The sequence below is a fragment of the Danio aesculapii genome, chromosome 20, assembly GCF_903798145.1.
Source record: "Danio aesculapii chromosome 20, fDanAes4.1, whole genome shotgun sequence".
In the NCBI taxonomy this organism is placed as follows: Eukaryota; Metazoa; Chordata; class Actinopteri; order Cypriniformes; family Danionidae; genus Danio; species Danio aesculapii.
Genome location: NC_079454.1, coordinates 38,993,594 through 39,137,772, shown reverse-complemented (window position 1 = coordinate 39,137,772; position 144,179 = coordinate 38,993,594). Strand labels below are relative to the sequence as shown.

Sequence of the window (144,179 nt, the reverse complement as noted above, 5' to 3'; positions counted from 1 at the left end):
TTCAGCCAATTACAACAGGAAGAAGAGCAAGGAACGGTGGAGATATGTTTGAAGAGTTGGAGAGCAATTTTGGCATTGCTGGAGCTCTGTTACTGTGTGTTTTCACACCGTAACTGCCAAGAATGTCAACGTTTGCTACATTGATCTTGTTTTTTAAGTGTCCGTTTCAGCATATCAGCAAATCACTTACATTCTTCCAGTAAAACATGCTTTCTAGGAGGAAAATGTTGGGTTTAAATACTGTTGCACACCTTTTATCAAATTTATTTAGCTATGGAAGATCAAGTTGTTTGTTGCATTTGGTGTGGCTTTGCTCCACGTATCCAATATTTGTCCATATCTCTGAAATATTCTAAAGCAGCAAAACTGGTTTGTACTTTAGTAATAGTTAGCATGCAATTCCTATTATTATTATTTTAATATATAACATTAATGCACATCAATAACTCACCAGCAACATTTTTTTTTTTTGTCCCTGTAAGCTATCCAGGACATGTTGTAAATAATTGTAAGTCCGGCAACCGTAATTGTCACGTTCACCAGCGACTGTAACTCCCTAGATCGCTGGTTTGCACATAAGGACTACAAATCCGCCTTTCAAGGACTACATATTCATACATGCACTCCGTTCACACACACCCATGCTTCCTCATTTCCACTGATTAGACTCCCACAGCTGTTGCAGTTTCTATGACCATTGCCTCCCTGACTTTGATTAAACCTGCACTTGGATCCAAACCTCAGTTGTCTCTGTCACTCCCCATGTTACAGAAGACTAATATGTAGTCCTTGAAAGGCGGATTTGTAGTCCTTATGTGCAAACCAGCGATCTAGGAAGTTACAGTCGCTGGTGAACGTGACAGTAATAGTCAAACTCCTTTATTTGCACCAACCTGAATTCACCAAGTTGGACCTGTTCCTGGATTAACATCTATGTTGCTCCTGGAACAACATTACAATCAGCCAATCGAAATTAAAGGATACGTTTACTGTTTATGTTAAGTTTAGGCGAACGGTTAGGTTCATGCACTTCTACATTATTGTTATGCAACTATTATTCCCCTCTGATTTTGGGAATAATTAACACTTATTGTTGGGTTTAGGGGTAGGGAATGGACTACATTTTCCAACAAAAATGATGTTCCAGGATAAACATAGAATTTAATCCAGGATCGTACCATACAAAATCATCATGTGCCCTCCATTTGGCTTGGAAACAACTGTGGCTGGAATCAAAGTTCACAGGACTGTGTTCTCTGGAATCCTCTCAAGCAGTGGACTTCTACATTCTCATTGGTTCTCACCAAACAACATCATAGCTCATTACCTTAGAGTTGACTTTATTTCAACTCTCCTCAATGCCCACACTGGGGAAGACACTGCACTTCTCGCCGGCTCCTATTGCAAATGAATGACTTCCGGCTACTTTGATGCTCTTGAAAGCACAGTTAGTTTTGTCTTTGACTTTTTCAGACTGGAGTGCAGCAGGTGGAGAAACATGGGAATCCCACATGTCAGCAATGACCGGAAAACGAATGATTATATAGTTAGATAGATGTCTCATATGTGGAAGGAGTTTTTTTTGGCCAATGGAACCACATCAGGAAGAAGAGGGAGACTCACAAGAAGAACTGTGAAGATATGTTTGAAGAGCTGGAGAGCAGCTTTGGCATTGCTGGAGCTCACCAAGCATGTAGAGCTTTGTTAGTCTTGTCATTGTCTTTTACAGACTGGAGTGCAGCATGTGGAGAAGCAGGGGAATCACACACACCATCAATGACAGGAAACTGATGGTCTGGTGTTACCAATAGATGTTAGATGTCGTTCCAAAAGGCACAACCGGCAGAAGACTTTGGAATAGCCTTCAAAGAATGATGGATGGATGCATTTTCAAGAGGAAGGGGTGATGGTGGAAATAGATTAATAGTTAGATGTCTTCTTTGTGGCAGTTATTTTATTTGCAGGTAATAGACACACAACATGCAAAAGAAGGAAAATCACAAGAGATATGCTTGAAGAGCTTTAGCTTAGCAAATATGGAGAACTCTGTTAGTCTTGTCTTTGAGTTTTGCAGGTTGACGTGAGAATCACACACGCCAGTAATGACTGGAAAACTGATGGTTAGATAGTTAGATGCCTTGTCTGTGGAAGGTGTTTTTCCAGCCAATGAAACCACATCAGGAAGAAGAGGAAAACTCACAAGGAGAATGATGAAGATATGTATGAAGAGCTGGAGAGCAGCTTTGGTATTGCTGGAGTTCAACAAGCATGTAGAGCTTTGTTAAGTTTTGGAAACTGATGGTCAGGAATAGCCCTTCAAAGACAGACAGATGGATGCCCTTCCAAGAGAAGGGGGTGGTGGTGGGCATAGATAGATGTCTTCTCTGTTCAGTTATTTTACTTGTAGGTAAGGAAAGACATATCAGATTGAGCAGTTAGTCTTGTCTTTTTTTCAGACTGGAGTGCAGCAGGTGGAGAAAAATGGAAATCACTCATGTCAGCAATGACTGAAAAACTGATGGTCAGGTTAAATATTTCCTGGGTGGATGGATGAATGAATGGATGTATAAATAGATGTCCTTCCAAGAGGAAGGGGGTGGTGGTGGGCATAGATAGTTAGATGTCCTCTCTGTGTCAGTTATTTTATTTGCAGGTAATCGAAGACTCACTGGAGACTTTGAAGACTCACTTCTCACTGGAGATTCCATTGAAAATGAATGACTTCCGGCTACTTTGGAGTTCTTGCCAGCGATGGTGTGAATGCACAGTTAGTCTTGGCTTTTTCAGAGTGGAGTGCAGCGGGTGGAGAAAAAACGGGAATTACACACATCAGCAACGACTGGAAAACTGATGGTCAGGTTAAATATTTCCTGGATGGATGAATGAATGGATGTACAAATAGATGTCCTTCCAAGAGGAAGGGGGTGGTGGTGGGCATACAGTAGATAGTTAGATGTCTTGTCTGTGGAAGGTGTTTTCTTTCAGGCAATGGACCCACAAGAGAAAGAAGAGGGAAACTTGCAGGAAATCGGTGGATATATATTTCCAAAACAGAAAGCTATTAAGATTAATTAAAGACTTGGTATCTTTCTCTTTGGCAGATTCTCATGGAGCATGTTGAGAAACTGGGAAACACACTTCAGTAATGACAAGTACATCATAATAAATGAGGTATATCCTTAAATTTGTAGGTTAAATCAACTTTATAAAGCATTTCAAATTACATGTTTAACTTAAGGTAAAGTAATAAGTTAAAGTAACTTAAAACATTGTATTATTTTTACAGAGTAAGGGATGGTCATGTGTTTTCTTCTGATAGATATCTTTTACTTAGCAGGTATTTTCTCTGCAGGTAATGAACAAATAGGTAGAGCTCTATTGATGCTCACTTTGTCTTTTACAGATTGGAGTGGAAAAACAAGGGATTCACACACCTCAGCAATGATAGGAAACTGATGGTCTGGTATCACTGATGGATGATAGATGCCCTTTCAAGATGAAGGGGATGGTGGTGGGTGAATGGATGGATGTCTTGTTTGTGGAAGGGGTTTCTTTTTCAGGTAATAGACATACAACAGGGAGAAGAAGGAGAAACACAACAGGATCGGTGGAGATATGCTTGAAGAGCTGGAGCTCAGTAAGCAGGTACAACTGTTTGAACAGATTGAACAATGGAGTTCACTTTCAAAGAAAGTTATTAATATTAATTAAAAGCGTGATATCTTTCTCTTTGGCAGATTGGCATGCAGAAACAGGGAAACACACTTCAGCAATGACAAGTGCATCATTATAAATGAGGTACTGCCTTAAATTTGTAGGTTGAATAAAATTATTTAGAAGGATATCCTTCCAAGAGGATTGTGGTGGTGGAAATAGATTGCTAGATAGATCTCTTTTCTGTGGTAGTTATTTTATTTGCAGGTAATGGACAAACAACAGGCAGGAAACTGACAAGAGGGTCGGTGGAGATATGCTTGAAGAGCTGGAGCTCAGTAGGTAGAAATGTTTGAACAGATTGAACAATAGAGTTCATTTCCAAAGAAAGTTATTAAGATTAATTAAAGACATGATATCTTTCTCTTTGGCAGATTCTTATGGAGCATGTGGAGAAACTGGGAAACACACTTTAGTAATGACAAGTACATCATAATAAATGAGGTACATCCTTAAATTTGTAGGTTAAAATCAACTTTATAAAGCATTTCAAATGACATGTTTAACTTAAGGTAAAGTAATAAGTTAAAGTAACTTAAAACATTGTATTATTTTTACAGAGTAAAGGATGGTCATGTGTTTTCTTCAGATAGATATTTTGTACTTAGCAGGTATTTTCTCTGCAGGTAATGAACAAATAGATAGAGCTCTATTGATGCTCACTTTGTCTTTTACAGATTGGAGTGGAGAAACAAGGGATTCACACACCTGAGCAATGATAGGAAACTGATAGTCTGATATTACCGATGGATGATAGATGTTCTTCTAAGATGTAGGGCATGGTGGTGGGTGGATGGATGAATGGATGTCTTGTCTGTGGAAGGGTTTTCTTTTCCAGTTAATGGACATACAACAGGCAGAAGAAGTAGAATCACAAGACGATCGGTGGAGATATGCTTGAAGAGCTGGAGCTCATTAAGCAGGTACAACTGTTTGAACAGATTGAACAATGGAGTTCACTTCCGAAGAAAGTTATTAAGATTAATTAAAGACTTGATATCTTTCTCTTTGGCAGATTCTCATGAAGCATGTGGAGAAACTGGGAAACACACTTCAGTAATGACAAGTACATCATAATAAATGAGGTATATCCTTAAGTTTGTAGGTTAAAATCAACTTTATAAAGCATTTCAAATGACATGTTTAACTTAAGGTAAAGTAATAAGTTAAAGTAACTTAAAACATTGTATTATTTTTAAAGAGTAAGGGATGGTCATGTGTTTTCTTCTGATAGATATCTTGTACTTAGCAGGTATTTTCTCTGCAGGTAATGAACAAATAGGTAGAGCTCTATTGATGCTCACTTTGTCTTTTACAGATTGGAGTGGAAAAACAAGGGATTCACAAACCTCAGCAATAATAGGAAACTGATGGTCTGGTATTACCGATGGATGATAGATGTACTTCCAAGATGTAGGGGATGGTGGTGGGTGGATGGATGGATGGATGGATGGATGGATGAATGTATGTATGGATATCTTGTCTGTGGCAGGGTTTTCTTTTCCAGGTAATGGACACACAACAGGCAGAAGAAGGAGAAACACAACAGGATCGGTGGAGATATGCTTGAAGAGCTGGAGCTCAGTAAGCAGGTAGAACTGTTTGAACAGATTGAACAATAGAGTTCACTTCCGAAGAAATGTATTGATATTAATTAAACACGTGATATCTTTCTTTTTGGCAGATTGGCATGCAGAAACAGGGAAACACACCTTAGCAATGACAAGTGTTACCGTTAACACAAGTGTTATATGCTTGAAGAGCTGGAGATCAGTTAAGAGGTAGAACTGTTTGAACAGATTGAACAATGGAGTTCACTTCCAAAAAAGCTATTACGATTAATTAAAGACTTGATATCTTTCTCTTTGGCAGATTCTTATGGAGCATGTTGAGAAACTGGGAAACACACTTCAGTAATGACAAGTACATCATAATAAATGAGGTATATCCTTAAATTTGTAGGTTGAAATCAACTTTATAAAGCATTTCAAATTACATGTTTAACTTAAGGTAAAGTAATAAGTTAAAGTAACTTAAAACATTGTATTATTTTTACAGAGTAAGGGATGGTCATGTGTTTTCTTCAGATAGATATCTTGTACTTAGCAGGTATTTTCTCTGCAGGTAATGAACAAATAGATAGAGCTCTAGTGATGCTCACTTTGTCTTTTACAGATTGGAGTGGAAAAACAAGGGATTCACACACCTCAGCAATGATAGGAAATGGATGGTCTGGTATCACTGATGGATGATAGATGCCCTTTCAAGATGAAAGGGATGGTGGTGGGTGAATGGATGGATGGATGTCTTGTTTGTGGCAGGGGTTTCTTTTTCAGGTAATAGACATACAACAGGCAGAAGAAGGAGAAACACAACAGGATCGGTGGAGATATGCTTGAAGAGCTGGAGCTCAGTAAGCAGGTACGACTGTTTGAACAGATTGAACAATGGAGTTCACTTCCGAAGAAAAATATTAAGATTAATTAAAGACTTGATATATTTCTCTTTGGCAGATTCTGCATTTATAGGAAACTGATGATCTGGTATTACCGATGGATGACAGATGTCCTTCCAAGATGTAGGGGGTGGTGGTGGGTGGATGGATGGATGAATGAATGTTGTCTGTGGCAGGGGTTTCTTTTTCAGGTAATGGACACACAAGAGGCAGAAGAAGGAGAAACACAACAGAATAGGTGGAGAAATGCTTGAAGAGCTGGAGCTCATTAAGCTGGTACAATTGTTTTAACAGATTGAACAATGGAGTTCACTTCAGAAGAAATGTATTGATATTAATTAAACACGTTTCTCTTTGGCAGATTGGCATGCAGAAATAGGGAAACACACTTCAGCAATGACAAGTGCATCATTATAAATGAGGTACTGCCTTAAATTTGTAGGTTGAATGAAATTATTTAGAAGGATACCCTTCCAAGAAGAAGGTGGTGGTGGAAATAGATTGCTAGATAGATCTCTTTTCTGTGGTAGTTATTTTATTTGCAGGTAATGGACAAACAACAGTCATGAAACTGACAAGAGGGTCGGTGGAGATATGCCTGAAGAGCTGGAGCTCAGTAAGGAGGTAGAACAGTTTGAACAGATTTAACAATGGAGTTCACTTCCAAAAAAGTTATTAAGATTAATTAAAGACTTGATTTCTTTCTCTTTGGCAGGTTCTCATGGAGCATGTGGAGAAACTGGAAAACACACTTCAGCAATGTCAAGTACATCATAATAAATGAGGTACATCCTTAAATTTGTAGGTTAAAATCAACTTTATAAAGCATTTCAAATGACATGTTTAACTTAAGGTAAAGTAATAAGTTAAAGTAACTTAAAACATTGTATTCTTTTTACAGAGTAAGGGATGGTCATGTGTTTTCTTCAGATAGATATCTTGTACTTAGCAGGTATTTTCTCTGCAGGTAATGAACAAATAGATAGAGCTCTAGTGATGCTCACTTTGTCTTTTACAGATTGGAGTGGAGAAACAAGGGATTCACAAACCTCAGCAATGATAGGAAACTGATGGTCTGGTATTACTGATGGATAGTAGATGTCCTTTCAATATGATGGGGATGGTGGTGGTGGGTGAATCATTATGTGCATCATTATAAATGAGGTACTGCCTTAAATTTGTAAGTTGAATGAAATTATTTAGAAGGATACCCTTCCAAGAGGATGGTGGTGGTGGAAATAGATTGCTAGATAGATCTCTTTTCTGTGGAAGTTATTTTATTTGCAGTTAATGGACAAACAACAGGCAGGAAACTGACAAGAGGGTCGGTGGAGATATGCTTGAAGAGCTGGAGCTCATTAAGCCGGTACAACTGTTTGAACAGATTGAACAATGGAGTTCACTTCCGAAGAAAGTTATTCAGATTAATTAAAGACTTGATATCTTTCTCTTTGGCAGATTCTCATGGAGCATGTGGAGATACTGGGAAACACACTTCAGTGATGACAAGTACATCATAATAAATTAGGTATATCCTTAAATTTGTAAGTTAAAATTAACTTTATAAAGCATTTCAAATGACATGTTTAACTTTAGGTAAAGAAATAAGTTAAAGTAACTTAAAACATTGTATTATTTTTACAGAGTAAGGGATGGTCATGTCTTTTCTTCAGATAGATATCTTGTACTTAGCAGGTATTTTCTCTGCAGGTAATGAACAAATAGATAGAGCTCTATTGATGCTCACTTTGTCTTTTACAGATTGGAGTGGAAAAACAAGAGATTCACAAACCTCAGCAATGATAGGAAACTGCTGGTCTGGTATTACCGATGGATGATAAATGTCCTTCCAAGATGAAGGGAATGGTGGTGGGTGGATGGATGGACGAATGTCTTGTCTGTGGCAGGGGTTTCTTTTTCAGGTAATGGACACACAACAGGCAGAAGAAGGAGATTCACAAGAGGATGGGTGGAGATATGCTTGAAGAGCTGGAGCTCAGTAAGCAGGTAGAACTGTTTAAACAGATTGAACAACGGAGTTAACTTTCAAAGAAAGTTATTAAGATTAATTAAACACTTGACATCTTTCTCTTTGGCAGATTCTCATGAAGCATGTGGAGAAACTAGGAAACACACTTCAGCAATGACAAGTACAGTACATCATAATAAATGAGGTATATGCTTAAATTTGTAAGTTGAATCAAATCAACTTCATAAAGCATTTCAAATGACATGTTTAACTTGAGGTAGATGCCATTTGTTGTGTTGTTAGGTTGGTGGACGAATAGATAAATACAATAGTTTTAGCTCCAAATTGTATTTGTTATTTTTGCAACAGAAACAGCCTGGAGACAATGGTATATGAAACAAGCATGCATTTATTAAATAATATGGTTGACTTCCATAGACTGGTATTAGTAATAATGAATAACTTGATATCCTTCTCTTGTCCTTTGCAGACTGGAGTGGACCGTGTGGAGAAAAACGGGAATCACACAACTCAGCAGTGACTGGAAACTGCATGAATGGATGTCCTTCCGAGATGAAGTGGATGGTTGTGGATGGATGAAGAAATGGATGTCCTTCCAAGATGAAGGGATGGATGGATGGATGGATGTGCTTCCAAGATGAAGAGGTGGATGGATGGATGGATGGATGGATGAATGAATGGATGTCCTTCCAAGATAAAGGCATGGATGGATGGATGGATGGATGGATGCATGTCCTTCCAGGATGGATGGATGGATGCATGTCCTTCCAGGATGGATGGGTGGATGGATAGATGGGTGTCCTTCCAAGATGAAGGGATGAATGGATGGATAGATGGATGTCCTTCCAAGATGAAGAGGGTGGTTGTGGATAGATGGATGGATGGATTATATTTCTGTGGCAGGGGTTCCTTTTTCAGGTAATGGATATACAACAGGCAGAAGAGATATTCACAAGAGGGTCAAGGGAATTACACACCTCAGCAATGACTGGAAACAGAAAAAAATGGGGGTGGTGGTGGGGGGCATAGTTTGTTAGATAAATGTCTTGTCTGTGGAAGGTGTTTTTTCAGCCAATAGAACTACATAAGGAAGAAGAGGAAGACTCACAAGGAGAACAGTGGAGATATGCTTGAAGAGCTAGAGCTCAGTAAGCAGCTAGAACTGTTTAAACAGATTGAACAATGGAGTTACCTTCCAAAGAAAGTTATTAAGATTAATTAAACACTTGACATCTTTCTCTTTGGCAGATTCTCATGCAGAAAAGGGAAACAATTCTTGGATGAGAGGATGGATGGATGGATGGATGGATGAATGGATAAATAGATGTCCTTCCAAGAGGAAGGGGGTGGTGGTGGGCATAGATTGTTAGATGTCTTGTCTGTGGAAGATGTTTTTTCAGCCAATTACAACAGGAAGAAGAGCAAGGAACGGTGGAGATATGTTTGAAGAGTTGGAGAGCAATTTTGGCATTGCTGGAGCTCTGTTACTGTGTGTTTTCACACCGTAACTGCCAAGAATGTCAACGTTTGCTACATTGATCTTGTTTTTTAAGTGTCCGTTTCAGCATATCAGCAAATCACTTACATTCTTCCAGTAAAACATGCTTTCTAGGAGGAAAATGTTGGGTTTAAATACTGTTGCACACCTTTTATCAAATTTATTTAGCTATGGAAGATCAAGTTGTTTGTTGCATTTGGTGTGGCTTTGCTCCACGTATCCAATATGTGTCCATATCTCTGAAATATTCTAAAGCAGCAAAACTGGTTTGTACTTTAGTAATAGTTAGCATGCAATTCCTATTATTATTATTTTAATATATAATATTAATGCACATCAATAACTCACCAGCAACATTTTTTTTTGTCCCTGTAAGCTATCCAGGACATGTTGTAAATATTTGTAAGTCCGGCAACCGTAATAGTCAAACTCCTTTATTTGCACCAACCTGAATTCACCAAGTAGGACCTGTTCCTGGATTAACATCTATGTTGCTCCTGGAACAACATTACAATCAGCCAATCGAAATTAAAGGATACGTTTACTGTTTATGTTAAGTTTAGGCGAACGGTTAGGTTCATGCACTTCTACATAATTGTTATGCACCTATTATTCCCCTCTGATTTTGGGAATAATTAACACTTATTGTTGGGTTTAGGGGTAGGGAATGGACTACATTTCCAACAAAAATGATGTTCCAGGATAAACATAGATGTTAATCCAGGATCGTACCATACAAAATCATGATGTGCCCTCCATTTGGCTTGGAAACAACTGTGGCTGGAATCAAAGTTCACAGGACTGTGTTCTCTGGAATCCTCTCATCAGTGGACTTCTACATTCTCATTGGTTCTCACCAAACAACATCATAGCTCATTACCTTAGAGTTGACTTTATTTCAACTCTCCTCAATGCCCACACTGGGGAAGACACTGCACTTCTCGCCGGCTCCTATTGCAAATGAATGACTTCCGGCTACTTTGATGCTCTTGAAAGCACAGTTAGTTTTGTCTTTGACTTTTTCAGACTGGAGTGCAGCAGGTGGAGAAACATGGGAATCCCACATGTCAGCAATGACCGGAAAACGAATGGTTATATAGTTAGATAGATGTCTCGTATGTGGAAGGAGTTTTTTTTGGCCAATGGAACCACATCAGGAAGAAGAGGGAGACTCACAAGAAGAACTGTGAAGATATGTTTGAAGAGCTGGAGAGCAGCTTTGGCATTGCTGGAGCTCACCAAGCATGTAGAGCTTTGTTAGTCTTGTCATTGTCTTTTACAGACTGGAGTGCAGCATGTGGAGAAGCAGGGGAATCACACACACCATCAATGACAGGAAACTGATGGTCTGGTGTTACCAATAGATGTTAGATGTCGTTCCAAAAGGCACAACCGGCAGAAGACTTAGGAATAGCCTTCAAAGAATGATGGATGGATGCATTTTCAAGAGGAAGGGGTGGTGGTTGAAATAGATTAATAGTTAGATGTCTTCTTTGTGGCAGTTATTTTATTTGCAGGTAATAGACACACAACATGCAAAAGAAGGAAAATCACAAGAGATATGCTTGAAGAGCTTTAGCTTAGCAAATATGGAGAGCTCTGTTAGTCTTGTCTTTGAGTTTTGCAGGTTGACGTGAGAATCACACACGCCAGTAATGACTGGAAAACTGATGGTTAGATAGTTAGATGCCTTGTCTGTGGAAGGTGTTTTTCCAGCCAATGAAACCACATCAGGAAGAAGAGGAAAACTCACAAGGAGAATGATGAAGATATGTATGAAGAGCTGGAGAGCAGCTTTGGTATTGCTGGAGTTCAACAAGCATGTAGAGCTTTGTTAAGTTTTGGAAACTGATGGTCAGGAATAGCCCTTCAAAGACAGATAGATGGATGCCCTTCCAAGAGAAGGGGGTGGTGGTGGGCATAGATAGATGTCTTCTCTGTTCAGTTATTTTACTTGTAGGTAATCGAAGACATATCAGATTGAGCAGTTAGTCTTGTCTTTTTTTCAGACTGGAGTGCAGCAGGTGGAGAAAAATGGAAATCACACATGTCAGCAATGACTGAAAAACTGATGGTCAGGTTAAATATTTCCTGGGTGGATGGATGAATGAATGGATGTATAAATAGATGTCCTTCCAAGAGGAAGGGGGTGGTGGTGGCATAGATAGATGTCTTCTCTGTGTCAGTTATTTTATTTGCAGGTAATCGAAGACTCACTGGAGACTTTGAAGACTCACTTCTCACTGGAGATTCCATTGAAAATGAATGACTTCCGGCTACTTTGGAGTTCTTGCCAGCGATGGTGTGAATGCACAGTTAGTCTTGGCTTTTTCAGAGTGGAGTGCAGTGGGTGGAGAAAAACGGGAATTACACACATCAGCAACGACTGGAAAACTGATGGTCAGGTTAAATATTTCCTGGATGGATGGATGAATGGATGTATAAATAGATGTCCTTCCAAGAGGAAGGGGGTGGTGGTGGGCATAGATCATTAGATGTCTTGTCTGTGGATTGTGTTTTCTTTCAGGCAATGGACCCACAAGAGAAAGAAGAGGGAAACTTGCAGGAAATCGGTGGATATATATTTCCAAAACAGAAAGGTATTAAGATTAATTAAAGACTTGATATCTTTCTCTTTGGCAGATTGACATAGAGCATGTGGTGAAACTGGGAAACACAACTCAGCAATGACAAGTACATCATAATCATAGGCGAGGCTAATTCTTCCCCTGGCCACAGACCACGGACTAGCAAAGAAAAAATTCCCTGTGGTATATTCTCACTCAAACCACTGCCTGCTTCTTTGCTTATAGAGAGAAAAGCTGTTCATATCTGCTGGTTGGGGATCAGTATTTGACATACAGCTTGGCTCTCTAGATCAGCAGCTGTGGAAAAAGTATTTGCATAGAATGGGCACACACACATCGACACCCCTGGAATGGACACACCTGCATCCAGCACTCGGCTAAAATAACAGATTTATGGTTTAAATCCGATTTAAAAGCAGTAAGCTAACACATCATATGATAGATTAAAAAAATAAATGCAGCTCCATTCTCCATCCAATATGTGTGAAAATATGGGGGAGCCCACGTTTTGTTTTTTTTACCTGGGGGGGTGTGGGGGGTTCATAGGATCCCTCTCATTAAACAGCAATGTATAAACAAAATATCTATAAATATAATACAAATATTTATATAATTGTAACTGTTACAAAGGAGTCTTAATGAACAAAACACCACGATAGTTTCCGTTTACTTTCTCGCTAAAAGGCGCTTGTTTTCCCCTCAATAACTTTCTTTGACCCTTAAAAACATCTTTTGAGGGATTTATTTTTACATGCACAAACAACAGCAGCCTAAACAACAGAACAGCATTGTCTAATTTGACCTGCAGTGCTTCTGTAAGAGGAATACATTCTTATAAAATCAACAAACATTAATATATTTCACTTAACAGCAAAATAAATAACCTCATCATGTAGCCTATCATTTTTTTATTCGATCTATAAACTCAAGATAATGTCATTAAGGACAGCATATGCTTTTTTATTATTTTATATAGGTCTAAAATGTCATAGGATTTTACTTTTCACTCCGGTAAATCATTATCGCGATAATGAAAGGGGCTCTAATTTGTCAATTTTACTTGCTTTCAGCTTAATTGTCCAACATGTTTACAGCAATGTCACAGTGTTTAAAAAAAGAACATTGTCTTGGCCTACTGTATGACGCAAATAAAACAAAACACAACGTCACATCATTTGTTTCGGTAAAGTAATAAGCAGTGTTTCAATGTTGCTCCTGATCAGCGCCCCCACACCTTGAAGCTAATGACAAGTAGCTTGTAGTTATCTTTTTGGGGAATAAAGTGAGCTGTAAATCGCCGTCATGCATGAATGTTTATACATAAAAATCCATGATCACATTACACAATACCGAAACCACATGTCAAAGTAACACATCATTATTTTTTTAAAAAATGAAAAAATTATTGGCGCCAGCAGGGGCGTTGCTAGACATAAAGCTCTACTGGGGCACGCACCCCTTTCCCCCCACAAAGAAAAAAATAAAAATAAAATAATAATAATATATATATGTATGTAATGTTAAGACACAACTGGAGTGATGCTAAGATCATTTAAGAAATATTTTGCATAAATATTAATTTAATTTGAATGAAATTCTATAGACAATTCAATAAAATACAAAAAATATATGTTTTATAGAATAATCTGTTGCCTTTGACTTGACACATGGCAGAGAGTTTTATTTAGAGGTTTATTAAGTCTTACCTCCCTGACTCGTTATCCCTCCGGTTTGCTCCATACAAAAAAAAATAAGGCATGGTTAGTAATATCACTATCATATTGTTTAAACTTTTTAAAAGTTTTGTACAACGCATTAGCGGCGCGTGGGCAGCAAGTAGCCTGCTTTTTTGGCGCGCATGTTAACTACCAGGACAGAAGAGCAGTGCGTTCGAGAGGAATAATAATAATGTTTTCAGGGGACCCCATGCCTTATTTAGGGGAGCCGAGTGGCCCTAGCTTCATCGTAGTTTGCACCCAGGCTGCCATGCCAAATCACATACAGTATTTATTTTCAGCTCTTCAAAAGTCTCTTTAAAATTTTGCACTAAACTATTACATTTTACCTTGCATCATCATCCTTGAAATAAAGCTTCATGTCTTTCATGAATAAGTCATGATTTGTGTATATTATTCCATGTTTGAGCAACATCTGTTTCAGACTCCTGTGAATTTTGAGGTGTTTTAATTACAGTTTCCATATGAGAAAAGTTGAGCATATGTTGTTGAATTAATAATTATTTAACAAGTGTTTAACTGATTTGTACTTATTTCACCAAAATGCTATATGTTGAATAAAACGCATATAAACACTAATTAATGGAATCAGTGATTCTGAATTCATCCATATAACTGTACATTGTACAAAAGATCCAATAAAATGTTAAAAGATTTGTTAGATTATTAGAATTTTCTTTACACTAACCAAAATACAGCAAATGTAAGAAACACTTTTCAGAAAGGTTCTTTGGGGAACCCAATATGGCTCTTCTATGGTGCTGCATGTGGCAAAAACTCCATTCTTGAAGTGTTTATTAAAATTAAAGTTTAAAAATAATCAATCACTTTTTACTTTCAAAATCTGACTAGATTACCATGGAAGAATGAACTCGGTCGGAAGAGAAACTCATACAAAATGAGAGTATGTGTATTTGTGGCAGTGTGTCAAAATAAAATCTTAATATTATAAAGTAGTCAAAGTTTGCATAACCACTATTGATCTCGTCTACCTGTGACCCAACCATAGTTAAACATCATGTAGCCTACTTTTTGATGACCTTAACAGCAAAACTCATAAATATAATAAAGAACCGTGCATTATAGGGTTTTATGCGTCCCCATTATGCAATGTCAAGAGAGTGACTCCATAATGTACTCTGCACACACTTGATTTTGTAATTTGTGAAGTGGACGCGTGTCAGCGCAAGGATATCTTATGCTTTTAATGTCCATGCTTAATCAGTAATCGATAAGGTCTTTGCAGGGTTATCAACAATGTGTGTATTTTTATGGCTAGGAATAGCCTTCTGTTAAAGAATTTTGTGTTCATCCTTGCTACAGACAAAAAATAAACCCTCCTTACAAATTAATTGCACTTTTATTGAAACCAAATCTAAGAAGTATCGGAATCAGTACTCAGTATCGGCGAGTACACAAAATACTCATAGTCGTATATTATTTGAATAAAATGAGGTCAAACTACTAATTTGATAGCATTAATTTGATATTTGATAGCACCATAACAAAGCCACACTGTAAAAAAAAAATCTTACAGATTTTAAATAACAGAAATTTACCATAAAATCACAGATGATAAAATACAGATATTTACTGTAAAATAACAGATGTTAAATTACAGAAATTTACCATAAAATAACAGATGTTAAATTACAGACATTTACCATAAATTACAGATGTTAAATTACAGAAATGTACTGTAAAATAACAGATGTTAAATTACAGAAATTTACCATAAATAACAGATGTTAAATTACAGATATTTACCATAAAATACAGATATTTACTGTAAAATAACAGATGTTAAATTACAGAAATATACCATAAAATTACAGATGTTAAATTACAGAAATTTACTGTAAAATACAGATATTTACTGTAAAATAACAGATGTTAAATAACAGAAATTTACCATAAAATAACAGATGTTAAATTACAGAAATTTACCATAAATAACAGATGTTAAATTACAGATATTTACCGTAAAATAACAGATGTTAAATTACAGATATTTACCGTAAAATAACAGATTTAAAATTACAGAAATATACCATAAAATAACAGATGTTAAATTACAGAAATTTACCGTAAAAAATAACAGCTGTTAAATTATAGAAATTTACTGTAAAATAACAGATGTTAAATTACTTAAATTTACCATAAAACAACAGATGTTAAATTACAGAAATTTACCATAAAAAATAACAGCTGTTAAATTATAGAAATTTACTGTAAAATAACAAATGTCAAATTACAGAGATTAACTGTAAAATAGCAGATGTTAAACTACATAAATTTACCATAAAAAAACAGATGTTAAATTACAGAAACATACCATAAAATAACAGATGTCAAATTACAGAAATTTACCGTAAAATAATGGAGGTTAAATTACAGAAATTTACCAGGAAATTAAATTTGAAGACATTTCTGTAAATTAATGTCCATTATTCAGCAGTAAATTTCTGTAATTTAACTGCCTTTATTTCACTTTTTTCAGCTCCCCAGCTGCCAGAAAAAAAAAATTAAAAAATTCTAGAATTCTAGATTGCACAGCGATCACAAATTTCAGGGAAATAAGCAAATAAATGTCATATAACTGTCTCTGTTAAGCTGAAATAAAAAATAAAGCATTTTAACAGAAAATTACACACCTCATGCTTAAAATGCCACGGCTGCAGTTCTGCTTGAGCAATTTGTAATTGAAACAGGGAGATCTTTACAATATAATGATTTCAATCCTAAAGCAGCTCTTCTGTGGTGACATACAATACAGTTTCATCCTTAACCAGCAGGATTCTGAGATGCACTAAAAATAGACTGTATTGTATTGACTAGTGCAGCTCTCCTACACATATCATTAGGTAACATGTCTGAGACAAATCTCTATCCTCTCACCCCTCTCATCATCTACATCTTCCCTCATAATGACTCATTCTTACTGATATAAAGCAGACGTGTGGTGACCCATGCGGAGCTTTATAGGCCACCTTATAAGTCTTGCACCCTTTTAATTCTTTTTAAAGTAATATTGGCCTTTGGTGTCTCCAGAATGTGTCTGTGAAGATTCAGCTTAAAATAACTCACAGATAATTTATTATAACATGTTGAATACATGATAAAAGGTCTGACTTTTAAATTCCCGCGACATCTTCAGAAAAAGACAGCCTATAACAATGAACCAGGATGTCTCAGAATTCTCATCTGCACCATTTATGCTTTAGTGGTTTCACAGCCCATTTGCATTGACAGATGAGCAACACACACAAATACAGTACACTGATAATGCTTGTGATGGACTTTAAATGAATCGACACAGATAAAGTATGCTTAAAACGTCAGCTGAGAACTATAGCAGCATAACGTTGATGTGTGATACTGTTACGCCATGTTCAAATATCAAAGAGAGTTGGTTAAGATCCATCTTTAAGTACTAATCTTTTAGCAAAGCCTTCCTTGTATTGCCTCTTGTTCACAAAACTGTCTGTAGTGAAATAATGTGCACAGACATAAATACATTTTGGCACATTTTGAGGTGCGTTACCTTCAAAAATAAAAGCAATCTAATCCATTCTCAATGGCTCAGATCATGGCAGAAAAATAAGACTTTTATGTTTAGGTTTTCATGTTCTCTTATCCAAACATTAGGAATTTGATCCATTTAGGTGCGCATACGCATTTGCTTGGGCAGCCTGAACTAAAAAAAATACAGTGTTCATGATTTCTGAGACAGTTGTTGTTAAATTTCATTGGATGATTCCAAATATGAAATTTAATAGCATGTTTGGCCAACAGTTTTGGAGAATGTTTTACCATTCAAAGAGTTCGGAGCTGCACTTTCATGCCCAATAAAAACTTGTCTTTTTAAAGTCAACCCCAAGACAATCAATTCTGAGTGTGCCTCAAACAGGTGAGTGGGCTTGACAAACCATCTGTAGAAAGCACACTCTTTCATCTCTCTGACACTTTAACGGACACCTGCACCAGTTTTGCATATTTGCACCAGACACATTTTTACAATCACTTACAGTACATATATATGTGCAATTTCACACGAGTTGCAGTGTGGTATGGCTGTATATCGGCACTGGTGGGAGGCGTGTGTTGCTGCCAAGTGCCTTAGTGCACCACCAGTGACAACATACAGCCATATCGCTACAAGTGTGATATTGTGTTTATACAACAGTTCAATCTCATAATCGCATGTATAAAAAAGAAAATCAAACACAGAGTCTCAAAAACCCTTTTATACTAGGACCTACTTTCTTCCGCCACTCATTCACATCTGCAGCTGACCATCAGAACAACAGAACCCTTTGCCAGTTCACAAACGTCGCTTTAGAGCTAGTATTTGAATGATTCTCTAGCGTAATGTCTAAAGTGATGACAAAACCGGTAGTTTTTGCTCACATTTCAAGATTATAAGGTGGAATGGCATAAAATGCCATCAGTCTACAGAGATTTCCCAGTATTTTTCTCTTGCAATCGGGATTTCCCAATAATTAACCCCAAAAAAGCCAAACACTACCAGTTTCGGAGGTATAAATACAGCAATAGAAAATACAAAAGAAAGAGATTGACTCAAAATGTCACTTACCTGATTTATAATGATTCGGTTACCTGTAGTTTGAAACCTACGCTGAGAAAATGCTGTTTCTCCTCTAAAGCCACCTTTCCACTGAACACGACAAGCGACAGACGGAAGTCATTCATTTCCAATGGAAAGTAGTCCAGGAGCTGCGTGGAGTTCCGATCATCTTCATATGCAGAAAGCCGATTTGAGCTGCGGCTACATTGAAATATAACTCCTGCGACTAGACCGTTTGCGACCAGCCGCCTGGATGTGATGTATTCCAGTGTTGTCCAAGCAGGTCTGTGTGTGCGAGATGAGAAACACTAGTTTTTTTCATTATTTTTTTATTCAAAAAAGTCTATATTAAAAAAAAAAAACACTTCTATTCATAAATGAGTGATAAAAATATTATTTTAAATGTTGTCTTCACATTCCCTTCAAAATTTTTAGCAGTCAATGAGTTTATAGTATTCATTCATTCAACCATGGTAAACGCACGGAGAATAAAGGCTCTTGCTTTTGCACTCCTTTATATTGGACACTGCGAGAACAGCTTCTCTCCCATGGTGCATGACAAAACTGAACATTCTGAGCGACAGCCAGAAGGGGGCGGATTCTGACAGTCATGTCCAAATGTCGTGTGCAGTAGAAAGGCGGCATAGGGACTTATTATGCGATCTCTGTCACCATCTTGTGGCAGAACATCAACAGTCACTTTCTGATCTGCACAGACAGGCTGATGGCAGCCGATGCACTGAATCCGATGCTCCGAAATTATAAATATTTTAAAATAGGCACTATCCTTACAAATAAACTGCATTCTGGCAATCTAAACAACTACATTCTCAACTAAAAAAGCCCCAAAAGTACATTATGTTGTCCAACAGCAGCTATATTTGTCCAACTTTAGAATGTCCTCTGCTTGTTGCTGTATGTGGGCGGAGAAATACACAAGAGTGAAGGGTGAAGAGGCTGTTCAAGTGCTGTTACTGGCAGAATATTGCACGGCCTCCAGCCAATCAGATTCAAGAACCAGACAGAACTGTTGTATAAATATAAACACATATCAATATAAAATATAACAATCACATATATATATATATATATATATATATATTTATATATATATATATATATATATATATATATATATATATATATATATATATATATATAAATATATACACATACATTTGTTCAATTATGAAGTGTGCGACAGACAAAACTAAGTGGGCTTGACAAACCACCTGTAGAAACATTCTTCTCCTAATTCTAGCACTTAATTCTCTGAGCACAAACACTTCTTTTATATAACTATATCAAATATAAAGGGAGTTTATTGGAGGAGCGAGTGTTAATCATCTGCGCACCACCAGTCTTGAGTCTCCAGGAGGATAAAAGAAGTAGCGACGACAGTGGAAGATGAGAGAGAACCATGCCTGCAACACTTCATGCTTCATCTTTTGTGTTTAGGCAGCAGTCGTCCATGACATTTTGTTTTCTGTTTATATTATAGTTCAAATAGTTTGAAATGTTTGCCCATTCCTGCCTCCTTCCTTTCATGAGAAAGTTTATACCGCTACAAACTCTCTGAGGTTGGAGACCACAGTAATTCTGTCAGAAAAAACTCCCCAAATTACTAAATGTTCATCTGGAGCTGTTTCATTCCAAATAAAAAGTTGAAACCAGAGTCGGATTTAGACATGGGCAATATGGGTGATCGCCGAGGGGGGCATCTTGCTGGGGGGTGGCACAGGGAGACGCTGCAAAAAAAAAAAAAAAAAAAAAAAACGAGCCTCAGTAAGCTTTGAGATACGATTTACATTATGCAAGTGTTATTTTAGAGTGGTAATCCCAGAATAAAGACGTTAGGGGCCATTCACATTTGTCGTTTTTTGCATGCACAAACCGAAACAACGCTGGTGAAAGCAAACTGAGGCATGCGCGCATAAAACCATTCCCACACGCCTCACGTACTAAAATACACGCCGCTTATTTTAAAAACCGGAGTAACTATTATGTTTGCACGCAGCAAGCTTTGTAAGTTGATAAAACTAAAGTTATAATATGAAGATGATCTAATTTTGACTAAGCATGGCTATGAAGCAGAGAGGAGAGGTGATGAGTCAGGGAAGTAAGACTTAATAACATTAATTCTCAGCCATGAGTCGGGTCTAAGACAACAGATAATTACATAAAACATATTTTTTGTATTCAATAGAATTGTCTTTAATATTCATGCTAAATATTTCTTAAGAGATCTTAGCCTCTCAATCCAGCTTTGTCTTTTTTTTGTTTTCCAGTTGGATTTAGGATTGATTTCTGTTATTATTTATAATAAAAATAATAATAATAATAATGAGATTTATATTTATTTGTACTAAATATTTAAAATATATGATTTTGGGTAGTGGGGCTCACCCCTGGGGGTTACTTTAATGGCCTATATGATTGATGACTGCAGCAAAAAAAAAAGGCAAGAAAGGTCCAGACGTAGTGAAATATTAGTAACATTTCGTTTTGTTTGTAAGCTGTCTGAATTGTTGGTTTGAGACAATTACATGTGTTCCAGTGGGAGTAATAAAAAGTCAACCACATAGTTTCTATATGGTTCTAGTTTTTTTTTTTCAGGGGGGTGTTAGTTGGATATGGGGTGGTTCGCCCAGGGTTCCATTTAAACTAGAACTGCCACTGGTTAAAACGATCAGTTATAGTTTTTTTTATAACAATAATAATAATAATAATAATTATTATTATTATTTACAAAGGATATAATAAATAGTATGCATTAGAAAAAGCTGCAAATAAATTAAACAGTTTATTCTATTAAAATTAATAGCTATTATAAACAAATTGAATCGTTATCAATTCTCATTAACCCTTACTTCACTGTATAATTTAAACAATTCTGATTAAAGAGCAGTAATCACTCATTTAGATGTTTCATTTGATTATATTAAATAACAGAGGAGTCACTTTAAAAATGCACAGATCTATAATAAAAACATTCAATAGCTTTCCTAACCGTTTATGATCATTTAAGACTACATTTGTTGTGTTTAAAAGAAAACCCACCAAGATTACCATGATCGCTGTTTGGGAAACAGCGTATATTTATCAATATGGAGCGCATCTGACAGTCACGCACCGCTTACATGAACTGTTTTGAGGATTGCATTGGAGACGCAAAGGTGCCGATAATGAAAAGGAAGAAAATCAAGCTGTTTTTATATTTATTTCAAAGTGTTTTCATGCCTAAATAAATAGAAAGCACAAAACAAATTCACGTTTAAGAGCAAGGGGTGTCCCCTGGTAGTTCGACTGTATAGGTTATGTATAGGGAGGATCGGCTCTTTATTGTTTATTGCCACCCTTTCATTGAAAAAATACGGGAGAAATATGGGAAAATAACTGTACGGGATTATAGTGGGATAGAATTGTAAAATACGACAAAATCCCGGGAAGAACAGGAGAATTGACAAGTATGCATTCCATTGCTAAGTGAAGCAAAAGCACATGCCTTTTTTAAAACTGGCTTTAGTTTAATGAAAATTAAAGATATAGTTCACCCAATCAGAAGTCACCATTTACTCAACCTCAAATGGTTCAAATACGTTTGAGTTTCTTTCTGCTTTTGAACATAAAGAAAGATATTTGAAGAATGTTGGTCCATAGTAGGAAAAGCAAATACTAGAGAAGTCAATGGCTACCAGGGCTCCAACATTCTTCAATATATATAGAAGAACGAAATTTAAACTGGTTTACAATAAGTGGAGGAAGAGTAAATATTAACAATTCTCATTTTTGTGTGAACTATCCCTTTAAATTTAAGGAACGTACGAAAGATTCTTTATCAATGTGTTCCCACACTGCCAACACACATCTACTGTATGTAAAAGTGGATTTATGCATAATAGGTGCCCTTTAAAGCTATTAGGTTCGAACTCAAAGCTGGAATCAGGAAAGCGGATGTAAGAAAACACCCAGAACTTAATTGGATGTAATTGGCGGGTGCAGCAGGCAGACTTGAACAAGTGATGAGGGCATTTGAGCTGCGCCGCGTCTGAGACTCAGAGTTTCTCCAGCTCCTGCAGAGCTCAGTTTTCTAATGAGAGGAGGAGGACAGACTGAGGAAGTGGTAATTGGATCCTCCCTGTCCTGTCGCCTGGGCATGTGTGGCAATGTGGCTGTGCTTTATTTAGATCCTCTAGGCAAACAGTCTCAGTTCTCCCATTGCCAGCAGCAACCGCAGAGCTTGTGAGAACAAACCACTCCTGCCCATCTTGAGCTCATTGGCTTGCAGAGCAGAAGTTTGCTGTCTGCAACTGCACTGTGCGGCAGTCATGCCATTATATTATGGACTAATGAGGCTGTGCTGACGTGCTAATTAAAGCTGGCTGCCTGTGCAGTACAGTACGCTTGGGATTTGGCTATTTTTGATTGTGTAATGCAACTACATTAACTACACTTTGATCACTATTTACTTGCAAAAAGTAAACTTTGAATTAGTATAGTTGAATGCACATCCTTTGAAAGTTTACATTTGATGGCATGCACTAAGTTAAGTAATCATTTGCAATAGAATGATTAAAGGTGCAGTATGTAAGACTCCCTGTGGTTAAACGACGTATTGCATTCCTGGATCAAAACAAATGCAAGCACAGGTTGCCAGATTGAGGACCAACAGGAGCAAGTCTGACGATCAATGTGTTCTATATAAAAGCAACGACAGGCGATAGAAAGAATATTTTCACATTTAAAGGAGTTTATGTTCTAACCAACACCTCGAATTGATAGAAATGGCTTCTATTTCTTGCAGCTGAACAACAGGATAAACTGACAATGATCACCTCAGGTACACCTGATGTGCTGTATTCAGTGTAAATGCCAACAATGTAAGTTTGAATGCCATTTTACATGACAATATTTGCCATATACTAAAAGCAGCAGCCGCAGAGTCAACTTTAGAACTGTTACTCAGTGCAAGCTAACACATATGAGTGATTCAGCATCTACATTTAATAATGTTAAAAGTTTAATATCTATTAATTAGATTATAAACCTTGTTGGTGCCAATAGCCTATAGTGGTTAGTGCATCGACTCATAGCAACGAGGTGCTCGCGGCAGCCAGAGTTGCTTCTAAATGGCTATATTTAAGTTTCTGCCATGTTTCAAGTGGTGCAAGAGCCAAACTGACAGACAGTTACACTGTGACCTGCTCACCTAATGTTTATGTTTGTAATATTTATATTATTTGCTAATTAATAACCGAATGTGGAACTCTGAATCTGCGTCTCATTTTGGGGTTGTTACTGTCCACCAGAGGTCGCATTTTAGTCACGGCGCATGCTTTAAGAACTTTTATAAATGAATGAATGAAATATGTGGTTTTCCAACAAGGCAACCCTGGGTGCTTAAATATAATTGGTTAACTGGCATTGAGCGGGTTTAAATAACCAAAAAAAAGACAGCATTCGGGCAAGTAACGAACATTTTTCAAAGCAGCATAACTGACTTCAGCATTGTTTTTCAGATAAGCAAGAATGCTTACTTAGCATGTTTCTTAAATATCTGCAAACATATTATAGTATTTGAAGATTATATGCTTTAGAAGAGTCAAAAACTTACACACAGCACCTTTAATCCTTGTCCAGTGTCTATGATATTTTTTGCAACAATATTGTGGCATGCTTAAAATGTCTTTGCACTCATTAGAGTTGTGTGAATCATTTCATCCACATACACATCCACTCATCAACAGGCATTTCCAGACTTCAGGATATTTTGTTGGCTGCAAATTCTTTGAAAATCTTTGGGAAAAGGTCTGTGGAAAAAGGCATAAAGATTGTAAAAAATAAATTCAAAATGATTAATGACTCTAAATAAAATATACAATTAAATATAACGATTAAAATATAGGTTAATAAATAAATTATAATGATAAAATATAATTAAATAAGAGTCAATAATAATAAATCAAACAAATAAACTAAACAACCAAATTTGATTAAAACTAATACAAATAAATCTGATTTATACAAAGCAAATGACTGCATAAAATGAATAATAAAAATGGATAAAAAAATACATACTATTATAACATGGGTGGCGACGCGGTGGCACAGTAGGTATTACTGTCGCCTCACAGCAATAAGGTCGCTGGTTCGAGCCTCCGTTGGTGTTTCTGTGAGGAGTTTGCATGTTCTCTCCGCATTCGCGTGGGTTTCCTCCGGGTGCTCCGGTTTCCCCCACAGTCCAAAGACATGCGGTATAGGTGAATTGGGTAAGCTAAATTGTCCGTAGTGTATGAGTGTGAATGAGTGTGTATGGATGTTTCCCAGAGATGGGTTGTAGCTAGAAGGACATCCACTGCGTAAAACGTATGCTGGATAAGTTGGCGGTTCATTCCGCTGTGGCGACCCCAGATTAATAAAAGGACTAAGCCAAAAAAAAATTTAAATTGATAAATAAATAACATGGGCTGCACGGTGGCTCAGTGGTTAGCACTGTCGCCTCACAGCAAGAAGGTCACTGGTTCAAGTCCCAACTGGGCCAGTTGACATTTCTGTGTGGACTTTGCATGTTCTCGCCGTGATCGTGTGGCTTTTCTCCAGGTCTTTCCCCTAAAGTCCAAAGACATGTGCTATAGGTGAATTGAATAAAACTAAATTGGCCTTAGTGTATGACTGTGTATGTGAATGAGTGTGTATGGGTGTTTCACAGTACTGGGTTGTAGCTGGAAGGGCATCTGCTGCATAAAACATATGCCAGAATAGTTGGTGGTTTATTCCGCTGTGGTGACCTCTGAAATAGAGACTAAGCCGAAGGAAAATAAATACATAATATAAAAACTATATAGATGCCTTTCACATTTCAAGATGGAGCTTCCTTGCATGAGCATGTTCATATTTTCGAGGATCCATGGCAAGCCTTGCTGTGGTGTAATGTAAAATCATAGTATAGACAAGGAGACGACCAAGAATAAACACGAGCAGCAGGCCATTAAGAAAAAATAGGGAATTTATTGTATGTGGATGTGCTAGCAGATGTATCTCACAAGTGCTTCGTCTCTGGGTAAAGTCAAGCGAAACAGAAATATAAAGGTTGTGCGCTGTTCTCCAGTGTGAGCGTGTGTGTGTCACACTCGGTGTGTGTCCCGCAAGTTTGTGTGCGTCCAGCTGCCAGACTCTGTTCTGCTGAGCATCAGTATGACTGACACTCTGGGGAACCTGGAGAAAAAGACAGAAGAGAAGATCAGCACAGACACATACTGTACACCGACACTGGGGAGGTAAGACTGGTTATTAAGCACAGACTGAATGTCAAACTTTAATATGAAGCTTATTAATTATTGATATACAGAAGAAGAAGCCCAAAACATTAAAAATAGAGTTGAATTTCAGTATGTACAGTTGAAGTTTATTTCTTTTCTTTTTCAAATATTTCCCAAATGATGTTTAACAGAAGGAATTTTTCACAGTATTTCCTATAATATTTTTTCTTCTGGAGAAAGTCTTATTTGTTTTATTTGGGCTAGAATAAAAGCAGTTTTTAATAATAAAAAAAAAACATTTTAATGTCACTGTTATTATCCCCCTTTAAGCAGGACTTGCCTAATTATCCCAACTTGCCTAGTTAACCTAATTAACCAAAACACTCGACTGCTTAGTTTATATTTTAGTAACTATCACTTTGACTTTCCTGGCCGTCTTTAGTTCGTTACACTGGTTTCAGAAGTGAACTACTGCATCGTATGTACCTTTTTCATCCTACAACCAACGCAATGTGGAAGCAGAACCAAAACCAAATAAAGTCGAGCCTAAAGACCAGAGTCAGATGTTTCGTGAGGCTCTGGGTGCACCAATGTCGCACCAATGTTTTGGTAAAGCTGGAAGATCGATGGGAATCACACAGAGCCCGTGTGATGGATGCCACGAAACGGATGGCAGCAGAAGCCGGGCTTTCGTTGCCAGAGCCGAGTGCCACCAAGAGTTACCGAACAGACACGAGGAAAACCATCAAACATGGCGGTGCCTATGTTACAACACGAGGCGCTGATGTAAACAAACATGGCGGCCCCCATGGATTAGCGCTATTGGCTGATGTAAACATATGAAGCGGCACCTTTGAAACCCCGCCGTCTCTGTCTGCAACGTGCAAAAGTTCATAAAAAAAGACGAGTTTAAACTGTTAAACGCTTCCTGGCCTTCTTCAGTTCGTTACAATAGTTTGTCAATATTACTTGTGTTCTTTTTGATGTAATCTATTCGTAAACACTGAAATCTGCAAAAACCGCGCCCCAGTGCATCCACGTCCTGATGCTGGCTATTAAGCCTTTAAATTGCACTTTAAGCTGAAGACTAGAGTCTTGCAAATTTACTAGTAAAATATAATGTAATGTCATCATGGCAAAGATAAAAGAAATCAGTTATTAGAAATGAGTTATTAAAACTAATATGTTTAGAAATTTGATGAAAAAAACTTTTTTCCGGTAATAATTCAGAAGGGCTAATAATTCTGACTACAACGGTATTATTTCGACTGTAGGAAGGCATCAAGTCAAATTTGAAATTAATGTTTGCATAATGTTGTTGTTATGATCACCAGCCATCTAGCGACTACAATATATGGACTACAAGTTCCAGTCATGCACCGCTCACACACACCTGTTCCTCATTCAATTGATTTCACACACTCACGGCTGGGAGCTGTTCATGAACTGATTACATGGACTATATACACAGCACACACGCACACCTTTTTGCTGAGTCTTGTTATACTGTATTGTGAACATTACGACGCGTTTTCCTTGCCTTGTTTGGCCGTGTTAGACCCTTGCCTTGTTTTATTGTTTACTCCTGTCTGCTGCCTGCCTTCTAACCACTCGCCAGATATTTGACTACGACTCTGGATTTCCTGTGTACATCTGTTTGCCCCTGTGTTGACTGATGCTTCCCTGACCATTCTCCTGTCAATAAACCTGCATTTAGATCCGCAACACAGCGTCCACGTCACATTTTAGTTGTCTACTGAAACACCTTAATTTAATTCATGCTTTGCAATAATCTTTAGCTTATTTTTCATTTATAATCCAAACTTAATAATACATCATTTATACATGATTGTTTCCTTACATAATGTTTTTGTTGAAAACAAACAAACAAGAATCACATTTGACATTTTTCACATGTTAAATAATCGATAATGTTTTGGCCATAATACCTGTTATAATTGGTAACTGTCTGCCTTTCCCATAACATATTCACATCGCCTTGCCCATTGTGTGCGACAAAGTCTACACTGCAAGCGTGGCAAAACAGACAGCAACAAAACTAGGCCATCCCCATTATAATCAACAAATCTGTCTACACGGCAAGGCTGTCAGAAGGACAAACACAGCAAAAAACACCACTTTGAATTTTAAAAACCTGCACGGCAAGCACAGCCTTGACGTTTTGAAAGAGCCAACTATTCTCAGCCAGCCATGCAGCAGTGCAATACTAGTTAGTGTTCAAAGTTTGGATGGAAGTTATACTTATTATTCATATTTTAGGTTAAATTTTAGTCATTTTAGTACTTCAACTTAAAGAAGCTACATGTTGATTTCAGAAACCCTTGTTTTTAGTGAAACGCACGACATTTAAGTAATTTATTTAACAAACAATAGATTGAACATGCTGTAATCCAATGGTCTGATACAGTATATTCTTATTTATAGATTTTTCTTCAGCTTTTAATACAATTTGTCCTCATATTTTAATTCAGAGACTTTTATTTTCAACTAAGTAACAATCTTGTTGGCTGGATTTTAGACTTTTCAACCAATAGAACACAAAGAGTGCAAATAAACGGTTCCCTGTCAGAAAGCCTGTGCTCCTCCACCGGATCACCTCAGGGGTGTGTGTTATCACTACTTTTATTTATTCTCTACTCAAACATGTGTCAGAGCACATTTGAAAATCATTTTATTTTGAAATATGCAGACGACACTGTGATTGTAAGCCTCCCCTAAGGAGATGGAAATAGTCATGGTCCCATAGTGGATCATTTTGTTTAGTGGTGTGAGGAGTCAAATCTAAAACTTAATGTAACAAAAACAAAGGACATCATTATTGATTTTAGAAGGAATCATACAGCAGCTGCGGTGAGTAATATCAGGGGTCAAAAAGTTGAATGTGTGGAGAACTACAAATATTTGGGTACCATTATTTACAATTTTTTAAACTTTGAGGCAAACTGTGATGCTGTGTGCAAGAAGGGACATCAGCACTTTTATTGTCTCAGGAAACTATCACGCTTTCACATTGGTGAATCACAGCTAAGTATTGAATCCCTGTATGGTAGGCAGCTTTTACAGATTGCCCAGATTATTAGTAGCTGTAGCTCTCATCCTCTGTCTGAGGAGTTTATCCTCCTCCCTTTGGGTCGAAGGTTTCAGATGCTTTTTAGTAGGACAAAACATTACAGCAATAGCTTTGTCCCATCATCTATTGTCGCTCTGAATAAATTGTAATATTTTCTAAGGTACTGTTGTATGTGTATATGTGGGTATGTAAATGTGTGTGAATTAATTGTTTGTATCAAATGCCAAACTTTGCTGCAAAAAGAATCTACCTACGGGTATCAATAAAGTCAACTTAACTCAACTGAACTCATTCATGGCAAAGTTCTTTTTTGCTCTTTGTTTAGAAATGTAATAAGTTGCAAATATCTTGACAGCAATATACTGATAACAAATATTCAAACACCAGTCGCACTGCATAGAGCGATGAATGGGTTCAGTTATGATGAAAAAATGTCTTTTTTAATCTCTTCTTATGTTCTATTGAGCTGATCCAGGTGTGTTTGATTAGGAAGAGGTTGAAAATGTGTACTGTTAGTGTGCTTTCAGGAACAGCTGTCTTTTTGTCTCAACATATTCTGTTTTTGGTTTATTTAGATGTCTTTGGTCTGTGTTGCAATCATATTTCAATCCAACTGCACCAGTTTGTTTGGGATCAAACTGAGATCCACATTTTCTTGTTTGGTGCACTCCACGGTTCGAGTGACAGCATTCACACTTGTTCATACTGTATGAACCACACTAACAGAGCATTTACACCAGAGTTCATTTAAACCATATTTGACCATTCTTAATAAGACTCACTTCACTTTAATGAAATTAGACCCAAACACACCCTTAAGGATTAGATCACATCAAAAAAAATGTAAACATTATTAAGTATTCACCCTCACAAGACCCTTGTTTATCTACAGAACACAAATTAAGATATTTTAGATTATTCTGTTATTAATTAGTCACCCTCATGTCATTCCAATCTCTTGAGAATATAAATTAAGATATTTTAGATGAAATCCAAAAGTTCTCTGACCCTCCATAGACAGCAATGATCCGGAGACATCCAAAGTTTCAAAAAGGAACATAATACATAGCCAAAAGATTCCATGTGTCTTTATATGGTTAAACTGTGCTCATATGAAGCTTCAAAACACTTAAAAAACTACCACCAAAGAAACTTTAAAAACTACCTTTTTGCCTTTGTCTTCTATTCCTTATCAAGTAAAGGTGTTAAATTATATTGGGTAATATAATACATATATTATAAGTAACAATTTAATAGTAATACACTTAAAAATGTTTGTCTAATATGGTAGGGTTTTATGCTTAACTAGCAGTATTTCACCGTATTGTATAGACAGGCATGGCCATTTGAGTTCTGAATCTCAACACACCTGTTTACTGTAGTAAAAACCACTTTCTATATTCAAGTACATTATTTGTTTCCATGTATTACATAAATATAACTGCAATTTGTCTAACTAGATGGCATAAATATAAATATAAATTTTTAAACATACAGAAAAGACAGTTCTTACAGTTTTATTATTTTTTGTGGCATTGTATGATTACAATTGAACCACTAAAGTCACATGGAATGTTTTGACAATGTTTTTGGTTCCTTTTCTGGACTTTTGAGTGTCTCAGGACCACAGCTGTCAGAGCTCTCGGATTTCCTCTAAAACATTGTGATTTTTGTTTTGAAGATGAACAAAGGTCTCAAAGATTGGAATGACATGAGGGTGAGTAATTATAGCTTTTCTCAGTCCCATTGGTGCATGTCTCACAACCCTATTTACATTTGTACAACAGATAATGCATTTCTCAAAACAATTAGTACAAACTGCAAAACCTAGTTGATAACCTGCAAAAGCATGTCACTTGCTCAAAATGGATAGTGTCAGTGTCGTCAAGATGAAAAGTCCTGACACCACTGTTTATGTATTACTCTGTACATTTTTTCCATTGCAAAAAAGTCAGATTTTGGTGACACTTCCTTAAAATGCTCAAGACAGCACTATATACTATTTGCACAGACATTTGAAAACTACAGTTAAGTTAGACATCACAGCGTTTAGTGGGGTATCTCTATTTGGCATTGTGCAAAAGAATAAATAGACCCTTATTTACAACAAACATACATTCCATTTGGGTAACTGGACTGTAAACAATATTGCAGTGCATATTGGAACTGAACCTACAACATAGATAGGTTTTATAAATAAGTTTTATAAAATTTGCTTGACAGATTTTTGACAACTAGTTCAACATTTTTGTATGTAATGACTCAAGTAATGAAATGAGGACTATTAGTTTAATATGGAATGACTATTCAGCATTCACAAGTTTAGTTAATTTTGACTGACATGACATAAGCAAATGATAATGTTATAAACAGCAGAGAGTGGTATGAAAGCAATTGATGCAGGTCTACATCATTTGCAATTTGTTGGAAGGAATGAGAAACTTTTACTATGATGTGCACAGATGAATAATTGTTTTGAGAAATGCATTAACTGTTGTGTAAATGTAAATAGTGTTGTGAGAAATGCACCAAAGCGACTGAGAAAAACTGTTATAACAAAATTTTCATTTTTGTGTGAACTAACCCTTTAATGTTAAGACAGCATTTGTTCTTTTTGTCAGTCAAACTTATAACACAGAGTGCTGGATTAATATAGCAACAAAATCAAGGTCATTTCAATTCGTCAGGTGCTTATGCAATTCCAGCATACCTGGGGTGTGCTGAAGAAACAAAGGGAGTGGACAGAGCAGAACAGCAGGACACAGATGTAGCACCTCCTGGAGGTACACACTCGCTCTCTCTGCCTCTCTATCCATCTTTGACTCCAGCTGAGCTCTGAGAGGTGACGAGAGGCCAAGGAGGGAAGGATCACGAGAAAGGCATTTCCCATCTCTGTGTGTGCGCCGACAGCTCGCACGGGCTGATCACCAGCATTTTACTGCTCTCGATGCCATCCAGAGCCATCTCGCTGTCCACACAGAAACGAGATGCCAGGTGCTCCAGGTGAGTGCCAGACTTCTGCCAGCGCTGCAGGAGGCAAGAACACATGCATAAGTACTAGGGCTGCACAATATATCCTTTCAGCATCTGCAATAGTCACATTGTAGGATCTGCAATGTCAGGTTGGGATTATAAGTAACCAGAACACGCAGTTCAGAGCATGCTAAATTGAATCAAATAATATGAAAGACTTTGTATGCGTTTTTTAAGGCCTGTGACTGTCAAGTTCATTTAAATAATTTAGGCACAAGAAGTTGTAAAGTTTGCCTCTTTGGCAAATATTAGTTGTGTTTAGTTATTTAATACAATAAAGATTACATGCAGTGTATTTTACATATTGAATGTCTATAATTCTATACTGTCAATACACTGAAAACCTTAAAGGGGTGGTCCACTACAGTATCATATTTTAAACTTTATTTGATGTGTAATGTAGATGTGTGAACATAAACAACAAGTGTAATACGCTCAAAGTTCAATGCAAAGTGAGACAATGGCTTTTACAGAGTTAGCTTAGCAAAGTCTACAGCGAACTAAGTTTTGGGACTACAAAAAATACATTCGGGTTAATGAAGTCATTAACCCCTCAGGTCACGAGCATACACCCTGCGCAGCAAAGGGGTGTGGCCAGAGGCGCTGGAATGTTATAGCAGAGAAAGCTAAAATGCTGTCCAAACGCTGCTATTTCCACAGAGCTTCTTCTGTTTCTGTATTTGGGCTTCCAAAGGACATGAGACAAAAAGAGAAGTGCTTACAATTTAATTGTAATTATGTTCCAGAGAGTTATACAAATATATATAGCTAGCATTTGACAAAGGAGAACTTTTAGAATCTCTCCCCGTTCAGTGATGGATTCAGCTAAAAACTCCTCCAAGAAGGAGCAGCTCCAACCATAATAGCAGAAGCTGTGGATTATGAGCCACAACACGCAAGTATTTTTATTTGTTAAAATTGATCTACTACATGCATAGTGTCTAGCGTTAATGGTAAGTTGTAGCGAGGACGTAAACAAAGATGTAAACAATGGCAAATGCTGTTTGGCACTGTTAACAATTTAGCTACAAATTCATATTTATCCGTCAAACATTTTCTGTCTGATTCAGGTTTAAACTGACATGGCTAACAGTTACTCTGAATGACAGTATTTACACAGCGCAAAAGCGTGTGCTTGAAGGGGCGTGACGCTTTTCCTGGTGACATTATGTTAGCTGACCAATCAGAGCTATTTGAGGGCGGGCTATTTTGAGGAACTCGGAAATATGACAGTCGCTTTCATGTTAGTGGAGTAGCTGTATAAAATCAAAGTAAGATATCTGAAAAAATAACGTGCTTTTCTTCAAATGAAGCATGAGCACACATTGCTTTGCATCTTATAAACACAACCAGGCCTTAAAAATGCACTCTGGATGACCCCTTTAAAGCATTGTTTATTTCATTTTAATTTTTGTTCTGTTGTTTTCATTTGTGCTTTCATTTATTCTATTTTGTATAATTTAGTATGTTTTATGTAGATGCACTCCCCTACAAATCCCTCCAATCGATATATAAAATTAGGAATTCTTTCCAATATTTTTATCTTGTGAAAAACAAAATATGCAATGTCAGTTTTTTCCAATATCGTGCAGCCCTAACAAGTACACATCAGCATAAAACATCATGTAATATAGAGTGTAGCATGAATTCATACATATCATTGCACACACACTCAAAAACAAAGAAGCAAAACCAAAACAAAGCAATGTTTTCTGATGCTACACTGTGCCTCATGTCCCTGACACTGACATGACGAATGTGATGTGTGGAAATGCTGACACCGGCCTGAGAGTAAAGCCTCTCCTGAGGGGCTGTCTAACGCTGGGACTGATACTCATAGAGCTGATGTCAGTGGCTTCCTCCGGGAGCTTTCTAAGTGCGGCCTGATTTATGGTCTGTCACGGATGTCTCCTGTGCTTTCGTCGGGATTGACTGCAGCGGAGGTACCTGCTTGCCGTCGCTGATGTTGCACGGCATGAGTAGGATCTGGGAGGCAGGGAAAGTGGTGGAGACGGACAGACAGTACTGCTGCTGGCGGATTTGCTGTCCGTGGGTGTAGATCCACTCCTGTGGAGGAAAGAAGGAAAGCTTTTCTCATGCTGAACTGACACAGAATAAAATCAAAAAGCAATGGCAATTCCTTTACAACTGTTTCAATGCATTGCAAGTCTTTGATGAATATACAAATATCTTCCAGTTGTTTTAAAGGTGAAGAAACAACTTTTGGCAATACAGACTCCCTCAACCCAATTTTTGTTGTTGTTGTTGACTGATGTATGAAGTACGGCATTCATAAGTTTACCAGCCCTAAATTTGTTAACACTGAGCCTCCTGTGCACAACTGAGAGCAGTCTACTAAAATCTGTCAATCACTTTTCAGCTTGACCAATAGCAAGAGATTGGGGAGTGGCTACTGTAGCAGAGAGGCTGAGCCAGGTTATCTGGTGTATGATCATGACTGCCTAATCAAATGGAAAAATAAATTGAGATTCACTTGGACACAAGTTGGACACAATCTGAAAAAATATCCCAAATATTCAGTAGCTATGTTTCCATCCATGTATTTTTGTGAGCATTTTGGATATGTGCATAAAAAGGTTGATGGAAACACCAAGATGCGCATCAATTTTGAAAATGCGAATAAAAAACATGCGCATAACTGATTAGGATAAACTTTTTATTCGATAAAAGATACGCATAAACTACGATGGAAACACTTTTACCGAACAAATTCCTGTATGAGCATCAAAAAAGTCATGTGATTTTGTTATAAGTGATCATGTGATGATAAAAATCGTCACCGTAGAATTATAAGGTTTTATCTGACATTTTTGTCAAAACTGAGTTATTCACATATTGTTATTAAATGACATCTTATTTACATTATGTGATGTAAATGATATGTGAAAACGATTTATCTACAAAGTTAAACTCTAGCTTGGCTCCATAAGGATCTTTCTGTGAGCCAATCAGCATTTTTAATGCACACACAAGGACCAATCAGGATCAGCTTTCTTTGTCATTTCGCCGGACTGCTCCATTGACAGCGGGAAAGACCAGATAGACAAAATCACACAAAATCAGAGTTGACTAAATAATGCCACACCACACAAAATTGAGATGTGTGTCAATGTGATGATTTAGCATTTCCTTTACATTGAGATTCATTCATTCATTCATTTTTTTTCAGCTTAGTCCCTTTATTAATCTGGGGTCACCACAGCCGAATGAACAACCAACTTATCCAGCATATGTTTCACACAGCGGATGCCCTTCCAACTGCAACCCATCACTGGAAAACACCCATACACACTTAATCACACACACTATGGCCAATTTTAGTTTACCCAATTCACCTGTAACGCATGTCTTTGGACTTGTGGGGGAAACCGGAGCACCCAGAGGAAATTCACGCGAACGCGGGGAGAACATGCAAACTCCACACAGAAACGCCAACTGACCCAGCTGAGGTTCGAACCAGCGACCTTCTTGCTGTGAGGCGACAGCACTACCTACTGCGTCACTGCGTCGCCCATGTCAGTATTAGTGTTATTATATTATTAATTACCTCCAGAACTGAGCGTTTGTGCTCAGTGTGTCACACCTTCAAACGCCACCACGCGATCATTGCATGTCATTGCAAGTCATTTATTAAATGAGGAAAAGATTCACACGGCTTCTCTACAGCAACAAATTCCATTTTTACTGTTGGTATTTGTTGCCAGTTAATCAGGAAGTGACGATTTTGTTCTCTTTGACTCATTGGATGGAAATGTTGCTTTATTCACATATCTTTTATGCAATATTCCAGTTTTGCGCATAAATATTTAGCTTTCATTTCATATTTAATAATTCATATTTCATCATTTCATTGCTTTTACATAAGTAAATGAATTTACATAGATGAAAACAGCTAGTCACAGACGATAGGGAAAAGTGCTTTTAAAAGAGGGAAGAATGCTTTTGCAAATTTATTTCTTTAATGTCAGGCACCCAATCAAAAATTATTTTAAACATACAGTAGGAATAACCTCAAGAGTGTATTATACTATATGGCTGTGATATCTGGTAAAACCTATCAACTGTATGACTGAATGGCTGTGGGCAGGGCCTAAGGTGCCATAATGCAGGCTAATGCCAGGTTCAAACTACACACGTGTTAAACTTCATGTGGTGCAGACTAATCAACATATGACTTGAAACCCACACAAACATGGCGAGAACATGCAAATTCTACACAGAAATTCCAACTGACCCAGCCGGGGCTCAAACCAGCAACCTTTTTGCTTTGAGGCAACAGTGCTAACCACTAAGCCACCATGTTGCCCAAAACAGACTCTCTCAACCCAATTTTTGTGGTTGTTGACTGACCACAAGTTTGGCATTCAAAGCCAGGTTATCTGGTGTATGATCATGACTGCCTATTCACATGGGAAAATAAACTGAAATTCATTTACAATTGGACACAATCTGAAAAAATATCCCAAATACTCAGAGACAGACAATGGGGTAAAACAAGGATAGACACTGGCAGTGCTTTTAAAAGAGGGAGGAATGCTTTTGCAACTGTATATCTTCACTGTCAAGCCCCAAATGAAATATTGAAATAGAGTGAGCATACAGTAGGAATAACTTTAAGAGTGTTTAGTATTATACGGCTGTGATGTCTGCTAAAACCTATCAATTGGATGACACAGTTGGCGGGGCCCAAGGTGCCATAATGCAGGCTAATGCCAGGTTCAAACTACATGCATGTTAAACTTGATGTGGTGCAGACTAATCAACATATTACTTGCAAGCTGGGTATGCATTTTGTCCATCACGAGAGATCACCGATGCCATAACACTGTGACATGTCATAAAATGGCTGATAAAAAATACTGGGCTAGCTCTGATGTAGCCGTTTCATGACTGGCCAGATTGGAAGACAAAGTTGCTTGTGTTTATTCTGAAATATTAATTTTAGCTCTCAAACACATTCTATTATAACAACAGAAATTCATGCAACGTTATATTGTGTCATGTTGAAAATAATGATTAAAATAGATTACAAAAAATGCTCTCCATTTTTTTTTTTTTTGATTTTTGGACAAATTCTTGTATACAGGCACTGTATTTAACAACATATAAATGAATGAACCCAGCAAGCATTTTTTGTTGTTAAAAGATGTCTAAGAATAGCCCAAAACTAGACTAGTCATCAAATAAACAGAAATGAATGACTACACATAAAGTCTGTCTAATTTGTCTATTTGACGACTGGTCTAGTTTTTTTTAGACTTTCACTGACAGCCCAAGTTTAGCCTTGTTTTAGCCAAGCTGTCTACATTTAGATGTCTTTTAAGACAAAATTGTTTGCTGGGAAAAGAGTTTCTGTTGCTTCATGATGTCTAAAACATCATGAGACAAATATGCCTTCTAATTTACCTAAAGAGCAACTTTACTTAAAATAAAGCAGTACACAGTAAAACTTTACTTAAAATACACTTCAGGAGGCAACATTTTTCTGGAATGTTCCTGAAGTCAGATGCTAGCTCCACCTTTTTGATGACATCATCCATGTTATTAAAATTGCCAACCTCTGATTGGCTGGAAATCAATGTGGCAATAAATATCTTAGATAAAAACAATATCATGCAGTCTAAACCTTGCATAAAAGATGTTGTCAGTTTGTTGCTCTAGAGCAGAGATACTTAAACTAGAGTCCGCGGGCCAAAGTTGGCACATGGTAATTTGGCCCGCCATGCCATCAGAGAAGAGAGGAAGAATGATAGGCATGGTTTAGAGATTGTCATTTCAAATCTAAACCTTTTGGTTGTTTGTTTTATTGTTAAAAGCTAACTGAAATTACATGTTACAATTAAATGGTGTAAATTAATCAGATTTAATTTAAATGTACATATTGTCACCCGACAGTTAGAGGACAAATCAAGACAAAGGCAGATTCTGCTTGACTAGTGTATTCAGCACTAGTGTATTCACTCCACTGTTATAAAGTGATTGTTTATGCTTTTATTGCAATAAGTTATCATTTTAAATGTAATATTGCATTAGATTATTTTAATTTAAAGTAATGTTTTCGAATAAATTAGGAACTTACCCATGCCAACTTTAATGTAATACAGTTTGGTATATTTATCCCACAGCTCTCAATGAGGTTTGGTTTTTAGCCCTTCATATGAAAAAGTTTGGGCACCCCTGCTCTAGTGGCAGTCATATGCAAATGCCTTTGCCTGTCTGACAGACCCAAAAACATCCAAGCAAGCCATATTTGGAGCTTGATTACATACATTTTTTCTATAATGAAGAGGCTATTTTAAATTATGAAACGTAGAAGGTTTCACTGATACAACGCCAATGTCACGGATTGGTCAGGCTCTCACGATCCCCACTCACGAAGATCACCATCACCTGACTTCTAATGAGCACACAGCTGCATCACATTCACGAGCACCAGATAAAAGCACAGCACTCCAGTCGCTCATTGTCCGGGCTCGTCTCGACGAAAGCGGACAACTGAGCGACCACTCAGCGTAGTCATCCTCAGCTAAAACAAACGCTTTACTTACCTGTTCTCTTTGTATTCCTCCTAGTCTTCCTGGTCCACCCGAATCGTCCTGTCTTCCAGTCCTTCCAAGTCTGTGTCATCCTCTGTCAGCTGTATCTGGTGTGTGCTGTCCATCCTCGTGTATTCCTGTTACCCAGCCACGGAGGAAAAGACCCCAACATCATTCCTGATCCTCCTGGCTATCCTTCATGTGCTCCTTGTTGTCATTTAATAAACACCCTAACGTTTCCTTACCTCTGTCTCCTGTCCGCTTCAGAACAGAAGCCCGGACCAATAACGACGACAACATGAGCACCCCCGATCACTTTCAAGAGCTGGTGGACCAGTTGAAGCGGATTCTACAGCCACCAGCTCCACTTTCCAACGCACCACCAGCACCGAGCACTTCCGCCTCCACAGTTTCTTCTTCGGCCCTTCCTTCCAGTCCCATGGCCCGACCAGCGCCCTACTCAGGCGGAGCGGGGGAGTGCAATGGTTTTCTGTTACAATGTTCCCTCATATTCGAAATGCAACCTTCTCTATATCCCACAGATAAGTCAAAGATCGCCTACATCGTATCACTACTCTCTGGGCCTGCACTTAAATGGGCTGAGACGATCTGGAACCAAGCCGGGCCGGTCATGAATTCCATCACTACCTTCACGGAGTATTTCAAGGAGGTGTTTGGACGTTCTGATGGGGAAGTAGCCGCTGGAGAGCAGCTGTATCATCTAAAGCAAGGTACTCTATCTACACAGGAATATGCTCTCCGGTTTCGCACTCTAGCAGCTGCAAGTGGATGGAATGAGAGATCGTTGTTGACCACGTACCGGCTCGGCTTGGAACCCACTCTCCGAATCCAGCTGGCCACATTAGATGATACTATGGGTCTGGAGAGATTCATCCAACATTCTCTCCGATGTTCCGATCGTCTCCGTTCCTATCAACAGGACACCATCACCCCCTCGTCTGCACTCCTCCAATCGCCTGAGTCAACAGCCTCTCCAGAACCAGAACCCATGATAATAGAGTCTGGAAGACTGACATCAGCGGAACGACAGAGGAGGCTGACCCGGGGTCTGTGTCTATACTGCGGTGTCAGTGGACACACCCGTATGGAGTGTCCCCTTCGTCCCATTCGGACTTCAGTGAGTGTATTCAGTACGAATATTGAACAATGTAAACCACTTACTACCACCGTACAAATAACTACTGCCTCTATTTCTCTCCTTGTCACAGCCCTCATCGACTCCGGGTCAGCAGGGAACTTCATCTCCCAATCCCTCTGTCGTCAACTCCACCTACGTACTGAGGCGTCCTCGCATATATACCAGATACAACCGATAACCCAGTGCACTCGATCTTCGACCCGTATCCATCGACAATGCGAAGACATCCTTCTTCAAGTGGGGTTGTTACATCAAGAGAGGATTCAATTTCTGGTTCTGGAGGGTGCAAATATGGACATCATTCTAGGGCGCCCGTGGCTGGTGAAGCACGATCCCATCATCTCTTGGGGCACAGGAGAGATAAAGAAATGGGGATCTGGATGTACACCTACCTGTTTTCCAAATCTCCCTCTTCAAGGTCGGAACCCCATTTCTTTGTTTACAACATCGGTCGAGAGTCCTCCTGAGAAGCAGTCTATCCACATTCCTAAGGAGTACAGCTCCTTTCATGATGTCTTCTGCCCCAAGAGAGCTTCCCAGCTACCGCCGCATCGGCCATGGGACTGCGCGATCGACCTAGTTCCAGATGCCCAGTTGCCAAGAGGTAGGATCTACCCGCTCTCGCTTCCAGAGAATCAGGCAATGGAAGATTACATAAGGGAGGCTCTGAGTCAGGGGTACATACGTCACTCAAAATCACCAGCCGCCTCAAGCTTCTTCTTTGTGGCCAAGAAGGACGGAGGGCTGCGTCCATGCATCGACTACAGGGTCCTAAATAACGGTACAGTAAAATACCGATATCCCCTTCCTCTGGTACCAGCCGCTTTGGAACAGCTCCGAGAAGCTAAAGTCTTCACTAAATTGGACCTCCGCAGCGCGTATAATCTGATAAGAATACGTGAGGGGGACCAATGGAAGACAGCATTCGTGACCCCTACTGGCCACTATGAATATGAGGTCATGCCTTACGGTCTGGTCAACGCCCCCTCCGTATTCCAAAACTTCATTCATGAAGTCCTCCGGGAGTTTCTTCACCACTTTGTAATAGTGTACATAGATGACATCCTCATTTACTCCCGGAGTGAGGCCGAACATCGCCAACACGTTGCGGAGGTCCTACACACATTGAGAGAACATCACCTCTACCTCAAAGCGGAGAAATGCTCATTCCACCAGAAGTCGATTCATTTCTTGGGATACATCATTGACCAAACCGGTATACGTATGGATGGGAAGAAAATTGAGGCTGTTCTATCCTGGTCAGAACCCACTTCCATTAAGGAGCTCCAGAGGTTTCTTGGGTTTGCTAACTTTTATAGACGGTTTATCAAGGACTACAGCAGGATTACATCACCTCTCACTAATCTCCTCAAGGGTAAACCCAAAGGACTGGAGTGGACCAAAGAAGCAGCCGCAGCCTTCCGCCTTCTTAAGAAGGAGTTCACAAGGGCCCCACTCCTGACTCATCCTGACCCAAATCTTCCTTTCGTGGTGGAAGTGGACGCATCCACCACCGGCGTCGGGGCAGTATTATCCCAACATCATGATACACCGCCCCGACTGCATCCCTGTGCCTATTTCTCTCGGAAGTTGAGCCCGGCGGAGCAGAATTACAGCATAGGAGACAGGGAGCTTCTAGCAATCAAGCTAGCCTTGGAGGAGTGGCGTCACTGGTTGGAGGGAGCCAAACATCCGTTCCAGGTGATCACAGATCACAAAAACCTCCAATATATCAAAGAGGCCAAGAGACTATGTCCACGTCAAGCCAGATGGTCACTTTTCTTCTCACGTTTTGATTTCTCCATTTCCTATCGTCCAGGACCCAAGAATCTAAGAGCAGACGCTCTCTCTCGTTTACACGAGCATCACGATCATGAAGAACTCCCAACGAAGATTCTTCCCGAACACATCTCCATTTGTCCGATCACCTGGAACGCTCCTCCAGTCGTTGCCACTCCGGAAGCCCCTGCTCCGCCGGGATGCCCTCCTCATCGGCAGTTCATACCACCTGAACACCGGGTAGATCTGATCCACTCCTTACATACCTCGCTAGGCACTGGACATCCAGGGATCAACAATACTCTCTCGCTAGTATCCCAACGATTCTGGTGGCCAAACATGGCAAGGGATGTGAGGCAATATGTTCAGGGCTGTAAGGACTGTGCCCAATCCAAGAGCCCACGTCATCTACCCGCTGGAAAGCTCCATCCCTTGCCGATTCCGAACCGTCCCTGGTCACACCTAGGAGTGGACTTTATCACTGACCTCCCCTCGTCAGAAGGTAATACCTGTATTCTAGTCATCGTAGATAGATTCTCAAAGTTTGTCAAACTAATCCCTCTGAAAGGTCTTCCCACAGCCTTTGAAACAGCCGACAATATCTTTAATCAAGTCTTCAGGTCATTTGGTATTCCAGAAGATATTGTGTCGGACAGAGGTCCACAGTTCATCTCACGTCTATGGAAAGCCTTCTTCAAGCTCCTAGGTGTGGCCGTCAGCCTCTCTTCTGGATATCATCCCCAAACCAACGGGCAGACAGAGAGGAAGATTCAGGAGGTGGGACGGTTCCTGAGGACCTTCTGCAGTGGTCACCAGAGCTCCTGGAGCCAGTATTTGGGCTGGGCAGAATATGCCCAAAATTCACTGCGGCAACCCTCCACCGGACTCACGCCATTCCAGTGCGTCCTGGGCTTCCAACCACCGCTCTTTCCCTGGGATGGCGAACCATCTGATGTCCCCGCAGTGGATCACTGGTTCCGGGAGAGCGAGAGAGTCTGGGACGAGGCTCATCAACATCTGCAGAGGGCAGTCCGTCGAAGCAAGGTAACCGCCGATAGAAGAAGGTCTGAAGAACCCAGATACACACCCGGACAAAAGGTGTGGCTATCCACCCGGGACATACGCATGCGACTGCCCTCTCGCAAGTTAAGTCCCCGATTTGTTGGTCCCTTCACCATCGTGGAACAGGTTAACCCCGTCACCTACAAACTACAATTACCCTCTCACTACCGTATTCACCCTACATTCCACGTATCACTCCTGAAACCCTATCACGATCCTGTTCTTCCCTCCACAGAGCCTGACCACGAAGAGGAACCCCCTCCTCCACTGCTCCTAGAAGAAGGAGCCGTCTACGCAGTGAAGGAGATCTTGCGTTCCCGACGTCGTGGTGGCCAGTTGGAGTACCTGGTGGACTGGGAAGGGTACGGCCCCGAAGAAAGGACATGGGTTCCCAGAGCTGATATTCTCGATCCTAGTCTCATGGTGGAGTTTCATGAGAGCCACCCTGAGTTCCCAGCGCCTAGAGGCAGAGGGAGACCACCACGGCGTCGGAGGTGTCGGCCCTCAGGAGCGGGCCCTGGGGAGGGGGGTACTGTCACGGATTGGTCAGGCTCTCACGATCCCCACTCACGAAGATCACCATCACCTGACTTCTAATGAGCACACAGCTGCATCACATTCACGAGCACCAGATAAAAGCACAGCACTCCAGTCGCTCATTGTCCGGGCTCGTCTCGACGAAAGCGGACAACTGAGCGACCACTCAGCGTAGTCATCCTCAGCTAAAACAAACGCTTTACTTACCTGTTCTCTTTGTATTCCTCCTAGTCTTCCTGGTCCACCCGAATCGTCCTGTCTTCCAGTCCTTCCAAGTCTGTGTCATCCTCTGTCAGCTGTATCTGGTGTGTGCTGTCCATCCTCGTGTATTCCTGTTACCCAGCCACGGAGGAAAAGACCCCAACATCATTCCTGATCCTCCTGGCTATCCTTCATGTGCTCCTTGTTGTCATTTAATAAACACCCTAACGTTTCCTTACCTCTGTCTCCTGTCCGCTTCAGAACAGCCAAGAGATCAGGGGGAAATTTGATGCCATTATTTTTATAATGTTTAAGACTGTTCAGGCCCAATCCAAATTCTATTTTGTACCCCTTCACCTTGGCCCTTGAAACAGATTGTGAAGAGGAAGTGCTTCAAATTTTACCCATAAGAAATGGGGCACCACTACAACACCTGCACACTTCATCATGTGTCATCTCTTACTACATATGAGATCGAGGATCGTGACTGCTGTAGTTATTCCAGTTGCGTTATTTTTTTTTGGTATTTATCTTCAGGAAATCACTGAAAACAATGATATCATGTTGTCATAACGATATAATGTGGCAATAAACTGTACTTTGCAGTTACACCGTGGCCATAATCATCTATGTAAACACGAAAAAACAATACAAACATTATAGCAGACACTATAAAAAGGTCATTCCCAGCCACTAGACTTTTCTGACAGGGTATTGGAGTGGCATGAAATGCCAGAATGTTGTGGGACTGCTGTACAGGAGTTATTATTAGAGATTATAGAGAGCGGTTTTTATTTTAGCTATTTTTTTTAAAAGCATGGCGGTAAAACATAGAGGCGATTATGAATGTATTAAAACATGTGATTGTTTGTTGTAAAAATTCATAACAATGACTAATTTGTGCATCTCTTTCTTCTGTGTGCAGCCATGCTGCTGTTGTAGCTGGTGTATTCTGGGAACTTTTCTTATTCCTTGGTTTCAAGTGGTCCTGAAAAATCTCAGTTTTGAGGGCTATCTAGCCCTTTCCCTTAGCCCTACGCCTTTTTAAAAAAAAATTTTTTTGGGGTTTCTACCTCTAATATATAGGACAGTTGAGTATTGACAAGAAAGTGTGGGGAGCAGAGAGAGGGGAAGGATTGGCACAGGACCTCGAGGCAGGAATCAAACTCGGGTCGCCGTGAGCACCGGAGTGCATGTGTCAACGCACTAATCACTACAGCATTGGCGCCGACAGCCCTATGCCTTTAACTAAAAAGACAAGGGGAAGGGCTAAGGGGTAGAATTGGGATTGGGCCTAAGTCCATTCTTAGCAGTAATGTCATGGGTTTACTTCACAATTCATCCTTCCTGCACTGACATTCATGCATTTTGCAGACACTTGTATCCGAACCAATTTGCTAGAGAACGAAATAAGCAATCTGTCACAGAGACTACAATATTCAAAGTATACAATGCCAGGTTTATTAAGCAACTAGATTAGGAAACAGGCTAGAGTATTACAGACTCGTTCATTTAAAGATGTCTGTTCTAATCTGTCAGCTGCACTTAACTGGTAAACAGAGAGCGAGGGAGAGATGTTGGAAGAAAACAGCATATTTTCCTTTGCTTTGAAAAGGTGGTCTCATTTGCTATTCTGAGACACGTAGTGAGAAGATGACACAGAAGGGCAGTGTGGAAATGTGCTTTTGTGAGCCATGCTGATGAACCGCTTCCCATCTGGTGAGTCTTACAGACGCTTAACAAGGTCACACGCAGCAGGCAGTGGGGAAACATGCTCTTGTGGTGTTATGAACACACTTAAGTGCTCTGAAATCACTTCTGTGGTGTTCTGGCCCCAAATCTACTGTCTATCATCATTTCTGCACTTCATAATTTAGAATAAACATCTGAAAATGTGAACTTTTTATGGTGCACAATAGAAAAAGAAAGAGAGAGACAGTCCAACACAATCTCACTCAATTTGTAACTTTTTGATTTAGTAACTAATTTGAATGAATTTTACAGTCTCAATCATATTTTTAGTTTGATTTGCTCATCCCTCAATGAGAGGTAGGGGTAAGGTTATGCCTTTAAAAATATATCTAAAAATTATCTGTGATTAATAAAATTAATTCACACAAATTAGACACTTTTCTGCCAATACTTAAAATAGTTGTTTCCTCGTGAGATCAGGTTGAATAGTCTAAGATAGGGCTTGGTGATAAAATGATAACCATTCTTTCTTCAAGTTTCACCAGGTTAAATGTAAGAATTTCATAAATGAAATTTCAGACTTATACAGTGCTCAGCATATACGAGTACACTCCATTTTTGAAAATGAACATTTTTATCCATTTCTCAGTGAATATAGGCAATTTACTTTGGTGCATTTAACAAAACAGATTTATTAAACAGATACATTTATTAAAAATATATTTTAGTCACCTAACATAGTTACAAATTGAAAGATAATGTCCAAGTGGTTTGTTAAAAGTTTTACTGAAATGTATTGTTAAAGATTGGATGTGTGTCGGCACGATTGTGTATGTCTATGTATGTTCCTGTGTTTTGTTTGTGTGCACTCTCTCTCTCTTCTCGATCTCTCTGTCAGTTTTTTTTATGTTTTAGGATCGCCCACTCCAGTTTACCATTCGTTTGTTAAGATTTAAATCATCATTACTCCCTGTGACGTCACCACCTGCAAATCAGGAAGGAAGTCCAAAGTTTAAAAGGACCCGAGCGTGGAAGCTCGTTCTCTTGCTTTTGTCTTGCTTGCCTTTCTGCTCTGTTTGTGTGTTTTGGTTTGTGTTGTGTGATATTATGTTGACTTGAATATGGGGTTTGATTTTGTTCTTGCTTACGTTGTGGTACGCTGTTACTGTTTTATACATACTCATTTCATGATCCCTGATCATTGGTTTCTGATTTCCCCTGGGAATTGAGGAGTTTAGACTTCACACCTTGCAACACGCAGAAAACTCCACTGTCTAAACACACCAGTTTAGAAGTGAGCAACACTTCGCTGAGGCCAGCTTCCAGCCTCCGCCGCTGAGACTGCAGCTCTGCACATGACGTTTGGCCAGCGGAGAAATTAAAATGATCGTGCCCAACTGAGTCTGGTTTCTCTCAAGGTTTTTTTTCATTATTTTCGCCAGTTAGTGAATTTTTTTTCCCTCTCCGCTGTCGCCACTGGCTTGAATGGTTCGGGATCTATAGAGCTGCGCATCGTTGGATTTGCTCTTTAGTGTTTGGACTCACAGTAGTGATTTTTAAACCACACTGAACTGAACTTGAACACTACAAACTGAACTACACTGTTCCAATTTACTATGACCTTTTATGTGAAGCTGCTTTGATACAATCTACATTGTAAAAGCGCTATACAAATAAAGGTGAATTGAATTGAATACATATATTTTTGGTTATAAGTGTAGTTTAGATATGGATAGTGCTGAAGATGTTTCTATTAGGTAGTTCAGAGGATAATTTTCAGCCAGTTTGGGGTTTTTGTTATGTTACTTTCTTTTATTTGGCGCCGATTGAAATCCTCTTTTCCTTAATAACCTATATTAACTGTTTTAATTTTCTTTTGTGAGATACTTAAAGTTGTACATATTATTTTTGCTGTTTGAATTCATTTAACTTTTGTAAAAAAAAAAAAAAAAAAAACTTATTTTTGCATTATTTGGTTGTCATTTTGCCACCAGCTCTCTACGAATGGAGTCACATCAAAATGTCACCTCTTAAAGCTAAAATTTTAAGTCGTAACACATAGACATAGAAAAATGAAGACCCGTTTAAAATGATTAAAGAACTACAACACAATATTTCAAATTTAGTTTTTGAAATTTAAGATATTTTAAGACTTTTTAATACCCCACGGACACCCTGATAACTAATTATCATGGTTTAACTTTTCCTTGATGAAAGGACAATGCGTTTAATAAAGGTTTGATTTAATGTTACGTTATAATGTTATAATGCATGCTATAAAGTGGAACTAAATGGTGCTGCTTGTTTGTGCCACAAAAACTGTTAATCCATTCTTGCAAATCACACCCTAAAGCAGCACAAGTTCAGGTTTGTTTACACGCAGGTTGTTCTCAAATCGATTATGTGAGCAGCTCTGAAGAAAAGCGCTTAAATTTAGAAAAGAACACAAATGTCTCATGATTTAGTTTAAAGGCAGATGAAACAGTGCTTTTGTTCTCAATGGCACGGACAAACAGAGGAAACACTGTTACCATATATGATCAAGTTAAAGGCTATTCGTGGATTTACCACTTATTTACTGTAGTAACTGCACCATAATATTGTGGCAGGAATGGGAGATACTGTACACACATGACTTTTATCATATTCTTAAGCAGTGTTTCCAGGATTTATAAAATCCAATCCCAGGAGGCACAGAACATCAACATGATTTCAGATTGATGTTGTACCCCAAAGTCGTGGGACGTTGCATTTTTTGGAAATGAAAATCAGGTTGATGTCAGAACCCAACTTCAGGCTGACATCAATGTCCAACGTCCAACCTAAAATCAACCAAATATCAATGTCTAATGATGTTACAGCTTGACGTTGTGTGGACTTTACAACTATGATGTCTATCAGACGTTGGATTTTGGTTTCCATACCTGACAAATAAAAGTCAGTATTTGATGTCAATATGAAGTTGGTTTAAGATGTTGGCTCAATGTTGGATTTTGGTCACTTTCCAACACAACCTAAAATCAACTAAATATTAACGTCATTTGACATCGTTTTTGGACGTCAATATAACGATGTCCTTGGACGCTGGCTAGACATTGAATTTTGGTCACCTGACGTCACAACCTAAATCTAACCTTATATTAACGTCTAATGATGTTGTTTGACAGCTAGGATGATTCTTGAGATCAAGCTTTTCACAACATTTTCTTATATATATAAAGCAAAACACAAAAATTGAAGCAAAGGCTTTTCCGCGCTGACGGGCTGCACCCCAGTCGAGCTGGAGCTGAACTCCTGTCGGACAACATCTCCAGAACACTTCGCTCTATCTGACTAGTAAGTAAAAATTCACAAAATTCGCAATTTAGCCACACAGACTCCTATTCCTCCCACATAAATATCAGTAATGCATACCTAGCTAACCACATAGAGACTGTGTCTGTTCCTCGTATTATTAGATCAAGAAACAAACGTACTGTGTGCTCCAGAAATAATCTATTAAGAATTAAACCAGAAAAACACTAAAAAGTGAAAATACAAACTTCATGAAGCTTGGTCTCCTAAACATCAGGTCACAAGCACCTAAAGCACTTATCATAAATGAAATAATAACAGATAAAAATCTTAATGCACTCTGTCTCACTGAAACCTGGCTGAAACAAAATGACTATACTAGTTTAAATGAGGCAACTCCTCCAGGATTGTTATATAAGCATGAGGCTCGTCAAACTGGTCGTGGTGGTGGAGTCGCGTCAATCTTTAGTGATATTCTTAATGTTAATCAGAGAAACGGACTTATATTTAGCTCCTTTGAAGTACTAGCGCTTAATGTTGTCCTTCCAAACACTATGCAAAAACCTTTGTTATCTCTCGCTCTAATCACCATATATAGACCCCCAGGACCCTATGTCAATTTTCTAAAAGAGTTTTCTGATTTTATCTCTGACTTACTAGTTAAAACTGATAAAATACTAATAGTAGGAGACTTTAACATCCACATAGATGACGCTAACGACACATTAGGGCTCGCGTTTACGGACTTGCTGGTCTCACTAGGAATAAAGCAAAATGTTATTGGTCCAACTCATCGCCTAAAGCATACACTAGATCTAATTCTGTCTTATGGAATTGAGGTCATTGATGTAGACATTATACCACAAAGTGATGATATTACAGACCACTACCTCTTACTATATAAGCTGTGTTTACCTGAAATTAGCAGATCCGCTCCGATATATCGTCCTAGTAGAACTATTGTTCCATCCACTAAAGATGAATTTATAAATAACTTACCTGATCTTTCTCTACTTCGAAATGCACCCGCAAACGCAAATGACCTTGATGTAGTAACCAGCAGTATGGATGCCATCTTTACTAGCACTTTAAATACTGTGGCACCCATCAAACTAAAAAAGGCTAGAGAGAATAAATCTACACCGTGGTATAATAGTCAAACCCGCGCTCTAAAAACAGCAACCCGTGCCCTGGAACGTAAATGGAAAAAAACTAATTTAGAAGTTTTTAGAATTGCATACAAAGACAGTATGTCCAGCTATAGGAGGGCTTTAAAATCTGCCAGGGCTGAGCACCTCCGCAAACTGATAGAAAATAATCATAACAATCCTAGATTCTTATTTAACACCATTGCTAAATTAACAAATAATCGGTCATCTTTGGAACAAAACGTTCCACCGCAAATTAGTAGTGATGACTTCATGAATTTTTTCAGTGATAAAATAGAAGGCTTTAGACAGAAAATAGGAGATATTAAACTTTCTGCACCGCCTTATACTTCAGATCCAGTAAACACGTCTCTGAATCTAAATAACCTACAGTGCTTTAAAATCATAAAACAGGAAGAGCTAGACAAAATTATAAATAGCTCTAAATCAGCTACGTGTATATTGGACCCAATTCCAACAAAGTTACTGAAAGAATTGCTACCTGTTATAGGAGAACCTCTTCTTAACATTATCAACTCTTCTTTATCCCTAGGCCATGTTCCAAATCCTTACAAGTTAGCTGTTATTAAACCTATTATTAAGAAACCACAACTGGAACCCAGCAACTTAGCTAATTATAGGTCTATTTCAAACCTTCCATTTATATCTAAAATACTAGAAAAAGTTGTTTCTGCTCAATTATGCTCCTTTCTGCAGACCAACAATGTTTTTGACGTGTTTCAGTCAGGTTTCAGAGCTCATCACAGTACAGAAACTGCATTAGTGAAAATAACCAACGATTTACTCTTAGCTGCTGACCAAGGGTGCATCTCGCTATTAGTTCTACTCGATCTTAGTGCGGCATTTGACACCATTGACCATGGTATCCTTATTAATCGCTTAAAGTCTACAGGTGTCCAGGGACATGCCCTACAATGGTTTAAGTCATACTTATCTGACCGTTACCAGTTTGTGAATATTAATGGACAGCCTTCACAAATCAGCCCAGTAAAATACGGGGTGCCTCAAGGATCAGTTTTAGGCCCTTTGCTGTTTACAATATACATGCTACCCCTGGGAGACATTATTAGAAGACATGGGATCAGCTTTCACTGCTATGCAGATGATACTCAATTATATATTTCAACTAAACCTGACGAGACGTCTAATCTGTCCAAGCTAACTGAGTGTATTAAAGATGTTAAAGACTGGATGACCAACAATTATCTTCTCTTAAACTCAGACAAAACAGAATTATTACTTATTGGGCCTAAATCCTGTACACAGCAGATCTCACAACTCTACCTACAATTAGAGGGATACAAAGTTAGCGTTAGCTCTACTATAAAAGATCTGGGTGTCATATTAGACAGTAATTTAACTTTTAAAAATCATATATCCCATGTCACAAAAACTGCTTTCTTTCATCTGAGAAATATCGCTAAGTTACGAAGTATGCTATCCATCTCAGATGCAGAGAAGCTAGTCCATGCTTTTATGACTTCTAGGCTGGACTACTGTAATGCACTGTTTGCTGGCTGCCCAGCATCCTCTATTAACAAACTTCAATTAGTACAAAATGCAGCTGCCAGAGTTCTTACCAGGTCTAGAAAATTTGATCACATCACCCCAATTTTATCCTCCTTACACTGGCTGCCTGTTAAGTTTCGTATTGAATTTAAAATATTGCTTCTTACATATAAAGCTTTAAATAATCTAGCTCCTGTTTATCTAACCAATCTTCTGTCTCGCTACAATCCAACTCGCTCTTTAAGGTCTCAAAACTCAGGGCTTCTGGTAGTACCTAGAATAGCAAAGTCGAGTAAAGGAGGTCGAGCCTTCTCATTTATAGCTCCTAAACTCTGGAATAGCCTTCCTGATAACGTCCGAGGCTCAGACACACTCTCCCAATTCAAAACTAGATTAAAGACCTATCTGTTCAGTAAAGCATACACTTAGTGCACCACTTGGGGGCTTCCACACAGGTTATGCATCTTGTTGATATAGACTGTGAACATCAGCTACGCTAATTATTTTCTTTATTCTCCATTTCCACCTGGGGATACTCTTCCCGAGGCCCTCAGACTATGCAGAGTCACTGACTCGATCCAAGACCAACGACGAGATGATCCCAAGTTTTTTTATATCCTGGACCTGGCCGAATCCTGAGCAGCTACTGTGATGGTCATGGAGGAGTGGCGAACATGAGACTGATTCCTGTGACGCTCCAGAGACAGACGAGTCTTCGCTGAGGCCAGCTTCCAGCCTCCGCCATTGAGACTGCAGCTCTGCACAAGACGTTTGGCCAGCGGAGAAATTAAAATGGTCGTGCCCAACTGAGCCTGGTTTTTTTTTCCCTCTCCGCTGTCGCCACTGGCTTGCATGGTTCAGGATCTGTAGAGCTGCGCATCGTTGGATTTGCTCTTCAATATTTGGACTCTCAGTAGTGATTATTAAACCACACTGAACTGAGCTCAACTGAACTGAACTTAAACACTACAAACTGAACTACACTGTTCCTATTTACTGTGACCTTTTATGTGAAGCTGCTTTGACACAATCTACATTGTATAAGCGCTATACAAATAAAGGTGAATTGAATTGAATTGAATTGAAGCAAACAATGCCATACGTTTTGAGAAAGGTCATCACAAAAGGACTAATTTTAGGCCACAAATATCAAATAAATAAATACATAGAAATGTGCCAGCAAACTCCTGGAGGGTCTGATTCATGTAGATATATTAAGAGAATGAAATAAGTGATGGAATATAATTACAACAATTGCTGTTATTAAGCTACACCTATTATGCAACTTAAGAATTGTTTCAGTTTCAGTTCATTTGTAAAGCACCAGTGTTAATTTTGTTGACGAAGACTATGACGAAAAATATTCGTCAACGAACATTTTTTACAGACGAAAACTAAATAAAAACTAAATAAAAAGTCAGATACGATGACGAAGACGATGACGAAATTTAACTGACACTTTAGTCAACGAATAAAAACGAGAGGAAAATGTTGGGGCGGGACGAATGGAGAAGAGATCCAATAAGAACTACCCTTTTGTGGGGAAATCCAATCACAGCGAATCTTTTGGGGGCAGGTTGATCTTGGCAAAGCCATTTTCAAAACAAAAGCCCCGGTTTCAAGTTATGAGGATGTTTGTTATACATTATATTTAGTTACACATTATACTTGGTTACAAAGCTTAGGTTAATTTAAGTTGACTTTTCGTTAGCAACACGCTAAAGTTTTGTTCACTCGGTCCGAGGGCAGCGTCTCATGAACAGACAGACAGAAATGTCAGAGCTTGGTCTAGGACGAAAACGAAGAATTGACATCTGGTCAAACTTCACATATGACAACAAGAGTGTCTGTAAACCATGTGGAGTAAAAATCGCTGGGAAAAACACCACCAACTTGAAGCGACATTTACAGACGGCTCATCCAGAAATACACACCAAGGTAAGCATAAACGCTAACGTTAAGGTTATTTTATAAGATAAACCACCGTGATTCTGCTAAACTTAAAATAAAATTGAAGCCAAAGGAAATTAACTTTAAATAGTATTGATTAAACGAATTGTCTCGCTGAATTAATTAATATAAATATATGTGTACTATTATAATAGATGTTGTGGTGTTATATATGACTCGACAAAACGTGTGTGTGTGTGTGTGTGTGTGTGTGTGTGTGTGTGTGTGTGTGTGTGTGTGTGTGTGTGTGTGTGTGTGTGTGTGTGTGTGTGTGTGTGTTATATGGCAAGAAAGAAGAAAATATCACAACTTTGTATATCATTTATATATCCTCATAGATACAGAAGATGTCTGATGACCATGGGCCAGGTGGAAATAAAGCTAGTGATGCTACTAGTCCAACACAGCAGCAGGCCATCTCAGATTTCCTAAGGTCTTCAAAGTACAAGACAGAATCAAAGAAACAACAGACCAAGAGCAGAGAGTAGTTTTTATTTACTTGAACTTTAAGGACTATTTCTTTGGCATTGTGTGCAATTGCAGCCAATACATATTTTGTTCTACATTTAAGAATTGCACTAATTTGTTCTGTTCAAAATCTTGTTGATTTTACAGAGTAGCAAGGCATTGTCTTAGAAGTTATTTAACTTCTCTTGAGGTACATGGACATTTACAGTAGTGATTTTTATTTTTTGTATTTAGATACCTTGTGCAGTGGCATTACAACCAGTTATTTTAATTTTCGAGAATTGCACTTTATATTTCTTTATGCTTTTGATTTTGCAAAGACTGTAGAAGACAGTAAGTTCATTGATTATCTATTTCAATAATGCTGTACTTTATCTTGAAAGAATGTCATATGCGTTTAATATAATTCAGGGACAATGCATATCTTTTTCAGGGAGCATGTATATTGTTCAGGGAGAGCAGGTCTTATGGTTATTTTTTGTGAAAAAGACTCATGTTTTTGACATGTAATAAAATGTTTTTTATTACAACAATTAGATATGTGCCTGTATTCTATATATGCCTCCATATATTGAATTATACTTACAATTACGTGAATTATAGAGAAAAATCTGCTAATATTTGGTCTACTAAAACTAGACTAAGACTAAAAGACTTAAGACTAAACTAAGACTAAAACTCTTATGATATTTAGTCAACTAAACTAGACTAAGACTAAAAGATTTCAGATGACTAAAATAGGACTAAAACTAAATGGTGTATTATTCCAAAGACTAAGACTAAGACTAAATCAGAATTTGCTGTCAAAATTAACACTGTAAAGCACATTTAAAAACAACAGCACTTGACCAAAGTGCTGTGCATAAAGGGTCATAAAGCAAACAACAATAAGATAAAGAAAAAAGAAAGAAAAGGCAAGCTCTCAATAAATAGAAATGTGTTTTAGGACTAGTTTTAAAATCAGACAAAGTTTTGGCCGTCCTTACAGACAATGGTAATGCATTCCAGCTACTGCAAAGGTACAATCTCCCTTGTGTTTCAGAGTAAGGAGCATAAAGTCAGCTGACCTCAGAGACCTGGATGGAGCGTGCAATTGAATTATAGATCAGAAAGTCAGGTTGGGGCAAGGTCATGTAAGGCTTTATAAACAAGCACTAAAACCTTAAAATCAGTTCTAAAATTGGAATTCAATGGAAATGAAGCCATTCCAGAGGAAATATTCTCCTTTTTATGTGTTCAAATTAGGGCTGGGCGATATGGCAAAAATGCAATCTCTAGAATTATTTTCCATATTGAATGATAATTATACATATTTTGATATAAGTTGTTAATGCTTCCAGATTTAAAAGAGCATCCCAACAAAGACTGAAGCCACAAAAATAAGAAGTCCATTATATAGAATAACATTTTCGGCCGACAAATTTTTGGTGGGCAAAAATTCGGTACATCTTTAATATCAGCACACTTTTTTCCATTATTGCACATTTCAGCTGTGTGATTGGGTCTTAGATCAATATAGAGCAGGGGTCTCAAACTCAAATTGGCAGGGGGGCCAAGAAAAAAGTGACATAATTGGTGCATCTTCGAACAACAGACATGATGTTTATAATTCAAGCATTACCTGTCACAAATGAACAAATCAGCACATTTAAAATATACTGCTGAAATATATCTGTGGCTGTTTAAATTAGCATTTTGACATTTAAATAGTCCTAATAATGATGATAATAATTATTAATCTTGTTCGGTCTCAACCAATTGTGGCTTTACCAAAAGTTTAACAGATAGTAAGGAAAAGCAGAAACAGTTTGAGTAACTTTACTGGCAATTGGTTTTCTTAATATCTTTCTTTTTTGTAAAACTACAACAAAGAGGGAAAAAGTAAGTATATATTCACATTAACATGTTTAATTCATCCAGCAGTAAAATGTACTGTACATAGTTGTTAGAAATCTTAATACGCATATGAGGAAAATCTATGAAATGGGACCATTTGAATCGAATACTAGCAAAATTAGCAGATTTATTACACCCTCAGCATAACGTGTATAGAATAGCAAAATACAGGTGGTATAAAACTGATAATAATCAAATGACCCTTGAATATTTACAAAAATAGAGCTTTAGTAAAAATAGAGCATGTATGCACATTTTTTTAACGTTTAAATCAGCCCCAGAAATAATCTGCATCTGCGTTACTCTCGACCGCACACTGAGAAAAAAAATGAAAGTAAAACTGAAATGCAGTATAATATACAGTAGTGCAGTACTTTAAACATCCAATAGGCAGTAGGTCAAAACCACAAGTGGCTATACGCTATAGCGCAACAATGATAGTGATTCAAAAACTTTTTTTGGGGGGTTTTTTTTTTGACATCAGTTGTGAGTTGCAGGGCGGAGGAGGGCGCGCAGGCTGGGAGTTTAAGACCCGTGATAAAGAGTAAAAAAAGTCCAGAGCTTATCATTGTTATTGACAAATATCGTTTATCAGCCCAGCCCTAGCCCAAATATAGTCTTATTAAATATAGTCTTGCAAAAATCTGGAAGCCTTAGCTGATAAAACCTTGACTGTACCACAGTACATGTTTGTCAAGTTTAAAATCCATATTCATCATTAAAGCCAAATTTTTAACAGTGGAATTAGCATAGGGAAGCGAAGAGCCCATCAGTGTTAGCACCCATTTTTATATCAGTAGGACTAAAAATCATAATGTCAGTCTTGTTCCCATCATTCATTCATTTTCTTTTCACCTTAGTAACTTTATTAATCACGGGTCACAGCGGAATGAACCGCCAACTTATCCAGCATATGTTTTACTCAGCGGATGCTCTTCCACCCGCAACCCAACAATGAGAAACCTTCTTCTCATTAAAATGTAATAATTGACAATCATTTTCAAATCTTTTCTACAAAAATCATCTCCCTTTGAATTTTTTATTTGCATAGTCTTTCAATTATGGTCCCTAAAGGATGGTTTTAATATAATAAAATATAATATAATGTACCATTCGTTTTTTAAAGTATGTCGTTTTTAATGATAACTCATGTAGTATTGACAAAATGTGAACAATTTTTCATCAGATTTTACTTCTGTGTCCTGCTGTACAGCCCAAATTATATTTTAGGAATTGAATAGGCTTCAATAACCATCCTCAATTCAATTCTGAATGACGCACAACACTGTTTTTTTCTCCAGGTCTCATGAGCAGGTGAGAGAGCCATGAAGGGTGACAGTAGGGCAGATTAGCTGTGCAGAGACCAGAGGGCACCTCTTTGTTTAATATAATTACACAGCAGTGCACAAATGTGACCTGAATTAAATCCCATTACCCTGCTGTAAAAAGCTGCCCTTTCAACATGCCCCTGGTAGCATAGCATTTAATGTAATCTAGCATCTCCGAGTCACTGCCTAACCGTGTGAGATGTCACCGATTCCTGGCGTGAGAGTAAAAATACACACTGCATTCACTTGACCAAACTGTTTAGTTGAAAATATGACCACAATGCTTTCACGATATGCTTTATGTGATCATTAAAGCATGGGTACACTTTTTTTTGCCAAACTGAAATGATCACAAGATTCTTCATAAGATAATTCAAGCAACATTTTTTAAATTAAAGGTTCTTTATTAGTATAAAGTGGAGGAACTATGACATCAATTTGTATGCAAGAACACCTCGTCCTAAAGTCAAAGGGTTTTTTTGAATGGGGTTTCGGTTAAACCGCTTTAATAAAGTTCGTGGCTAACACAAACTCAAGATACTTTCATGTTTTATTCTATGACATAAAACACATATGTTACACACCACTTTAGAATTTTTTAAAAGACAGTTGCTATCAAGATGCTAAATGGGACTACAGGCGATGTCAGAGACATAGAGAGATTTGTCTGTTATTTAAGTAGCACTTATTCACTGTTGCTCTTATAGTTGTGTAAATTGCTTCCTTGTCCTCATTTGTAAGTCGCTTTGGATAAAAGCGTCTGCTAAATGACTAAATGTAAATGTAAATGTAAGTATTTCATAAATATTTTTATAGTTTGTAGTATTTTTCTAATTGGGCATTCAAAATCTGTGTAGCCTTTGCTTAAACTTGAATTGAACTTGTAGAGGACGTCGTGACAGATTCATTTGTTGATCATTTATTTTAATAAATCTATTTTATGAAAATACTGCTTATCATAGTGCAGCTGTCTCTTTATTGCTTTCAGTAATGCAAACGTTCAATTGAATTTTTTTTTTTTAAATTATAAATATTTACTGAGATTTTAACGTGATTGTTTTACATTAACACACATCTAATGATGTTTGATGTTTTTTTTTATTTGAACACATTTAACTGTATGTCATAACTGCAATATGTATGCTCACCCTCAAAAGATATAGCATATGTGAATGTAAGGGCTGCTTTTCGCTGTACTTCGTGACAAAAAAAGGATATTGAATGTTGTTCTCTATCCATGATGGGACTTGCAGGCTTCACTTATGTAAGCAGCCTGTACGTGCACGATAAACTTATTTAAATATGATAATAATATGCACATTTAGAACACATACAGTAAGTTTTTTTTTAAAACTGTAAAGTGAAACAAATGTATTTCCATAGGAAACCTATCCAAAAGACATGTAGATCTTTGTACAATTGTTTTTTATTTTTTACATATTTAAATATAATATACTGGGTGGATTATAATATAATAAATTGAGAGAGTAAATCTTTGACATGTATCATATTTCTAAAAATAAGCTTAAAACATTGTCATTAGCAGGGTGGTGCTGACGTAACAAGAGAGCGCCCTGAAGTCACTGTAGTCTGTTTATAGCCTAATGTGAAACCACCTAATGTCACCCAAAAGTGAAAAAACATATATTATCGTGTGAGGAATATCTGGTTGGACAAAACGAGCAAGTGTAATGAACTATGTCTGAACACAGAGCTTATTATTTGCAATCTTTGAAAAGCCTATGGGAAAATCCTATGGGGATTTTATCTAGGGAACCAGTTTTATGCTACCAGCCGATTGGCCTACAGGGTGACGTCATGGTTCCTCCACTCTATCGATGGTTCCATGAAGGAACTACAACATCCATAGAACCTTTCCTTTCCACAAAAGTTTCTTTATAGAGTAAAACGTCTTAAGAATTCTTAAAATGTTCTTTGAGGAATTCAATATGACTCTTCTATTGCATTTCAGCCAAAACCCCGTTTTGAAAGCTTTATTTTTAAGAGTGAATGATAGTACAAGTATTTATTGATGTATGAAAAGAAAGCTGTTTAATGCATGCTCTTTCTTATATTATGTCATGGAGTCTTGTACCTGATTGGCTGCTGGTATGTCTTTGGTGATGACGCAAGGTGCGAGTGTGAGCACTGGGAGATCCTGCCCTTCGACTACTCGAGACTCTAGACAGTTCTGTCTCTGCCGGATCACACCAGACTTGGCATCAGAATCATCAGGTACTCTGGATTCAGGGAATTAAGCACAATAGTATTATATTAACACACATACAGAAAAGAGGGTTTAAAATTTAAGCAAGCTCTCAATAGTTGCTCTAGGACAAATTCACATGACAAGCATAACTGTTTATTATAATTTTTTTTGTTTGCCTGTTTAAATTATTATTTGGTAATGTGGTATCTAAAATGACCTGCACGTGAAAAAGAATGATAATAAAATCATAAGCAGCTGTCAAGGGCAAGTAAACTAGAGTAATGACAATGAGAAGGAAAAAGGGAGCAAAGCTTTTAACTTATAATATTCATGATGTGCCCGCATAAGTTTTGGTTGTATTTAGAGCAGTTGCTATACTACTCACTGTATGTCATATTAACAGAGTGACCAAAATGCCAGTATTTATATGAAAAACCAACATAAAGATTTACATGAAAATTCAGCCATACAAAGCTATAAATATCCAATGATATTGTCAATGCGGGGCGACACAGTGGTGCAGTAGGTAGTGCTGTTGCCTCACAGCAAGAAGGTCATTGGTTCGAGCCTCAGATGGGTCAGTTGGCATTTCTGTGTGGAGTTTGAATGTTCTCCCTGCGTTCGCGGGGGTTTCCTACGGGTGCTCCGTTTTCCCCCACAGTCCAAAGACATGTGGTACAGGTGAATTGGGAAGGCTAAATTGTCCGTAGTGTATGAGTGAGTGTGGATGGATGTTTCTCAAAGATGGGTTGCGGCTGGAAGGGCTTCCACTGCCTAAAACGTGGTGGATAAGATGGCAGTTCATTCCGCTGTGGCGACCCTAGATTAATAAAGGGACTAAGCCGAAAAGAAAATGAATGAATGAATTGTCAATGCAAAATGAACATTTGAATGAAAAATATTAGTTTACCCTATTTATTTTGTGGGTTCTGAACATCTGTGAATTATTCATCCAAGTACAGTACATCTTTCATTTACCTTTTTACCTTTAAATCAATCTTCCAATAAAAATTCCAGAGGTATGCACAACATTTCATAAGATTTATTTCATTTTTGAGTGCACCTCAAAATCAAGATCAACAACTGAAAAATCCAACTTTTTTTTCATCTTTGATAATCTGGTAAATTTATAAGGACATCACAATGCATAAGTTCACCACTTCCATTTTATTCCAACTTTATATTTTCTGAAATCTAATTACACACATTGGTATCAATACATTTTCTTCAAATAAGTCAATTCTTCCAAAAATGTCATCCAAAAAAACATTAGCTTGTTTTTTTTTTTTTTAAAGGGAAGCTTAAAGAAATTCGAAAGATTTGGAAATCTCCTAAACTATAACAGAGCAGCTTCTGTGTATTTAAATGAACACTTAAAATTTTTAAATTGAAGTTTAGACTGTTATAGTTTTACTTGTTTTCGGAAAAATGTGCTCATGTCAGGATTCTGCCATTTCGGTCTTGTTAACTCTTGTTTTGGTGGTAGAGCCTGGACACTAGTCCTGTCTCGTCTAGTATGTTGTGCTCGGCTCAAGTTTTCTCAGGTTGAACATTTCTTGTCATTATCTGTATTTGTCTTTGAACTTGGCCACGCTCAGGCCGTGCATGCTCCCGCTTGATGTGGGCACATGAGGTCTGGGCTTGCTTAGGATTCTTGCTCTCGTCTTGGTGTTTGTGTTTGTTTTGTCAGTGGCTTGCTGCTTTATTCTCAGCCTCTCAGTCTAGTTGGTTTTGGTTGGCACTGGGATAGAACATGCACATCAGATGTGAGTGCACGGCGAGTGTTTTTATTTATCGTGTGCTTGTGTCTTTTGTTGGTGCTGTGTAAAGCACATGGCCTGGTGGTTTCATAGTGGCCGCGTGCTTTAGTGTTGTGTTTCTTGTGAACAACGATTAATGGGTTCTCTCACTGCCTTTGTGTTTTTTAGTCCTGTTTTTTCGTGAGTACATGGCTTGTGTTGCCTCTTTGTGTCATGTGCTCTCCTGTCTATTGTCTAGTCCCACCCTCCTTGTTATCCCATTATTAGTTTATTCAGTTAACCTGTTTGTTTGTCTCCTCATGTCTCCTGTCCAGTGCCAGTTCGTCATATGTCGTATCCAGTTAAATCGTGTCCTGTTTTGTCCAGCTCTGATACTTGCCAGCCTTGTCCAATCAAGTTTATTTGTTTTTTTTCACCTTAGGGTGGTTCTTGTTGCCTTTTTATTTTATTTTTACAATTAATAAATACCAATTTTTCCTCTATTTGAGTCCTCGCTCCTTTACCTTTCCTGAAATCGTGACAGCTCAATGTATCATCAAAAAGAACAAGGGTAGACATAATTTACTGTTACTAAAGCATTGATTCCATGGCTTTAGTGATTATAATTGCATAAATCAAGATAAAATAAATGATCTGTCTTGTTTTTGAGATAAAGTTGACAAAACACAACAGCTACAGTGTTTTTAGCATCATTTTTCGCAGGTAGCCATAGACTGGCATTGTGCAAATGTGTTACAATATCAGTTCAAATATCAGTTACGGAAGTGAAACTGGAATCACTGACAACACATTTTTGTGGTGCAAAATGAGAAGCGTCTTGTTACTTGATACATATGTCTGATGCTTGAGAGCGTTTAATTGTTCAAGACTTGATGAGAAACTGAAATATGAGGTGACGTGAAAAAAATCCATTTAGGCGTGAAAAACTGCAAGCTGTGGATGTTTATATCACTTTTATATTTTATAAACGAAAATTTTGTCTGTTTTGAGTAGGGATGGGTATTGTTAAGGTTTTAACGGTATTACTACTTAACACAAGCATTTCTCATGTGAGATTGCCAACTGTGCAGACGAATATCAAAAATCACAAAATGAAAAAGGTTGGCCAGTTAATTTATGCTACTGTATGTAATGTTTATTCAGCAAAAATTCTCCAGTACAGATAGCAGAACCGTTAACGTCAGAGCTTATCGATACTTCGGTCTTTTATAATTTAGCACCGATTCTGATAAAGTACCGGGTTTCCATATTCATCCCTAGTTTTGAGGCACCCTAATAATTATCCTTAAGACTAACAGACTGAAACTAACATCTACTTTTTTATTTTAATTTCATGGGACCCTTAAAAATTGGGGTCTTTAACTAAAATTGAATTTTTGTTGACTAATTTACATCAACATACTGAATAATACACAAAAAAGATTCTAACATACTTGTTTTTAAAGGACAACACAATAACAAACATAGAGTATGAGAAATCTGCCTTAGTGGGTGGAAAGTTTTCCATTGAGACAGACGTGAGCAGACAGACAGCACTAGCGAACTACAAAACAGCTTTAGACACAGAGGGGCCATACGCTGCCGTGCTAAATAATAACATGGCACTTTACAATCATCAATCACCACCCGCAGACACTCAAATACACACACCGCACTGACTCCTCAACTCACTTGAGCTCCGGATAGACGTTGTCCAGATACCACTTGAAGGATTTGCAGTTGAGACTCTTGCGGAGCTCCTGCCTGCCGTGAATGCTGATAAGAGAGAAGAGAATGAGAGGAATAAGAGATGAATCTTTTCCCTAATGCCTCCTCATTATACAGCAGATATACACACATAAACGCACACAAGCTATCAGTCACTCACTCTCCATAGGATTTTCCTCTGGCAGCCGGTCGAGCCGAGTAGTAGAACAGTTTGAACTCATCCATCCAAACCTCAGCGGTCCTTCTGGTGTTCCTAAAACAAAGAGCGTTAAATATGAATATTAAAGTGTTCCCTAAAAAATAAGGAAGACTTGCCAAATCATAGCCGTGAAAATATTGTGTGTGCTGTACATGAAGGTAGTGAAAAGACTTGAATAAATCACCACCCACAGACTTTCAAATGCACACTAGATTATTGAAGAAAAAAAACACATTCGATTCTATACCTATTAGTTGTTGATTGGATTTTAAGAGTGTTGTGGGTTTTTGCGTTCAGAAATGAATATATGCGGGGTTAGTAGGTTTTAGAGAAAAAAAAAATGTAGCTGAAACACTAAACAGGCCTGAATAAAACTTTTGAGTAACCAATCTTGTAGGTTAGAATATTTAATTTACAATTATGTAAAAAAAAAATATTCTGTTATTCTCTTTCAAATAAAACATTACAATGATTTACATTTGGTAAAGTCTATTTTGGGTCAGCAATTTGTATGCGTTGAAATGACAATGGTCATAAATAATAAACATGAAACAAATAAGAATTCATATCTGGAGAGACAAAAGACACTCCCCCACTGGCTAATGTTCACCCATCAATGGCATTGTAAAGCAATGTCCAGTTTCAAAAGCTAGCCCAAACTAAATGCTTGTTGTATTACTTGCTGTATTATGACCATGTAAACACTATGGGTAAAGAATGTATGTGCACTTATACAGCATGCACCAAAATATATATTTGAAATGGTATAAAATGTGTTTGCAAAACTGCTGTAATAAAACCTTTCTTGTGCATTAATCCAACATTTAAGAAATAATGCAGGTACTGAACAGACTTGTAACAGTAATAAAAACTAGATTCTTAAGAAACTCTGAGTGAAAAATACATGGCGTAGGCTGTTGTGGGTGTTTGTCAGGACATTGCTATGCAATCGCTAAGGTAGTCAGTGTTTTATAGTGTATTGCTACTGTATATACAGTTGAAGTCAGAATTATTCTTTTTCTTTTTCAAATATTTGCCAAATGATGTTTAACAGAGCAGTGAATTGCGTACAGTATTTCCTATAATATTTTTTTCTTATTTGTTTTATTTTGGCTAGAACAAAATAAGTAATTAAAAAATATATTTTAAGGTAAATATTATTAGCCCCCTTAAGCAATATTTTTCAATTGACACTAAAAACAAACCATCATTATACAATGATTTGCCTAAGTACCCTAACTTGCCTAATTATCCTAGTTAAGCCTTTAAATGGCACTTTAAGCTGAATTCTAGCATCTTGAAGAATATAGAGTAAAATATTATTAACTGTCATCATGGCAAAGATAAAATAATTCAGTTATCAGAAATGAGTTATTAAAACTATTATGTTTAGAAATGTGTTGAAAAAATCTTGTTTCCATTAAACAGGGATTGGGGAAAAAATATACAGGGGAGGGATAATGATTCTCATTTTAACCGTATATACTTGAAGTTTTAAAGATCATCACTCTCTGTGGTATTGTGATGCCTAGGTAAGGCTCATGTACCTCCGAATGAGAAAGATTTATTTAGCAGTGTCTTCCGACTTACAGGCTATGTCCACACAAATGTGGATCAATTTGAAAATGAACATTTTAAAAATGCTCGGCGTCCACAGTATTGTTTTCAATTGTTTCCCAAAAGTTGGTCTTCCACACGGAAACAACTGAAAATGCTTTCATGCCTGTTAAGATGTAAGATGATTTGAGCTGCATCTTTCCATCGTTTACATTTTATTTAAGGTTAAAGACACAGACTCTGAGTGAAGATTTTGTGTCCTGTAAAGCAAGGCAATCTGGATCATGTACAAACTAAGATTAATAAACAGACGGAGAGCATCCAAAACAACTGCTGTACAATGTCATCCACCATTTTAGCAAAATTGGTCACATGACAAAAAATGAAGCATCGTTTGTGAAAGCTTCGGCTTTACAGTAATTCTGCAACTCGAAAATGCCATTTTGAGTCTCACTGTGGCTCAGTGGTTAGCACTGTCGCCTCACACCAGGAAGGTCATTGGTTCGAGTCCCAGGTGGGCCAGTTGACATTTCTGTATTGAGTTTGAATGTTCTTCCTGTGTTCGTGTGGGTTTCCTCCGGGTGCTCCAGTTTCCCCCACAAACCAAAGACATGCTCTATAGGTGAGTTGAATAAACTAAATTGTCAGTAGTGTATGTGTAGTGTGTATGGATGTTTCCCAGTACTGGGGTGCAGCTGAAAGGGCATCCACTGAGTAATACATTTGCTGGAATAGTTGGCGATTCATTCCACTGTGGTGATCCCTGATGAATAAGGGACTCAAAGAAAAATAAATGAATGAATGAAAATGCAATTTTCAAATTCATCCATTTTGGAGAGTGTTTTCAAAAAGATACATATTTGTGTTGCCTAAAATGCTGTCTTGTAGTGGACAGAAGGCCAAAACTGAGCAAATTTTTTTTGATGAAAATGTATTAGTGTGGACATAGTCATAGTCTGATTCACTTTGGTCTGGACCAAATATTATGTGTTTTTTGTGATGATATTGAATGTATTTGTGTTGCCTGTTTTCTGTGATATGTGTAATGTGAACGCTGCTGTAGCTGTGTGGTGAAGCCAAAGATAAATTTCCACTTGTGGAAAATAAAGTAAAGTAAAGAAAAGTGAAGTGAAGTGAAGTGAAGTGAAGTGAAGTAAAGTAAAAAAAAAGAAAATGATTCATTTAGCTCTGCTTGACTTAGCTTTCACATTGGTGTCTTTTTTTATGTTTTAATACCAAACTTTAATATATAAGTGCATATTTTTCACAGAACTTAACATTGTGAACACTTGATTGGATTATAAATGTTTTAAATCACATTAAATTTGTGCACTAAAAACTAGACTCCAAATGATTTTGCTGCTTGTTCAAACTACTTCTTTAAAATGAGCTGGGACAATTAAAATCTTCAATCCACCTAAATTTGTTAAGTTAACTTAATCGATTTGCATTTTTGGGGGATTAACTTTGCTAACGGATGTAAAAGTACATCGTTTTAAGGGGTGTCTAGTAAGGTCTGCTAATGTCTTCTTCAGCAATTATTCATTAGCGCCTCTGAACTATATGAGGAAACAGATTTTGTTGACTGAGCACACTGCATAGCAATTCAGATTCAGAGAGAATGTTGTGCTAGGCCCTTAATATTTCATACAGTTTCATGCTGAGGTTTTTCCCCAGAGGCGAAACGTGATAAAAGCAAACAAATTTTACACAGCAGATTTTCTTCTAGGCAGAAGTTGGAGCATTATCTCTATCTTTGGCAAGAAAAACCCAACAAATAACACAGAAAAATATTCAACAGAGATAACAAAAAACTGATTAAAATATTCTGATTTACAGGTTAGCATCCCCCAAGGACGAAACAAGGTCTTCTGATGTTGATAAAGAAATGTTACATTCTTTATCAGCAGGAATATTTTAACAAAAAAACATGTATAGATATGACTTAATACAAATATGCACACTTTTCAAGACTCTTACTTTATGTAGGTGTTGGCATTGCCCTCTGGGAAGATGTAAGGATGTTTCTTGCGGAAAACGTGGCCGACCCTGCTACAGGGGATAATTTCCAGGCTTCCTCCACACATCCATACTCTGAACGAGATTTCTACAAACACAAAACCAGTAAACACCAATCACAGTGTGTTAGATTCAGAAATAATAATAATAATAATAAAAATATATATAATAATAATAATAATAATTATTATTATTATTATTATTATTGATATTATTATTATTATTATATATCCAACACTTCATTTCATGGTCTCCAAATAATAAGTATAAACTCACAATACAGTAACTGATTAACCTTTAAAATGAAGGCCTGTTCTGAGTTCTGAGTTTAATTAACTATGTTTTTGTTGAACCCCAAGTATTCATCCAGTTTTTTTTTAATTGCAAAATGTTTATTGACAAAGTGTTTAATCGAAAAATGTATTTATTAGCAGACAATTCCACCAATTAGAGAAAAAACTCACTCTGATACACCAAAAATTATGTACTTGATTTCGTCACCATACTTATTATTAATATATATTTTTTTGCTATTTGAAATAAATAGTTTCTAAAACTTGAATAGCTGTGTATTTAACTGTTTGGTTTGGAAGACTTAAATGGGGAAAGATAATGGACAAATTACTTCCAGAACCAGCACAGCTGAAGAAGTGGACAGGTACTTATGAACTCTATTAACTTTGCAAGGTTAATTCTTCTAACTCTAATCCAACAGTCTAGAAAAACTCTAATAACAGGAGTTAATTTACACATATTGCAAAGTGACTTTTATATAGGGCTGGGCTGATAAAAACGCTATTGGTATTTATTGACTAAACACCATTGTCAATAACGATAAAAAAGGTTGTTTTGAAGCGCTCTAGATTTAGTAAAATATGCCTTTCAAACCACGCGCCTTGGAAGGAATGCCAATAAGCTTATGTTTTTTTTCTAATCGAGGCGCAGGGCTTGTGTGTGCTAACAGGCAGCAACGCGCACATTGTGCACAAGCGGCGCACATGATGCACTCGCATTTTCAGGCGCACCTAGTTGATTGCCACGAGCGCACCACGATTCATGTAACTGGAACCAAGCTGCTTTACACGTTGCATAGAATATACACATTTCAGTAATAATGGCAGACTAATTACCTCAGAAAAAACACAGAGCACCCAAACACTGCAGCGGTTTTTGATTTTCTACATAAATAAAACGTGTATCGGAACAGCAGCAATGGTTCAACGCATTAAAAATGGTGAAGGAATCCACGCGCCGTGCACTTTTCTCGAGCTTTTAGATGCGATATGTGAACGGACTCTGGTTGGGTTGCGTCATCGCTAGCTCAGGTCAGAGTGAAAATGAGTGCCGTGACAAGCAGCAGTGAAGAGATTGTAAATTTAAAAAAAGAATGCAAGGATGTTGCCAGTTGCTTTTCTTGTGCATCCCAGCCACTAGCTCCCCATCTGAAAGATTTTTTTAGCACAGGGGTAATATACTCATTCAACTTCACAATTTGTTCAGTATGTATTTGAATAATGATGGTTGGTTCCTTTACTTGAATGCTCAGATTTGATTATCAGAATTTGTTTTGCTTACAGAGTTTGAGGTTTACTGTATCATTATTGACATCTTACAGATGTTGATCTACCTTAAAGTTTGCTTTGATTGTTCAGTGTTTACACTTTACCATTGCGTACACTTTGTAGCATTTTATTTATCAAGTTTTAGAGTCTCTTTAACACTTACGTTTATTTTATTAGATATAATTTTTGTTTTGTTTTTAACTATTAAAACTATATGTCGTAGTAATGTTGGTAAATTAGAATAAAGTGGTTAAATAAATAAATAAAAAATACTAATATACCTAAATGGATTGTAAAAATATATTAAATAATTTTTGATACCAAATGATATGATAACATTATGTCGTGATAATTTTTTTTTTATTGCTGTATCACCCAGCCCTACTTTTATAGTCAACAGAACCATAAAAATATCCCACATTTCTATCATTATCAATGTTGAAACTGCTTAACATTAAATTTTTAAACTTCTTTTTTTATCAGGATGTTTTGATGAATAAATGAAATACAAATAGTTGGTCTTTGCTGGGCACTTTTGATCATTTGAACGTGCTCTTGATGAATGCAAGTACTAATTTCTTTCAAGAAATAAACCCTACAGACTCTGCATTGATTAATGACTCTCCTGACACAGCACACAGCAGAAGCGTACAATATGTAGAGTAAAATAACTTGCTGACATGTGTATATGTGATTTACAGTAGCGCTCCAGGATACAGCTCCACTCTAACAGCAAGAATTAGATCATACGGCTGAAATCTCCTGTCTAAATATGCCATTGCCCAATGCTCATTTGCAATTATGAGCACAGCAGCCTACTCGAGTCTCAATAAACCAGGCCTGCAACAGCTCAAGTCTAATTCCTCCATACTGTATATGCATGGTTAATGATGGTTTAAAACTGCCATCCAATTTCCCACAATGCATTGCTATTAAGCATTTTATAAAGTACAAAGATAAGTTCAACAAAGTGTTATTCTACTTCAAATGTCATTTCTCTTTGTGATAAGACAACCCATAGTCTAAATTTATGATTTATAATGCCATTTCAAAATAGAACGATCCTTGTCCATACTGGGATTCCCAATGTGTTTCAGTAGGGAGCTCAATTCACACTACACAACCAAAAATACACATGCAAGAAGTTAAAAGCTCTCTGTGATAAATGTCCTAATCAGAAACTTGGATCTTTTTTCATATAATGTGGGAATGTGGAAAAGTACAAACATTTTGGGATGAGGTGTGTGTTATCTTAACTAAAATTATTGAATATCCTGCTTTGAATCCTTCTATATTATTACTGAATAATGAGTCTACGTTGAATCTTACCAAGCTACAAAAAGCTGTTTGGATGGCTGGCTTAACTTCTGCTAAAAAACTATTAGCACAACATTGACTTCCTCCACATAACTACAAGGGGTTAGTACAACTTCAGAACATAATAATGTTGGAATTGGCAACGTGGTGGCGCAGTAGGTAGGGCTGTCGCCTCACAGCAAGAAGGTCGCTGGTTCGAGCCTCGGCTGGGTCAGTTGGCGTTTCTGTGTGGAGTTTGCATGTTCTCCCTGTGTTCGCGTGGGTTTCCTCCGGGTGCTCCGGTTTCCCCCAAAGTCCAGATACATGCGGTACAGGTAAATTGGGTGGGCTAAATTGTCCGTAGTGTATAAGTGTGAATAAGTGTGTATGGATGTTTCCCAGTGATGGGTTGCAGCTGGAAGGGCTTCCGCTGCGTAAAACATGTGCTGGATAAGTTGGCGGTTCATTCTGCTATGGTAACCCTGAATTAATAAAGGGACTAGGCCAAAAAGAAAATGAATGAATGAATGCTAATGTTGCAGCGCGAGTGAACTTGGTACAAATGTGTACATTAAAGATCTGGATTACAATATGTTTATTACACAAAGCAATTATCAGGACCCAGAATGATTGCCTTACTTTGTATAATTCTATTGATCTTATTCTTGATACTGTACTTTTGTTTTTTTGTTTTTCTGTTAACTTCTACTCAATGGACACCCCAGTTTAAAGATACTGCAGGGGAGGGGGTGGGGGTAGATGAATTGATATATGTCATTATGTTGTTATTTCAGCCTGTATGCTTTGTTAATAATAAAATATACATTTATTCATTCATTCATTTATTTTATTTTCGGATAGTCCCTTTATTAATCAGGGGTCGCCACAGCGGAATGAACCGCCAACTTATCCAGCATATGTTTTACGCAGTGGATGCCCTTCCAGCTGAAACACATCAATGGGAAACACCCATACACTCTCATTCACGCACATCCGCTATAGACAATTTAGTTTACCCAATTCACCTATACCGCATGTCTTTGGACTTGTGGGGGAAACCGGAGCACCCAGGGGAAACCCAGGCGAACACAGGGAGAAAATGCGTACTCCACACAGAAATGCCAACTGACCCAGCCAGGGCTTGAACCAGCGACCTTCTTGCTGTGAGGCGACAGCGCTACCAACTGCGCCATCATGCTGCCATAAAATAGAAAAAGCAAAAAAAAAGCTAAAAGAAGCTATAAATAAAGTGCAAAAACTGCAGCCTATATAACAATTATTAGACAAAACACAAATTACATTATATTCCTATAAATTATTATTAAATTGCATTAATAAAAAAGTGACATTTAGGTTGGCAGCAAATTCTTTGTTACCTATTTATAACTGAACAAGAAGAGAGCAGTCATGCAATTGCTCTCAGACAGAGTATAACTATTTTTATATATTTATATCGCATAAGTTTGCAGCCTTTTTGATCAGCTAATCACAACTTTTCAAATTGATTGTGATTCAATTTTGCTGAATTTTTGTTCAGCCCTAACGAAAACAGACCAAAGTTAAGGCCTGTTCACACCAAAGATAATGATAAAGGCAGTAATGTAAAAGGCAATGTAAAACAGCAGAGTTCAGACCACAGCTATAATGATACAAATGTAAAGAAACTATATAGTTGGGATCACTTTCAGAAAGATTTATTTCCCATCTAGTAAATGGTAAAACACTAACTGTCAGAATCCATTGAAAAACACCTGTAAAAATGATCCCAAAATTTAAACACTACAGTACAGACAAGATTGTGTAGATACATATTGCTTAATGTTAAGCCAAAAATTATATAAAGATAATAAATATCTTGGAAACAATTGGTTATGCCATGGGAAATAACGATAAAAAAAAAAAAACATGAAAGCACACTGAGGACATTTTCTGCAAGCCAGGCTTGCCAATTGTCTAAAAATATGTCTAAAAAAAGTACCTCAGGTCTGTGCTAGTTCTGGTGTTGTGTATTGTCTTCTTTGAAAATGTTGGGGAAAATAATTTGTATAGTTTTTTTTTTTAGCATTCACTAAATACCAACCCAGGCTCATTCTGATTATGTACTCCTGTATAAATTCCTGGAGAGTGCCAAATACGGCCCAAGAGGTATGTTTTTTTGTAGTTATTGTTTTTGCGAATCCACCAGAGACCGATATGTACACTTTTTGAGATCTCACATTTCGGCTGCTGTCGACTGACTGACCAGTCAGCTGATCCACCGCCCTCCTTTCCTAAATCCAACTGATAGTGTTTTCAAAAGTACCAACTGACCAGCACCCACCCACTTCCCTAAACCCAACCGACAGTGTTATCAAAAGCAATCCAGAAAAAGAAAATACATATAGGACTACGTTTTCAGAATGAGCCTATGTTGCTAAATTCACAGTTTGATTTGATCGATTGCACGTCACGAGTTGGATTTAATGGTCAGATGCGCATACAGCACACTGAGGACATCTGCTGGTCACAAGGGGGTAATGTCAAGTGACAAGCATAATCTAAAAATAAACAGATCATTATCGTTCGCCTGTGTGGACAAAAATATCTATTTATTCTTATATTTACAGTTATCGTGTTTGATGTGCCTTTAACATAGTCTGAGTTTCCTCTGTCAGTGCTGGATCAGAGAAGGAAAGTGATTGAGGTTCATGTGCTGTCAGACAGGTGCGCTCATGCATAGTAATAATAACTCACCGAAATTCTCCCCTCCCCAGATGTCCATGGCGGTGTCATATTTCCCCAAGCGATTGAACCAGGATCTGTCAATCACGAAAAGTCCTCCTGCGATGATGGGCGTTCTGAGGGTTGAAAGAGTGAAACATTAAGCTTTGACACTAAACTCTTCAATCCAGGTGACTGCGCAAAATACTGCCGTCACTCAGGATTGATGTATGAAAACATTTCTTTCAGAATGCGGGTGAAGTGAAGAGTCTTGGATCAAGTAAAGAGGATAAAAGGTCAGTGAAAAGAGGGTGTGTGGAAACACCAGTTCTTATTCTCCTGATGAAGCTCAACATGCCCTTCAAAATCAATGCACGCAAAAAGCTGCTTCAAACACTGAAGACACTGGAGAAACAGCGCTGGTTTTATCGGAAGCATACGAATTGCATCAGCCGTAATCTCTCATTGTGAAGTGGTAGGACAGATCGTTTCCTCCGCACTCCTTAAGGACCACTCTTGTACTTTCATTTCACATTCATTTCCTTTCTCGCACATCTGTTCTCATCGCTTTTTAGTAGGCAGAAACAAAGCCCAAAAGCTTTAACAATTGGGCTCGGTAAATGAGTGGAAAGTGGAAAAAGCTGGCAGGGGTTTTAAAAAAAAAGGAATGAACGTGAATACATTTTTAGTAATACAATGAAATTAATTTCTATGAGAAAGGTATGCAAGGATTAAAAGTATATAATAATCGAGTTCTGTATAGATAATACGAGTTTGAACTGACTAGTGATGTTTTACTGAGCAAACCCTACAAATTTCCTCTTATGGGAGGCTCACAGAAGAATATAAATCTTATAATACTACTTTTAGTGTCAACAAACTAACTAAAAGTAAATGCTTATTGCAAATCTTTGGGCTCTATACTGTAAAAATGCTGGGTTCCACACAATTGATTTGTGTTTTTATTAGTTTTTTTCAAATTGAGTGAATTGAACAAAGTGAATTGAACATAAAACAATTAAGTTGTGCCCCCAAATATTCAGGAATTGTTTTGTTTCAGCTCATTTTAATGAATGGCAAAATGTTTTTTTTGAGTGTGATCAAGATTATTTTTTATTTTAAATTATTTTATTTATTTTTAATTATGCTTATGCTCTTTTCTATTTTTTATGCATTTGTATTATGAAAAACTGAAATGCTTTAAGGTGTCTTATATTTTAAGCAGAAAACTTCTGTGATAGTACAAAATGTTTCTGAAGCACCAAATAAGCATATTACAAGGTTTTTGAATGATCAAGTGACTGTAAATAAATAACAGCTATTTTAGCTTTCAAGATATTTCACAATATTACCTATTTATATTCTTTTTTATAAAATAATGATAATGATTTTAAAATTAAAATTATTTACTATTCTCGTTAAGCATTAACAGTTTTTAACCCATTTTGCAGGGCAGAAGTCTGAGGGCTCTATTTTAACGATCTAGGCACAAAATCTAAAGTTCATGATGCAAAAGCATTTAGGGTGTGTCTGAATCCACTTTTAAGGTTGGAAAATCTTAGCACCCTGGCGCATGGTCTAACAGGATTGTACTTATTCTCTTAATGAGTTATGGGTGTGTTTTGAGCATAACATGCATTAAACCAATCAGAGCCTCAATTCACATTCCCTTTAAGAGCCAGTTACGTCATGCCATGGCATATTTGCTATTTACATGGTGGACTTTGTAAGTAGAAAAACTGAACGCTTCACTAGCGAGAAACAGACCATCTGCAGTGTGAGGATAAAGAACGAGCCTCCTCCTTTACTTTCTCTTTACTCCTTTACTTTTAAGGAAACGTTGTTGTACTCACTCCACTAATGACATCCAGTAGCCTACGTATTTAATTTCGTTTGTTAAGTACAAAGATGTGTTTCAAAACTATTTCTAAATTCAGTTCTATCCAAACACACTTCCAATTCTTATGCCCCATATAGTGACGCATACATCTCCAAAACCTGACAGGTGGACAAATCTAAACTTGTTTTTATTAAAACAAATATAAATATGCATATAATAAATAATACTGCTTAGAATAATAACATTATACAAATGCAAATTGTCATGAATAAACAAAAAAAAAAGCCCCCCGACATGAAGAAGGCATGGAGGTAATGGTTTTTATATTTATGTATAAAATAATAATTTTTGTAACATTTTAATCCTTTAATTCTTTTTATATGTAAAGATATTTGTGTATTGCTGTACATCCTGTGTGTATTAAGCAATTTGTAAGCGTTTGAACCCACATAGGCGCATGACTAACATGCTCTGCACTGGACTTTAGACCAGCTTTTAGTTGGCCTGTGGCGCTGTCTATTTCAGTTCTTCAAAATAGCAACGCGCCAACAATGCGCCTTAACACACCTCTACTTTAGACCAGCATGCCCATGAGTCCACAAAGTGGTGCAAATGGATTTGCTATTTAAACATCATGGCGCAAAACATAAAAATTAGGGTTGCGCTAGTCTGAAAATAGCAACAAATCATGCCAAAAACATCTTGCGCCTTATTGCGCCGTGTTTATGATAGGGCCATGAACATTGTATCAAAATAATGCTTGACTATTTTGACATGTTGCAGCTTTTATTACATATTATTTTAACACTCTACTCAGAAAATAAAGTCACAACAACATACATGCCGATATACCACCATGATACACACACAAACCAAACACACACATATACACAATGGAAAGAAATTAAGAGACCACCAATTTGCTACGAGGGTTGTCAATTTCTAATTTAAAATGTACTGTATAAGAGATATCATCAGTAGCCTACAGAATAAACCAAAAATTATCCAGACACGTAATTATAAATTGTAAATACAGAGAAACTTAGATTTTTCAAGTCATATCGCTATCTCTTCATCTGTCTCTCTCTATACAGTACAGTATATATGTCAAATTTCACATCTGAATAATACATGCACAGATACTGTATGCAAATTTTCGACAGCCAGAGAAAAAACTGTCTGTCAATCAAGGGTCATACAGTAGATGTAAGTGGTGCTGTCGCTCTCACATATCATCCTCCTCATATACACACTGCTACTTCCCATCTGTGTCCAAACACACATGCACACAACTCTTGTTTATCCCAGATCTATTCTGCATGTGTTGGCGGATGGTCTGCGAGAGACCTAGAGACCCAGGCTGCAGTGCTGCACCGGTGCACAGACGGTTCTGAGCCTCTCTCAGCCTGACTGCCTGCTTATCTGAGCTATTAACAGCCTTCATTACAGCAGAGGAACAGTGTGAATTACAACATAACAAGAGCAGACAGAGAGAGAGAGAGCATGGAGGAGGATCCTGAACACGCAGGATTTAAAGGGTGACGCTGCTTTGTTTTAACATAATCAAAACTGACTAATTAAAGAATTTTATAGCAACTCAATATTTTAATTATGATGCAATTATTAAATTCTTAACGATCAACCCTCTCAGCGGAAACCAATGCTTCAAGTGCCCCTTTCTTCCTTCAATGACAACATGAAATTAAAATCCTATTTACATTCATAATAAACGGTCTAGCTGGGAATGATTTTTAGCACGTTAATATCAAGTTTGTTTTAATCAAAATGTAGTACACTAATGCGTGCGTGCATGTGTGTTACAAAGAAATTATGTTGAAAATGATTTTAACCAAATACATTTGTATTATTATTGGGTGTCACAGTGGTGCAATGGGTAGCACGATTGCCTCACAGCAAAAAGGTCGCTGGTTCAAGCCTTGGCTGGGTCAGTTGGCGTTTCTGTGTGAAGTGTACATGTTCTCCCCGTGTTGGTGTGAGTTTCCTCCAGGTGCTCCGGTTTCCCCCACAGTCCAAAGTCATGCGTTAGGTAAATTCGGTAAGTTAAAAATTGGTCGCAGTGAATGTGTGTGAATGAGTGTGTATGGGTGTTTCCCAGTGATGGGTTGCAGCTGGAAGGGCATCCGCTGTGTAAAACGTGTGCTGGATAAGTTGGTGGTTCATTCTGCTGTGGCGACCCCAGATTAATAAAGGAACTAAGCCGAAAAGAAAATGAATGAATGAATAAATTTGTATTATTACTAAGGAAAACACAAGTTGACCTAGTAAAACTCGCCTCAGGGCATACATGTGAGTAAGCCTCCAGTTTTCTCATTCCGTGGATTTGAAACTGTGCCAATTCCCACCCATCACAACATACTGTAATAATCATCAGACTGAAAAAGCTAAAATTAATCATTACATAAGAACTGAGTCTAAAATGTACATATTATAGTGGGGTTTTGGCAGGGTATAGCTATGCAGTTTGTAAGGTGTTGTGAGTATTTTAACCTGTTGCTATCAAATGTTATAAAATTACTTTAGAAATTAAGGGATTACAATATTGAGTTACTCCTAAAAAAGTAACTAGTTGCATTACTTAGTTACTTTCTATGGTAAGTAATGTGTTACATTACTTTTGAGTTACTTTTGGGTTACTTTTTTAGCATTAGCGGTTCTAGTTTAAATGGCACCCTGGGCCAACCCCCCCCCCAACCCCCTTTATAATGTATGTATTTTTCAAAAAATATAGCAATTGATTTATATTTATTATAAATAAATACAATTATTATTAATATTATTATACAATTATTATTCTAAATAAATAACAAAAATCAATCCTAAACGTTACTGGTTAGCAATGTAGCAGCTGGAGTGATATGTCAAGATCACTTGGGAAATTTTTTGCATGAATATTAATTATGACAATTCTATAGAATACAAATTTCAAATTTCAGGGCACCCTGAGTTCGAATCCCAGCTCAAGGACATTTCCGAACCCTACTCCTCTCTCTCTCCCACTTCGCTTCCTGTCTGATTGCTGTCCTATCTAATAAAGGCAAAAAGGCCAAAAAATATATATGTATATACTTTTTTTTCCTAATGTGCGGCATGGTATGGAACGGTTCGGTTTTGCTCAGCTTGGTTTGCATTTTCACTGCAGTTTAGTAACTCTTAAAGTGGATGAGCCTATAATTACAGTTTTGTAATCTACTGCCAAGACATCATTTTGGGTCTACCCGTCCACTTCTTGATTTACCAGTAAGAACAATGTCAGGAAGTCTACTACTGAATGAATTTCAGTCTTTTTCTTGAGGTGGTCTAAAAACAGTTATCATGTGAACTTACAATATATCAGTGTATCCGGCTGAATATTTAAATATAGTGGGTTTGGTGGCTCGTGTCACAAATGCAATGACGCTGGTAGTGACAATTTTCTCAAACCAATTAGTGATCAGCAGTGTGTATACATAACGTTTTGGCAATGGTATGGCTCGCTTAGAACCTCAACCAAAGTGCTACAAAAAAAAAAACAAATACAAAAAAAACAGGTACTACTACTACTGTAGGAATGGAATGTAGTGGAAAAGCCAACAAAAAGAGCTGAACTCAACTGGGCTGTACCATGCAGAGAAAAAGCGGGGAGCTTCAGTGATTCTCTTAGGGCTGTGCGATAGCATAAAATTAATTTAAATATATTCCTATTATTTATTGATTTTACAATTAAAAAAGCACCTTACTGCTGTAGGAACATACCATATAATTATACAGTTTGAGATAGTCTATCAGTTGGAAAAAGCAAACCACTGTTGCTAATTAATATTTAATGGATGACCATTGTAATTAAGGTATAGATGATTACAGCAACATACAGGAATAGTACATTAGGTGCACAAGTCTTTAATTATTGATGCACAAACAAACCGTGATTACTGCATGAATCTATGATATATATGCGCAGTCATCAACTTTAATTATTAACTCTATCTTGTGTTCCTTTTTCATAAAAATAAAAAAGTAATAACATTGGAATATTAATATATATGTCAGTAAAAAAAGTATGGGCAGAGCGGATCAAAGTTCTGATACAGAAAAAAGGGTGTAAAAAAGGTCCACTGAACTGTTGTAAGTTTCTGAGCTCTCTCAAATGCTTGTACTATAATATTAATCTTCCGGGAACATAAACATCTCCAATATTACAAATTTAAATATTTCCCACCCAGTGCATGACCAGGGGGCCAAGACTCGTGCATTAGTAATGTGTTGTCACCATGTTTAAATGACACTGTTTCACAGATCTAATATACTGGTGCATATGCAATGTGTTTGACTGTTTATGAGTGTGTGTTTGACATAAGCTTGTATGTAAGAAACAGCTCAGCCAATATGCTGTCTGACAGCTAGCTTCACAGATCAATCCTGTCCAGATAGATAAGTGCCCATATAGAAATGCACATGTGACATACAAGACATATAGAAATTTCTGCGGTGACATTCGGATGGTAGGGTCAAAAATTGTCATTAACAACATGAAAGCATGGATCTATCCTGCCTTGTATCAGTGGTTCAGGTTGCTGGTGGTGTAATGGTATGGGGTATATTGTCCTGGCACACTTTGGGCCCATTAGTACCAATTAAGCATTGTGTCAACGCCACAGCCTAGCTGAATATTGTTGCTGACCATGTCCATCCCTTTATGACCACAGTGTACCCATCTTCTGATGGCTACTTCCAGTAGGATAACGCACCATGTCATAAAGCTTGAATCATCTCAGACTGGTTTATTGAACATGACAATGAGTTCACTGTACTCAAATGGCCTCCACAGTCACCAGATCTCAATCCAATCAGCACCTTTGGGATTTGGTGGAACGGGAGATTCACATCATGGATGTGCAGCTGACAAATCTGCAGAAACTGCGTGATGGTCAACATGGACCAAAATCTCTGAGGAATATTTCCAGTACCTTGTTGAATCTTTACCACAAAAGGACCAAGGCAGTTTTGAAGGCAAAAGGGGGTCCAACCTGGTACTAGTAAGGTGTACCTAATAAATTGGCCGGTGAGTGTATATGCAACTTGCTATAGTCAACATTTGAAGTGGATCAAAAAAGTTTTTAAAATAGTCCTAAGACATAAATGGGTGTTGTTGAATAGTTTTAGGTCAACTTTGACGAAAGGTTGTGATCCAATTCAAATGGTGACTACTGTATATTTCAAATATGTGATGCACGTTCAAATACATTAGCTATAAATTCATACTCAGGTTCATATATGGCCATCATATTTCCATACGAGTCCCATTTTACAGTACATCATTTCTAGCACCAAATGCCACCTCATGGTGCTTTTAAACGTCCCTTTAAACACTTTGTTAATAAAGTAATTTGAACTTACAGCAAACACATAAGTCTCTAAATTCTCAATAGATTCTAAACATGGTGCTCAAACCTCTGTCCTCATTTAGCAGAATGGTTATAAAGGCTCCTCTGCTTCTTTTCACCTACTTAATGGGCTCTGTAGGGTCAGCTCTCTTGGCTCGCTTTTCAGCAGATAGTTGCTCCCATTTAAAGTGTAAACTCCAGTCGAATCCTGCGGCAAGAGATGGAGCGAGGGAAAGCAGAAAGAAAGAAAGAGACAGATCAATGAAGATCCTTTTGCTCTAATTTCTTGTGCCTTAAATTTTTATAAGTCATAATTATACACTGCGACAGCGGTGATAATTAAAGTGAACTGCAGATGATAGGCTGGGCCTTTCATTGCAGCTAATTGTTAGATTTGTTTCTGGGTGACACCGCTGATTGGGGGCTGTGACCGGCAGCCCTTAATGTCAATGGTGGAACAGTGAATGAGGAATTATAATTGCTGCTTTTACCTCCTCGCAAGTCTGAGGAAGCGGCGACGTAGGCAAACGTGTCCATATTAATGATGTCAATCACGGGGCTGGCGACACAGGTCGGGTCCTGAAAAATGAAAACATTTCCAAATGAGACAAAAGAGTGCATGAGATTTGATAGAGAATGTGGACTCACTGTCTGTTCAGCTTGATTTCACAACAAAAGAGGTGGAAAATCGGCGAGCGCTGGGATTATCTGTGTTAAGAGTGAGAGAATGTGCGCTCACACACACACACACACTCGTCCAACATCATTACACCAGACACTCTGACCTCATCACTCAACCCTCTCATGCCTCACAATGCCGCCTCGCTGAAATAAAAGAGCACTTGATATGTGTCAGCAGTACTAGCTTTTCAAACTTCTCCAAATTGTTTGTGATATGGATTTTGAAAAAGAAAGATGTTGTTCTAAAACCGAGTTGTCCCTTGTAAGTTAACATCTGATTTCTGAGTACACATTTGGATAACATGTTAAAGTCACAATAAAATTTAAACCAAAAATTCTTATTGATCACACTTTATTCAAAGATACAAGTCACTATTAAAGGGACAGGTTACCCAAAAATGAAAACCCTATTATTGTCACAATCACCAGCAATCTAGCCCTTGTAGATTGCTGGAAACACTACTGTACTACATTTCATCAGGCACCTCACTCACACACCAGTTCCGCATCACGCCTGATTATCCTGTAGTATATCAAAGTGTTCTATTGTCTAGCCTTGGCTTGTTTTCTGACCTTTGCCTTATGTCTCATTTATGTTGTTTTGCCGCTTGTATTGACCTCTTTGTCTGTGACCACGACAACGATTTTGGATTTTCCTTATGATGCTGTTTGCTCCTGTTTTGACCATTGCCTGCATGACTCTGAGTTGATGAAGTTCATTTGGTCTCTCAACTCTATTGTACCCCAACTCACACGTTACATTTATCGTTTACTCATTCTTTACTTGTTACAAAAAATAAAATTGTGTTTTTGTTCTGTTTAACACAAAAGAAAATATTTGGAAAAATGTTGAAAAACTGTAACCATTGATCTCCATGATAATTGCTTTTCCTACTATGGAATTCAATGGTTACACGTTTTCAGCTTTCTTCAAAATTTACTTTAGTGTTCAAAAGGAGAATGAAACTCATAAAGGTTTGGAAGTACTTGAGGGTGAGTAAATATTCATTTTTGGGGGTGAATTATTAAGGTTTTTAGCACAATAAAGTACTAATTTGCTTCTTATTAATTGCTAGTACGGTTGTAGTTGGGTTTGCATATTGAATAGGATTACTAATGTAGAATAAATACTTTATAAGTATTAATAAACAGCCAATATCTTAGTAATAAGCAGGTAATAATCCAGTGGTTAATGGTGGAAATTGGTACATAAACTAAAGAGTCTTATTTTATAGAATATTGCAGTATTTATTACAAAGCATGCAATTTATAATGTAGATTGTGCCAATGCAACATAGATGAAGATATTAAAAACGCAATAATATAATATTTAAAACATTATAAAATTATATAATATTTAATATTTAACATAATATTTAAACATTTCAGCAAATAAGGCAGGCAGGAGAGTAGTGGTAGAATGTAGGTTTAATACAAATGTCTCTGTGGAAGTTCTGTTCGGTTTAATTCAGTTAAGTTTAATACAAATGTCTCTGTTGAAGTTCTGTTCAGTTTAATTCAGTTAACTTTAATACAAATGTCAATATAGAAGGATGATCCCTAAATCAAAGACATCTATTCTCTTCTCTGTTTTCTGTTTAGCAGGATGAGGATGAGACAATCATCCACTTATATCAGACACGTTAATAAAAGAAAAATGTTTAAAAAATGAGTAAAAAAAATAACAATTTAGTCAATTTCCATAGAAGAACATAATAATAATAATAATAATAATAATAATAATAATAATAATAAACATTTATTTTGTATAGCCCCTTTAAAAAGTTGCTTCCTCAAAGTGCTGTACAAGCAAGCAACACAATAGTGAAAAATACACACATGAATAAAACAAGTATGCCAAACAATGCATTAGAATTACAATATGTAAAAGTAATGCAAGACCATATGAAATGAATAGTCAGAATCCTAAAAGAAAATATTTTAAAAAGTCATTTAAGGGTCCCTATAAAATTTGTTTCCCTGGTGTCTACTGGGAGAGTCTTCCACAGCTTTGGAGTATAAAAGGAAAATACTCTGTCACCCCTAGAGTGAAGCTGTGTCTTGGAAAAAACTAAAAGACCACTCAATGCAGATTATATGACATGGTGTCATAAAGTCCCAGCGCAGATATTTTCTTGTTCAAAAGGCTGTTTTACTCAGATTTACTGTACATTTGTGGCCAAAACTGATGTCCAGTCTAAAAAAATTGATAGTGCCACCCTTTAATCGAACATACTGATTTTATTCATAATGTAATATAATCTTTAACGTGATAAGCGACTACATATGTTAGTGATGTAACATAACTAAAATGTTTTAGCTTGTTCATTAATAAAATGTGTCTGAACAACAGGTGTCAGCTAAATGCTGATTTGTTGTGAATAAAAATCACAATTTCATGGTTGTGAAATGAACTGTGAACAAAATAAATAAAAAATGTAACTACTGCTGGTGCATTAAATGCTTAACATATCGACAGCAGTAGTTTAGTGGAAATCTGCTGGTCAAATGTCAAATGGCAGTGCTGTTAGCATTTAAGCAGAACAAAGTGGCATGATTTTGTTGTTTGACAAGAAATGTTACATTTGCTGCCAGCTGACTCTTCTCCACTGAAAATGAATTGAAAAAAGAGACTGAAAGATTGAAAAATAGCATAGCATCCAGGTAAAATTTCTCAGCAGACTTGGAACACAACAACACTGAATGTAAAATGGTACCTCTTTGACCCTCTGCAGCAGTGGAGGCAGCCAATCTTTGTTGACCTCACAGTGACTGTCCAAAAAAGTCAGGATCTGGGCTCCTGCAGCGTCAGCCCCTCGAACACGAGAGCGAATCAATCCTGAAAAAAAAAACACAAACAAATACTGACACACAGACAGACACAAAAGCTATGAAAATTTTTGCACATTTCCAGTATTTATTAGGTGTGGGTTTGATTCAAATGTTAGTATCTGTTTAATAAAGATCTGATAACATTTCTTCCAAATTCAAAATATAGTCATTTGGAGCTTTTTCCTTTTTTACAGAAAACGACATTTGGTCAGAATCAGTTATGTTTTCTTTCACTGTAACTTAAAATCAGAGTTATTTCACTAAATACAGATTTCTCAATCAATCTGAAGTTATTACATTGGAATTGTGCTGTCCAAAAATGAATATACACACATAGTAAAACATAGCTACTTTTAGTTTTTTCATGCAAAAATATCTCTAAATAACATTCTCATTTTTAATTCATAAGAAAGTCAGCAGTTTACATTCTACAGAATTTTACAAAATATTTTCTGCAATAAATATATGGACATTTTATATACTGTATAAAATTTGCTTCTTCTTAATTGTTAGTACGGTTGTAGTTGAGTTTGCATATTGAATAGGATTACTAATGTAGATGAACATATAAAAAACGCAATAATATAATATTTAAAACATTATAAAATAATATAATAATTAATATTTAACATAATATTTAAACATTTCAGCAAATAAAGCAGGCAGGAGAGTAGTGGTAGAATGTAGGTTTAATACAATAAAAAAAAAAAAAAAAAATTTTTTGCTGCAATAAGTATATGGACATTGTATATACTGTATAAAAAATAAAGAACGTAGCCTCTGCTTTTAACAACAAAAAAGCATTTTATTCTATCTTCATGTGCTCATGTTAGATTACCCCTTAAACGCAGATAATCCAAAACACAACATTTTCACTAAAAACATAGAAAAATGCATTTTCGAGATATTACTTTTAAAAATAATTAACTTTATTATGATAAAACCTTATTTTTTACATGCGACCTGATCTACACTGATCGCTCCAGGGAGACCCAGAGGTCCCGTAACTCATTGGGGACATACACTATAGCAGTGGTCCCCAAACATTTTATCGCCACAGACCGGTCAATGCTTGATAATTTTACCGCGACCAGGGGTATACGTAGATTGCTAGGCGACCACCGTTTTCTCAGAGGATGACAAGCTGACAAAACATTGCTTTAACTCTGATACAAGTTTTATTTACAGAGAAAATTAAAAGCACTATTGGCGACGCGGTGGCGCAGTAGGTAGTGTTGTCGCCTCACAGCAAGAAGATCGCTGGTTCGAGCCTCGGCTGGGTCAGTTGGCATTTCTGTGTGGAGTTTGCATGTTCACCCCGTGTTTGCGTGGGTTTCCTCCGGGTGTTCTGATTTCCCTCGCAGTACAAAGACATGTGATACAGGTGAATTGGGTAAGCTAAATTGTCCGTAGTGTATGAGTGTGAATAAGTGTGTATGGATGTTTCCCAGAGATGGGTTGCAGCTGGAAGGGCATCTGCTGCTTAAAACATATGCTGGAATGTGTATATCCCATACAAAAGTATGAAGCTGATTGGTCAGTTATTGTCACATGACTCTCGGTAAGCTTGTAAAAGTCTGAAAAGCTGAGATGTTTTCAACTCGGAGCACCTGGAAGGCTCGAACGTATGAGCGTGTTGCTTCCAATATGCGTGCGCAAGTTGCGCGCCTCCATTGGAAATAACTAACTTGCACATGGAAAAGACGCAATATGTGAACGCCCCCCACCATCAGTTGATCTTTGCTCGATTCACCTCATTTGTTGACAAATGTGTTGCTGATCTATTCCTTGGCAGTTCATGAGACCTTCGCTATGGGACTTTTCCTCTTCGCCAAGAAACTTTTCAAAGATGTCTGTTTCTTTCTCATTTTTCTAGCTTTTGGGTTAAATTTTGATGCTCAAGTGGCCAAGATGTATCTGAGAGACTACGGTCATTTTTCAAAATAAAAACATTTTCAAAATTAGAAGATCGTTCAGTCTCGGATAATAAATAAAACAGAAATAATTGATGATTTCTTGTGTGGCCCGTTACCAATTGATCCAGGGACCATTACCAGTAACGGTTCGTGACCTGGTGGTTGGGGACCACTGCACTACAGGGCTTCCCTTACCATAACTCACCTAAAAGTTACTCTCTTAATTGATATGATACCTCATCAATGACAGCAAAAGAGTTCAAACGAAAATGGCATTTTACTCAAACACAAAACTATAAATCCATATGAACTTGAGAATTTACATTTCTATAGCTGTATATCAGCGGCACTTGAGAACTCACTGTCCATCAAAATCTGTTCAGAAGCCCATTAAACCGACAAACACTTTCATTCCAGTAATCTCACTCACACACACAAAAAAAACCTGATACGAGAAGAGCCATTTAAATCTGATTAGTTGAAAGGACAATTAAAGCCTTATGGTTATTATCGAATCAGAGCAAGACGCTTCTCCGTGAAGCTGTTAAACTGGTAGAGCCTGACTGAGGACGCATAATAATTGTAAACGTGCAAGACTCGTGCAAAGTTTCACACTGCATGGCAACTTCAGCCAATTAAAAATCCCATTTCATCCTCAATAAGGCTGTATTTTCCAGATGGGTGAGCGCAGCCTCTACAGAGCTGTTGTGTTTGTGTGTGAGTGTGTGTGTATGGGCCTCTGTGTATGCATTGGGCAGATGGAGAAGGAAAGAGAGAGCGAGAAAGACAGACAACGAAGGAGAGTGAGAGAGTAAGTGAGTGAACGGCAGAGATTACATTCACCTACAGCTAATAGAGTTAACATAGCAGAACCGCACACCCCGCTTGTAGCTCCGGGACGACAATGGGGTTTAAATGCCTTAAACCTTTTAACAATTTTCTCTTGTACAGAGTTGGCTGCACAGGGGTTTTATGCATTAATCAATGCTGTCTAAGCGACAACGTGTGACAGTGTGTAATGGAACCTCGGAGCGCTGGAATAAACAGGGAGGAGGCAGCGAGTGGATGATCATTACTAATAAGAACTTTTCAGTATAACTTTCTGCACAACATAGGTGACTGGTGCATTATTAGTGTTATTAATATCATCACACTGTAATTAGTAGTGTTTGTTCATACTTTTGTGTATGGAGCAAACCTCTAAGCTTGGGTATTGAACATTTGTATATCTAGAGACGTGACTGATTAAGTTATTTGCAGCTTATTTGGAAAAGCAGTGCTATTACTTTTCTAAGCAAATGGACTTTGCATGGCAGATGATGAAATTAGCAAATAAATCCAACAGACTAAATAAAGCAGGGACTCAAGGTTTATCAGGAGAGTAAAACATCATAGCAACAATCTGGGGACATTCAAACATTCAGAACCGATGGAGTTCTAAAGTCAAATTTAAGACTATTTAAGACCCTTTCAAGACCATTATAAATGTAATTTTAGACTCATACAGGGCTTAACACTAAGGATTTTTTCTAATGGCCCAGTTACTTCTGTAAATAGTTTTTGTATTAATGGAAGATCATGCAAAAGCATGTGTTGTTTAGTTTTCTTTCCCTGATTAGGGAATTTAATTAGAATTTGCTATAAAAATGTCTAACAGCTGTTGTGAATTGTATCTCTTTGTAATTAAAAAAACATATATAAAACAAAAAAGTTTTGAGATGTATTATTGGTGATAAAATTGTATTATATTTACAAAAAAAATTTAGTATTAGAAATTATTAGAAAGGCCCCCTTGACAATGAACAGAAATAAATACAGTTTAAGTTGAGGTTAATATATAAATATGAACAAACCTAATAAAAATATAATAAAACTATATTAACATAAAAATATAACTAAAAATAAAAAAGTAAATCATATAAAAATACTAAAAAAAGAAAGAATGAAAATGACAAAAGCACAAAAAAACACTAGACAAATTAAAAATAAAAGATTTCCAGATAACTAAAATAAGTAAACTTTAAGGTAAGAATTTTTTAAAAATAAATGTTTTTAAAAACTAAAGAAAACTAAATTTATAAAACATAATTACCAAAATGAAAAACAAAAACTTTTTCAAAATGAAATGAAGTGCAATTTGTTGCTATTTTCAAACCAGCGCAACCTTAAATTTTCATGTTTTTTTAATTCATTAAGAAAATAAGCACAACCCTGTTAGACCTTGCGCCAGGGCGCAGAGCGTATTTTTCCGCCCTTAAAAAAGCAAAAGTGAATTCGCACACATCTTTAAGGCTTTTGCGCCATGCGCTTTAGACTTAAATCGTTAAAATAGAGCCCAAATAAGTTTAAATTAAGAATAAAATGGCTAAAAATAAAAGCCACAGAATTTTTTAAATAATCAATAACAACAAAGTAAAATAATTAAACAGCTCTTCTAAATTATTAATAAATACTATAATAGTCTAAAAACTACTAAAACTCCAGTGCTCAAAACACCTTAAAAACCACACCGCAACACTCTAAACCACTCATGATATGAAAATCTAGTTATTAACGACTCAATGCATTTAGACCCAGTGACATTCAAAGCATGGCGCTAATAAACTAAATGAGAAATTTAAATCCGAATTGGACATGGAAATTTATGTAAAGCCTGACCCGCTTAATCTACCAAAAAGGTAACCAGCCATAAAGATGACTTAACCTTTCAACATCCATAATGTTGTTAAACCATGCTAATGGGATTTCATTAAACATTAAGTGGCCATTTTAACCAGAGTCAATCTCTCGGACAGCCATTCCCAACAACGGCAGACATAAAATCTGCCACAGGCTGTACAGCAGTGGCAAAATCAATATTTGCTTTAACGGTTTAAGACCAATGTTTTCAGTCAGAGGCACTCCGAAATGCTCTGCTTACAAATTGATTTTGAAATGTTTATTTATTATTTTATTTTGACTTTAAGGCGAAGCACTGCAGGTGGATATACTGGTTTTCATGTACAGCATTTTTCTTTTCTTTTCAAAAGAAAAAAAAGTAAATCAATAAAATTTTAAGAACTCAGTTAATCACATTAACAAATATGTATTGTGACTGAATAAGTGTGACTGGAAATTAGAATTATTTTTTTCAGTAACAATGTAATAACTGCACGCTATGTTATTTCTTTATTTGTCAAGCATTAATAGACATCAGTAAGCATTTTATAAACACAGCTACAAATGCTGTATTCTTGGTTCATAAGCATATATATTCGTTCTTTGTTAATGATGAATAATTTTTCATAACGAATTAAGTATTGCAATATTTACAAACCAGTTATTTAAGAGCAGATAGTGTTTTTGAGATCATTCATCATCATTAAGTTAATGATTAATAACCAATTTAAATGAACATTTATGCGTCTTATTTTTTAGTCATATAGTAAAAGTAAATCTATTTGTTAATAAATGCTTTATTAACACAAATTGCTACAATTATGTGAGCTCATCTAAAGTGAGGACTATTTAAAGTGAGGCTTTGTAAATCCCGCATAAAAAACAATTAAACCTCACTTATAGAAAACGAACAACAGAATGATACAAAAAATGGTAACACTTTAGTTTAGGTCACAATTCATGCTATTATCTACTGGCTTATTACCTGCCTATTATTAAGAAATTAACTGTTCATTAGTAGTTATAAAGTATGATCTTATTCTGCATCATTAATCCTGCCCAAAACCCTACCTAAACCCAACTTCTACCTTACTAACTATTAATAAGCAGCTAATTAGTAAATAATTAAGCTAGTAGTATTAGTTATTTGTTTGTTAATACTGTGAATCGTGACCTAAACTAAAGTACTACCAAAAAAAAAATCATAAGTTTTAACAGAGGGATTTGATCATACATAATTTGACTGACTGTATGCAAAATTTTATTAAATATTGTGTTTATTTTTCCCTCTGGCTGTAATATGGAGTAGTAGAATTATGGTGTGTCAAAAATATACCAAAACCAAAACAGGCATTTTGAACCTGGCTTCATCCACATTTTGTGCTAGAAATGCTTGCTTATTAGTGCATAATAATATATAATGTCTATTTTGCATATTGAAATTAATTCAGACAATCGGGAAAGGATTGTGATCACTGTTAGTTATTTGTTAAGTTATTTTTACCCTATTCCCCTGCAATATCTTTCCTTATATCAATGTATTTGCAAGCCGTTTGCAAAATAATCCGAGTTCCGTCACCCTCTACATTCAATATATCTGTTCATCCGAATGGAAAGATACAGATGACAGTACAAGTGCGTGGCGGAGGAACTGTATCTGCTCTGTTTTCCACCTGTGCAACTGGTGCATGTAGGGAATTGTGAAAGACTGGCCAATGTGCAGTAATCTTCTTCACAGTCTGTTCACCATCGCCCTCCCAGTAACGCACCACCTGCTGTTAAAATACTCACCAGCTCATGGGCGAAAAGCAAACAGCTGCTTTTAGAGTCTGGATGCTTTTACAAACAGGCGTGTTGCCAGCCCAAAACCAAATATTTAATTCATGGGTTTGGGTGGGGGGGCTTAGAGAGAAAGAGAGAGAGAGAGAGAGAGAGAGAGAGAGAGAGAGAGAGAGAGAGAGAGAGAGAGAGAGAGAGAGAGAGAGAGAGAGAGAGAGAGAGAGAGAGAGAGAGAGAGAGAGAGCGCAAAAACCAAAGCTCTCTGTGTTCATATATTGCTTTATTATTATTTCTTCCTCCTTACTTTTTATTATAATTAAATATTTTTTATTATGATAACAAGTATTATTTGCATTATTATTTTATTTATTTTTTCCTTTTTATCAATATGTTGTATGATATGCTTATTGTTTTTGTTATTTTTAAAATGTGCTTTATTTCATACCGTATTTGAAAAGTACATTTTACACAAGCCATTTTTGTAAATATTAGTTCTCCATCTTTAACAGACCACAACCTAACTTAATGAATCCACATACAATTTTTTTTCAATATTCTTGACATTCTTATAAAAAAACTCAATGAAAACAGATTCTCACTTTCATTAAACTCTTAACATTTTTTTTTGACAAAATTCACCCTCTATTCTTTATTTTCTTATTATGTAAATTGCCATTTTGGCTTTCCTACAACAAAATTCAGAAAGAGAGAGAGTGGCTTACCTTCTCTGTGTTTATTGCGAAGACACTTTACTTTGGGCAACTTGGTGAGAAGAAGGCAATCGTTTGCTGAAAGGAGAATAAAATACACTGTAAAAAATGAAGGCTTCAGAACATTTCATCTATGTTTTGCCAACACAAGTTAAGGTATTATTAAGTTAACTTAAGAAATTTAAGTGGATTGAATATAAAATTAAATTCATAAAAATCTCAAGAACAGTGTTGTTTTAGCTCATTTTAAATAAGTTTGAACAATCAGCAAAAGTCATTTTTTGAGTGTAGTTTAATATACTGTAGATTGCTTATACTGTAAATGTGGTGGTGTTTAATTATAGTTTAATTACTCACAATCTTCACTGAAGTCATCCACCAGTATGATTTCATGAATCAGATGCACAGGAGTCCGATTCAACACGCTGTAGGGAAATAGAATCAACACTATTAAAATTGTTACAAAGCTATACAAATCTCTTATTTGTACTCAAATCAGTAAAAAATCATATTGGTACTGAAAATTAAGTAAAAAATGCATAGATTATTTATGAAAAGGATTTAATGGTATTAAAAATTACAGTATCACTTTATTTTAATGGTCACTTAATGCATTTTGTTGAATTTAAGATACACTGCATCTACGTGCCAACTAATTCTCAATAGATTATAAGTAGACTGTTAGGTTGGGGTTTGGGTTAGGGTTAGTGTAAGTTGATTACACTAAATTGAAACTAAGTTTCTTATATTCAGTTAAATGTCTGTTAAAGGAGCAGTATCAGCAGATATTAAGCAGACAGTCTACTAATACTCAAATGAGAAGTAATCGGCATCTAGGTGCAATGCAACTTTTAGGCGACAAAATGTGCAATAGGGACCATCAAAATAAAGTGTTACCAAAATTACAAATGTTGCATTCCACTGTAACTGAAATGAATTGAAAAAAAAATTGAAAACTAAAACCATTTTTTATGTTAATGTGTTAACTAACAAGAACAATCAATGATCAATACATGTATTAGAGTATTTATTAATCTTTGTCAATATTAGTTGAGAACAGAATGTTTTATTTTTAGTTCTGTTAGTTAACTAACAGTGGATTAACTAATGTTAACAAGTGCAACTTTGGATTTTAATATTGCAATAGTAAATGCTGAACAATGATAAATAAATGCTGTACAAGATTGTTCATGCTTTGTTAATGTTATTAAATACATTAACAAAAATTAACTAGACCGTCATTTTAAAGTGTTTAACTTGCACCGATAGCAAGTTTTTTTGCAACCGATCCAATCCAATACCAAAATATCGACCGATACAAATCTGATCCCAATACTGTGCCTTTTTTTAGGCACAGTTTTTATAGTTCTGGTGCTAAACTCAAATAGTATATCTTCTTAAGTAAAAACTAACAGACCTATAGGCCTATTGTATATGACAGATGACACAATCCAAGTAAAATCATGATGCTTGCTGTAAACTAGGCTACATTATTTGAGCATTCGTTATGACATTGATCTGCTGTGGTCCAGCTTATGTTTCCTTTTTTAATTAAATTTTTTCTTTGAAGGCTAGCACTATTGACCCTAATCATAACACAAACTTGTCTGTTGAATAAAATATTAATATAAATAAAATTACAGTGAAATAATTAAATAAATAAAATTACAGTTTCAGAGTAGATTATATTAGACTAAATAATTTTCTGTTAATGACAATCCATATTGCGCTCGTCAGTTTCACTTTTATTAATTTAATCAACTACTTTGACCACAATGAACCAGGCTTTACAAACTATTCGCAGCAGTGAAAGTATTCCCCTCCGAAGAATAAACTCAGTCGGAAGGATGAGAGAACAGAAATGTTTACTATTACAGAATAATTCTACGGAGCATCGCAAGTCACGTCTGAACAGCCGGTGCGTGAATGACATGCTTGATGCATCACTGAGACACAGCTCACAGCCTTTCGGTATCTGCGGACACTTTCAAAACTTAGCAGCTGTTACATGCCTGGGGGTGTTGCTCTGTTGCTCTCTCCTCCCCTCTCTGTTTTTATTTGCTGTCTGCTGTCCTTCTGAAATCTAGGTGTTCCGATTGGTTGGCTGAGTTCTCCCGAGTGGACCAATCAGAAGAAGATTGGGGTTATTTAAGGACTCCTCCAGTGAACACTCAAGCCAGATTAGAGGGGGATCCTTGTTGCTGCTGTGCTTGTTTGTGTGACATTTTGTGCCAATCTTGTTCTCCGGTTCGTTTTAAAGTTTTCTTTGTGAGTTGTACATCTGTTTAGAACATCTTATCCTAAACTTGCTTTAAATGTACTAAAAGGGAAGTGAAAGTTCAGTATGTCACGTGACTTACATTTTCACACACGTAGTTGATTCTCTGTTAATCCACTAGGTTAGAAGCGGGTGCTATTGTGTGTATGTTTGTTCCAGTGAGTGCAGTTGAGTAAGGGGCGTGTGACGCTGAAGATGTTTTTTTTTTTTTTCCCTATTTACATATTTCTCTTTAGTTATTTAGAGTTGGGGGAGGGATTAGTTAGAGGGTGTTTAATTTGTTATTTTCTTTGATTTGGCACCGCTTATTTTCCTTCCCTCTATCAGGTTTGTTTGTTAACTTCATTTTGCATTGTACACATTTGTAAATACATTTTGGGTGATTTAAATATTTTCCTTTATTGTAATAAAACGAACCATTTTTTTTGACACATTGTTGTCTGTCCATTCATAGCAGCTAACGTCTCAGGGGAATTCATAAAAGATTGGGTTGTCATAATTATGTTAAGCCCTTTTCATCCTCCGAGCCACACGGGGCGTAACATAATTTGGGGGCTCGTCCGGGATCCTTCCTTGGTGTAGAGGAAGCCCGGTTACTTTTGATGGCCTGTATTTTCCCCTGGGAGTAGCTGCTGTGACCCAACACAGACATTGTGGAAATATTGATGATAGGTGAGTGTCACAAGTTTGATAATCCTGTGTAGTTGGTTGGTAACATTAAGCTTCGCGATGTCGTCATTGGTGCTTCAGTTTATTGAGAATCCGTTATTGGATCTCATTGATAAATTTCGTAAAGACGATTTGTTAGTAATAGCTGATCACTTCCAAATCTCTGTTAATCGGCAATTGTTAAAACGTGAGATTAAAGCTGCTGTTTTGAATGGATTGGCGGAACAAAATGTTTTCAGTTTGCCTGAAGTGGTTAGAGAAGCAGATCAAAACAGTGAACAGAATTTAGACGAAGGCGTAGATTCAAACAGTGTGGTCGAAGGGCATGTTGACGTGGATGCGGAGGCAAAAGCTAAAACAGGTCTTCCCCCATTTGAAGCATTTTCTCCGGCGTCGCCGGGTGCTAAAGTGGATGCGCATTTAAAACTTTGTCTTGCTCGGCTTCGCATAGAAGCGGAAGAAAGAGCACAAGTCCGACGTGCTGAATTTGATCTGCGGCTCGAAATCCGACGGCTCGAAATTCAGTCTGAGAAAGAGGTACAGATGAAACGGTTAGAGTTGGAGGAGAGGAAGCTTTCATCTGTCTCTACTGGCCCGCCTGCTTCTGACTCGGCTGTTAAACAAACAGCATCCTGTGTTTCGACTAACTCTACGTTTGATGTAAGTAAAAACATTTCATTAGTGCCATTATTTAGAGAGATGGAAGTGGACAGTTATTTTTGTGTGTTTGAGAGAATTGCTGCTTCATTAAGCTGGCCAAAAGAAGTGTGGACATTGCTGTTGCAATGCAGATTAGTCGGGAAAGCTATGGAAGTGTTTTCCACACTGTCTTTGGAAGACAGTTTGAAGTATGAGACCGTGAAAGCATCTATTTTGCGTGCATATGAGTTAGTGCCTGAAGCTTACCGACAGAAATTTAGAAACCACAGAAAGAGCAGTAATCAGACTTTTGTGGAATTTGCACGAGAAAAGGGAGTGTTATTTGATAAGTGGTGTGCTTCAAGTCAGGCAGAGGATTTTTCTACGTTGCGTGAGTTAATGCTCCTTGAAGATTTTAAGAAATGTGTGCCAGAACGAACTGTATTGTATTTGAATGAGCAAAAAGTGACAACTTTGGCCTCTGCTGCTGTGTTGGCAGATGAGTTTGCTCTGACACACAAAGGGGTGTTTAGTTCTGCTCATAGAGATAAAAATATTTCTGCTGTTTCTTTGCGGCCTGCATCTCCATTAAAACTAAATGTAGAGCAGCCCAGAGAAAGGCGTGAATGTTTTTATTGCCGTAAGATTGGTCATTTAATTGCAGACTGTGGCCTGTTGAAAAGGAAACAGCAAAATTCTAACAGTCCACAGCCTGTTGGGTTGATTAAAACAATGCCAATTGCTGTTGACTCTACTTATGAGCCATTCTTATCTGATGGGTTTGTATCTTTCAGTGACCAACCAGGTGATCGAGTTGAAGTCCACGTGTTGAGAGACACGGGAGCAGCCCGCTCATTTATACGTGGAGATTTACTATCATTTTCTGATGACTCCTACACTGGTTCCAGTATTTTAGTGCAAGGTATCAGTATGGAAGTTGTGAAGGTGCCATTACATCGTGTGTATTTACAAACTGATTTGATCACTGGATTTGTTGATGTAGGTGTGCGACCTGCATTGCCTGTGCCTGGTGTTGATGTGATTTTAGGTAACGATCTGGCTGGGGGTAAAGTGATACCGGTGTTGGAAGTATTGGACAGACCTGTTATAACTTCTGTTTCAGAACAGTTCACTCAAGAGTATCCTGAAGCATTTCCAGCGTGTGTGTTAACTCGTGCTCAGACGAGGAAGATGGGGACAGACTTTATACTTGACGATACATTTATGTGCGCAGATGACGACATTATCAATGCAGCAAACCACAGTAGTGAGGAAATAGGAACTGGAAAGGTTAGTAGTTTTCCCATACCTTCATTACCCATTACCCGTGATAAGCTAAGTGAAGCCCAGCAGAGGGATGCCACTTTAGAAAAGTGTTTTGAGGCAGTGAATAATAGTAAAGGAAGTACACTGTATTTTCTGGAGGATGGTTTATTGATGCGCAAGTGGAAGCCAAGGGGTTTAGATAGTGAAGAATGTACTGCTGTTTGTCAAATAGTAGTTCCTACTGAGTATCGTGCATCTATTCTGTCCCTTGCCCATGATCATGCCATGTCTGGACACTTAGGTGTTACAAAAACCTATAATCGTGTTCTACATCATTTCTTCTGGCCTGGGCTAAAACGAGAAGTAGCTGCTTATTGTCGTACATGTTCTGTCTGTCAAGTCATGGGGAAACCTAATCAGGTAATCCCTCCTGCACCATTAGTTCCCATTCCTGTTATAGGTGAGCCTTTTGAACATGTCATTGTGGACTGTGTTGGGCCACTTCCGAAAACAAAGTCTGGCAATCAGTTTTTGCTCACGGTAATGTGTGTAGCTACTCGCTACCCTGAAGCAATACCGCTGAGGAAAATAACATCTAAGGCAGTGGTTAAGGCTTTGGTCAAGTTTTTTTCCACCTTTGGTTTGCCCAAAATCATACAAACTGACCAAGGAACTAACTTTATGTCTAAGTTGTTCACGCAAACGTTTCGTTCCTTAGGTATCCAACATCGTGTTTCTAGCCCGTACCATCCTGAGAGTCAAGGTGTGCTAGAAAGATTTCATCAGACACTTAAATGTATGTTGAAGAAATACTGTTGGGATACAGGAAATGAGTGGGACGAGGGAGTACCCTTTGTTTTGTTTGCTATTCGGGAGATTCCTCAAGAGTCTCTACGATTTAGTCCAGCTGAATTGGTGTTTGGCCATAGTGTTCGAGGCCCACTGAAGGTTCTAAAAGAACAAATGCTTGGGCTGAACAATCACCTGAGTTCAAAGGAGAACGTTCTTGATTATGTGGCTCGTTTTCGTGAGCGTGTGCAGGAAGCTTGTGCTCAAGCTAAAGAAGCTCTTTCAAAAGCTCAAGTTCGAATGAAAAATCACTTTGATAAGGCATCTGTCTCACGTTCCTTTTCTGTAGGGGATAATGTTCTTGTGTTGTTGCCAATTCCAGGGTCTGCATTGTCTGCACGTTTTGCTGGTCCGTATGAAGTGCTGGGTAAGAGAGGTGAGACTGATTACGTTATTAAGACACCTGATCGGAAAAGACAAAAACGCATATGTCACATTAATATGCTTAAAGCCTATCATTCTAGGAAGGAAGTGCCATCTCCCTGTTTAAAAGTGAACACAGAGCCTGCAGTTTCTATGGTTGCGGTGAACTGTGAGACTGTGTTGCCTTTTTCTCAGGATGTTGAGCTTGATATGGATGAAGTTAAAGTGCAAGTTGACCCAATGCCTTTTGCTCGTTTAACTAATTCTGAGATCTTAACTGACCTTCCTGAGTTTCTCTGTCATCTGGAAAAAGATCAGAGAACAGAATTAGTTACAATGATTCAGAGTTTTCCTCAGATTTTTGGTGATATACCAAAACAAACTAACGTGGTTTATCACGATATCGATGTTGGTAATGCCACCCCTATTAAGCAACATCCTTATCGTTTAAATCATGTTAAAAGAACTGCCATGAGAAAGGAAGTGGACTATTTGTTGAGTGAGGGTTTTGCAAAACCAAGTGTTAGTCCTTGGAGTTCTCCTTGTGTTCTAGTACCAAAAGCTGATGGAGCTTTTCGATTTTGTACAGATTATCGTAAAGTTAATTCTGTAACTGTACCAGATTGTTTTCCACTTCCAAGGATGGATGACTGCATTGATAATGTGGGGTCTGCTGTTTTTGTTACCAAACTAGATATGCTTAAAGGTTATTGGCAAGTGCCGTTGACACCAAGAGCTTCAGACATTTCAGCTTTTGTGACACCCGATGCCTTTCTGCAGTATAATGTTATGGCTTTTGGCCTGCGAAATGCCCCAGCGACATTTCAAAGGTTAGTTAACATGGTGCTAGCTGATGTATCCAACTGTGAGGCATATCTGGATGACTTAGTCATTTATACATCAACTTGGTCAGAGCACTTGTCTGTGTTAACTAAAGTTTTTCAGCGTCTCTCTAATGCTTCCTTGACTTTGAACTTAGCAAAATGTGAATTCGGTAAAGCTACAGTAAATTACTTGGGTAAAAAGGTGGGAAAAGGCGAAGTTCGTCCTGTAGAGGCAAAAGTTGCTGCCATTCAAGAATTTCCAGCACCTAGTACTCGACGGGAGTTAAGGAGGTTTTTGGGCATGTCAGGGTATTATAGAAGTTTCTGTAGGAACTTTTCCTCTGTGGCTAAACCACTGACTGATCTCCTTAGCCCGTCAAGAACTTTTGTTTGGACAGCAGAAAGTCAGTCTGCTTTTGAAACGATAAAACAGTTACTGTGTAGTTCACCAGTGTTGGCAGCTGGGGGCTCGTCCGGGATTTGAACCCGGGACCTCTCGCACCCCAAGCGAGAATCATACCCCTAGACGTATTATTGAGCCTTTCTAATTTACATTTCAGGTAGGCCCACTTTGTGTGTGAAGAGCAGGTAATAACCCTCTCTACTCCAGTGACACGAATGCGATCTGCTGGTCTAACAGACACAGCGCAACATCATTTAGAAACAGCAATGATTTCCGTGTTGCAGGTCAAAATTAACCCATTTAATGCAAAACTAAATCCATTTCTCCTCTGATTACTTATATTAAGAGGAACAAATAGTCTTGGAGAAAGTTTTTCGTGTTGTCATAAACGCGACATGCAATTTAAATTGCAATTAATGGACAATGATTGTCAGGTGCGGCGATGGAAAGTGCTAAATTGAATTTTCATCTGTGCTTCACCTTAAACTATAGAATGGCTTCAGAACACTTGGGAATTAGTAGGCCTACATGACAACTTTCTAGTGCCTTATAACAAGCTACATTCCTGGCGTTTGTTGGCTTATAAACACAGAATCTAGCGCACGCACAAGATCGGATTTGGATTGGTACCAGCTGGCTGATTCCTTATCCAGCAAAAATATGCAGTATCAAACCGATATCCGATCTAAGTATCGGGATCAGTGCATCCCTAGTTTAACAATTTTTTATACAGTCTTAGAAACGACTACATAAAGCACAAAAGCACATAACAAAATTACTAAATTACTAAAACTGAAATTAACATGAAAGCAGAAAATAAACAAGTAAGAATACAATTTAAAATAGTACCATTATCATTACGATTAAAATATTACTATTAACAGTCTGCAAGGGAAAAGAATAGACCATGTACTTTAAAAGGATAACCAGCAATTGACAACAACAGCTCCTGATATTTAAAAAAAAATAAACAAATAAAACATTTACAAGCAAAACTAAATCAATATCTATGGCTCCTAATACCCTGAAGTCTTCTGAAGCATAACGATTGGTCTCTGCAAGAAACCGAACACTCCAGACTGCTGTGTGACCATCTAGTTTGTGGATTAAAAGAAATAAAGTTAAATAAGCTTTATTTTCTTGTACAGTTTGTGATATCATCACCTGGAACCACAAGGATTAATTGTGTTTTGCCTGTATATGCTTTTTTTTATTCTCAAAGTGTTATTAGCTATTGACAAGCATGTTATGAATCACCAATGAAAACGATTTCAAGTAAAAAAAAATGGATGACCTGTGGGTGAATAAATTAACACCATTTATTTTATTTTTTTTACAGTGAATATCCCTGTAATGTAGTTTCAAGCATCCATAATTTGCTAAGGAGTCCTTTATATATACACACTTCATAGCCACATTCCTGTTTCTAATAAAAAGGCCAGAGATAAACATGCAGTTGTGTTTTAAGGCAGGTATAGAGGATACACTGGAGCAACAGTGATGTGTAAACACCGTGCTGTGGAGCTGAAGAGCACAGGCCTCCTCTAAACCTTTTTTCATTGTGTTCATGCTAGGAGACTGATTGCATTGCACTCACGCTCGCAGGTATGTTTCCACATGTCTGAGTCAGTGAGACACATTCATCACAGCACTGCAAATGACGCACACAGATACAAACACTCACATATACACAAGTAAACATGCTACATTTTTTGTGATTTTGAGCTTTAAGAGCATTATATTTTAGTCAGGCATTTAAAATGTAATCATTGTACTCTTAAACAGAAGCAGAAAAAAGTGTGTGATGCATTATTTGTAGATTCAACTGATTTTAGTTTAATTTAGAGTGTTATTTTGTCTTGGAGGTCTGCTTTAACAGTTTGATATGCATTCAAGGTCAAAAAACTATTTGATTTTCCTCAAATATATATTTCACATCTCCTCATTTCTCAAAGAGTCACAAACAATTTGTTTGAAGATTTGTTCTTTCGAAACCCTTCCTCTGTGTGAGCCTATTTTGCTCTGTTCATATGGCCCAGTCTGTTTTTATTAATCTACCACTTAGAGAATTTGTAGAAAACTAAACGCAAGCCTATATCTTCCAACACATAAAACAAGTTGCTTAGGGTACATTTTGTTGAACATTTCAGATGGCAAATCTACTAGAGGGTAGGCCTGTCACAAAAATCAACATATTGACTTATCGCACAACACATGGACGTGACCTCAATCATTTTTGGTGATTCATTATATATCGGCTATACATATAAAACAATTCTAGCAACATTTTAGCTGATTGGGCAGCTTCTCTATCTCTATTGGAGGTGTCAGTGTCAGTATGGTTAAAAACACTCTAGCGTTTACTATAAATAACTATAGTATATTTTCATTAGCAGATATTGCAGCCTCTGTTACTTTTTACCTTCCACTTTTTTGTTAACATTTATTATCATTAATTTATTTTAAATGAAATATTCTTAAGACTAAAATATTATATAAAATAAATATATTATTATTATATTATATATATATATATATATATATATATATATATATATATATATATATATATATATATATATATATATATATATATATATATATTTTAAGTGTACTTTATGATATTATTGTCATTCTGGCATTATATGATGAGTGGCATAAAATGGTCTTAAAATGACAATAATATCGTTTATCGCAATGTATTTTGGTGCAATATATCATACAACAAAAAAAAGATATTGTGATAGGCCTACTAGAGGGTGCTGTCTACGTTTACGCAAATATAAAATGTGTTATTTGTTTTGGTATGTTTTGTAAGTTTTAGATACACGTTCTTCTTGCACACGTCTACAAGAAATCAGGTCATACAGATCACCTAGATCAGTAAACCACTGACCTGAACCCTTTTTCTAAACCCAACCAACAGTAGGGTTGTCACAATACTGGAATTCGGTACTAATCAATACAGAAATTTTAAAAACCTCCATTTCCCGATAACATATGAGCGCTGTTGAGCACGTTAGACAGCGCTGATTTGCCATTGTGTTTACATGCTCAACATAAATGACTGTGAATGGCCGTGAAGGTCATCAGTTCACTGAACTCACCTCTGTTTACTGAGTGTAACCACAGATACAGGGACACTGGAGCATTTTAAAGATGCAATTCATCAGCGGATCGCTCATATGTCAGCTTATAGACAAAACAGCCGATCGACGTGACTTTGAAACACTCCAGTGTCCCTGTATCTATGGTTACACTCAGTAGACAGCGATGAGTTTGGTGAACTGATGACCTACATGGCCAATCAGAGTCATTTCTGTTGACAACAGTGCTCAAATGTTGCAGAAAATTAATGTTTTAAAGTATCGATTGGTACCAAATTCCAGTATCTTTACAACCCTAACCAACAGTGATTACAAAAGCAAACTTCAGAGGAAAATGCACAAGGATCCTATAGTATTACCTTAATTTTGCATTGCTTTTGTGGAACCATACTTTACCAGCCCAAAGCTGAGTGCTCTGCATCACAAGTACAACACAATACAAAGTGAGATGCTGGGGAACATGACCACATAAGAAAACCTGTCCATATGGAGGCAAAGGTTTTCGATTACAAATCCTACTGTCAACGTAGACTCTGTTTGTTCAAAGTTCAATTCAATTCACCTTTATTTTATCTGCTTGTTAAGTGTGACATCACACAAAGAGGCTTCCGAGTCTAAGCGCTATATCAAACTGATAAGGAGACTCAACAAATGGTAATAATAAACGTTTACAAAGCGATGTATTACTTTAAAAAATTACAATCGCAATATATATATATATATATATATATATATATATATATATATATATATATATATATATATATATATATATATATATCCATACCTAATATCAGATGGCCAAAAAGTGATTCATTTTTTATAAATTGTTATAATATTGGTGTCTGTGATGCAGCAAGTCCAGAGACTGTTGTGTACACAATGATTTTGTATAAAATTCACTTTAATGTGTGATATGACTAGAAAGTGGTCATAACGAATATTTTCTCAATTTAAATGAGTAGCAGTTTGGACCCGGAAACAAGTGGATAACGCTTTTACAATGTAGATTGTGTCAAAGCAGCTTAACATAGAAAGACGTTCTAGTAAATTGAAATAGTTTTCAGAATTGAAGTTCAGTTTAGACAGTCAATCGGGAGCATAGGCTGGCACTAGGGCTGAGCAATTAATCGAAAATTCGATTTCAATTTAGCTTCTAACGATTATGAAAAAACATTAATGGAGATAAAACGATTATTGCATCATATACCGCCCCCTTTCCAGCAACATTTGTTGCTCAGCAAAGCTCAGTTTCCCGTGAAAATTACTAAAGCATGTACTGTAATGTAACTTTTGCAACACAGGATGCGCATCATTCATTGATGTACATTCGAATTATTCATGTTTTTAAAAGCGCGAATGAGACTGTTGTGTGTGTGCGCTCAGCCTCAGAGACGAGCAGAGCACACACAACTAAAGTCATCTTAATGTGAGCGCTTTAATGGTCAAATAGGTGTCAAAATGCGGTGTTTAGGGATTATTCTTATTAACTCTCATTTGTGTAATAAACATGAGTTGAGAATCAAAAGACACGTGCAAGAGAAACCATTAATCAGAACCGCACTGCTCTTAAAGTGACAGCGCGCAATATTCCTGCTGCCGACTGTTTTTATCATTAATCAAACAACAAAAGGAGAAAATCACTCATTGCTCTTGACTGATGGATTTTTGTAGCTATAATTTAAGTTTTTCTTACAGTGAAGATGCTTAAAGCACAGTTTGTTTCATATTTTTATTCTATTGTATTTATTTCCCTTTCCTTATTTACAGGGAGGAAAATGACTGTCTATATACAGTTGAAGTTAAAATTGTTAGCCCTCCTGAATTATTAGAAACCTTTTCCCCAATTTCTGTTTAATGGAAAAAAGATTATCTTTACTATGATGACAGCACATAATATTTGACTAGATATTTCTCAAAATACAAGCATTCAGATTAAAGTGTGATTCAAAGGCTTAATTAGGTAATTAGGCAAGTTATTGTATAACAGTAGTTTCTTCTGCAGACAATCAAAAAAATATATTGCTTAAGGGCGCTAATAATATTGACCTTAAAATAGGTTTCAAAAAATTTTAAACCTGCTTTTATTCTAGCCAAAATAAAACAAATAAGCCTTTCTACAGGAGAAAAAATATTATAGGAAATACTGCGAAAAATTCCTTGCTCTGTTAAACATCATTTAGAAAATATTTATAAAAAAAAAATTCTGAGGAAGGCTAATAATTTTGACTTGAACTGATAATCGTTTTGAATAATCGTGATTACAATTATGACCAAAATAATCGTGATTATGATTTTTCCCATAATTGAGCAGCCCTAGCTAGCACTATGTGAATGTGTTACAGATTGTGTGTTTTGATTGTGGAAGTGAAATTGGATTTGCGGACGACTCATTTCAGAGTTTCAGAATCGACTCTTTCTTTTAGGAAACAATTAGCTTTTATGCGCTTCCATTGTTTACAGACTGCACAAATGGTTATATTTAAAATATTAACATTTTAACTGCTGCCTTAACCTCTTCTAAACAAGCATTTGTTAACAATCAAAGCATAAACATGTACAGTAAATACATTATGTACATATACATATAATCATAATATGCTACATTTATGTAAATGTCGTTCATGTACGTTTCCACCTTAAAGTGAGAGTGACTTTTGCGTGCAGATTTTTATTATTTTTTTGATTGAAGTCTTCAGTACTGTCCCTCTTATCATTTTGCACCTTCTTAAAAACTAATTAAAAATCAAAGCACTTTTACCACCCATTTCTGCTGCTATTTCCTGTCGCTGACTGTGGGACTGAATGTCAGTCTATTGATTTTCAATTTTGTAGGTGGCTTTGTAGGAACAGGGTGGCACATTGGCTTTAAAGCCCATTTGAACTATAAAGCAGGGTCAGACAACTGGACAAGTCAATGTGGCTCAGATTGGTACTGTATTTGGGAAAAAATCAACATAGGCTCCTGAAAATTATGTGGCCATGGCATTACTTTAGTAATACATTAATAATAAATTACTCATTGCACATATCACAACAGTGCTAATAGGTGTGTTAAATTTGATCAGAAAACAGATTCACATGATTGCAGTTCATACTTTATCTCCATGCTAAACGGTTAATGCTTTATCGTGCTTAAAAATAACATACTACACTAAACCAAACCAATATACAATAAAACTGCATTTGCATAAACAACCATGTCCTTTTACTTTGTTTTACAAGTGGTTCACATGACAAATGCTGTGTGCTGTATTACAAGTTTAGAAAGCCAAACATAAGGAGATTAATATGTGAAATAAAGATTAAATTGAATTTGTTTCAAACTTGTGCGGTATGGTGAAAGTGTTTCAAGTTCATATAATAAAACTGTAAGAACTAGTGCGGATGTGAGTCTTTATTTAATTGTTAAATTGCCCTTTTACAATTTTTGCCCTTCATAAATTTTCAAATAGTTGTTGGTATTTTACCTTAGCAAATATTTATTTCAGCTGAGAAAAGTTTCAGAGTTTTTGTTTCCAATAAGGGCAGGTGGAGGAAAACACATAGTTTTTAGAGGAAAGAAGTTACTGCAACTCATTGTCTCATTTTGGTTGCAACATGGACTCATTCTGAAAACGTAGCCCTATATACATTTCTGTAGATCATGAATTATGTAGCCAGAGGAATGTATGGCTGCATTTCGTCTTTAAAATGAACGCTACAGGGCAGTATGATGCCATTCCTTTTCGTGCTTACTAGCTGACTGCTTACCTCCTTATTTACGGCTTTTCCGCTGTTACCAGTTTGTCTAGTGCAGGGGTCCCCAACTTTTTTTAAACTTCTTGGGCACCGATTAATGTGAAGGGCTACCAGTTTGATGCACAGTTCTCAAACAACAATTTTGCTTGACTTCATTTGAATTATATGTTTTTATTAATAATTAAAGATATTCATATATGTGAAGACACTGATCAAGTTAATGATTTCTCACAATAGATGTCAACATTAATTAAAAAAGGTAGAAAACATATAAATATCAAACACTTTATTTCTATAAATCTCTGCAAGTATTTACATTTGAAAATTATCATTTCTACAATATTTTCATTAGCCACTAACAATTTTCAACAAACCATGCACTACAATGCACCATGTTTGTCCAGATTATCAATTGTATATTGACCGTGACGACAGGGTTGGAGTCCGGCGAAGAACGGTTTCAGAAAGCAGGTAAAACAAAAGCAAAAGCCAAAAAAATAAAACAAACAAGTAAATAACAGAGTGAGAATGTGGTAAAATCTGAAAACGTGGTAAAAAAATCACACGAGGGATTTTCTTTTTCTAGATTGCTTTTTGAAAACACTGTTGTTTAGGTTTAAAAAAGTAGGTAGGCGCTGGTCAATCTGTGCTTTTTAAAACCCTATCGGATGGGTTTAGGGATGGGGGTCAGTGGGGGCATCTGTTGGTGAGTCAGTAAGTCAGTCGGCAGCAGCCTCTGGTGGATTTATGCGAGAACAGCAGGCATGAATGGCATTCGCGAGAGAAATTTGAGATCTGAAAAAACGTACACAGTGGCGCTGGTGGATTAGCGAAAATTGGATTCTTGGATTTTCCTGGGCCGTATTTGGCATTCTCCAGAAATGTATATAGAGGTACGGAATAAGAATGAGCCTGGGTTGGATAACTTACAGAAATACTACAACTTTCAGAACTCAACTTCTTTCTGAAGCTGTGATCACACTGCACTTTTCGGCCCATAGACTTCCATTTATACGCATTAGAATGCGACAGACCAGAAACGCAAGCTTGTGCGACAAGTTTAGCAGTTCACTGCGTTGGAAAGTTCAAGCTTGGAAAACTCTGACCTTCGAAATCACATCATGTGATTGCATGAGACCAATCAAAGATCGAAACATGACCTCTCTGTTCAGAAATTTTAAATATGGACCAATTGCTTGCTTTTTTAAATGTCTAATCATCTTGCTTAATCCCGCCCCTTTTCTTTTGCATGCTCAAACTCATAGTGTGACTACGGCATGAGTCCCAAAAGTTATCTTTTTTGCAAGCTACAACAATAACTTTATCTGGACTGGTGCAATCAATCAGTTTAAATAAAAATAAATAAATAAATAAATAAATAAATAAATGTTTACTATAAGTAGACAAGGAAAAATGTTAATGATTACCCTTTTAAAATATATAAAAATGTAGTCTGAAATATGATATTTAATGAGAAGTATGATTTGACCATTTATTGGCTCTACAAAAAGAAAACAGTAGCTACTGTGATATATAACAAAAAGTTGTCAAATAACCTGAATAAATAAGTATTCCATAAATTAACATAATAATTAAGCAGAAACTTTTCTTGCCTTCGGATGCAAATAATGCAACACACATTCTCATCATCTATCACAATGACACGCGTTTCTCCAATGCCCTTCCGGCAAATCAATTCATATTCTGCTTTTTTTTTTATAGTCTACACAAGGAATTTCTTCAGACCGGAGGACACAGTGGCCATGTTTTTAATAGACGTCACCAAGGTCTGTTCTGACCTCACTATACCTGAGGGCCGGCAGAAAACAAACAGCCTTTCCGCATGTCTCTCTCCGTTGCCTGATAAGTAGCTGCAAGGAAAGTCTGAGTAAACTAGAAAATGCTCCGGAAAGTTCTCTTCCACCTCTTAGGACTCCCTGTAGTAATAACCTCTGTCAGCAGCAACACCCATCAAAAAGTGCCTGGGGCCCACACTTCAAACCCACTCTGTGTAAATGTTTAGTTTATGAAAGCGTTCATGTGAAGGGATGTTTGTGTGCATAAGACAGAGAGACAGAGAGATGCCACAAAGAGGAAAAGGTAAGATTTGACATCAAGCTGTCTGAGCGTATCTGGGATATTTTGTTATATTATTATCGGAGCTGTTGTTTAATGGCTGGTATCTATCAAACGTTCAGGGGTTACGGCAGGGCAGAAGTCTTTCCTGCTGTGTGCGTCAGCTGCCGTGACTAATGTGTGATGAGAGTAGTTTAGATTCTACACACTCGAGGGCCAAACACCTCACACCAAAGTCCTTCACTACAGCCTGGAGAGCCACACTGCACCTGCACACAGTTAACACTACAGAAATCTAACTAAAATACATCTGGGTGGTATTTCAGCACATAATATGAAGTATAATATAGCTAATATTTCTAGGACCATAAAAAAGGCGACACTGTAAAAGTTTCTGTATTTTGTGATTCACAAGTGTTATTTGCAGTTGTGAATTGCATTATGGGACCTTGATCTCTGCTCTGTTGACTTTTGATGTTTGAAAATTGAACGCTACAGTTTCACAAAGTGACCTCCAGTGACATTTTAGTAGTTTGAAATAATATAATGTACAAGAAATAATATATAGAGGAATAAGAAATAATCTACTGGCAGTTTATTACAAGGTTTTTTAGCTTAATAAACAACACCAACCCAGACAAAATATCACTTTAAACTATTAAAAATGTTAATAAAAATAATATTTTTTCGCACATTTCTAGGTTGAAAGTTGTTGGAAGAAGGATCAAGGTCCCATAAGGCATTTCAAAAGCATAAATAAATGGTGGAAAATAAAACAATTAAAAAGTGAATCACAAAATACAGAAAACTGATCATTTACGGATATTTTTTACAGTGTAGGTGTAAGAATATAGATTTTTTTTTTTTTTAATTCAACATAAATTTAAATATTGCAACAAATATCAAACTTAAAAGTATAAAGTTATGTATAATGTAAAAAAAAGTAAGGCATATTTAAATACAATCACTATTAATATTAGAATTATTTGCATTATATTAAATTAAAGTGGAGAAAAATTGTGTCTCAAGAGCAAAATATAAATAAAATAATAATGTCTGATAACATTTTAGTTTAAGTAACAAATGCCACCGATAACTAATGGCTTGTTACCCGTCTATTATTAAAATATTGTCAGTTTATTACTTATAAAGCACATATTCAGCATGATATTATTCTACATCTCTAATACCTAACCCTATACTACTTCTGTAATAACTGTAAATATGTAGCAATATAAAGGTCATTGAGGCAAAAGTCATAGTTGATGGTTTATTAATAGAAAGAGTTGTAACCCAAAATAACGTATGACGAATATTATAAACACAGATTTTATTTTCTTGTACTGAATATATGATTTGTATTTATATAAACAGACATTTTAAATATTTATTTATTTTGATAATAAATAGAGGGTAAAACTACATAATCGTTATTATAAACGAATTAGTTAACAAACTGCCTGAGCAGTGAATACAAATAATATTTTTGTTTATTAAATGCATTTGTTCATTGATTTCTTCATGTTAACTGTCAGAGTACTAGCTCTTTTAAAACTACATTTTAAACATAGTAAATACTAATACGAAATATTAATGAATTACTAATTACTAAACTATTAATACTATATTAATACTAAATGGTGCAGAAGTATCGTTTATTTTTAGTTCATGTTAATGAATATAATATTTTAGTGAAATGATACCTTCCTATGCATACGCACAAAGCTTTACTACACTGAAGTAGCTGCTTAGGAACAAAAAGTAATTAAAATGTACTCCTCGTCTCTTGTCTCTAAGCTATAATCGACATGGGGCCCTGACCTGCAGATACAGCAAGACTTATTCAGTTCTCCATCAACCTACAGCAGGTCAAAGGTCAGGACTGAATGTGAAGTCACCACATTTTTTCCACACAATCTGCACAAGGAAGACACTATAAAACAAATAGTCAAACACGTCCATCAATCAAACATTTACACAGAAAAAAAAAACATGAAAAAACTGTGCAGTTTAATACCTACAAATAATTTAAACTGTCTACTTTGTCATTATTGTAATGCCCCAATATTCTCATAGTGAAGTTCACTTTCATTCTTATTATAATATAAGTTTAAAAAAGAAGGAAAAAAGCCATTAAAACTATAGACTATTCACAGTAGATCTTGCTACAGTATGTGAATTTTTTTTCATTGCATAACACATTGGCATAACAGTGATGGCATTATCGTTGTTTAAGCATCTGATTCATGTGACAGAATGAAAGAGAAGCTCTTGTAAATAAAAAAATGTTAAATGAGATTTTTCTGGAAAACCCAGGCTCAAAATGTACCACTATATACAGTTCTGGAGAGCGCCAAATATGTCCCAGGAGCTATGTTTTTTTTGCCGTTTTTGTTTTGTGAATCCACCAGAGGTCGCTCTGTGCGATTTTTAAGATCTCAAATTTCACTCTTGAGTGCCATTCGCACCTGTTGTTCTCGCGTAAATTCACCAGAGGTCGCTGTCGACTGACTGACTGAATGACTGACCGATCGACTGACCCAGCTTCCTCCTTTCCTAAACCCAACCAATAGTGCTTTTAAAAGCACAGATTAACCCGCCCACCCCATCCCTAAACTCATCCAACGTTTTCAAAAGCAATCTAGAAAAAGAAAAGCCCTCTCTTGATTTTTACCACGTTTGCATATTTTACCACATTCTCACCCTGTTATTTACTTGTTTATTTCATTTTTTGGCTTCTGTTTTTGTCTTACCTGCTTTCTGGAACCATTCTTCACCGGACTCGAACCTCATCATTTTGGTAAACTCCTCTCTGCGTCTCAAGTCAACCGATGTACATGTCGAGCTACTGGACAAACTGGTTACAGCGGGAAAGCCATTCATACGCAGGTAATCGGTCAGCTGGTAAGCGTGAAAAGGAACGGCGTCATACCGCCCCATAGCGTTCATTTTATAAAGGAAATGCTGCCATGCATACTTCTGGCTTCATAATTCACGATCTACAGAAATGTATATAGGGCTACATTTTTAGAATGAGCCTATGTTGCAAAAATGTTCTCATGTAAAAATCAGTATACTGGCTGCTTTCAGAGACAATGGGAAGTCTAGGAAAGTCTTGTGTTTTTTACATTTCATTTCAAGCAGTTAACTAATTGGCAAGAAAAAAATATTTAGTTGATGAAAATCCTTAACAAGTGAAATTGTTAAACATTTGCACTATACTGACCACTTCATGTGGTCAGATGGTTTTGCTATGTTATTTTAAAAGAACAGTTCATGAAATGGTCAAACATAAAAAGACGGAGAACAGAACTAATCCCTAAAAATATTTGAGTAAATATACTGTACAATTTAGAGACTGCTGAGAAAATTCAGCTTTTATACCCCCTAAAGACATAATTGTTGCATATTTTTGTCAGAAAGTGAATAAGGCATACACAAATAATAATGTCTACATTTAAGTAGCACAATGAGGGCATAAAGGTGCATGTTTTCTTTGACACAAATAGAAAAGAAACAACAAATATGCAAAGCTGCAGAAAAATACAGATGGATTCATGTCCAATCTCACCTTCTAACTGTGCGCAGTAGGGTGGATCGTGCCTCATTGTGGAACGTGATTACTATGGTGGTGGATGGCAGATCAGGGTCATAGTGCAGTGTTGTACACCTGGGAGAGACAAGAGGGAGTCAAAATAATGAGACTCGGTGGTGCTAATTAAACATCAAGTTTAACATGTGGCCAAACCTTTGCCGAATTTAAATATAGTTAGTAATCAGATATGTAAGAGGGCAAGAGAGCCCTTAGACATGGTGCCCTTAGACAATAACAGCAGCTGCCGAAATGTGTAAAGATTAAATATTTTAATGTGCTTTGGTAACCAATATTAATCAATATTGCAAAGCTCTGTAAAATACTTGATTTAGGTCAATCATGACATTCTAAGGTATGTTATTCCCAGATAATAACTGCTGAAACTAATAACACAGGCTCATCAGGTACTTTGAAATATCGTGACCATTAGTGAATATATTCATAGACATATTTACAGTACATGCCCATCTTTGATTCTGCTGTTATTCACTGTTTGGCATCATCTTGCGAGTGGATTATAATATGAGTGTTACAGACACCAGCAATCTAGCTACTGTGGATCACTGGAGAACTACAAATCTGCCACTAATTGGACTACAAAACCTGTCATGCACCTCACACACACACACACACACACACACACCTGTTCCGGTTTTCCCTTATGACAAATACACAGACACACAGCTTAAACTCATCGATTCATTACCTGGACTATAAAGACCTCTCTCATTTCCACACACATTGCTGAGTCTTGTTTACCATGTAGCATCACAAAGCATTTCTCCTTGCCTTGCTGTGTTTGATTCTTTGATTTGTTTATTGATTTTTGATGTTAGCCACCTGAACCGATATCCTTGCCTGTGATTCGACTACTCTTTTGGATGATATGATGTATGATACTGTGTTTGACCATTACCTGCCTGACCATTCTTTGTTTAATAAAGACTCTGCTATTGGATCCTCAACCCTATTGTCCAGAACCATATGTTACAATATGTAGGTTAGTTAAGGCTGCATAGAGCTGTTTGTGACTTTTCTTTCTGCAAGCTTTACAATTAATTAAAGAGCAAGTAAATAATTTCTAGCTGTGTAATTTCTAAATGTCTAGCTGTTTAATTTTGTGGCAAGTAGTCATTTAATAAGCTGGACAATGTACATCTGGTTGTTTTTGCAGAACAATGCTCTTCAGTTTCATACAGCAGCACTTCTCTTTGCATTTGGCTGCTGAGAAACCTGTAAGACTTTGTTCTGCGAGAACAGTCAGCTAGATGTACATTATCCCTTACTCGTCACAATAAGTGTCAGATTTCTATTTGTTTTTATCTTGTTGTTTTTGATTTATCACCCAGTCATACTAGTGTGCGCGCCAATGTTATTTTAGTAAATGAAAACTAAACCTATTGGAACTATTTTCATTAGTCCCTTTCATGCATACAGACCTGTCCGAGAAATTACCAGCAATTTTTGGAAAGGGATCATCTGTGAACATGCCCTTTTTTAAAATACCGGTAAATTTGTTCAGGCAATTTTATGGATAGAGATGTTAGATAGTGAACGCTGAAGGTAAATTGCCGAAAAGAGCATGAGACGTCTACTCCAGCCAATCAGAACAATCAGACACAATCACATCTGCATTGTTTATGAAAATAAAGGCCTTTGAATATTTTTCCAGACACATTTAGCTGCAAGATGTTAGTTATGTTCCTTCTTAATGCCAACTGTGTAAAAAAATATCGCTAAAATGCTTATGATAAACCGCTGTTTGTTTACCTTCAAGCTCTGCTTCAGTTGCTTGACGAGTGTGCACGTGAAGGAGCCGGTAAGCACCAGCACACACACATATTATGTACATTTCAACAAGAGAAAGTGACATGCGACATTGAAGTTGTTCACAATACTTATCCATCCACAGAATTTGCAATGTAGTCAAATGTGTAGCTGCAGTTCGCGCTTCTGCCTTTGGATGTCTCTGGGACAAAGCCGCTGCATAAATGCTAAAGCTTTAAATAAAAGTGAAACCATCAACAAAAGCCTGACCCCTTCTCTGTTTACAAATAGAAGTCCAGGGGTCATTTCTGGTTAATGATGTCAGAATTTACCGGTATATTGGAATGTATGAGTGAATGGTCTTTTCCGGAAAAATTCCAGAACATCCTTGACTGTGTGAACAGTGCTTTTTTGAATGTACAGATAAAGTAGTTTCGGAAATTTTCCGGATATTTACCAGTATCACTGTGTGAAAGGGGCTATTAACTGAAATAAACAAAAATAAAAAAAAAATCTAAAGAAAAGAAAAATTCAAACTAAACGAAACTAACAACAAACTAACCCAAATAAAATAATTAGCAAAAATAAATAATCATTTTAAGAATAAAAAAGCATGATTGATGATGATGATGTCTTTATTTGTCACAACACTATTACATGAAGCGAAACTGGACCCCTCCAACCATACACAAACATCACACATTTCAGGGGAAGACGGGTCAGTCGAGAGGTAGCATTTTTTAATAGAAAGAGGAAATAAGATACATTAAGGGAAAAAAGAAAAAAAAAACTCCCAGACTGTCATGACAGTAGGGCAGTGTGAGATCAGGGAAAAAAATCCCCAGCAACAAGCACATAAACACAAACACATAAACATACACATTAGATTGCAAAGGGAACAGGAGATGTGGAGATAGTCCGATGTAGGCAACAGCCATCCGTGGTGTGTATATACTGTATGTGGTGAAAAATGGGGTGATTTAGAGAAACACCTCTAAAAGATGAAGCTTTTACAGACATACACATTAGTCAAGTGCAAAATTATATACAAAAACATTCTCTTTCCTATACAACAATCTAACTTTTTTTCATTTGCCAAAAAATGTAGACGTTTAACTACATATACAGTAACTAGAAATGTTTTCACAAAAACTAAAGTAAAACTAACAAAATTATTAATCCAATTCAGAAAACAAAACTGAAATGTACAGCAAACCTAAAAATGGTATGGATATAAAAATGATAAACTATAACAACCTAAGGTGTGCACTTAAAGTCGCCAAATATATAAAACAGGGACCATGTTTAAGAGAACTGTTGCCTGTGTTTGCAAGCCAATAGCACCCCATTGTGCGCTGGTTGAGGGAACATGCGGTTAGAATGGTGAGGACAGCAGGCAGAACCCAGAGGAGCAGGAGCATCAATAATGGAGCATCTGATTAAAAATAAATAGCATTTTTGCTTCACCCCAACAGCAGGAGCAGTGGGCCAGTAAAAAAAAAGCCCTTTGTTTTGAGGATGAACATTCTGACTTGCGGTAAACACTGGCCATTATCCTGCAGTTCTCCAGCTTAGAAATATATTATGGTTTTGCTTTTAAAAAGTGTCTGTGGATGACAAAAAACCCCACTGAAGATCAAAATGACCAGGTCAGAGCTGGGGGATAAAGTAGCAGTTTTAAAACAAAAAATGAGTGTATAGCAACTACTGAAAAGCAGTTATAGGCAGAACAGTTTGTCCATAGAGCCATTCGGCCTTGGTGTATAAGGATAGACAGTAGAGAGAGTAAAAATATGTAAAACAGTCAAGACTTGTAGGAAGCTTGTGTCACAGATTCAGAAAGGATTTCTTTAGCTGATTTTTGTTTTATTTTCAACACAAACAGATGGAATGAACAACATCTGACCTTAAAGCTGCAAGGTGCAAGATGATGTCTGGGAACAGACGTGTTTGTAAAGATTTGTACAACAGATTTCAGATCGTTTACAATTTATTTTAAGATATACTTTGGCTTGATTATACGAGTCAACGCTTCATGGTAATAAGTGTCCAGTGTCTCTTAGTTACAGTACATATACTTTGCATGATATACTGGAGTTATTTTTAAATTCTGAGTAAAAAAATCAATAGTAAAAATTCAATTGTGCCCTTTGCCAGCAGTTATGGCTATTGCAGACTTAAAACATTAAGAGGCATCATTACAAATACATACATCTACAGTAAGCCCATGATTAAATTAAAAATGTGGGATAATTTCTTTTAAATTGCATTATTTAAAAAAAAAGTTATATTATTAGTAAAACTGACTACTCACATCATAATCACTTAAGCGAATCTATATTTAATATAGTTCGCTTAATTAATGGCTCCATTCCAACCCAGAGAGCTGCTTGTTGTCTGCTGCCTATATAGACAGCTCCCTTTAAAGAGCCCCTTTTATGGGTTTTTGAAAATGACCTTCCATGCAGTGTGTAACACAGGTCAAAGTGAAGTGAAATATCCAGCTAAGGCTTAAATCTTAAAGCGCACCGTGTTTAAAACTATTGATTCATCTATAAAAGAGTTGACTCAGAGTGGTTCGAATAAATTGCAGTGGTAACGATTCTTTAGCCCTATGCCTAAAGATACAGATACAGAACTCAAGCCCAGCACATTTGTTGCGTGACCTGGGAAAATTGAAACTCCTGGCCCCGCCCACAGATCCCGGTTGAATCATGTCATGTCTGTGCTCTGAAGTGTGAGGGAAAGTTAGTGTTATTTTCCCTACCCTGTGAAGTGGTTGAAGTTTATTTTTGCAAAAATACCTCAACATTATAGCCCCAACCTTGTGCTGTATTCCCGTCATTTTTCTGAGTGCTTCTGGAATCTGCATGCTTACAACAGGGGATTCATCTGCCATTAGTTAAAGGATGGATCAGAAAAGACAATTGATGCATAGGATTTTGTCAGAGCTTGACAGGAACTTTACAGTACACAGTTCATGGAGCAGTTTATTCCTCCATTTCACAAGTGTAAGTGCAATCAAAATGGTTGCCTCCTTGTTTTCTCTAGCTTACAAATTATGTATTTAATTGTGTTTTGTTACTTGTAACCGCTCCACACAGCTTGTTCTGTATCTGATTAACTCTTTATGCACATATATCACGTGTAAAATCACGTTAAAATGCCGCTTTGTGTTAGGATTTAAATGCGTTTGTGAGCTCACGATCCACTGCCATTTGTCATTGCTATGGCCACCGTCAGCTGGTCCTACACACGTGTGGCGGTTCAGCTTTTGCCACTGTGTGGATTAATACTGAATGTGTCACTTATTTACTTATTGTTAAGAATAGAGCAATATGCTCGGGTTGAACTGCATTGCTTTAATGCACTCCTACATTGGGCTCACACATACACTCTGCACTCTGACTACTTCAACAATGTTGATAAGCCGTGGTCTCTGTCTCACGCTGAATGCAGTCGACCAATCACAACAGACTGGGTCATCGAACCAATCAGCACAGTTAAGCCTCACGCTAAGGAGGGGTTTGGGAACAAATGAATCACTGAAACAATCATATTGGAGTTGTTGGGATAATTAGGTCAAAATAAATGCATATTATAAAACAATGAGTGTTTTTTGACCTTATATGCATATCAGCCTATTGTTGGAGACATTTAAAATCAAAATATGACCTTTTTAAAATGCAAAATAGGGGCTCTTTAAAGGAAGTGCCCTTAGAGAACAATACTTTCAGACTATACTAATAAAACAGTACTTTGGCACAAGTCGCAAATATTAGATTAAACCAAATATATTTCAAAGTATACAATAACACTATAAGCAAACAATTTATAAGCTCACAATCAAAATCTACTAAATATACAAATATAAAGCACAAAATGGTCAAAAATTGGGACAAAATGGTCAATTAGTTATTCAATTTATGCTGCCTTCGTTTTTGACCAATCCCCTCATCACATAGTTTGTGAATAATGTTTTATAATGTTGCCCACGTAAGCAGTTCACTAGGTTTTGGAACAGAGCCAATCTGTCTGGAAAGCCTGCTATTGAAATAGTGCAAAGTGACTGAAATTGACTGTTTACTACATTAGCAGAGTGTAGTTTAGGCCTTTTCCATCGTTTTTTTTTTTGTTGTTGTTGCCCTAATGCGATCATTTAAATATTAAGTCAAACTGTGAAATAACGTGATATAGATTTCACCATTCATTAGACAAGCCATAGCCTAAAATGGTTTAATAAGAGCATGAGCGCTCTCTTGGTGCAACACTTACACATACCGTGAAGAGCAGATGTATTTATGCTCCATGACAAACCTTTTGAGGGTTAAAAGTTATTATAAATTTACTTTGGAGTTAAGTACATGTATATATCCAGCTATTGCTTATTTATTCATGAATACAGTTAGATCTGCCTTAAACACACTTTATGAGCTGAGGGCTGTTTTCACAGCTTTATATGCTGTTTGAAGCCAGCCTGGAAGCGGGATCCATCGCTCAATGCAGCTATAGCCCAAGGTCTTTTGAGATAGGGGATGCTTTAAACAGCAAAACACAGCACATCATTAGGGTTTCTGTCAGAAAACAACATCTGGGAGACAGGAAGCATATTGCTGTGTACTTGATATTTCGCCAAAATGATGGATGCGTCCCTGAGAAAATTGGGAACTGGGAATTTGGTCTTAGCGTTTCTCATTATGATGAATCCAACTCGCCTTCTTTGAGAGTGCTACTACTGGATTTGTTGGGTGGCGGGGGGGGGGGGGGGGTGGATATGGGGAATCAACAACATATGGCTGTACCAATGGAAATACTGCATTTGACAAATAGGAAAAGTCAGTATAAGCTAATTAAATAAGCTACTCTAGTGAGTAATTGCTCTGCATATGTTTTATTATATGCAGAACAAAGATGGGACCCAACGAAGAAGTTTATCTGAAAAATATGCATTCATTTCTCAGATGATCTGTGGAGACGCAGATGTCCTTCAGGTGCTCCTTTTGTTATGCACACAATAGGATGTCTAAGAGCTCTAGGGAAGCGACTGACACTGCTCCAACCTTGGCCAGCCAGAAAGGCCCATGAGGCAATGTGCCTTTCATTAAGCTTTAGCTACAATAGGAATTAAACACACTCACATACTGTACAGTGGATAGTCCAAAAAAAAAAAAAAAAAAAAAAAAAGAGACAATTTTGTCATTTTTTCTTATGAAAGCCAATGGCATACTGAGTTATTCAACGCAAATTTGGCTAATTCGGTTTTCCATAATCGACCTGAGACAGATGTGAAGTTGAAACAAAATAAAACAAAAAGATTCTCTAGCATCATTTACAAGTAGATAAGAGAGTGTGTATATATATATATATATATATATATATATATATATATATATATATATATATATATATATATATATATATATATATATATATATATATATAAATGTGAGAGCAATATATATATACATATACATATATATACATATATGTACATAAGTAATAACAGAAAATTTAATAGAATTTTCTGAGCAATTTTAAGTAGATATCATATACAAAAAGAATAGAGTTTAGTGGTAGATCAGTTATTAGTCATAGAAGATCAAACATTCATCTTTAGCATCAGTTCTGAAAATTACTAGACTAAATACTAAATACTAGTTTAACACAATGTGTGGAAAGCATATATGTATTTTCAGGTTCTGTGGTTCTTAACGACATTTGTTAGAAACCACATTGGCTAAACTAGCTATAATATCCCATATTTTGGCCTAGGGTCAGAGGAGTCTTTAATGTTGAGACAAACCAGCCAATGTTGTTGTTTTGTGTTACAATAGTCATGCTGTCAGAAAATGCCATTTTTATGGACAAAAAATATTTCAGACTACACATTACTTTATTACACATTACTATACATACTGTACATACAGTTGAAGTCAGAATTATTAGCCCCCCTTTGAATTAGTTTTTTTTTTATATTTCTCAAATTACGTTTAACAGAACAAGGAAATTTTCACAGTATGCCTGATAATATTTTTTTTTCTGGAGAAAGTCTTATTTGTTTTATTTCGGCCAGAATAAAAGCAGTTTTTAATTTTTTCAAAACCATTTTAAGGTCAAAATTATTAGTCCTTCTATAGATATTTTTTCCGATAGTCTACAGAACAAACTATCGTTATACAGTAACTTGCATAATTACCCTAACCTGCCTAGTTAACCTAATTAACCTAGTTAAGCCTTTAAATGTCACTTTAAGCTGTATAGAAGTGTCTTGAAAAATATCTAGTCAAATATTATTTACTGTCATCATGGCAAAGATAAAATAAATCAGTTATTAAAGCTATTGGGGAAAAAAATAAACAGGGGGGCTAATTATTCTGACTTCAACTGTATATATATATATATATATATATATATATATATATATATATATATATATATATATATATATATATATATATATATATATATATAGTAGATTGAGATGACATTACTTATATTGTGCTATGAGATTGTCATATCGCCCAGCCCTAGTGTGCTTTAACCCCTGTATAAGGACTTGCACAAATATGTCTTAGACCATGTACTGTGTGCAGACAGCTGAATGCAGTGAAGACCCAACAGGGACTGAGAGGGAGATTTCTAAAGATATGCTTCTCCGAGTTGATAAAGAGCATCTTTTATTAGGGGTCTGTGCTTGATTTGCTTGTATGAGGTCAGTGTCTAATTGGTTCCTGTTGATGTTCTGAGGTACTTCCTGTCAGACCTGCCGCATGCACATTATTACTGAGCAAATAAATCTAAGAATTAAACCGCTCTAATATGAAGCCTAAAAACACAAGCAATCAAGGCATCAATAAGAATGTTCTGCACCATATTTTTGGAAGGCAAAACACAAACAAGCTATTAGCCAATTAGGAAATAATAGCATTTGATTGTCCTTACCCATTTGAATCATTCGTGCAAAACCCATCAGGCTCCGTAGTGGATAGTTACACCTGAATAAATAACATCTATTTACTCATGACAGTGTCCTTGCAATGTAAAAATGTCTGTGATGCTCAGCGTAATAGTGTCCTATCATTGCAGAGATCGATCAATCGTAGTTGCTAACGCTGTATTGATTTACTAATTCATAGTTTCACCATTGCCATGTAGGCTATTTGAATGTCATTATACAGCAGCCATAACTCACAATGTAACTGAATTACAGGAACATTTCACTCATAAATGGCTGTAAAAGGGTCCCTGACTGCATTCATCAAGAAATAAAGGTAGATTTACAACAACAGGCCAAATGTGGTTTTCTAAGAATACATAAAAATGATATGGTACCTAATCCGTTTTGGCACAAGTTTAAATGGGCAAGTGGTATGCTATAATAAAGCAGATTTTTTTTTTTTTTTACTATTAACAAGTGTGAATTTGTGACCGGTTTACAAAATGTAGGCAATCACATATTCAAAGCAGTTCTGTGAGGTATTTTAGAGCACAAATGCTGAAAAGCATGGCTTGAAAGGGCAGCAAAGTAAACAAGTCAGCTGTCTATGCTTTTAGATGAAGCCAGTGTTCTGAATGGATCTACAGAATGAATGATTTAATGGCCATGTAACCTGAAAACAAGAGTCATGCAACAAATCCTCATTTCTACATGTATGTTTACATGAAGCAGTTTGTTAGTTTAGTACTTTGAGTACTATTATTATCTTGGCCATTCATTTATACGACAACTGGGATTTGGGGGCATGTAAATGGGTTCCAAAGTGCATGTTTTTGACAACAACATGGACATTGTATAGAAAAAAAAGATAATTTTGTCATAATGTTGGTATATTACATGTCCAGTGTTTAGATATGTGCAAACACTTGATCAATACAACAATGATGAACTACAGAACCATTTGTGTGAAAACGTCAAGTGTTGTGTGCGAGTGTGTGTTTAACATAGTCCATGTTTATTCAGTAATAAATTAGCAGATTATGCATATTAATATACATATTCGATCTAAAGTGTTTTACCTAATTCACATGTGGTATACACACTAATTAATTCTCATGTTATTTACATTAGTTTATTTGACATTTGTGGCAGGTGCACAAGGTTATGAAAATATGAATATAATATATAAATATTGAATTAAGTATTTAATTGTAAGGCTGCCAACTGTATGTGCTTTTTGTGAACTTGTGGGTTCAGCTGTTCCAATATTTTATTTTTGTAAATTTACACTTAGTACAAAATATCTGATGAAAATCAAGATTTGGTAAGGAAAATGTGTGGATGAATGCTCAGTGTATGAGCAAAATGTCTAAGTAATGACTTCAGTACCAATTAATGGTGAAATGTTAACTTTTTTTATGACTAGTCTAGTTTTGGGCTATTCTTTAAAGTCTATGTTTAGACGTCTATGTTTTCTAAACCATCTGTTTAGATGTATATTGGATGACTTCTTTTTTTAAACACAAAAACGCTTGCTGAGGGTCAAGCCATGATCATTGGAGCCAATCACAGTCATATCTATTGAGCATATGAGCACAATGACCAATCAGCAGTGATTACAAGCCGCTCAAATGTTAGTGGGAAATGTTTATTTAAAAATTTCATCACCAAAAAGTCAGCACTTCTGTCATCTCATCTCTACATTACTGCTGTGTAAACTTCCAGTTCGAGTGCTGTTTGACTGTTATATCAGCATGCTTTTGTTATTATAGGTTACTAGAGGATATCACAACCACAACTAGCAGCTACTAACAGAACAAAAATGCAATTCAGCACTGGGATTTCTAAAAAAGTCCTGCTTTCAGTAAAAACAAAAGTGACCTTTTACATTACATCTCAAGTAAATTCATCAAGTCAGACTGCAGTGTTTTAGTAATCTTCAAAATAACTGACCACCTCTATACAACAGCTATATTCCACTTGCTCATCACAGTGACTCGGAAGCTTCTTTTTTGTTTTGAACAAATGGCAGCTTTAATGAACAACGTTCGCAAAGCTCCTGGCGCCCAAGCTTATCAGTTATTAGCCCTTAAGGAATGAAAGTCCTTCTGAATCGAGGTTGATGCTAATTTCCTCTTCTGGTGGCTCTTTTCTCTGCAGCAAAATGAGGTCCGGGCACCGGGGCTAAATGAAAGGACCGGGGTCTTGCCACAGATGGCAGTCAAAGTCTCATTCTGCATTTGACTGAATGCTCCGCCAGGTTCAGCTTGAGACCTAGAATATATATATATATATTTTGCTTTTCCCACACAGATAGGACAAAGCTTGCCTGAAGACACCTGAAGGAATGTGTAAACTGAGTGCAAAGTGAGTGCGGATGCACAGACCACATTAGGTTGCTTAATGCACTCTAATCCGATCATGCAGGATGAGAAAATGCACTTGGTTAAAAAAAAAGAATCTAGAAATCCAGCGGGGTTATATTTATTGAGCAAATACAGGTATAGTCGATAAAACACCAACACAATACCTTGCGTCAATACTGACACCCAAAGCCACAATCAAAGCGCTTTTCCCACTGGAACGTTAGAATTATCTTTTGTTTGTCCAATTCAAGCTAAAGTTAATTAAGAGGTAACGCTGGCACTTTGATTGCATTTCCCTGGAAATTTCAATATTGTGCTGCTGGTCAACAACGGCATGAACAATGACTGTGGTGTTCCTACTGTAATTACAAAGGCATTTGAGTCATGTAAGAGGAAGGAAGAAACGAGGGCTACATCGAAAAAAAGAGAGAGAGGGAAAGAGAGAGAGAGTACAACATTAGAGCTGTGGGCCTGCATAATGAGCCGCCTCCTCACCTTTTATCAGAGATTCTCTCTACTGTCTCCAAGCCCCGGCATGAATTATTTTATAGAGAATAATACTGCGCTGCTACAGAGGTTTCAGCAGCTCTCTAGATGATTTCTCACAAACTTGGCATCTACCTGCGTATTTTGTGGAGACTGTGCAACTGAGAATAACCCATGGTTAGGTTTTGGTTGACAAGGCACATTCATCAATAATTTTCTCAGTTGACAAAAAGAGTGGGACCATGCTATGAGACTTGCCTGCAATTCTCAGAGGGGTCTGTAGGAGGTTTTATAAACCACAATATGTTTTTTGGGGGTTTTGTTAATTCTGTGGAAATCTGTAATTGAACTGTAAACTATAATAGGTCTATTGCTGAGATGTGTATTCATTCATTCATTTTTTTTTTTACTTTATTAATCAGGGGTCGCCACAGCGGAATGAACCGCCAACTTATGGCTGATTTATACTTCTGTGTCAAGTGCACGTGTATGCTACGGCGCAGCCTACGTGTGGTCACATAGCCCTCTCTATCATCAGAGGTGCCCTCTAGCGTTGATGAGTCGGGGCAGAGGTGAGAGCCGTGTGAGCCCGATGGAGCGAGTGTTTACAAGTGCGGAATGCCATGAAGGAGCTCTAGATGGAAACTGCCGTTTGTGTTTACCTTATGACTACAGTTGTTGTACGCCTGCCGATTCTTGCATCAAAATGAGTGAATTTGAGCCACTTGTACATTAAGGTAGCATTCTGAAAAAACAAAACACCATCGAAGAAACCCGTCACAGAGGAATATAAACACCTACTGCCAACTATCGTTTCAGAAGTGTTATTGTAGAGCAACACAAACAGCAGGCAGAATTATAAATGCACGACTACACGCATTGCATGCGCCGTGGGTCACGCCGATCACTCAACGCAGAAGTATAAACCAGGCTTTATCCAGCATATGTTTTAGGCAGTGTATGCCCTTCCAGCTGCAACCCATCACTGGGAAACACCTATACACTCTCATTCACACACATACACTATGGACAATTTAGCTTACCCAATTCAGCTATAGCACATTTCTTTGGACTTGCAGGGGAAAACGATACCCACGATACCACGGGGAGAACATGCAAACTCTGCACAGAAATGCCAACTGACCCAGCCGAGGCTTGAACCAGCGACCTTCTTGCTGTGAGGCGACATCGCTACCCACTGTGCCACTGCGGCCCCCTTGTGTTGTGTATAGTATGTTTTATTTTATTTGTATGTTATTAATTATATTTTTACTTGTTTTTACATTAACTTAATAGAGAAAGTTGATCAGGTTTCGACTTAAGTTGAACCAATTTTAACGATGTTTTAAGTGAGCTTAATTTATGCAATTTCAAATGACTTGTAAAATTAAATGGGTTCAACTTCAAAATGTAAGTTAGCAAGATATTTTTAGTGTATATTGTTTAAAGAAATTGACACTTATTCAACAAGGATGCATTAAAATGACAATAAAGACGGTGATATTGTAATTATGTAATAATGGTTATATTGTAAAATGGATAGCACGATTGCCTCACAGCAAGAAGGTCGTTGGTTCGAGCGTGAGCTGAGTCAGTTGGCATTTCTCTGTGAAGTTTGCATGTGTTGGCGTGGGTTTCCTCCGGGTGCTCCGGTTTCCCCCACAAGTCCGAAGACATGCGCTATAGGTGAATTGGGTAAGCTAAATTGTCTACAGTGTATGTGTGTGAATGATGGATGTTTCCCAGTGATGGGTTGCAGCTGGAAGGGCATTTGCTGCGTAAAACATGTGCTGGATAACTTGTTATTCAGCAGTTAATTCCCCCCAGATTATTAAAACGAATAAGCCGAAAAGAAAATGAATAAATGAATGTTGGTTTGCTCTTTAATTATGATCATTCATTGGCGCTCCATTGTTAATAATACAGTGGTTCCTCGCTATAATGCGGTTCACCTTTCGCGCTCTTGCAGTTTCGTGAATTTTTTTTGTTTTTTTTAGTGCAATTTGACATGCTTTATTTTACAGCGCATTGTGTTCTGCATCCTGATTGGCCTTTGTCCATTGGCCATTGTAAACCATTGTCAATCAATCTCCTCTGTGTCTCATGTACAGTACAGAATGCGTTCAGCTTGCAAATTAACATAAATCTTCGATCGCTAGCAGTGTGAGTTCCAATAAGGATGCAAAAAGGGTTGTAACTGTCCCCAACAAGACCATCGTAAAAGGGGGTCAAACACTGTATGCGCCATGCAAACATAGGTTTAACATGTAAATGTGCAAGTTGAAGGTATTTTACATCTAACTGTCATGTGCATGGCGTATTAGGTGTGAGGATGGAGTCTGCTTTCACTTTGTCGATCAGTGACTGCAGGAAAAAGAACATTGCGCTGGATGCCAAAATTATCCACACAAAAACTAAAAAGCTTTATGAACCATTTGCTGACAGCGATGAATGCTTGTGCCTGACAACAGGTTTTGATCTTTGGATTCATTCTATAATACTGGATTTATTTTTCAATGAAAGTTTGAACTTTGAGAGTGTTTAAACAAGAGCGAAAAGTGTGAAATTTGAATGCCTGTCTGAGAAAAGTGTATTAAGTGTGCAGTGAGGGGTTTTACAGCCTTAAAACATCTATAATAATTGTAAAAAAAATAAAGCTGACTACTTCGCAGATTTCACCTATAAACAAGGGACCACTGTTGATCTTAATATCATCAATGTTAAACTTGCTCAAAAAGATTCACAATTTTTTTTTTTTGGAAACCCATACACAATTTATTATTTTAGGATACTTTAAGGAATGTCTTTGCATTCACTTTCGATAAATTTTATATGACCTTGATTGCTATTTTCAAAAAAAGAACATTTATTTGCACAATACTGATTTGTTTTAGGGTGACACGGTGGCTCAGTGGTTAGCACTGTCGCCTCACAGCAAGAAGATCGCTGGTTTGAATCCTGGCTACGTCAGTTGGCATTTCTGTGTGGAGTTTGCATGTTCTCCCCGTGTTCATGTGGGTCTTCTCCGGGTGCTCCGGTTTCCCCCACAGTGCAAACACATGAGGCACAGGTGAACTGAATAAACTAAATTGGCCGTAGTGTATGTGTGTGAATGAGAGTGTATGGGTGTTTCCCAGTACTGGGTTACAGCTGGAAGGGCATCTACTGTGTAAAACATATGCTGGAGAAGTTAGCGGTTCATTCCACTGTGGCGATCCCTGATAAATAAAGGGATTAGCTGAAGGAAAATGAATGAATGAATGATTTGTTTTGCAGAAAAGTAAATAATGTCTGCAGAAACAGATTATACTTTCTATTTTTATCATTATTTCACATGTGTACACAAAACTTTGATCATGTTTGTACCTGGATTTACTGTTTGATCAGATGTGGACACACTTGATGGCCCTTTAAAACAAAATAACTTTAAAAATCTATAATATCTGCATGTAATATTTGCAGTGAGCTTAAAATTCGAAATACATTTGATGCCGTTTTTTTTTTTGCACTTTATCAGCATAACACTTTCCTCACCAAAATATGATCACACATGGTCAGAGGAGGCGCAAACATGAGAAAATCTGTCATGGCTGACCACTTGTGATCTTATTATCCAAGATGGATGTTAATACCAGGTGTAAACAGAGTAAACACGATAAGAGTGCAGAAATAGCTGCGAAATGAAATCTGCCACTCTGCTCGACTGAAGTGACATGCACTAATGAGTGAGCGACCTCCCACAGCACTGCAGAGGGTGAAAATGCACTGTGGCCAGAAGCGGTCTCATTCCAGCAGCTACAAATACCACGAGGTCATGTTGACACTGTCAGATATCACATACAGCGTTTTCAGAAAAAACTCAAACGCAATTACCAATGCAAGTGGAATCATGTTAATAAACAACTCTGCTGAATGAATAAAATCTGCAGAATTACTCAATGCAGTAGTGATTATGTTGAAAATATATTAAACATTTTTGAAAATTTCATATGAAAGAGGGTGAGAAAAATATACTGCACTAAAATAAATAGAGATTTGTGTATAAAGACGATAAAGATCAAGGCTTCATGGTAGGACAGCTTTTAAAGAATTTTATTTGACTAATTTCTTAAAAAGGGTAAATTTGCTATTCTCGACACTTTGATGAAATTACACCTATTGATTGATTGATCTATTATAGGTTATTATTTGTGCTCAATAATTAAAGTTGCAGTATGTAAGTTTGGTATTAGGTATTGGTAACTAGGTATTGCATTCCTGGTTCAAAACACACTCAAGTGCAGGTTGCCAGATTGACGACACCAACAGGAGTGTGCCAGGCTGTTGAGCCTAAAGGTAGATTTAAGGCAGATTTAAGGCAGATTTAAATTGTGTTCTATATAAAAGCAACGGTATGCGATAGAAGAAATATTTTTCTAACCAATACCTGAAATATATATTTTAGAAACGGCTTCTATTTCTTGCAGCTGAACAACAGGATAAACTGACAATGATCACCTCAGGTGCACCTCATGTGCATTATTCAGTGTTAAATGCTAATAATATAACTTTGAATGCCATTTTCCATGATATTTATTGCCATACTACTGAAAGCAGCAGCAGATCTTGAAAATAAAATAAACCTTTTAAAATTGAACTTTATAACTGTGACTCAGTGTAAGCCAATATATATCAGTGAATCAGCATGTACATTTAATGGTGTTAAAGAGGTTTAATATGTATTAATTAAATTAAAATTTAGTGTGTTGTTAGGACACGGGGTTACAATCTAACCTGCTCACCTAATGTTTACATTTGTAATATTTATATTATTTGCTAATAAATAACCTGATGTGGAACTCTGAATCTGCTTCCCACCAGAAGCACTTTCCCACTGTTACTATCCACCACAGGTCACATTTTCAGTCATGGATGCATACTTTGAGAGCCTTCCTGACTGAATGAACGAAAAACTCTGTTTTCACCAAGACATCCCAGGGTGCTGAAATATAATTGGCTAAACTGGCATTGGGTGGAATAAAGGGACCAACACAGACGTTCTGGCACGTTACGCACATTTTTAAAGCAGAATAACTGACTGCAGCATAGTTTTTCAGACAAACAAGAATGTTCACCTAACATGTTACATAAAATCTGCAAACATATTATGGTATTTTTATGCTTTAGAAGAGTCAAAAACTTACATACAGCACCTTTAACAAAGAATAAAAATTGCTGGTCTGTTTCTTAACAAATTTGGATAAACTCCATAGTTCAACAGTTCAATTTTAAATTAAAATTTCTAATCCAACAGTGGAGTTTCTCCAAATTTTACCTAAATTTGAGCTGAAACAACCCAGCATTTTGTTTTTAATATAATTATTCGTATTATTATCAATACTGAAAAAAAGATCTGCTTCATATTTTAGTGCAAAACTTTTTAGGATTATGTGATGAAAATGTGCCTCAAAATAACAATTTATAAACAATTAAAGGTTTTATTTAACATTATAAATGTCAATTTAATATGCAAATCATGAATTCAACAAAAATATGATGCAGCACAACTGTTTTCAACTCATACATTAGCATATTACCCTTAGTTCTGTAGTATCATGTGGCACTAAACACAGGCTGCTGAAGATTCGGTTCAATTTTGAACAGGAATATACTAAATTTTAAAATCTATTTCCTATTTATATTATTCTTTCTTTCTTTTCGGCTTAATCCCTTTATTAATCTGGGGTAGCCACAGCGGAATGAACCACTAACTTATCCAGTATATATTTTATGCAGCGGATACCCTTCCAGCTGCAACCCAACATTGGGAAACATCCATACACTCTTGCTTTCACACACATATACAACAGGCAATTTAGCTTATTCAATTCACCTCTACCGCATGTCATTGGACTGTGTGGAAAACGAGAGCACCCGGAGGAATATTATATATTGCATATACTTTAAATACTTTAAAACATAGATGCCTTACTCACTACACTGCTTTAAACCACATAAAAATGTTGCTCATGAAATTTAATCCCAACTCCTCTTACCACAGCACACCTTTCATCAGTTTCTAAAAGTTTTCAAGAACTCACAGATGTACCTTCATTAATTTAATATGAATCGTGTGGGCATTACATATAGATCACACACACGCGCACACACCTGTAATGCCGGGTGTCTCTAAGTGCTCTGTTGCTGGGGATTCGTTCGCTCTCTCTTTGATTGAAGGCATACAGACTGTATGGGTCCTGGCCCGGTTTCCATCTGTGAGCACTGAGGTAGCTTTTCTCTTCAAACTCTTCCAGCAGGTCATCCCACTCAGTATCAGAGATCTACAACATAATGAAAACACTGCGGTCAGATTGGTTACAGGTATTCAGCCTATTAATTCTATCCATACGATCTCCTTTCATAGAAATACTGAAAGTCAAAGGCACATCGGGTTAAATGTATGTTTGAATATCAAGTTGAATTTTAACAAAACCTCAAAACATGCTTAGAGACATGAGCTGATATTAAATATTATAACACATTATGATAAGAACATGCATGATATTGTTTTTGTGGGCCCTTTATAAATTCTGTGAATCCTTATATATCATTTAACCATTTCGAAAGCTTTAAAATAATGTTCTGATTGTTTTATTCAGTGATTTTCATCAATGCATCAGATGATTAAATGCTTAATTGGCTATTTATTTTTAACATAATTTATTTTTAACATTTTCATATGTTAATCTGAGTTACAACATGCCAGAAATATTTATAAAATAGTTCTGATTCTTTATAGGTCTATTGTTCATGAACACTTTACAATAAGGCTCCATTTGTCAACATTAGTTAATTACACTAAACAGTCAATGAAAATGACTTGTGAAGCATTTATTAATCCTGGGTGATGTTGATTTCTTAGTTAAATGTTTAATAGTTCATTAAAATCATATGTTAAAACCTTTTTATTTAATGGAGCTAATAACAGATCAAATTAGTTTTAATTTTGAACCAATAATAATAACAATAACTTGTAAGAAGTGCAGATCTTTATCACTGTTTTACTTTACATTAGTAACTTTTACTAATAAGACCTCATTATCTGTTTATAATCCTTTTGCAATTTTAATCAAAATCAGAATCAAAAAGAGCTGTATTGTGAAGTCTGCTTGTACACACAGGGATTTATCTTGGTGGTAGGAGCTTCTAGTACAGAGAGTACAACAAATGCAAACATACATAGAAAAAAGATCATGATAAACTAGCAATAGCATAATAAATTGAGAAAAGGAAAGTTTCCTATAAACAGTGCATATTTATTTTATTTTAAAAAGTGGTTTAGTTGGGATATGGCCTATGGGAAAATATTAGTGCACATTAATGTTTACAGTTAACATTATGCAAAACACAAAATTTATTTTTGCAGTTTTACCCATTAAAATAACCCTTTTTGCACCTTATGTCAGTTTGTGATAATAAAAAAATCCCAGAAGATGAGCAGCACCAAATATTTAAAGAAAAGTAATCCAAACACAATTATACAGGGCTTTGTTCACATCTTTATAAATGTAAATCTGAGGCCATTCAAAATTTTCTAATAATTTTTATTAAACATTTTCAGCAATTTCATATAAAACAGGGTGAGAAAAATATACTTGGTGCAAAAGTGCACCACAATAAAATTGAGTTTTGTCTGTGAAGATGAAAATAAAGATCAAGGTTTTAAGGTACCAGCAGCACAACTTTCATTCATTCATTCATTCATTTTCTATCGCTTTTCCGGGGCCGGGTCGTAGGGGCAGCAGTCTTAGGAGAGAACCCCATACTTCCCTCTCCCCAGACACTTCCACCAGCTCCTCCGGGGGGGATCCTGAAGAGGTCCCAGGCCAGCCGAGAGACATAGTCTGTGTTCTGGGTCTTCCCCGAGGCCTTCTCCCGGTGGGACATGCCTGGAACACCTCCCTAGGTAGGCGTCCTGGAGGCATCCGAAACATGCCTTCTCAGGTCACCTCAGCTGACTTCTCTCGGTGTGGAGGAGCAGCAGCTCTACACCGAGCTCCTCCCGGGTGACAGAGATCCTCACACTATTCATAAGGGCGCGCCCTGCCACCCTGCGAAAGAAAACTCATTTCGGCTGCTTGTATCCGAGATCTTGTCCTATTAGTCATGACCCAAAGCTCATGACCATAGGTGAGTGAACAACTTAAAAAATATTAGTTTGACTAATTTCTTGAGTAAAGATTAAATTTCATGATTATTATTTTATGAGTGGTTCACATTTTTCACAGGTTCTCTACATTTGACTCTACATTTTGATAAACTATTCATTGACTGACTGATTGATCCATTATAAACTGTTATTGGTGCTCAATAATTAATAAAGTCCTTCTCAATAAAATAGGCAAAACACATTATTATATACAACATTATTTTTGCAATTATACCCATTAAAATAACCCTTTTTGTAGCTTATGTCATTTTTGTGATAATAAAAAATCCCAGAGGAGCAGCACCAAATGTCCAATATTTAAAGAAAAGTAAAATCCAAACATAATTATACAGGGCTTAGTTCACTTCTTTATTAATGCAAATCTGAGGCCATACAAAACTTCTTAATTTACATTAAACATTTTGGGAGTTTCATATAAAACAGGGTGAGAAAAATAGACTTGGTGCAAAAGTGCACCACAATAAAATTGAGTTTTGTCTGTGAAGATGAAAATAAAGATCAAGGGTTTGTGGTACCAACAGCACAACTTAAAAATGTATTTATCTGACTAATTTCTGGAGAAAATATTAAATTTCATGATCATTTTTTTATGAGTGGTTCACATCTCTAAATGTGATATGCTACTCTACATTTTGATGAACTATTGATTTACTGACTGATTGATCCGTTATAGGGTGTTATTGGTGCTCAATAATTAATAAAGTTTAAAAATTGCAATTCACAAGATTTATTTTTGCAATTATATGTGAAAATAAAAAATCCCAGAGGAGGAGCAGCACCAAATGTCCAATATTTAAAGAAAAATAAAATCTAAACACAATTATACAGGGTTTAGTACACCTCTTTATTATTGTAAATCTGAGGTAGGGCTGCACAATATATTGTTTCAGCATCGATATTGCAATGTATGCATCCCCAACAATCACATTGCAAGATTTACAATGTTGAGTTTGAATTATAGTTGACCAGGAGCCACAAAACACAGGATTTTTAAAGTCACTGCAAAAATTAACCATAACAGAGTGAAGGTTTATCATTTGAATGTAAGGCCTGTGAAGGAGCATTTCAAGAGAGTTTAAAACATTTGGACACAAGAAACCATGACTTTTGGTGGCGTGACAAAGATTAATTGCATTTAATTATTTATACAATGAAGATGATATAGTGTTCATTTACATTTAGAAATATCTACATTTCAAACCTAAACCAAGATTATTTTGCTTGTTTTAAAGAAAATACCACTTAATTTTGACTAATTACTTCTGAAAGTGAAAAAACATCTATTTTTTTTATATTTGGACTAGAGACAAGGGAGCCCCAAGTAATTTGCATTGTGATTACTCAATTTCTGTACCTAAATACTAGTCAGACTCCCTAGAAATAGTCAAGTAGAGAATTCAAACCATCTGGTGAAACTATATTAATATCGCAATATTTATCGCAAAAAAATAAAATATCACAATGTCAGATTTTTCCAATATTGTTCAGTCTTAATCTAAGGCCATACAAAAAAGTGCAGGAGTGCAAAATGTTTTTGAGAAAAAAAATCCTTTGTTATTGCCTTTAGTATTGTGCTAATACCATATATCATGATAAAAGCTTCAGCAATTTTTGCAATAAGACAATTTGATCCCCTCCTATGCCTAGTCATGCTCTAATAGGAGTATTTTAATTAGGTGCAAAGACATGTCCAGTAAACTACTTAAAAGAGTTGCTATAGGCAATATTCCTAATTATCATAAAAAGTCATTAATATTTCAGCATTCTGCAGCACCATCACACCACCAAACCCCTCGAAATACGATACAGTAGTCACAAATATTGAGGGCTGAACACACTCCGTCTAAGAATCCATAAGGCCATATCAATCATAATTTAATAAACCTCCACATTCTGCACCGACAGCAGCTTGAGAGTTTCCATGTTTTCCCACTTATTATTTCCTAGAGCTTTTTTGCTGATGTTAGACCATTAAGGGGGCTGGAGGCTGTTGGTTATAGTTGAGGCTGGTGATTACCAATGCCAGCAGGTTGCTGGTTTTTCCCCAGACGCCTGTATGAATGCTGACTGATGATGATGCCTCCTCCTCTCCTGCCTTACCAAATGCAGCTACTGCCCTCCATGGAAATAAGCGCAACTAACGTTCACATCTGTGTAGAGATTCGGCTTCAAATTATGGAGAGGGTTGTTGTTATGAAAACACACATCATCAATCAATAACCCATGTTCATGACAGGTGTGGTTTCATAGGAATTGTTAATTAGAACCAAGCAGGTATAAAGAACATGATGATCTTCTTATTACATTATTTTTTAAACATAATAAAAAATTTTTTAAAAAGAACATTAAGCCAAAAGTCACATTTTCTTACTTTTCCTTGACTAACGCTGAATTTCTATGACCTAGGAGCACTGAGCAGGCAAAAAGGAAACTATGGGCCCTTTCATACACCCAGTGCAATAAGGCACTAAGACATGTTTGGTGCGATTTCCTGCTATTTTCAGACTAGCGCAACCCTAATTTTCAAATTTTGCGCCACATTGTTTAAATAGCAAATCCATTTGCGCCACTTTGTGGACACATGGGTGTTCCTGCCTAAAAAGTGTTAAGGCGTATTCAGGAAATAGACCACGCCGTTGACCAACTAAAAGCTGGTCTAAAGTCCAGCGCAGAGCGTATTAGTTATGCGCTTATGCATGTTCAAACGCTCACACAGTGCTTAATACACACAGGATGTACAGCAATACACAAATATCTTTACAATTAAAAAAATTTAAGCATAAAAGGTTACAAAATTATTATTCTCTACATAAATATAAAAACCACTACCTCCATGCCTTCTTCACCTCGGGGGCTTTTTTTTTTTAGTTTATTCATGACAATTTGCATTTGTATAATGTTATTATTATTAGCAGTATTATTTATTATATGCATATTTATATTTGTTTTAATAAAAACAAGTTTAGATTTCTCCACTTGGAGGGTTTTGGATACGTCTGCATCACCATATGCGGCAAAAGAATAGGACGTGTGTTTGGACACAATTCTTCTTTATTATTATCACTTCATTATTATTGTTCATTTATTAGTTTGCTGGAAATTAGAACAGAATTTAGAAATAGTTTTGAAATAAATCTTTGCGCTTAACAAACAAAATTAAATATGTAGACTAATGGATGTCTTCAGTGGAGTGAGTGTCCACCGTTTCCTTATCCACAAGGAGTAAATTAAAGAGTAAAAGTAAAGTAAAGTAAAGTGAATGGAGAAGGCTTGTTCTTATACCTCACGCTGCAGATAGTCTGTTTAACTGTTTCTCACTAGTGAAGCGTTCGGTTTTTCCACTTACAAAGTCCACTATGTAAATAGCAAATGCGCCATTGTGCGACGCAACTGACTCTTAAAGGGAATGTGAGATGAGACTCTGATTGGTTTAATGCACATTATGCTTAAAACACACCCATAACTCATTAAGAGAATAAGCACAATCCTGTTAGAACATGCGCATGGTGCAAATCGTATTTTTCCCTCCTTAAAATAGCAAAAATGGACTTGGACACGCCCTTAATGCTATTGCTATGCACTTCAGACTCTGCGCCTAGATCGTTAAAATAGAGCCCTATATCTTTAAATCACATGTTGTTATGTCATATCTGTTTAGGAGACTCAATCACAAAACACTGATGAACTGGAAGTTAGAATTGCCTTTTTTTAATTTAACAGGTTTGGTAATATTCTCGATTAGATTATAATTTTAATACAATATTGATTGATACATTAAATACCACAAATTTTACACAGTACTCTAAGTCTTTGAATATGTGATCAAGTAATGGCCGCAGAGACAAACAAATGTCCAAACTTAGCAGTAATTAGATTCCATTCTAATTATAGCTATATTTTCAGTTCAGTCAGTGACCTTCCATGCCACCTATCCGCTTATTAAGTCGTGACGTATCGGTGACATATGAAATACTGTTTCCGAGTCCAAGCCGCTACTCAATTGAATTGAAAAAATATTCATTTATGACCTTTTTAGTCATACTATACATTAAAGTGAATTTTAAATAAAATTATTGTGTACACATCACTCTCTGGGCTTGCTGCATCACAGACACCAATATTTTAACAATTTATAAAAAATTAATGACTTTCTGGCCATCAGATATTAGGCATGGAGATGCATATATATGTATATATATGTATATATATATATATATATATATATATATATATATATATATATATATATATATATATATATATATATATAGCGATAGTGATTTCTGAAAGTAATACATCGCTTTGTAAATGTTATTATTACCATTTGATGAGTCTCCCCATAGTTTTATAGAGCGCTTGGACCCGGAAGCTCATTTACGTGACATCACACTTAACAAGCGGATATAGGCTACACTCAAAAAAAATTTAGAACACAATAAAACCAAAAAAGTAAAAAAAAAAAATAATACACTTTGATAATTGAACAGTAAAATGTAAAACTAATAACAAAAATCTGGACAAAAAAATATATAAAATCCCCTGATTTCTGTTTTCCAATATCTGGAAGAGACCTTTTAAACATCTACAGTATGATTTTCCAGAAATTCCATGACTCGTGGCAACCCTGCTCATAGTTCAAAACATGAGCTTTTGAAAGTGTCATCCAGCTGAGGAGAAAAGTTTTCATAAACCTGTCTGAATCTACAAAATGTAAAATATTTTACCAAAATAAGAGCATAATCTGTTATTGTTATTTTATATCTGTTATTAAAATGTTATTTTTCACTGACTTTAATCTTTTAATTTCACAAAAGACATATAAATATAGTCCACTAGAGAACCACGTGACTTTTCGGTATTTTTTTTTTTTCTTGAGTACTTTTTGAATAATAGATTACTTTTTTTTTTTTTTTTTTTTAAACTTGTTTGATAATTTTATACATTTTTAAGAGTAATATTTTATTAAAAATGCACTCAAGAAACAAACATACCTTAGTATATATATACTAAGAGTACCAAGTCATGTAGTTCTCAAGTGGAATCATTTCAAGAAACCTTATTCTTTTTTTCTTTGGATTTTTTTTTTCAATAAAATAACAACAATGTTAATGCTGAGCTTTTAAATTGTCCTTTGGAGCGAGTGAACTTGAGGGCATTGTAAACACGATGAGTTAAGAATTAACCAGTGAGCCCACATGTCTTTTCTCAGTATTGCTTGTGTGGTTGGGATGTCATGGCCCGCTGCTTTACAACAGCCACAACAGCATCTTTACAGCCAGTAATAGAGGCTGGTATTTGCACATGTCTGTTTCTTTCCACTGCTTAGCATGATAATGACTGGGCTTTCAATTCAGCTCACCAATTCAGCTTCCCGGTCATTTCGGTATCAGATGACATTACCAATTTCTTTAACAATCGCTTTCTGTCTGTTTTAAAGTCAGGCTGATATTAGAATGCAGATTCAGGCATTGTGATATGTTTCATTAGGGTTGCGCAAAACTGCATATTTCAAAATCAACCTTTTGTGTTGAAATACAATAGACATGCAAACACTGTAGGATTTGATGGTTAATTCGTCTTTAATGCTTTATCTTGTTCTGTATTTCACAATGCTGAACGACTACCACATTTAGCAACTAAATTACAATTTCAGGTATAATGACAACCACATTTAGAAGTGAACAACTAGTAGTTATCGACATATCAGAGCTGTGTAAACCATATGTCTGCATGCATACAAGGCCAACAGGTAGACAAAAACATTTTTTTTTCACAAAATGATTACTGACAAATTTTTTAGCAAGTACATAATATTGCATAATATTGTCCATACATAATCTTGGGCATATGTAATATAAGGGTAGGAATAATGTCTCTTGAAGCTGCAATTATAACTCTCAGCGTTCTGGAAAATGAATTGAAAGATGCCCAGCACACTAAATAATAATAATAAAAACATTACAACTTCTTTCAGATGGTGTTAAAAATGCACCCTCAACAATGGACTCAGCCCTTCTTATTTCTTAATTAAGAGAGAGGACAAAATTACGCCCAATCAAATAATAAATGCACGAAAAGAAGAGTACCTGATTTATTGGAATAAAGCAGCAGGAAAACAAAGTAAACTTAAATGTTATTTAGACCTAAATAGAGTTTATACGACAGCAACATATGAGTGCAGTAAAGGACAGTACATTAAGAACATCAATGACCAAATACAGACTGAGTGCTCACAGTCTGACTGTAGAGAACTGTCAACCCATAGAGAGCTGCAACTGCCCACACCATGACGTGCGGTGAGGTTTGTGGCTGGTGAGGCACGACTCTTTCAGGGTCATATTTACATGCACCCAATATCTTTGCCTTCTTTCCACACACATGGCAGGTACATGTTGGGCAAAGGAGCCATGTAAAATGTATAGCGATTCAGTATGCCCCCCATAAACACCAAGGTGGAGACAGACAGGCTGTACTAAGCGATGCGCACACACACAAAACCTGCACACTGGTCTTACCTTTACTTTAAATTATGTCTTGAATGACTTAAATTACTTTGGAATGATCAAGTTATCTCCTGTCTTGTCCTTTGAAGCATGCCCTTTAGCTCCCGCATTGGTCGTCTATTATTTATTTACGTTTTGAATAAAAATAAATTTTGAGAAACTGTTTGAGCTGAAATATTAACGTTACATCCAGGATTTTTGCAGTCAGATAGAGCAAAACATAAAATAATGGACTCCTATTAAATAATGTAATATACTTTAGAAATATAATATTTCTATAATTTACTGCGTAGAAGAAGAGCAACCACTAAACAAGAAAAACTGTGAGCTCATGCGCGCCCTCTTCATTGAGGCAGAGCTACTGCCTGCCTCACTTCATGTCTTCAGTGCGGCTTTATAACACTAAATAAGTGATAGACATACATGAAATACATTACCTATTATATGCAAATTAGGACATGAAGTAAAAAATGTCTACATTGTATAAAAACATTTTAATAAAGCATTACATTGGTAGGCATTGCATCACCTGCCTCCGCTGACCGCACGTCCCTGGCCCACACTGTGCCCAGGCAGAGGTGGAGACGGAGGAACACTTCCTCACCCACTGCACAAACTATCAGCATATCAGAGAAACATTCTTCCCCAAATTCCAGAGCATTTACCAACGATTCACCGAGTTAGATGATAAAACACAACTGCAATATATACTAGGGAAAAACTGATATGTATGCTTTTAGCGGCACAATACATTAACGCCTGTCACAAAAAGAGAGAGGAACCCAATAAAAAAAAATCAGTGATGCTCTTGCAAACACACACACACGCACATATCTAGATTGTTATAAATGAATCATTGTAAATATACTGATTATTATTATTTTTATTAGTGTTTTATCTTAAAATGTTGACCCCTCTGTCCTTTTTTTTGTCTGGCTTGCTTAGAAATCTCACCTGTTTGCCAAAAATTACTAATAATCTCTCTGGGAATGTCTGACACCAGCGTATATCCTACGTACTGTTATAGACTTGCCAGGCACGAAAGCTTGACAGGCGTAACAACAGTGACAAAGGAAGGCGTTATTGGCCTAATTTTGATAACGGATCCATAATGATAAGATAAAAAAAGCATTTATCGGCCAATAATGATATGGCCGCCGATATATCATGCTTCCCTAAAACTATAAATGAGCCATTCCAGCGTTATGGATGTGACATTTGCAATAGAAGCTCAAAACATAAATTGACTGAGGAAGTATATGTTAACATTATTTTGAAACATCTCTTTATATTTTTCAAAACAACAAGCCACAGAGCCACAGATTAATCTGTAAAAAAAAAATTTTATTTTAAATATAGAAAATAAACATGCGTTATGGATGTGACAAAAAAAGTCTGCAAGTTTACAGTATACAACATACTTTGTAGAAATTCTGTAAATGAAACTGCACAACCCAAAATAAACGATGCTAGTCAAGAGGATAAGAGTTGGATCACTATAGAACAAACATGATTGATTTTATTTGATTTTACATTTTGCATGTTCTCCCTGCGTTCGCGTGGGTTTCCTCCGGTCCAAAGACATGCGGTACAGGTGAATTGGGTAAGCTAAATTGGGTAAGCTAAAGTGTCCATAGTGTATGAATGTGAGTGAGTGTGTATGGATGTTTCCCAGAGGTGGGTTGCGGCTGGAAGGGCATCCGCTGCGTAAAAATGTGCTGGATAAGTTGGTGGTTCATTCCGCTGTGGCGACCCCAGATTAATAAAGGGACTAAGCCAAAAAGAAATTGAATGAATGAATGATTTTACATTTTTGCATTTATGAGGAAAAAGCTTTGTTACAGATGTGACATCTCTCCGTTATGGATGTGACGGATGTGAAATTGCCACTTGTGTGACTTTGGTAAGTCAAATTAAATTGTTTGAAAACACTAACAGAGACATTTTTGAGTATTTTTAAAGCACTGTAAAACACAAGCCTACACAAAAACTGCAGAAACGGTTTTGCTATTTTGGCGCAAATGGCAAGGTTGGCATTTGCATGGAATCGCTCATATACTTCGTAGTTAAATAGAAACTGAGCTGAATAACAGCAAAAAGGTTGACTTTTTGAGAAAAATGAACCACCCCTTCCACTAGGCTGGCTACAGGCCTGTGGTTGGCATCATCTCTTCACAGCTCTTGGATCTCATCAAGTGGCGTAATATCTTCATTTAGGTTGAAAAGAAGAATGAAGGTTATGGGGGATTGAAATTACATGAGGGTGAAGAATTCATTTTTAAAAATCCTTTTTGGGTGAACTAACCCTTTAAAAGACAAAAGGAAGTGCGCAAATAAAAAAGTAACAATAAACTCTTTGCATTAGGGCACAATCACTCTGCAAGATGAACTCTTTTAATCATTAAGCATACTCAGTAATAGAAACTGAATGTAATTAGCACACATACACACACACACACAAAAGATGACAGGTTCTGAATCCATGTGTCAAATTTCCTATCTGCTTTACAATTTTATCCGCCTTCAAAAAAAGCAGCGTTCGCGCAGCCACCCCCACGCTCCCTGCTGAAATCATTAGCTCCTTGATGCTCCACAGTCAGTGATCAGGGCATTTGAGCCATGCCACGTTTGGGGCTCAGTGTTTCCCCCGGCTCCCACTGAGCTCAGCCTTCTAATGAGAGGAGGAGGACAGACTGAGGAAGTGGTAATTGGATCCTCCCTGTCCTGTCGTCTGAACTCGGCATGTGTGGGTCCTTTTTATAGAGCGCTACTCCACCAAAGCCTCTCTGCCCTCTTGCAAAGCACAAAACCACACATACTGAACTTCTATTGAAATCCTGCTCCCTTTTCACAGGCCCCAGCAGCACACGCTCAGCAGGTACACAAGTCGTGCATGACTGTAAAATCAGTATTGCATTAAAATGATTCATTCCAACGTTGTGTCAAAATTCATGTGCAGGCAAATGATGAGTCCATCAAACTCCATCTGTCCGGTCTAACACCTGACACCGAGCCACGGCGAATATACCGCACAACAACACTGTCTGCTTGTGTAATCTGTATTGTGGGACATATCAGCCATGAATCATGGTAATAGCAGATGTCACGGGTGATATCTGAGTCCTCCCTTACCATTATAAAGATAATGCATCACTCTGCTGATGGGGGAGTATCTTCCCATCGAATCTGAGTGAGATGTCATCGCTATTTGATGAATGGTTTGAACACACTGGCCACCGTGACACACAGCGCATTCACCTCAACAGCCGCTGCGCCAACCCTGTATTTCACATTCCTCCTCGCCAATAACAGCTATTGCGGGTCTGGCCTTCCCTGTCAGGGTTATTACAGAAAATAGATATTGAAGCAAACAGCAAATTGAAACATGATGTTCAACACAGAATACCAAAGCAGGCATTTCTCTCCCAGCGCTAAGTTGTGTTTAAAGGGGGGAGTGTCAGCAAAATCTATCACTTAGCACTTTTCAGGGTCACATAAACCATTTATTTTGGTTTATTTTCACATTCTCAAAAAATAGAAAAGAATGCAAAGTCAAATCCAAGCATTTACCAGCTCCGAATGCTTTCTTGAAGATAAATCCACTCATAAAAACTCAATCATTGTCTCAGTGCAGATGTAAGGAGCATGTGCGACATGTTTTCATATTTCCGCTCCTATAGAGTGTTGCTCAGTGTTGAGATATATTGCGCCATATATCATGTTTCACACCCCATTACCCTCGGTGATACTTTATTGTCATATACCAGACGCTGTTTGAATGAAAAACTGACTTACAAGATGCACAAGCAGATTTACGCATCTAAACAGCAACAATACAGCAGCTAGACTATTAATGCAACAGATATGAGAATCATCCCGCTATGCTGTTTGTGAATATCTTTGACCTTCTGTTCCTGTACTTTCTAGACAGTGAACATAATAGTGGAATTATTTATTGATTATAGTGCCTCCTGATAAATCCACTGCAAGATAACTATTTCTTCATTCAGGATTTAATCCAAAATGCATATAAAATTTACTATTTCATACAGTACAGTGCTTTTATCTTAAAAGTCAAGGAGAATGAAGTACATAAAGAGATGTGTTATTTAATTAGCACATTGAAAAAAGATTATTAAAGACATTGGCATAGTTTTTCTCCTTAGATGTTTCTCATGAAATTACCCTATATGAATAAAATAGAGAACACAGAGATGTGAAATGAATGTGAATAGCATAACTTACCTAAATTGCCTTCAGATGGAATTTGTATATTCAAATCTCAGACACTTGGCATCTTTTAGACTGTTCTCAAACTCCAGGTCAGAGGAACCACATGTCAGATTATAATTTCTCATGAAAAGCAAGTATTAAGTAATAAATGCCAATAAAACGAATTGTGAAACAACTGAGCTATATTACAGTGATTTCTCTATTTAGTATGGAGTCAGAAAGTCTCTGAACTGTTTCTAGAGCAAAATGTCGTGGACACAATGGTCGTGGTCTATTTATAGGCTTAATTAGGAACATTTTATACATGCTATTTAAATATTTACTTCACAACTCAATAAGCTAGATTGAGTATCTGCTCCCTCTTGTGCGCACTTACATGAAAGCTGTTACCATGCGTCCGTCATACTGAATGATAAGAATTCAAGCTCGCATATAAAGAGAGACCAAACTGACCATTTTTGTGAACAAACTAAATGTCAAAAGGTTATCGAAAACCTATTACTTCGTCTCCTGAGGGAAAAGTATATTTACTCTCGTGCTGGCTCAGAGTCAGTTCAGAAGAATAATTCGTGAGACAAAATGTTACTTTTTTACATATTTAATATGATAAAAAGATACTACAGGCTAGACAGTTTTGCCCTTCATTATTGACAGAGGTATTGTAAAAATGACGCACCTTAAATGCTATATTTTCTCATAAGAGAGAAAAAAATAAGTTTGTGACAGGTGCTAAAAACCAATGTGCCAAACAATCATCTTCGAGGCTTGAATGTTGAACATTTCAAAACGTCTCACTCACCTCTTTCACTTGCGGTTGCTCGTTTCTTTGGTCAGGTAGTATTTTCCGGCTGTTCAGCAGTATGAAATATAGTAAAGCTGCTATCCAAAAAAGCGCTGCCAGGGCTAAAGTCAGCTTTCGAGAAAGCCTCTTCATTTTCAAACGGCCGTCAGCGATTCATTTCAGTTTGGAAAGCATTCGCGCGCTCCTGTCAACCAGCGAAAGGCGATTTGTGTCCGCGCGCCGCGCACTCGCTTCTAGTGCCGTATATCCAGGAATGAGGTTGTTGCTCTCGTGCGCAGCGCGCTGACTTGCTGAGACTGTGAGTGACGCTGGCCGCTGTCCAGCGCGATTAAAATCATCCTGTGTGCCCGCCGAGCTACTGGCAAATTGTGAATGGGTTTAGCACCACCTACCGCGGAACGGCGCTTTCACGGACCTGCCCGTTCCTGACGCGCTTCTCATATTGCTTCGCTTTGAATTTCTCTCGGTTATTTGGGAAACGGGCTTACAATAAGCAGGAGTTCTACTGCCATATAAAGCCTGAATTATTAGAGGATTTTGTGCGATTTATAGAACAAGATAAGCCATGGAAACCACTCGAAGAGAAAGTAAATATATTTTATGAGGATTTTATGCGGTTGCTATAACCATTAAGTCACTAAAACTTTAAGTGCCATTTAATGATATTCTAATATGACTATAATTAAAGCTATATTCATCTATAAAACATTAGAGGTCAGAAATTGTTTGTAAATACAATCTCTATTTGAAAAGATCACACTTTATATAAGTTAACGGTATTATAGTGTTAACTGTACCAGTAAATACCTAATTAACTACTTGAAATGTAAGATTAGGTTTAGTAGTAGTAGTAGTGGTTAGTGGTAAAGTTAACAATAAAAGTAGACATTAATTAAATGCAAATACTTTAAACTGCACAAATATAATATATATTGCAGAAAATATTAAAAGAAAAGTACAAAAGAATAAATCACAATAATCAACTCATTAGTTTATCAGGCAGCTTCTACCCTTTCTAAATACAAATAATTCACCAAAAAAAATAAATAAATTTGCTGTTAACTCACCGTCAGGCCATCCCAAGACGTAGTTGATTTGCTTGTTCAGTAAAGCATTAAAGAAGATTTTCAGCTGTGATTGCAATCCTTCCTGATTCATAATTGGCAAGTTAACAGCTACCAGCACCTTGAGAGTCAAATAAATAAATAAAATAAAAATGCAGGCGAGAGACAATTAACACATGTGACTCCTGATGCTACACTGAGATCTTATGAAGAAAAACAAACAATCTGTGCAAGAAACTTAACATTAATAAATGAACAGCATGATCACAGGCATACAGTGCTCAGCATAACTGAGTACACCCCATTTTGAAAATGAATATTTTTATCAATTTCTCAGTGAATATAGGTAATATGCATTTGAACAAAACAGATTTATCAAACAGATATATCTATTATAAGATAATATTTTAGTCACAGAACAGATGTATGGAAAGATAATACATTTAAATCTATGCAAAATATTGCAAAAAATAAAAAATAAATTACAAACTACAACATTTTAACAAAATTGTATATTTTTTTTGTTTCTCTTTATTTTTGCTAGTAAAAAAAAAATTCCCCATAATTTCCCCTAACATAAATTTGGGCTACAAATTTTTTAACCATTATTGTAAGTTATTTTGTTAGATAAGCTCCAGATTTGGCTTCAGCACTGACTAATCTAATGTATATGCACAAATATAATATTGTAAAGCATCCTATAGAAAATATTAATTTAAATGTGAGATTTGTGGGGGGTGTATTCATATATGCTGAGCACTGTATCTATGCATGGAAAAACGTTCACTTTTTCTTGAATTGGTTAAGTGAGCAAAAAACATTTTTTGTAAAAACTATACCTTTAATTTCCACATGGACAATTTTCCTTGAATCGTTTACAGTAGGTGTTGCATCACAGTACCAGCCGTCAGTTTGATCCATCATCACCATTTTACCCTTGAAATGATACCCAATCTCAGGAGGACGGTCCCTGAAAGATGTGCAGACAGTGAGGACTTTATGTAATAGCTAAATGACAAATTACACTCTCAGAAAATTACATTTGCTGTTTGTTCAAACTACTTACATTGAGCTGAAACAACACAACTGCTGAGTTTTTTTAGGACGGACAACTTAATTGCTTTATGTTCAATCTACTTAAATTAGCAAAAAACTATGAAGTTAACTTAATTCCTTCATGTTGTCTCAACACAAATCGATTGTGTGAAACACAGCATTTTTTTACAGTGTATTAATTAAGCTTTGTAATGGCATCAAGAACATAAGGTCCATCAATTAATTGATAACAGCAATACTTAAATATTAATATCTTGAAAACAAGTGTCACAGCCATGCCAGGTTCTCCTCTTCCACAATCACCCTGGGGTGTGTTTCCCAAACAACGAAGTAACTCGGAGCTGAACTATCATAATACAATGCGTTATTTGAGAAATGAACGATGTAGTGACAAGTTTCTTTTTTGCAGATCCATCATTTGAACCACGTTAGTTATAACGTAAAATGCCCATGATGATGTTCAAAATGGGGTGGCAACAACTTCTTTAGAGAGGAACCCCATAATTTATTTGTGCAAATTATATTGTTTTACACGCACACGCATAAAAAAAAATTAGTTTTGGTAAAAGCATGCACTCGTTTTTCTTATTAATTTAAATATATGTAAATGGCACATACAGTATTGGGTCAATGTTTCCTTTGCAAATATTATTGAGAACATTACATAGTCTATTCCAAAACATAAAATAACTTACAAAAGCTAACATATATTCTAATATCATATATAAATCATATAAATAAAATAATAATAATAAATACAATAAATATTACAATACAATAAATAATGAGGCTTTTTATTAAGAAATAAAATGTAACATTTATTATTTAATAGGAAATGAAAAAAAAAATCTACTTTTAATTACCTACTTTAATAATATTAATGACATTAATGATGATGATTATTATTATTATTATTGAGTAGGATATTGTTTTTTTATTTTTTGAAAAGTCTACTTTTACAATTTGACACATGCAAACCACTACAGAAATGTTCTAACCAACAGGCCCATGTCATATACATTACAGATATTTTAAAAATAACCTACTATAAATTTAAACGATTAACCTATGCTATATATTTTTGTTTTCACAAGCTTTGGAGATGCAACATAAATTCTGCTTTTAAATAATAGATCACCTATAGCTTCCATCATGAGCCATGGTTGTGTTCAAAATGACATCAATGTTTTCAAAGTGTACTGCGAAGGGAGCGCAATTGTTAACATGAAGATCGCTAAAACTGAACTGTAAAAATACCTTGAAAGCAAATTACTCCCATGATAGATGACTTTAATGCTTTTTTTTAATAATTCCAAATTTAATGTTAGAATGTTCTAAACGAATAGGGCATAGGGGGGATAAATGGGAATAGAACACAGCCAGGAACTATGTTTCTAACTACAGCTCCAGTAGTGTAGTTGCAAGCATACAAGTTTGCGACGCAGTTTGCGAATGCTCTTGGAACGATGGATTTGGAAAACGCCAAATCAACGAACTATGTTGTAACGACGAACCTTGCGACTTTAGTTGGATAACGATGGTTTTGGGAAACGCACTCCTGTTCCTCATGATCACGATAACCTGCCT

At 36.7% G+C, this 144,179-nt stretch overlaps 1 protein-coding gene across 1 annotated transcript; it reads right to left on the bottom strand.

Moving 5' to 3' along the window:
* Window positions 1-25,557: 25,557 nt before the first annotated feature.
* Window positions 25,558-140,819, bottom strand: galnt14 (UDP-N-acetyl-alpha-D-galactosamine:polypeptide N-acetylgalactosaminyltransferase 14 (GalNAc-T14)). Its single transcript, XM_056481125.1, has 16 exons — window positions 140,470-140,819; window positions 126,876-127,045; window positions 109,146-109,244; window positions 89,717-89,784; window positions 89,372-89,437; window positions 82,182-82,303; window positions 79,275-79,362; window positions 78,907-78,991; window positions 71,596-71,699; window positions 65,966-66,092; window positions 62,390-62,482; window positions 62,194-62,277; window positions 58,649-58,793; window positions 33,900-34,019; window positions 31,630-31,946; window positions 25,558-25,784 (listed from the first exon to the last, which is right to left on the bottom strand). Exons 1-15 carry the CDS (start codon window positions 140,602-140,604, stop codon window positions 31,788-31,790), a joined length of 1,665 nt encoding a protein of 554 aa, XP_056337100.1. The 5' UTR covers window positions 140,605-140,819; the 3' UTR covers window positions 25,558-25,784; window positions 31,630-31,787.
* Window positions 140,820-144,179: the final 3,360 nt, after the last annotated feature.

Bases quoted from the DNA above. Each gene is read 5' to 3' on its own strand.
- galnt14 (XM_056481125.1), bottom strand. From the start codon at position 140,604: ATGAAGAGGCTTTCTCGAAAGCTGACTTTAGCCCTGGCAGCGCTTTTT. The intron at 79,363-82,181 runs GTACCATTTTAC...TTCATTTTTCAG, and splicing joins TGCTGCAGAGGGTCAAAGAG to GACCCGACCTGTGTCGCCAG. The intron at 62,278-62,389 runs GTGAGTGACTGA...CTCTCTTATCAG, and splicing joins AGAGGAAAATCCTATGGAGA to CATTCACGGCAGGCAGGAGC.